This window comes from Lethenteron reissneri, chromosome 45, assembly GCF_015708825.2.
Source record: "Lethenteron reissneri isolate LAM-NWPU_2019-01 chromosome 45, ASM1570882v1, whole genome shotgun sequence".
NCBI lineage: Eukaryota > Metazoa > Chordata > Hyperoartia > Petromyzontiformes > Petromyzontidae > Lethenteron > Lethenteron reissneri.
The window spans coordinates 5,414,440-5,518,665 of record NC_083823.1 but is presented as its reverse complement, the minus strand read 5'-3'; the positions used below and the strand labels follow the sequence as shown (position 1 = coordinate 5,518,665).

At 50.2% G+C, this 104,226-nt stretch overlaps 1 long non-coding RNA gene across 1 annotated transcript; it reads left to right on the top strand.

Moving 5' to 3' along the window:
* Positions 1-12,740: 12,740 nt before the first annotated feature.
* Positions 12,741-97,465, top strand: LOC133353979 (uncharacterized). Its single transcript, XR_009756512.1, has 3 exons — positions 12,741-12,788; positions 94,283-94,556; positions 97,387-97,465. It is a non-coding gene; the product is annotated as an uncharacterized LOC133353979 (long non-coding RNA).
* The last annotated feature ends 6,761 nt before the right edge of the window (positions 97,466-104,226 follow it).

Below are 104,226 nucleotides of genomic sequence, written 5' to 3'. Positions count from 1 at the left end.
CTCTAGGAGGGCCAACGAGGTGTGTGCCCACATGACCACACACGTGTCGGCGAGTAAGCCCGAGCACTTTAATAAGTGATAAACAGAGACTTTTGACGTTCCACGCCTTCACTCGCTTCCCACGTAGGTTGGAAACAACCCGTTGTTCACTCCTGATTGACGCGTATTTCGCGTTATTGTTTTATCCGGGGCCCCCCCGTATTGCCCTGGTGATCGAGGGTTGAAGGCATTAATGCACATAACCCACGAACCTTGCGGCCAACTCTTTAACACACATTTATCAGTAGGGGTGCTGAAGATTCACTCCGATCCAGGGTGATCAAAATTTAATTATATCCCGAATACGAAATCGTGGTGAATCTTAGCAGGCTCTAGTGGCTGCAGGAGTCACGTGAGCTCATTCTGTGAACACTTGTTTAACAACCCTTCTGTCCACCCGCTGTTGGGTGAAAGCTTGCCAGTGCTGTGTGTCCGCTATTGGGGTCGTTTGAGCGGGTTGGGGTAGGGTGGTGGGTTCAGGGCCAGCTTAGACATCGCCAGCCACTAAGAGTCACCGTGGCCGGGGATTCACAGCGTAGTGCGCCAACCACTGTCCCACCGTTCCCACCACCGTCCAACTTATACAGATGGAAAATCATGGACTCTTACACGCGAATCGATGACTCGCCATGAGTCTGTAGAGACTTGATTAATTGATGCATTGTTATCATCTCCGTTATCATAATTACTCAACAGTGTTGTGAAGAGTGGGACTCATGCTGTTTTTTGGCTGGATAAAACATCTGTCTGTCCATTTTCCATGTTTGCACCGCCCAGTTTCAATATGGAGAAATACTACTACTCGCAAACATAATCGTAAGTTAGTTCCCCAAGGTTATTTCATAAAAGGTTGATAATTGTACATTACAATTGCCGTACACACTTATGCACGTAAAATTATATATGTTATAGCATGCTTTTGTATCATAATTGGCAAGTAGATTTTCATGTCACCATTGAAAATAAGTTTTAATTTGTATAATGTAGCCTTTCCCCATTATTTTAATCCCAAGTTTTAAATGTTATAATATATATCCTGTTTTAATTTGCAGTTACGGATTTATAAAAAGAAAACACACTGAAGGGGTGGTGAAAGGTGCAGTTTGTGTGATGTCTTTTTTTCAGAAATGATTTCAAAGGTGTAAATCTTGGAATATTTTACTGTAATATTGGTGGCTTGATTTATTTGTTGCAACTTTAGCCATTTTACTTGGGGGATAACTGTTTATCTGGCGTTGACTAATGAAAGGCTACCAGTTTAATATGTCCAGTCCAAACGGGGGAGTACAAAAAACTAAAAAAACAATGGCCATGAAAAGCAGAAGAGATTTATCTGTTATGTAAAATGATCACAAAATGATCATAAATACGACATGCTTTATTTATTTGAATAAGATGCCCTATACTAATATATGCTAAAGATGGGATGAACACACACTGCTGGGGTAGAGTATGACGATTCCAACCCGAAACAAGTTTGGAAATACACGTATGCATGTTGGATAAGTAACACTTTCCCGACATGCAATTGACTTAGCTCGCTGGCAGGACATATTTGCAAATGGTAATTTTCTTCGCTCTGGTTTGTGTCTTCCAAGTTTCAGGCACGCCTTAAATGCATTTCTCCCAATTTTTTCTCTGTCAAAAATCTCAAATTTGTCAATAATAACAACACTGACCTTAAAAGGAAATCCTGTCATGGGTGACCATTTGGACAATGACCCTTCTTTATAGCACATCATTGAAGGGACATTGCCCAAAACGTCGCCTATCGGATACTTTTCCTTTTTGAAGCAGTGTTATTGACCAATGTGAGTTTTAATATTTGTGCTTTTAACACCCGCTGCCGACGCAACAGTGTACTCCCCTCTCCAAATAATGAGTTGAGTTTTCAATCGCGCGAGTCCCGAATAGCCACGCAACTTTTACCACAGCAGATTTCTTCGGATCGGATCATCCTTATGAGAGCTATAGTTTGCCCCCCCTCCCACCCCCACACCGCCCCCGTTACGGACGGACAGATGGAGCCGACGCATAAACCCTTTCAACCTTGGCTGGAAAGCGTTTGCAAAACAAATACAAATCCGCTCGCCATGAAACGCGGGCGTCTGACACGAGTGCAGCGCGCAACTGGACACCATCTTGCCGCCACGTTGACCGCTTTCGCGTCCACCGACCCGGCTGCGCCGCGTCTTCAAAGACCTTGGAATTGTTTATTTGTTCGATTCATTATGTAGAGGGTTGTTTTTTTATTTATTTAAGGGAGGAGGGGGGGGGAGAGAAGGATGGTCCTCGTCATCGTTTCTTTAGATCTCGCGAACGCCCGCAGCGTTGCGCCGATGCGGTGAGAATGCAGCGAACTGTAACCACCGGCCTATGGACAAACGGTAACATTCATTCATTGACGAAACAGAATTTTTTTTTGTTACCCCTCTCCCTTTTGCTGCACGTTGAAACCAGATGATGATGTGCTCGCTGTAGCAAGGCAACGCTCCATTCCCTCTGCGACGGGGGCGTGCGTAAACAAAACAAAAAAAAACTCGTGTTCGTTCGGCTTGTTTTCCCAGTTGCTGGTAGACTGGATGGAGTAGGTGTGTGGCCAGCAGTAGCCACAGCCATAGCGGAAGGCAATACTGGATGTGGTGTGCCGCCGGGCGTGGAAATGTTTCGCAGCTCACTCATGTGGACAGGCCCGGCTGAAGTTAAGGACTTGTCTCTGGCCCTGAATATGCCTTACACTTTAAAGCTGTCTCAATAATTCACGCTTTTGTTCAATGGATTTCTGGGATACCTTATATGCACGGTTTTGGGCCTCTCTAATATTTGAACATTTATTGTAACCGTACATTTAACCTGAACTGCGGTAATACCACGGGTTACGCTTGCATTCGTTGCCCCCGCAGCTTCATCTATTTACGAACTGTATTCGACAATGGCGTCAATGTAACGGAAATCCTTGCAAAGTAAAAATAGCAGCTAAATTGGCATTCGAACATTTGTGCTTTAAAACGTAATCTACACATTCGGTGAATTCAAACTGATCTTCTCAAATGGGTATTGAGGTGGTGCTCGGCAATAGAAATTCCTATCTCACGGTGGTCGTCCATAAACGGTGGTATCTATTTTACCGACCCGAGATGGATGATGGGCCGGCCGAGTCAACCCCCCCGCTCCCCAAAACATAACTTGAACTCGCGACCTTCCGACTCAGAAGCTGTTCACTCAGCCGCCAAGCCTCCTGGCCCGGCGCTCCCCGCCCGGCTTTGCTGTGTCGACGCGAGCAAAGGGGCGATTGAACTTTTCGGAAATTCGTGTTTGCACAGATGGAAGAGCTGCTCTGGCTTTGGGCCCTGCTGTAACCTGCCATTGTGGGGGCAACAGCAGGAAATAGTTCGTTGTGCCCCAACAGCTCTGGTGTGGCCGGTGACTACACTCGCCCAGCTGTTATCCACACGCTCTATTCAAACACAGCCGGGCAGAGGCAAGGCCCCCCCCCCTGGGTGTTTCGGAGGTCAGAGTGCTGAGCTGGGCACTACTGACATCCTGGGTTCCAAATCCGGGTTTCGGCCACCTGCAATGAAAGCGGGTCCTCAGGCGTCGCGTGAGTTCACGGACTCTGCCTGTCACACCCACGACGACTGCAGGAAACAAACTAAGTGAAATGAAATGTGCTCGTGCCCTTAATGTGGCCAAGCGGGAAGGGAGCTCTGCGAATTGCAAATATACCGGTTTGACTGTCACGCGACGAACGTGTCATCTCTTTAACGGCAGAGCAAGTGGGGAAAGTGCCGACCCTCGCCCGCACTCACAACTGAGTTGACCAGAGGTCAAGGGAAGGGACCTCATGGGTCGCTCTGTGATATCCGCTTCCGCGGGCCGTTCGCCAACAATGCGGATGGTCGCGATGCTCTGCGGGATTTCAGATTGGATTCTTCGTCGCGCGTCGTTACGCCGAATGCCGCAGTCGTGATATAACATTTGGGGGCAAAGAGCAAAGCACAGAAGCTTGTGTGCTGCTGTTTTCACGACTGCTCGTCATACACAAAAACATAGGTGCTTCTATTGGTCCGCCTGGGTGAGTTTAAAGCTAAGGCGGCTGCCCACCGTCTCTCTGAATTTACCTCGGTTGTATCAGTGGTGCACGGTACTGTACTGAGACATTCAAATCTGCGTTAGGTCACTCGTTCCACCCCGAGATTGAGCCGTGCACTTGGTCACGATCGTTGCCGAACAAGAGGGACAAACGGAACTGAATTCTGGTTAATTCGATTGTAAGTTCGCACAACTCCGGCTCTTTGCGGCCCACCACGGTAACCATCGCCATGTTTGCCAGTCTCCCCTTGTTACACGCTGCACGTGTACGATGATCGCTCAACACGTCCCACTTGAGAGAACCCATTCAAACTAAGGATGCGGTACTGCATCGCGCGAGACAACCACGTGGGGGCACCGCAGGAGACACTCTCTTGTCACCTGGTAATGTGTACACGCATACATGATTTCTATTTGACGAAGCTGAACGTGTTTGTAAAATAACGGTGGGTCTTAAACGGAATAATATCGATGGGTGACGTTTCAGGCAATGGCTCTGCTTCGTAGCACGTTAGAGGCCATCTGCTCGTGGGCCCTGCGTACGCAACGACCAACGCCAAATTACCAAATGTTGTGCTTTGATTTGAAACGCCACTGCGTTACTTAATGTGACGCGCGCACACACGCACACGTGCGCGCACGTCTATACATGGACATTCAAGATGTCTTGCATTTAAATCGGAAGTGTACGTCTCGCGTGACGCACACGTGTACACCCACACAACCTCGACCGCTATTTCAATTCGCACCGGGAATTCTCCCACGTCACTTGGGGGGGGGGGGGGGGGGCGTGCACGTGTTGAGCAAACCATCCGGCGCATTGCGCATGTAGCAACGGCAGTGGCGTGCGGCCGGAGAACATTGGTTATCATCGAAAGATGATGATCGCGGTGGGCTGCGAGGACTGGAGCTGACGGAAGCCTGGCTTGGAGACGAGATGAATTGCTAACTCGTTCGCCACGGTCCCAGCTGTCTGCTGCAGATGACACCTTGACACATACGCACCCTCCCCACCGCCGCCGCCTATTGCAGTGCTCATTGTCGCGTTGAGCATCTTTTGACCCTGCTGTTGAAGCCCGTATCCAGTCAAGCACATTCCCTTTGTCTAATGAAGCATCCGCCATAGTCAGAACTAGCACAAGCAACAATTTTGTGGCTGTATGTACATTAATGGCAGGTTACTGCGGTGAAGTTTCGGTAATAAGTAAGCAGCGCGCAGCCTCCCGCTGGTATAAATTTTACGGGGGGGAGGCAGAGTGCCAGTGAAAAGGACAGCTTATCAAGGTCACAAAAAAACGGAGGCTTTTTTTAAGTTCTTACATTTTTTTTATTATTTTAATGTTTTAATATTGTTCTTCGATGCGTTGCATATACGAATGTAAGAGAGGCACGCTTTGTAAAACGTTTTCGCTGGTCAGAGCTCAGCGATTACTCGGAATTCATCACGCCGAGCTCCTAGTCGAAATAACATGAGTGGCAGCCGAAGGCCTGTCACGCACGTGGCAGGTAAAGGGAAGAACCACCACGTGGCATTCGTTATTCCGCAGTCTAACGATGGGAGGACAGCAGATGACGTGCGAACGAGTACAACCTTTCATCTGGCCAAAACCCAACCTTGGAATGACCTTAATTTTACGTAAAAAGACCCCACCACACCCCACTATATCCCTAACGGACTACTGGGGCAAGTGCTGTTAGCGAGTAGCACCTATGGACGCCGAGGACTGGTACACTACGAAGGGGGTGGGTGGCCGGCCAACTCCGACAGGGGATGACGACACGGCAATCGTCTCAATCTCGAACAAAAAAAAAACCTTGCCGGTGCGTCTGGAAGAGTTCGGTGGGTGGCCGAACAAGACCCCCACAACTGGTTTAACATGCACGTTACATATGCGTGAACAGACATCCACTCAGGCGCGCTCTGACATGACACCTGGCTCGCGCCTAATTGATGTTTGTCGAGAGCAGGCAAAGTGGTGCCGGGGGGAAGGGGGCTGGGGGTTGGATGGGATGCCGCAGCACAAGCGATTAGTGTCCCGCGGCGATACTGGGGGGGTTGATGCTGCTGCTGCCGCTGCTGCTGCTGCTGCTGCCGTGCACACCTGATGAACCAGGTACACGGGAGTTTCTCCTACCTGAGCTTCGGGGTACGATAAACTCGCGCGTGATCTCCTGGGCCCGTACCACAAAGATTGCCGGGTTTTATCGTCCCGTCCTCCCTCCCTCCCTCCCCCTCTTTGTTGTAGCGAGATGTTCGGAGACAGGTGAGAAGGCTTCATTCGTCAAGGGATATGTTGTGTCCACGAGTTGCGATCTGGAATGGTTTTTTTTTGTTATTCTTTATCGCCGCGGGGTTTTTGTTTTCCCGTGAATGGGTAAAACTGTACACACACAGGTACACAAATAATGAAGGTATTTCTCTTTGGCGTTTGTAAATTTTCATCGGATTTGTTCAGATTATTGGTGTATTGTTTGAAATCACAGATTGTCTTTTCGGGAGAAATGATTTAAGTATTTATGATCTTTTTTTTTACTGGCTTAGTTTCTGTAATTGTTTACTTTCCTACTTTGTCTTTCTGTAAAGAACTCATCCGATAATAAAGATTTTCTAAAGTCTTTGTCGCTAGCACGTGTCGCTTCCTTTGTGGAGATGGCAAAGTTCGTCATCATCATCGGCCACGGTCAATCCGCTGTTGGGCAAAGACCTGCCAAATTCGCGTCCCATCTCTCACGGCCTTGCGATGCAACAATGCACTTGGCACCTGTCACGTGCAGCGAATCGCACCGCCCCATGTCATCGGTGGACTGTCTCTCCGGCACGTTTCCCTCTGTTGGCCGCCACTTCGTGGACCATTAAACATGCCGACAGCATCATCGTCGTCATCATGCCACGAAACAATACGAGGAGTGTGTTAAAACACGGTACCTATATCTTTCTCCGGCGGCTACCCGTCTGCGTCTTCACACGCCAACCAAATTAAAGCCTCCGAAGAGCCGAGCCGGTGTTTGGCAATCGTCACACCCTTCGGTCCATTCGCTCGCAATCATTTTTTTTCCTGCCAATCTCGTGAATGGTGGTGGCGTGGCCGGCGCAAGACGGTGCATTTGCGAGCACGGCTAGCGAGGGGGCAGCAGTACACAGTGGCAGCAATGTGCCTCGGCGTGCGGTGGACATGTGGTTAGTTGACGTGTGACTATCCCACCGTGAAATTGCTCCACCGCCCACGAGCCCTCCTCCCCACGTGTTCCCCGTGTCTGGTGGTTGGCGCCGAGGTGCCTGTAATCAGGCGCGATGCCACCTTGCTCCGTTCCCAGATACCACGCTTTGTCACACACTCACTCCCAGCCAGTCGATACCCCCCCCCCCGCCACCTACTACACCACCACCCCCGCTGGTATGCCAGTTGCTACTACTAATGCCTCGCCAGAAATGTTTCATCACATCTCTTTCTACGCCGTGAATTTTTTTTTTTCAAAAAGCCACGAATCTGCCATGAAATATCACAAATGCAAACCCCGGTTATTTTCCCTCGCCTGCGTTGCTTCACACCCCCCCTCACCCCCATTTTTTTCAACGTTGTTTCGGCTATTTCTCTTTCAATATCCATACTGTACACATTTGGCCGTGCCTCATTAAGTCAACGGGAATAAAGACCGTGCCTCATTTCAGCCAGACAAGTCCCCTACGCTGGTTCTGGAATTATGTTGGCAGCCATCTCCGTCCATCTCGACCTCGATGTTATCCTCATGATCTCACGGCGATGTTTACGAATACAGGGCACAATAATATAGGATTTACCATGGAGAGACGTACCTTTGTGCTCTAGTGGTAGTACCTTATGGGCGATAATTCCTACTCTCAAAGCAATGTAGAATAGCAGGGTTCTAGGAAAAAAGAAAAACATTGGAAAGTCAGCTCTGGGTGAGTGTGGTTCACGTCTACCAGACCTCTGGCCAGCATGGGAGATTAGGCCAAATACTCCCTTGAGGGGGCTCGAAAGCTCCCTGTTGTGGAGGCCCTTCTGCCAGCAGCGGTGCGAGTTAGCAAATGCAGAACTGCGCCTTTACCTCCCTGTTATCGGCAGCCCAGTCGCAGATGAAATCATCAGTTGATTCAGAGCAAAAATAACAACGATGTTAATATGCGCACAGGATGGCTGGAAGCGTTGCATATGTAACAACTATGTCGATCCACTGCTGGATAGTTGTATATGTACAGCTCCTATGTTGATGCACTGCTGGATTTAAGAGCCGTGCTGTGCGGGTCGCGAGAATTATTTCACCATACTTCACCACGCTGGTCAGTGCGGAGTTTTGAAGGTGGACGGCTTTCCATAGTACAACAATAGACTGCTTCGCTCCCTTCTGCTGAAAACGTAGCCCCGAAATAGTCTTAATATTGTTATTATCGGACATTGTTACACATCGTGGTGGTGGTGGTCTATCAAAGCGCTTTCCAGGCGCAACTACTGCTTAACTTCCTCTTAATTGGACCTCCTTTGCCAGTACCAAAATATAATAATAGGGTCTTTCCCCTTTTTTCTGGCAACAAAACTGAAACCTTTTTACAAGGATTCATGTCTGCATTAACCACAATACTTGCAGTCAAATGCAAACAAAAAACACACTGATAATATATGCATTGTCCTTGAAACGTCGTGAGAATTGTTTTGTTTTATTTTTATTATTTTATTACTTTCCTTCTACGTGACTTTACCAAAGAACCAAGAAAACGATAATCCACCTAGCCATCTACACGCGCAATGGACTGATTTCATCACTCCATCTCCTAGGTATACGTAAAACCCTGCCGTACGCGTTTCGTTCAACCCATATCCGGTTGCTGGGTCCTGACAAGCGAGTTTGCGGTGGTTCACATCGGGATGCCTTGCAGACTTTATCTTTCTTCACGGGGCTAGGTTACGAGGACGCATGCGTTCGCGTGAACGCGCGCGTGAGTTCGCGTGAACGCCAGACTTAACACCATTTGATTTTTTTAAATCTCTGTTTTTTTTATTTAAATAAGGTCTTAGAGTAGAACACCTTTACGAACTTAAACAACGTATTAAACATCGTATCAACTTAGACATCGTGTTGTTGATGCTGCTGTGTCATCCCTACAGCTGCGTTGGAAAATGTTTTCTCCGAGTTTGAACGCCGAGCTCGATTAATGAGAGCGAATGATTGACTGCATGCAAAATTTTATTAATAATTCTAGAATATCGAGGGTGTTTCTAAAGTTTTTTTAAACACTTCTGAGAATTTGCAACAACACCACAATAAATGTGCCTCCGGGCTTTGGAGACCACCTGGAAAAGATTCCAGGCCACGCGTTGACAACGAAGGCGAACAAGTGGAGACTTTTTGAAGCTATTAACATTACATTTGTTTTCGTGTTACAGTGTATTATCCGTTCCTTCACCATTAAAAACGATAGTCCCATGTGAGTGTTAACATTTTTTGAAGCACCCTGTACATGCAATATCCTCACCGTTTTAATAAACCAAAACCCTATCAGTCTATTACGTCCCGATTTAAAGCTTTCGTGACTGCAGGGATTCATATTCTTGGTTCACGTAGAAGGGAAATAATAAAATAATAAAACTAAAACTATACAATTCTCACGACGTTTCGATGGCAACACAAGCAATTTTCTTGCTCTGGTTTTCACACCTGATGATGATTGCTTGTGTTGCAATCGAAACGTGAGCATTTTATTATTTTTTTTTATTTCCCTTTTACGTGACTTTACCGAAAGAACCAAGAATATCTATGACGCCGGTTAATTTTCGGACACTTTGTTTATATGTAATCCGTTTAACGCGTAGCCTTTCGCGACCGCTTGCAAGTTCGGGCGAGGATAAATGTGCGCGTGTTGACGCCGCACCCCCGAACGGTTCTTGCCCAAGTCTCTTTCCGTGGGCGGGAAGCGAGGGAGGTGATGAACTCTCCTTCCGAGAGCGCGAGACGCAAACCTCGCAGCGTGCCGACATCGGCATGCAAAGCCCGTCGGCGCGCGCGTGCATTCGGGTTTTTAAATCCTTTATATTAAGTTCACTTGCTTGCTTGCTTGCTTGCGCGCTTACGACCGTGCAAATCTTTCGGTCGCTTTTTAACCCACTTCCCGTGATCCAATCGAGCTGACATTTTGCACACAGACTCGTTGTGTGTGACAATTTCTTTTCGTGAAAAATTTTTTTTCCAAAACTTTACACTTTTTAGGTTAAAAATAATTGTATTTAATTACCAATTGCTTAATGGTGGCAGGCAATCATCTGACCCATAGGTGGCAGCCATCTCAAGCCAGAGGACGAGAGGACTCTAGCCGCCCGTTTCAAAGACCAATGCGGGCTGGGTTGTGGCCCGTTGAACACGCATATAAATGATTTATAGTGAAAAACTTAGTTTTGACGGGTTAATTTTTTTTTTACCAATGCGTCCGTCCGATTGATGTTGTCGGTGTTTAATTAATGGGCTACCGAGCGAACCTTTGCGCGGCGCGATGCGCCCGCTCGCCGGCCTCCGAGCAAAAACCTCACTGAGCGTAGCTCCAATCACGGGGAGCGTCGTGGATCTGTTGCGCAGCAGCGGAGGTGGTTTCACGATTACGCGCGGAGCAAGGAGGAGAGCCCCAAGCAACATCAGGAGGAGGAGGTGGAATCTTGAAGTTTTCGTGGCTGCAGGAATTCATACTCTTTGGGTCTTTCGGTAAAGTCACGAAAGACCAGAAGAGTAAGAGGAGGAGGTGGTGGTGGTGGTTCTCAAAGGTTTGCTATGGTGGGGGGCTGACCCCCACCCCCCCGTGCGCCCCCCCCCTTCACCCACCACAACCACCACAATAAAGACCATTGGTCTCTGCCCCCCCCACCACCACTTCTCCCCAAGTTCGTAAGGCCACAAAACAGAATGGCGCACGTGTCCACGCGGCGAGTCGTTGCGGTGGTAGTGTGTATGTGTGTGTACGTGTGTGTGTATGTGTGTGTGTACGTGTGTGTGTGTGTACGTGAGTGTGTGTACTTGTGTGTGTGTACTTGTGTGTGTGTGTACGTGTGTGTGTACTTGTGTGTGTGTGTACGTGTGTGTGTACGTGTGTGTGTGTGTACGTATGTGTGTACGTGTGTTTGTACGTGTGTGTGTGTGTACGTGTGTGTGTGTACGTGTGTGTGTGTGTGTGTACGTGTGTGTGTACGTGTGTGTGTGTACGTGTGTGTGTACGTGTGTGTGTGTGTGTACGTGTGTGTGTACGTGTGTGTGTGTACGTGTGTGTGTACATGTGTGTGTACGTGAGTGTGTGTGTGTGTACGTGTGTGTGTACGTGTGTGTGTGTGCGTGTGTGTGTGTGTACGTGTGTGTGTGGGGAGCGGTGGCGTAGCGGTTAGCGAGCTGCGCTACGAACCCGGGGGACCCGAGATCGATTCCCGCTCACGGCCAACACCAGTGCCGATTATCTGAGCCGGTCCTGAGCCTCCTCTAGGTCCACTCAGCTTCAAATGAGTGCCTGGTGCGGTGTGTAAACATCGCCACTGGGGAGACAGGCGGCTAACAGCACGTGCCACAACAGCCTGTTAATCCTTTTCGGGGGATCTTTGTGTTTGTGTGAAATGTGCTAGCAAGGCATTTGTATCACGCCGTCTTAATTTGTTTTGTGCTGGTTCGAAATTGTCTTCCTGCACGGTATCCATGCCGCGGCTTGCGCCTGCCACTCCGTTTCCACCAACCCAAATCTCTCCACCACCCCCTTCCCCCCTAAAAGGATTTAAAGCTCCCTCCGCCACAATGTGTTAAGAACCTGCTTGCCATAGGGCTCTTTAAATAATGCAATAGGTGATGTCACTGTACCCAGAGCCCCCCCCCCGCCCGCTCCACCCCGCCACCAATCCCCCTTTAGCTAAACTCAAAACATAACAGTAGTTACAAAAAAAAAGCTGCGTTGGGGGGGATTTGCATTTTTTTATATATATAAATCCGGCTCTCTCGTTTCGAATTGCGAACATGCGCCTCTGTACGTGTGTGTATTTTGAGCGGTGGTGTAGCGGTTAGCGCTACGCTGCGCTGCGAACCCGGCGACCCGGGTTCGATTCCCGCTCACGGCCCAACACCGGTGACGATTATCTCAGCCGGTCCTGGGCCCCTCCCCTAGGTCGTCTCAGCCTCAAACGAGTACCCTGGAGCGGTGTTGTAAACATCGCCACGAGCGAGACAAAGACGGCCGGGGCGTGATGCTGGCCAACCAAACCGTCTCGTGTGCCGTGCCGGCCTTCATAGGTGCTCGCTAACAGCACTTGCCCCAACAGTACGCTAAGGCTACACGGGGAGGGGGGGAATTCTTTGTCTTTCTCTCTTTCTATTGTTTTGATTCTCAGCGCTCGTGAGCGCGGGTGGCCGTGGGAGATGCGTGCGAGGGGAGACTGGCAGTGGACACGACTTTTTAACGACGAAAGAATGGTCGAGATGAGATTGAATTAAAAGCGATGATTTTCGCTGCTGCTCCACGCTGCGTTCGCCATGGCGCGCTTGGCTTGATCACAGCCGCTCTCTTTTCCAAGTTACCGAACGTCTGCGAGAAAATGAAAAATTGAAAGGGGTTGGTGGTGGTGGTGGGGGGGTGGAAACGAGAGAAGAAATTCAAACATCTGAGGATGGAGCCCGACATCAAGGTACGATTCGGCTTACATTTGACGATGTATTATGTTTTATTAAATACGACGCATAGAGTGTTTACGTCTCTCTTATTTGGAGGCGTTGCGGTGGGGAGCTCGGGGGGGGGGGTTAACTTCACACGCCTCGTGGAGTTTCCTCGTGCGCTGTCCGTTCGAGTCTGTCGCGCGCCTGAGATGTAATTGGAACAATGCATTCATTATTCATTCATTATTCATTCGGGCGCTTCGTTACAATCGCACAGCACGCGTTGACAATAGAACGAGCAAGGGATGCAGGAGGGTTGGCTGCTGTTGCTCAGACCTCACTTGACTTACAACCCACAGGTCGCCGTCGGTTCGGTCTCCCGGCGTGGAAGCTGAAACAATGGCTCAAGATTCTTTAATTGCCTCCCCCTCCCCTCCTCCTCCCCACTACATTCCATCTCCCTCCCCTCCCCCTCTTTCCCCGTGCACCTTTCACCACCCAACAGTACACGTGGGTGCATCCACAGCAGGTCGAATTTGATGGTGAGGTGTGTGTGTGTGGGGGGGGGATGTGTGTAACTCCCTCCTCTTCCAAGACGCACTGGCCAGAGTTGGAAGAGTAGGCCAAACACCCTCGACAGAGAGGGGGTCTGTAGAGCTCCTCTCTAGCGGAGGCCATGCCGACAGCAGTGACGGCAGCGGGCAGTTGCAGGGCTGGGCCTTTGCCACCCTAGCGGTTGGCAAGACCACATCGTGCACGGTTCGCGTGTGTTGAAGCTAGGCCTCGGCAAGGTAAGGTAAAAGTGTAAAAGCAACGAGCCTACCTTTTACCCTACATTTTACCCTTACCCCTTGGCATGTCGACGCCTTTACCTTTACCCTTTTACCCGGTAAAAAGGGTACAATTATCTTACCTTGCCGAGGCCTAGTTGAAGCTGCGCGTGGCATTCACAAATTGTTTTTTTGAAGCGGGGCATTAAAGAACCCCGATAAGGTGTTGCTCCCAGTTCCACCCCCACCCACCCCCATACGGCAGCGTGCGTGTTGATTGCAGTAACGTCGGACTTGTCGCGCGGTTCAAATAAGTCGTCATTGGCTCGGGATGAGCGATGCAGAAGATCGGAAGGGAACGTCGGAGGGCCGCTGATAGTTGTCGATTGTGAACAGGCTGGGTGGGCACGGGGGCCCAATTCCGAGCCGGCTACTGGAGCCATCTACACGGGTCAACGGCGCGGAGAAGACCTAAAAGGTCAAATTGTCGGATAACGATATCTGTGGGTCTCGGTGTGAGTCTATGGGTCTCGGTGTTTGCTTCGAAACTTGGGGAATATTGCGTCTTGTGAGCCAGATGCGGGGGACTCACCGGGTATAGGGGGAGAGAAGACTGCGGTTGGGTGAGCTAGCGAGCGTGGTGGTGCCGATCCTTCGCATCAACACCGGGGAGATAAAGGCGGCCGGGCGTGCTGCTGATGACCCACCGCGTTCGTCTGCTGTGCCGGCCTTGATAGAATTTGTCCCAACAGTTTGTGAAAGGCTATTTTGTCTTCGTCCTTAATAAATATTTTAAAAAAAGTGTGCGGATACTGGGTGGGTGATTACATCTTAGGGATCGTGAGAGGTGGATGGCCTTTGTCCAGCAGTGGATCGATCACGGCTGATGACGTAGAAGCTGAGTAGGACAGAGTTGTGAGAGAACCCGGGGGTGTTGGGTGTTGGGAAAGTTGCGTTCAGTGCTGCTCGGGACATCTGGACGGATGGAAACATTTGCAAAGGTGTGCAAAAGGTGCTGTGAAGAAGGACCATTGCCCAAAACGTCACCTATTGTATAGTTTTCATTTTTAAGGCTGCAGGGTTATTGATGAATGTGTTATATTTTTTGTGAATAGAAAAAAGTACCGATTGTTTGCGGCAACGTTTAGATCAAGGCCGGCGATGTTGATGAATTGCAATCGATTGGAGTCTCGAAATCATGTTACCACGGCCGTTTCACTCACTCTCTCACTCACTCTCTCACTCATTCTCTCACTCATTCACTCTCTCTCATTCACTCTCTCACTCACTCTCTTACTCATTCCGTCACCCATTTCCTCACTCTCTGGACCACTCACTCATACTGTCAATCATTTACGTATGTATGTTGAATTTATTTCACTCTCTCTCTCTCTCACGCACTCTCTCTCTCATTTTTTCACTCACTCATTCACACTCACTCACTTTCTCACGCCGTCTCTCTCTGACTCTCTCTCTCATTCTTTCACTCACTCATTCACACTCACTCATTCACTCTCTCACGCCGTCTCTCTCTGACTCTCTCTCTCATTCTTTCACTCACTCATTCACACTCACTCATTCACACTCACTCATTCACTCTCGCACGCCCTCTTTCTCTGACTCTCTCTCATTCTTTCACTCACTCATTCACACTCACTCATTCACACTCACTCATTAACACTCACTCATTCACTCTCGCACGCCCTCTTTCTCTGACTCTCTCTCATTCTTTCACTCACTCATTCACACTCACTCATTCACACTCACTCATTCACTCTCTCACGCCCTCTTTCTCTGACTCTCTCTCATTCTTTCACTCACTCATTCACACTCACTCATTCACTCTCTCACGCCCTCTCTCTCTGACTCTCTCATTCTTTCACTCACTCATTCACACTCACTCATTCACTCTCTCACGCCGTCTCTCTCTGACTCTCTCTCTCTCATTCTTTCACTCACTCATTCACACTCACTCATTCACTCTCTCACGCCGTCTCTCTCTGACTCTCTCTCTCATTCTTTCACTCACTCATTCACACTCACTCATTCACACTCACTCATTCACTCTCTCACGCCCTCTTTCTCTGACTCTCTCTCATTCTTTCACTCACTCATTCACACTCACTCATTCACACTCACTCATTAACACTCACTCATTCACTCTCTCACGCCCTTTTTCTCTGACTCTCTCATTCTTTCACTCACTCATTCACACTCACTCATTCACACTCACTCATTCACTCACTCACGCCCTCTCTGACTCTCTCATTCTTTCACTCATTCACACTCACTCTCTCACGCCCTCTCTCTCTTTCTGACTCTCTCTCATTCTTTCACTCACTCATTCACACTCATTCACTCTCTCACGCACTCCGCGGCCGCCACCGCCACGGGCGAGGAGATCGAGCGAGCGAGCGAGCGAGCTTGGCAGGAAAGTTGATCTCGCTGTTTGTAAACTTCTTCTGTTGAATCAATTAGGCGCCGCGCAGAGATTGCGGGCCTTTGGCACCCCGCGATGATGGCACTTCAAACGAGGTGTTTGAAGTGGCCCTCAGAGCACATCCACTGCTCTTGTCCGTCAACCGCCACGTGTTTCCTCACGCCCCCCCCCCCCCACCGCTCTCTTCACTTTGACTCGGCTCGTTGATCTTGCCAGAGACTTAACAGATTCGTCAATGACAACGCCTATAAAGGAGACGCGTGTATTTACAATAGCCGACGTTTCGGGCAACGGCCCTTTCTCGGAGCAGAGGAAGGGCTGAAGCATTGCCTGCCCCGCTTTTGCTGCGGTGTTGATTCATCAGTGATTCTTTTTTTTAGTCAGATCAAGAATTGTGAAAATGTGTGTCGTAAACCCTCCTCCACCCGACACAGCAGATTGATTGTATTGTGTCACGTGAATCAAACGTAGCCATATGTTAACTACCTCGCCTGGTATACAGGAGGTCGTGGGTTCCATCCCGACCCTGACGCCTGCTGCTGTATATTTGGAGTTTGAGTGTCTCTCTTTAATTATCATCATCATCATCACGGTGGCTCGGAGATGTTAACTACCTCGCCTGGTATACAGGAAGTCGTGGGTAAGATCCCGACCCTGACGCCTGCGGAGTTTGCGTCTCTCTGTCATCATCCTCACGGTGGCTAGGAGATGTTAACTACCTCGCCTGGTATACAGGAGGTCGTGGGTTCCATCCCGACCCTGACGCCTGCTGCTGTATATTTGGAGTTTGAGTGTCTCTCTTTCATTATCATCATCATCACGGTGGCTCGGAGATGTTAACTACCTCGCCTGGTATACAAGAGGTCGTGGGTTCCATCCCGACCCTGACGCCTGCTGCTGTATATTGGGAGCTTACATGTCTCCCCCGCTCTCTCTCTCTGCGGGCACGTGAATTTTTCTCCGGGTCCTCCGGGTTTTCCCTGCACATTTAGAACCAGCGTGCGTTTAGAGCATTTGGCTGCTATACATTTCCACACGGCGATAAGCCACTTCGGTGAGCAACCGTTTGTGATCGCCAGGTCGCTTCTGATAACACGCTATACAGCTGAGCGGGCCTCTGACCTGGTGAAGTAGAAACAAGTTTCGTTGTAAAATAGTTTAAAGTTACGAACATCGCCACCTTTGATTCGCATGCCACTTTTATGAATTGGCTGTGGAAGGCGGTGAAGTGTTTACGACACACATTGTCACACTTTGTTACACGATGGCCTAACCCTTCCCACCCACCAAAAAAAACCTATTGTGAATGAGAGTGAGGTTGTCAGTATATCTAAGGTCGTGTCTCTTAGAGTTCTCTTCACTTGATACAGTGATTTTGCTGTGACGTTTCCACCTGAAGACGGAAGCTTGTGTTGCCTCTGAAACGTCGTGATTTAATTTATTTATATTTTTTCATTACAAAAATGTACCTACGTGACTTTACCGAAAAAAACAAAGATTATGAATCCTTGCAGTCACGAAAACTTAAAATTTAGAATGAGGGTCTGGTTGTCATGGTGAGGGTCTGGTTGTCATGCGTGAGAGTCTGGTTGTCATGGGTGAGAGTCTGGTTGTCATGGTGGGAGTCTGGTTGTCATGGTGAGAGTCTGGTTGTCATGGGTGAGAGTCTGGTTGTCATGGTGAGAGTCTGGTTGTCATGGTGAGAGTCTGGTTGTCATGGTGAGTGTCTGGTTGTCATGGTGAGAGTCTGGTTGTCATGGTGAGAGTCTGGTTGTCATGGTGGGAGTCTGGTTGTCATGGTGAGAGTCTGGTTGTCATGCGTGAGGGTCTGGTTGTCATGGTGGGAGTCTGGTTGTTATGGTGTGAGTCTGGTTGTCATGCGTGAGGGTCTGGTTGTCAGGGTGAGAGTCTGGTTGTCATGGTGAGCGTCTGGTTGTCATGGGTGAGCGTCTGGTTGTCATGGTGAGAGTCTGGTTGTCATGGTGAGCGTCTGGTTGTCATGGGTGAGAGTCTGGTTGTCATGGTGAGAGTCTGGTTGTCATGGGTGAGAGTCTGGTTGTCATGGGTGAGCGTCTGGTTGTCATGGGTGAGTGTCTGGTTGTCATGGTGAGAGTCTGGTTGTCATGGTGAGAGTCTGGTTGTCATGGTGAGAGTCTGGTTGTCATGGGTGAGTGTCTGGTTGTCATGGGTGAGTGTCTGGTTTCCATGGGTGAGAGTCTGGTTGTCATGGGTGAGAGTCTGGTTGTCATGGTGAGAGTCTGGTTGTCATGGTGAGAGTCTGGTTGTCATGGGTGGGAGTCTGGTTGTCATGGTGAGAGTCTGGTTGTCATGGTGAGAGTCTGGTTGTCATGGTGAGAGTCTGGTTGTCATGCGTGGGAGTCTGGTTGTCATGGTGAGAGTTTGGTTGTCATGGGTGGGAGTCTGGTTGTCATGGTGAGAGTCTGGTTGTCATGGTGAGAGTCTGGTTGTCATGCGTGGGAGTCTGGTTGTCATGGTGAGAGTCTGGTTGTCATGGGTGAGAGTCTGGTTGTCATGGTGAGAGTTTGGTTGTCATGGGTGAGTGTCTGGTTTCCATGGGTGAGAGTCTGGTTGTCATGGGTGAGAGTCTGGTTGTCATGGGTGAGAGTCTGGTTGTCATGGTGAGCGTCTGGTTGTCATGGTGAGAGTCTGGTTGCCATGGTGAGAGTCTGGTTGTCATGGTGAGAGTCTGGTTGTCATGGTGAGAGTCTGGTTGTCATGGTGAGAGTCTGGTTGTCATGGTGAGAGTCTGGTTGTCATGGGTGAGAGTCTGGTTGTCATGGGTGAGTGTCTGGTTGTCATGGTGAGAGTTTGGTTGTCATGGTGAGTGTCTGGTTTCCATGGGTGAGAGTCTGGTTGCCATGGTGAGAGTCTGGTTGTCATGGGTGAGAGTCTGGTTGCCATGCGTGAGGGTCTGGTTGTCATGGGTGAGAGTCTGGTTGTCATGGGTGAGGGTCTGGTTGTCATGGTGACATTCGGGTTGTCATGGTGAGATTCAAGTCGCAATCATCCTGCGGTGGATCAACCAATCGAGCTCCACGTGGTGACGCTTCAGGGAGGCGTTCGTGGCTCTCCGTGCGTTCATATTTGCGAAACTCTGTCGACTCGTGAAGGCTCAAGCCAGGGGGCGTCTCTTGCTCATCGTCGTTCCCCTTCATTCTCCAGCGCGCAAATCGAAGGGTTTGGATCGTTTGGTGCGGCGTCTTGCTGAACCACCTGCACGGGGGACCTGCGTCTCTTTAGGCCGAGCCCGGCTGAACCGGTCCTGGGCCTCCACTAGGTCGACTCAGCCTGAAACGAGTACCTGGTGCGATGTGTAGTAAACATCACCACTGGGGAGACAAAGGCGGCCAGGCGTGGTGTTGGCCCACCCACCCCGTCGTGTGCCTTGCCGGCCTTAATAGCTGCTCGCTAACAGCACTTGCCCCAACAGTTTGTTTCGGCTATATGGGGGATCTTTGGGTTTTTTTGTGTGTTATGGAGCGGTCGCGCAGCGGTCTGCTCGCGGCCACCACCAGCAATGATTATTTGAACCGCTTCTGGGCCTCCCCTAGGTCGACTCAGCCTGAAACGAGTACCTTGTGCGGTGTGTAGTAAACATCGTCACGAGGGAGACGAAGGCGGGTCGAGCGCGGAGCTGACCCACCCACCCCCTCGTGTGCCGCGCCGGCCTCACTAACAGCGCTTTAGTTCGAGGGCTGTCGCTCTGTGGACAACGTCTCTCCCCGTTCAGCAGCAAGTTGTGATCGACGTTCGAAGTGAAGACTGCGACCCTCAAAGGCATGGCGCCGCTCCCGTGGTGGCTTAACCCTCCCCCCTCCCCCCCCCAGGTGATACGTGGGATCAAACAAATAACTCGAATCGCTGACGTTGCGTGATGAATGAACGAATTTCCCCAACAGACTATTACGACCTTTGTCTTTTGTGGGTGGGTGGGATGACGGTGATTTACCGCTCAGCAGTGTGAACTCGGGTGGGTCACATGGACACATTCGGTGATGCAAGTGCCAACCACACCTCCATCTGAGCGCCAGCTCTGCTTTTAGGGCCCTCGTTTAGCGGAGGAGGAAGAAGAGGGCGCCAGACCGAGCTACCAGGGGCCAGAGAGAGAGAGAGCGAGCGACGCCGTCAAATCTATAATTGACAACAGACTCGGAGAACGAACTCACCCCCGACTAGCTTCACACACCGGCGCTCCTACGCACCCCCCCCCCCACCTCTCTGCCCTTCCGTAACCTCCAGACGCACCGCGGATCTAAATCCTCTCCAGAACGCCTCGCGTCGGCCCACTTTGCGCGGCACAGCAGGTGCGGCCGTGCGAAACTAACTTACCAGGGGCGATGGAAACGTAGATAAATCTGGGCTAAAACCCGCAAAACTGCGAAATTAACCTTTGGGACGTTAAGGGGAGTTAGCGGCGTTAGCGCTAAGCCCGGAGGGGGGGGTCTCGCTGCTCGTGTGCGCACGTGGCCCTGGGTCCCATCTCGCGTGGAAATTCAACTCTGGATACTGATACTCACGTCCCATCTGTGTGTCACCTGGCTGGCAATTTGCACAACGCGCTGTCCCCTTCATTCGGGAAGTGAAAGCGGTCGCCGTTGGCTGCCCGTATTCCAGCGCTGTGGAGGCAGCAGCGAGGGGGTTAGTAGATCACCGCGCGCAAATGCCGTGACATTTTCCTCCCTCCCTTAACTTCGTGGACCTCCTAGAAGCCAGGGGTGTGCTGGCAGTACAGCAAGTTGGTTAATTTTGATATTGTACGGGGGGCGGCGGGGGGATGAAGCCCCCCACCATCACCGCTTCCCTCCCCACCTCCGCCATGAAATGTTTTTCTAGATCAGAAATTTTGGCTGAGTTTTTGGAACTTCAGCTCATGGGAACACTGTGCTCACACCACGATGTCATCAGTCTAGTGGACGATCGGCTTACGTCCCTGTTAGTTCACGGGCGGGTCGGATTGTGTTTCCATTTGTTCACGGGAGGGTTGGATTGTACCTCCATTAGTTTACGGGCTGGTCAGATTGCATCTCAGTTAGTTCAGCTAGTTCACGGCTGGGTCGGATTGTGTCTCAGTTCACGGTGAGTTCTCGTAAGTTAACGCCTCTGATATAAACTAAACCAGTGGCTATCATTATCCTGGGGTGCGAGACGTGGCTAGACTTTATAGAAGGTAAATCATCGAACACACAAATGAATTACGGGCACGTGAGTACAACTACATTGTTTCATCAAGCATCTTCTTGGTTCTTTCGGTAAAGTCACGTAGAATGGAAATAATAAAATAATAAAAATAAAACATAATAAAATAATTCTCAAGACGTTTCGGCCACAACGCAAGCAGCCGTCCTCAGGTGAAGAACAGGTATGTCAGAAAGACGGCTGCTTGCGTTGTGGCCGAAACGTCGTGATAATTAATTTATTATTTTTATTTTTAATTATTTTATTATTTCCATTCTACGTGACTTTACCGAAAGAACCAAGAAGATGAATCCCTGCGGTCACGAAAGCTTTAAATCGAAACTCATAAAAAAATTTCATGTTTTTAGCGATTGACAACCAAAGGGGTGCAAGGCTGCAGTAAAGGTTAAGTACCGCTGAACTAAATCAACGTGGGAACTTGAGCACGTGATCGCTCTGGACTACGGCAGCGAGTGGCTGTGTATCGCTGTCAATTAAAACACTGTCCGTCGGTGCAAGCTTTACATATTTCATCAGCCACTTACACACAAACGCTTGATTTAAAGGGCCGTTTATATGTCTTGGGACGTTGCCACCATCCGTCTACATTACATTACTGATATAGGTTTTTGGGTCAGATCGCGTTATTCATAAATGTGTCGTAACCCTCTATCACCCGACACGGCCAAACAGTAAAAAATGTGTCACGTTTTTCAAAGGACAAAATCATTCACTTCTTTAGCCCACCGGTGTGATGAAGAGAGAATCAACAGCATTTTAAAATGTGAGTAACGACGTTTCGCTGGTAATTACAATCAGCTTCATCGGGCAAGAATGGTGAAGCTCTCCTGTTGCTTCCGGTCTTAAATAGAGCAGCATCAGGGCGACGTCATCATTTAATTCAATCTGGTGCAGTGATTCGAGGCAAAGAGGGGGATGGTATTGTAATTATATAGATTGGTAATCATTCAATTGTTATTTTTTACTATTTGGCCGTGTCGGGTGGTGGAGGGTTACGACACATTTATAAATAACGCGATCTGACCCAAAAATCAATATTATGAATAATATTAGTCGCCAAAGCCTACGTGTTAAATATTACTGATGCAGTCAAATGTCGAGATAGCCGAGATGTGATTGAATTAAAATCGCGTCGATGAGTGATACGCGAAACGACTGAACTCCTGTCACCGTTGTCGCCACGGTGGCGAGATGTTAACTACCTCGCCTGGTATACAGGAGGTCGTGGGTTCAACCGCGACCCTGACGCCTGCTGCTGTATATTTGTAGTTTTCGTGTCGTCTCTCTCCCCCGTGGTGGCGTGGAAATTTCCCGCCGGTCCTCTGGTTTTCCCCCTCCACACATGAAATCGACATCATTTGGCTGCGATAACATTTCCACACGACGATCGGCCAATTCGCCGAGCCATCGTTTGTGAAAGCCAGGTCGCTTCTCAAAGAAAGAGCCGCGAAGCTCAGTTGGGGCCTCCGTACCTGGTAAAAGAAAATCGTTTAGTCGTAGTTTAGCACGACCTCGCCACTCGCGTTTTGCTTTTCCTCTTAAGAGGCGCACGTGGTGGATGAGAGGGGGGGGGGCACTGTTCCAGTTGCCCCCCCCTTCACTCGTCGATTCATCCGCTCATTGCTGCCACGTGTCTCGAAGCTGGCACGACCCGGTGTCCGAGCTTCCTCGTTTCTCGCAACTCGATAGGATTTCGGAGCGAAAGCGGCGGTCGGTGAGGCTTGGTCCATCACGCAGCTCCTCTTCCGTTCACTGCGCTTTGCCTACTGGCGGGCAGTCGCCCTCTCCACCTCCCCCCCTCCCCCTCTCCCCCGTATCACTCTTTTCATCGCTACCTACCACGGTGACTGTTAACGTGATCTTCACGCGTGGATTTCTCCTCCCGTGTTGAGCACTCGGGCTACCACTCGCTGGTTTCGTCTCATCCACAGTGTGCGAGCACCTACAGCAGGGGTGGGTGGGGAACCTTGTTTCTGCCAAGGGCCATTTGGATATTTATAACATCATTCGCGGGCCATGCAAAATGATCAACTTAAAAATTAGCCCGTTGTTGTATTTGGTCAAACATTGAATTAACTCACCCCTAATATGATGGCTGGAACTGCTTCTCGTTCACACACACACCCACTCGCTCACTCGCTCACACACCCACTCGCTCACACACCCACTCGCTCACACACCCACTCGCTCACACACCCACTCGCTCACACACCCACTCGCTCACACACCCACTCGCTCACACACCCACTCGCTCACTCGCTCACACACCCACTCGCTCACAAACCCACTCGCTCACACACCCACTCGCTCACACCCCCACTCGCTCACACACCCACTCGCTCACATACCCACTCACCCACTCGCTCACCCACTTACCCACTCGCTCACCCACACACCCGCCCACTCACCGCACTGCAGGTCACATCACTTCCCCTTCGGCTTTTTCCCGCGCACTGCTCCACTTTGGCAATCCCCTACCATCTTATCGAGGTTCTCATCATCTTGCTCGATGATGGAAACGTGTCATCTCTCATCTCGTGGTGCACACGCACGCGTAACAAACACAACCCGATACGCCGATGCTGAAGTACAACATCTGCTTCCCGCGTGGCTGTGTCGTAATGTCCATATCTGTGAGTGTGTTCGTAATAGCGCACCGATTTGTGTGGTGCGTGGACTATGTGTGTGCGTCTGCGTGTGTGTCTATGTGTATGGGGACCGGTAGTGTAGCGGTTAGCGCGCTGCACAACGAACCAGAGGACCAGATTCGATTCCCGCTCACGAACAATAACAGTGGCGAATATTTGAACCGGTTCTAGACCTGCCCTAGGTCGATTCGGCCTCAAATGAGCACCTGGTGCGGTGCGTAAACATCGTCACTAGGGAGACAAAGGCGGCCGGGCGTGGTGCTGGCCACCCACCGTGCCGGTCTTCATAGGTTCCCGGTAGCAGCACTTTCCTATAGGGGGGTTCTTTATCTTTGCATATCTGTACGTGTATCTGTGTGTGCTTACACGTGTGTGTGTGTGTGTTTGTGTCTGTGTGGTCACCTATAGGCGCTCGCTAACAGCACTTGCCCCGACAGTTTGTTAAGGCTACATGGGGGATCTTTGTCTGTGTCTGTGTGCTCGTGGAACGGAATGTGAAAGCAGCAGCAGCAGAAGAAGCACCGGCAGCTGTGATCACTTATAGTCAATCGCCAGGCCCAAGGATGACACCTCCAGAGGAGACACGCGCAGTAAAACTTAAACGTGCAACGAATTCAACAGCGCCGCGCGCGCGTTCGCCAGCGTGTTGCAAACGTTCACGGTTCGAACGCAAGCGACCCGCCCTGGTTATTCAGGCGGCTCGTCTAGGCCAAAGAAATACCCACAGACGTGCAGTCTGCCGCTTGTAGAGGCCACTGCGTGCCGGCGACATTACCACAAATGACTCATTCATAGCAACCACCCCCACCACCAACCCCCTACTTCTAAAGCTCGGCAGGACCCTCTTGACAAAGAGTCACGAGACTCAGTGAGGTTACCGCTATTACAGTTTTGTTTTTGTGTTAACGGTGTAAGGGACTGGCTGATTTGATGTGCAGCGTTGTGGGATGCGCTTGCACGAATGACGCTCTATAAAATTAAATTATAATTATTATTAGGTAAAGCAGCATCATCATCATCAACCATTTCGCCGAGGGTTGTCAACTGTTCCGGTTTTCCCAGGATCGCCTTGAGGCGCTGTGAGCTGTCCCCGTAATTCCGCGAAATTTGCGAGTCCCAGTTTGTTTTGTAAGTTGCGTGCCCGGAGGCGAACAAAAAGATACATCCACCTCACGGGCGAACTTTCAAAGTCAGTGCCTTACAAAATTCCCGTCATCACGTCCACTCTCCTCCGCCTAGATCGCTGTTTCACACAAATATACTGCACGAAGAGCACCGATTAGTGTCAAGGCTTTCGCGGCCAATATTGCACTTTTATCCATAAAGGGGTTTCTTTTGTGGGATAGATCGCGTACATTTAAATGTGTCGTTAACCCGCCACCACCCGACACAGCCAATTAGAGATTGTACCTCTCTGGCGTGTCTCTTTGTACTGTAAAGTAGGTCCGTTGCCCGAAACGTCAGCGATTCTAGATTTTGTTTTCCTTTTATGTTTAGGCCGTCAGAGTGTTAGTCAAGAATATGTTGAGTTTCTTTTTTGTCTTTCTCTCTCAACTGTAAAAAATGAACACTGCCCAAAGTCGTCTTTAACAACAGTTAACAATTCCGGCTGTCAATTACCGTTAAAAATAGACGGTGGTTTAAATTACATTCTTGGGCTTAGTGTAATAATCACATTTCGGGACTGCCACTTGAAAGTAATAGGATGCTGATCGACAAGCAGCCCTGCTTCGCACCCACCCAACCACCCACCCAACCACCTACCCAACCACCCACACAACCACCCACCCAGGCAGACGGGCGGCACACAGACAACGGAGTTGTTTTAAATGGAGACATCAACCTTCTCCGGTTTCTTAGACTCCACCTTAGGGGGCCGCATCTGTGCGATGCCCTTTCTTGATCTTCTTAATTGACGCAGGCGCGCACACACACACAGACGCGCACACACACACGCGCGCACACACACACACGCACACACACGCGCGGACGCACGTGCCCGCGCCTGTGTGTGCGCGCGCGCGCGTGCGTGTTCCCGTGCACGTGTTCTTCACGTGGGAGGGGAGCGGTGGGACAGTGGTTGGTGCAGCGCGCTTCAAGCGAGGGATTGGTTTGCTGCGTTCAGGACCCCCTCTTAAAACGGTGGCGAATATTCATTTGGTCCGCTTCCTGTGCCTCCTCACTAAGATCAAATCAGCTTCAAATTAGTGCTCCACTAGGGAGACAAAGGCTGCCGGGCGTGGTGTTTGACCCCCCCCCCCACACACACCCTCCCTCGTGTGCTGTGTATCAGCCACACTGGCTGGGCTATCCGTTCGTTTCTTATGATCAACCAAATCGTGACGGTGATGTTGCTGGGTTGGCATTTGGCGCAAGGACAACCAAAAACAAACTCGACACATTTGCGGTTTATTTTCAATTCCGTCAATTATAACTCACACGAAAAAACGCTCGATCACAACGCTGATTAAGTGTACACACCCCCCCCCAACCCTCCTCCAATTACTTAGCAATTCATTGATGCCTACACAAGCTCCGTAATGAAGATGCATTACCAAGAAAACAATTACCGCAGGAGTGATTACAATTACATAAGTCAATAAATGAATAATTAAGTATGCCGCATGCAAATGTGGCCGTGTAAAAAAAAACACGCACGCGCATACTCTAATTAATTGTTTGCTAATATTCATCTCAACGTGCCCGCCGATGTGAAACATGCAATCACCGGCGACGGGTCCTTAAGTGCAATTGAACGAGCTGCCAAAACAAACGCGCTGTCCCGTACAGGGGGGCCCCAGTGGAGTTTCCAGAACAACATTCACCGTCTCAACCCGAGACGTCTCTCGGTGCCGAACGATAGCGCACGAGTGTTCTGGGGGGATGGAGGGAGGGAGCGAGTGGGTGAGCGAGTGGGTGAGTGGGTGTGTAAGAGAGTGGGTTAGTGGGTGTGTGAGCGAGTGGGTGTGTTATCGAATGGGTGTTTAAGCGAGTGGGTCAGTGGGTGTGTGAGCGAGTAGGGGAGTAGGTGTGTAAGAGAGTGGGTGTGTGAGCGAGTGGGTGAGTGGGTGTGTGGTGGGGGCGGGGCGAGGGGGGGGGGGCGCTACAAACGAATTAAAGGTAACGCCTCGAATTTCGATTTAAAGCTTTCGTGACTGCAGGGATTCATCTTCTTGGTTCTTTCGGTAAAGTCACGTAGGATGGAAGTAATAAAATAATAAAAATTAAACATAATAAACTAATGCTTGCGTTGTGGCCGAAACGTCGTGAGAATTATTTTATAATGTTTTATTTTTTTATTTTTTTATTTCCATCCTACGTGACTTTTACCGAAAGAACCAAGAAGGTAACGGGGTTCACGCCGTTATAACGCGGAAACGCGCACCGTTGTAACGCGGTTTCTGAGCCGGAGAGGACGAACTACTTTCTTGAGCTGCACGACTGAGCGGTGCAGTGATACAGTGCGCGGAATCTAACAGCAAACGTTATTTGTCCGGCCACCTCACTGCGTGTGCGTATTTTTCGATTTAAAGCTTTCGTGACTGCAGGGATTCATCTTCTTGGTTCTTTCGGTAAAGTCATGAAGAATGGAAATAATAAAATAATAAAAATAAAACATAATAAAATAATTCTCACGACGTTTCGGCCACAACGCGAGCAGCCGTCCTCAGGTGAAGACCAGGTCTGTCGGGGAGACAGCGTGTGCGTAGTTGTCGTAGTAAGACACAGTGTCCCGCCAAACTTTATCGTTACGTTATTTATGTGGGAAAACTGTTTTCGCTCAACGCATTTTTCCACTTAACGCGACACTTTTCAAGAATGCATCTACCGCGTTAAACGAGGAGCGCCCGTAGCGTATTCTGCGGATTATGATTTAATCCCCCCCCCCCCAACTTTTGGGGGGTGCGTCTTATAATCCGGCGTGTGTGACCAAGTTTGTATAACTTTATTGACACTCACACGATTCGGGTGCGTTTTTTTGACGATATCTCCTTCGAATCGTTGATGTTGTCAATTAAAGGTGGGCCAGCGAGTGCCATTGGGGAAACGAATAGCAAGACATCGCTTGCGAATCACGATATATCCCGTGCAGATGCGTGGGCAGTGCAAGTTTGCTTCATACACGATTTATACATCAATTACATCACGCACACTGTCATAAAATCCAACAAAGATCAAAAATTTCGATTTAAAGCTTTCGTGACTGCAGGGATTCATCTTCTTGGTTCTTTCGGTAAAGTCACGTAGAAGGGAAATAATTAAATAATAAAATTTTAACATATTTAAATAATTATTTTATACGTGACTTTACCGAAAGAATCAAGAAGAGAAAAGATCCGAAATAGTCATTAAAAACTCATCCCCAGCATCCACATTTCCCACGACTCCACAAAATCCATCGTTAAATCGGTCCACCGTTATATGTGTGTCCATGCTACGCAAGGCGCGTGTGTGCGTACGATACGGCGGGGAGCGGTGGTGCAGTGGTTAGCGCACTGCACCACGAACCCGTTCTTAACCCGTGTCCGATTCCCGCTCGTTCCCCCACAATGACGAGTATCTGAGCCGGTCCTGGGCCGCTCCTAGGTCGACTCGGCCTTAAGTCAGTACCTGGTTCATTGTGCAAACGCTCGTCGCTGTACCGTGATTCGCCTTCATCGGCTGCTACTCGCTGACAGCACTTGCCCCAACAGTCTACTGAAGGCTATACTGGGGATCTTTATAACTATCGGGTTTACCGTTTCTGGCAATGAAACAGCTGTGTTAAGATGTTAATACACTAAACAGAATTTTTTTTCATGGAATCCTGTCTGCATGAACAGCACGTACTTGTGGTGAGCATGCAAACAAAAAATGTGCTTCCATTAGAAACGCATTGTCTTTGAAAGCGATCGGTCCACGCCGGAGAAATGAAGGGATTCTGTTAGGTGCTTTAACATCTTAACCGCCACTTTTTTTCAAATGTTCTTGCTGCGGGTTTCACACCTGATGATGATTGTTTGTGTTGCAATCGAAACGTCGTGAGAATTTAATTGTTGAATTTTTATTATTTATTAATTTGCCTTCTACGTGACTTTACCTAAAGAACCAAGAATATTTCGATTTAAAGCTTTCGTGACTGCAGGGATTCATCTTCTTGGTTCTTTCGGTAAAGTCACGTAGAATGGAAATATTTGAATGGAAATATTTTATTATTTCCATTCTACGTGACTTTACCGAAAGAACCAAGAAGATGAACCAAGAATATCTTAACACCTGTTATATTGCCAGAAACGGGGGGGGGGGGTCTTTGTTTTTGCTGGGTTTAATTTTTGCTGGGTTTAATTTTTGCGAGCCAGTGTGTTGAAGATAGGTTTTCCCCCTGGAGAAAACAGTGATCAACAAGTCGGCACGCCAGTCTGTTAGGAGAGCCGCGATCACGATATCGCTGTTTGTGTTTGTTTCCTTTAAAGTGGTCCCGTTGGCTGAGGTGGAGGGCCCTTGCCATTAGTAATTTGGTGACCCTCTCGGTCTTCACGAGCACGCCGACCGATGGGGAAAGACCTCAGAGCAGATGGCGAGGAGACTGTCTGGGTGGGTGGGTGAAGGGGGGGGGCATTTCTTGGAGGTCGCAGCGTTGTCTCAGACTGAGCAGCAGCTGTGGGTCCCGGTGGAGTGTGGAACGCGTTGATCATGAGTGGCGGTGGTGGTGGTGGCGGTGGTGGTGGTCGCAGCTGCGTCTCTGACCGTGATGACGTCTTCATCTCGAGCCCAGCGCAGCATTTGCTTAACCAACCTGACTGCTGTTGAGACCCAGAAGGTCGAAACCGGTCCGAGGTTTTCTTTGCTTTTAAAAAAAGGGGGAGTGGGGGGGGCACGCCGTTGGATCATATTATTGTTCTGGACAGCCATTCGGCTTGATGTGCCGAAGCACATTCATCTTAGTTATTCTACTTTACAAGTTGAGACCCAGATTGGATTCCGCTCGCGTGTGCTTGGCTGTACACAGGAACACGCGTGGCACGGCACGCGCACTTTGCGTTCCAATGCGCGTTGCGCCTATTGTACGACGAGACAAAGAGATGTCCACTAGGGGAAACTCCGGAGATAGCGGTGCAGCATCAGCCTGTGTCGGGGAGACCCCCCCCCCCCCCACCCGAAAGAAGACATCTGGCCATCGTGGGGCGCCACGGAATGGTTGTGATTTGAAGCTTTCGTGACTGCAGGAATCCATACTCTTTGGTTCTTTCGGTAAAGTCACGTAGGTATAAGGTAAAGTCACGTATACCTACGTATACGTGACTTTACCGAAAGAACCAAAGAGTATGGTTAACCGTTGTTGATGTCGGACTGGGGCCAGTATCCGTTCTTGCAGTTGAGAGAGAGAGAGAGAAAAAAAATCACTCAACGCATTCTTGAATAACGCCGTGTCGGCCCTAAAAGGGGAGCAATAATATAGGTTAGGTGACGTTTCGGGCAACGGCCCTTCTCTACCACGGTCGCGAGATGTTAACTATCTTGCCTGGTATGCAGGAGGTCGTTGGTTCGAACCCGACACTGACGCCTGCTGCTGTATATTTGGAGTCTGCGTGTCTCTCTCTCTCTGTGGTCGCGTGGATTTTTCTCCGAGTCATTCGGCTTTCACCTCCACATTTAGAATCAATGTGTCGTTTAGAGTATTTGGATGCTATAAATGTCCACGCGATAAGCCACTTCTTTGAGCTCTCATTTGTGATAACCAGGTCGCAGCTGAACAAAAAGTTTCGTGTCTCAGTAAGTGGACCTTAACTGGTAAAAAAAAGAATAGTTTTTAGTTTATGCTGCAGAACTACTTTTCAATTATATTTATGCACACGAGGGGCACACGCATACATTGTATGTGTGTTGTATGTGTGTGCCCCCAGGATGTTGTGCGTCTCATTTTAAATCAACATTTCTAAGTCTCAGAGCTGGAATGGGCCAAGTTCAGTGACATTCCGCTGTGATTGTTTCGTGCAGTCATTGGTGATGGGGCTAAGAAACGCTCACTTCGTGTTTGCTTTGCATGCATCAACCGACATTGTGGTGGACATCGTTTCAAACGAGATGTTCCTCCATCTTCAACGCATTTGTTTTTCCAGGTGAAATATTTCAATTGGTGAAAACATTTGCAATTGAAAATGTGAATCACTTCACTGCGCTTGAGCAGGTGGTTTAATCGCGCGCGGTTATTTCGCTGTTTTGTCTGATTTCTCTATTTGTCTGTTTCTGTTCTGAGATCTGTTCGCTTCGTTGCCGTACTTTATTTTATGCCATCGCCTTTGTCAGCTTATTTGACCCGGGGCTAATCTTGCAAACGAGACTCTACCCTGCTCCCCCTGAGTTCCCACTTGCATGGTTAAACAAAATAGACGTTTAAGCACGGGTCTCCTTTGATGACATCGAAAATAGATTCAGCCCGAGGATGTTCTTTGCCGGGGAGGTCTGGGGACACGCGGCGATGGCACAGAAATGCACGGCGCGTTCAGAGCAGACACCGTCTGTGACATCCGAAACGTAAAACAAAACAAACAAAAAACGAAGTCCATCGGCTAAAAGAGTAAAATCTTAATCGTGAAAAAAATCTGGTGTACAAGCTGGTGTACAAGCTCCGATTAACACGGTTGGCTACGTACGGTGCGAAAGAAGTTCAACGTACGGACGAACAACGGGAGCGATATTTAAAATAAGAAGCACACACACAAAAAAAACATATCAATGCAGCTATCAACAATAGCGGTGGTTGCGGTGGTGGTTGTTGGTGGCGGCGGCGGCGGCTGCCTTGGGTGTGCATAGAGACGTCTACAATGGACCAGGGTCTTGCGATTCGAGGCAGCAAAACCCCACAGCCAGTGAATAGACTGGACTCTAATCCGCTTCCTGGCCACTGGGCCGGCCAGACTGCACGGCCTCCCGCAGGCTCCTGCAAAGGTCTCACTTCCGACACCTTTGGCTTTATTTCATTTTATATTTTTTATTGTATATTTTTTTTGTCTTCTTTTGCTATAGAGGGTGGGGTGGCGGGCGGGGGGGGGATTGTGTGTGTGGGACGGCGGTTAGAGGGTGGGTGGGTGGGTGGTGTTGGGTGGGAGGTGGCATAGAGAGAGAGAGAGGGGTGGTATGGGGGGGGGCGTAGACGGGAGGGAAAAAGGAAAGAGACCCCAAGCAGAGCCTCAGTGCCTGTGAATAAAAGAGACACCAGCCCGGTTGAATGACGCTGTCCCCAGGCACAGAGAGAGAGAGAGAGAGAACGGCCACTCCCTCCCGCTTACATATTCCCGTGTCTCCCTTTGTGTCCCGCACACTCACCAATGCCAGATTAGCGCCGGAAATTGCCCAAATCTTTGCCGGAAAGCAACGGTGACCCCCACGGGATCTTAACAATAATAATAATAACCATTGGCCCCGCTCCTCTCTCTCCGCCTTTTGATTTGTTGCTTTTTTATATATATATTAAAATGTTTTTTTTTTTGGGGGGGGGGGGACCGAATTAATGTTTCGCGCCGCTGGTTACGTTACCGCCGTGTGTTTTGTGTTCGCTGCCGTGACCACCGCCGTGGGTCCGTGAAGGTCGTCTGACATTGCCGCGAGAGAGCGAGAGAGCGAGGTTCGACGTTGCGAGCATCATCAATTTTTCTTCTTCTTTATCGTGAGCAATAATCGGGGTCGTCGGTGAGCGCTGGCCCTTTGCGAACGCTCCGAGTTGATCGTATCGGCGATGGTCACGCGGCTGAGCCGCGCGTTGTCAGCACCGCCGACGTGCAGACGGCGGAGACTTTGCCGACGCGTTTCAAAAGAGTTGTCCCGATGTGTCGTCTCTCGCGCAGTGACTGTGTGCCCTCTGTGTGCCACCACTAACGCTGAACGGATGTGCGTACGTTGCGGCTTCTTTCGCACCGTACGTAGCCAATGAGCTGAACACAAAAAGGAGTTCGAAAGAAATTAGTTTTTCAATCGAGATGATGATTTAAAAGTTGCACAGCTACAGTCGACTCCTAATATCGGAAGGAAGAACGTTCCAGACGGCCGCAGAAGCGCGTATGAAAGCGCGCGATGCATTGGCCGTCTTTGTTCGATGTTTAGCCAAAAATCTACTTTCCCAGCTGCAGCGCTCGTAATAACCCGGTATCAGGAAACGAAACTATTAAACTAAATCTATTTTTATTTTATCAGGTAAGGCCCACTGAGCTATATCGTTTTTTTTCCGAAGCGACCTGGCCACGAGTGTCTTATCACGTGGATATTCATAGCAGCCAAATATTCTAAATGCAAGTTTCTAAATATGGATGAGAAAAACCCGGAGAACTTGGAGAAAACCACGCGACCCCCGGTGGGGGGGGGGGGGGAGAGAAAGACACCGCAAACTTCAAATGTACAGCAGCAGGCGTCAGGGTCGGGATCGAACCCACTAGCTCCTGTACACCAAGCGAGGTAGTTAACATCTCCTAGCCACCGTGACGCACAGCAGCGGATGGGGTCTTTCTTTCGTCGGTGTTATTCCCCATCTCTTGAGTTAAAACCGCGCGTTCTCACCTCGCGCCTGGAACATATTTGTCTTTGTAGGCGGATTAAGCTTTTGCAAAGAGGGAACTTTAGAGCGGGGATAGGAAGTTGGGGACCTGCCGTTTGTGTTCGCCGGGTCTGTGCCTTGGAGCCCATTCAGCTCACACCCACCCCAACCAACTCTCTCCCCTTGCTCGCATCCCATAATCCCATTTAATCTCAAATAAAGACCTCTGATGGAGGCCTGTCAACTGAAACGTGGCGGTTTTTACTTTCCGCCGTTCGTCAAACACTGATTTATTTTTTTGTTACAGTCAAAATAATAATCTAGACGTGTTTTAAGTAACGTTTTAACCGACTCTCCGTTCAACAAACACCGCGTTCAACTCTTAAGGACATCGCATGCACAGGTGGTGGTCAGTGCCCTCCAAATCTTGCCTCGTTCATTCGTTCCACGATTCATTCTTTTTTTTGTGTGTCTCAGCTCTCTGTTAATCCACTGCTCGGTTAAGACCTCACCGATCCGTGTAAGTCACGGAGGCTCTTTGGTCACGCTTCACCACGCTGGACAGTTGGATGATTCGTTCGGCTTGACGGAGGGACCAGGATCGGTTCAATATCGCACCCACACTCATGTGAGCCAGGGCTGAGGTTCAAACTCAGCTGGCTGGGTTTATAGAGCAGTGATGCTAAACACTGCACCCCCTACCAAAGACAAAGATCCCCCTGTATAGCCTCAACAGATTGTTGGGGCAAGTGCTGTTAGCGAGTAGCACCTATGAAGGCCGGCACGGCACACGAGGGGGTCGGTAGCCAGGACCACGCCCGGCCGCCTTTGTCTCCCTAGTGGCGATATTTACACACCGCACCGGGTACTCAATTGAGGCTGAGCCGACCTAGGGGAGGCGCAGGACCCGTTCAGATAATCGTCACCGGTGTTGGTGGCCGTGAGCGGGAATCGAACTCGGCTCGCTGCGTTCGTAGCGCAGCGTGTTAACCGCTACGCCCGTACGTACGTTGAATTTCTTTCGCACCGTACCGCCCACCCCCACACCACACACACACATCAGACATCCGCACCCCCCACTTCTCCCACCCCCTATAATATTTCCTCCCCCCACCACCACCACCACCCAAGACTTTGTAATGTCATGAACATTTTAGAGTGCATGTGTTGCGTGGTGATGCTCTGGGGTGCGTGCGTGCGCGTTGACTGCACGCATCGGCCGTGGCTCTTGTTATCGGCGATTAGAAAACGGCGATGTTTGTTTGTTTGTTGTTGTCGTTTCATTTTTGAACGGCAGCGACGGGAAAATTGGGCGAGAGAAATTGTGCGGCGGCGGCGTTTTTTTTTTTCCTCTCGAGAGCAACGAGGAAGGTTTGAAATTGCACGATGGCGAGAGAGATGGGGTGGGGGTTGGGTAGGGGAGAGAGAAAAATGGCATAAAAAATTAACTCTCTACAAAGACTATAAAAAGAAAAGGGGGGGGGGGTAGGGTGGTGGTGGGTGGGTGTGTGACGTGGGGGGGGGGTAGTGAGAGATTTTTTTTAAAGCCCTAACTGAGTGATTTTAACTACGTCGCATCGGAAATGATTGTACGTTTTCTAGCCTGATAATTACATGCTTATACTGGCAGCCGCTGCACATGCAGGCGCCACTTTGTGCGTGTGTGTGTGTGAACGATGGGGGGGGGGGGGTGCTTGCAACGGTTGAGTGAAGGTGGCTGGGACTATGGGGGGGTGGTGGGGGGAGGGTTACGGGATGCGGATGGGTTTGCAGCTCCACTGCGTTTTTCTTCCAGAATTTTTTTTATATTTAAGAGGAAAAGGGGGGGGGGGCTAGCGGGGGGGGGGGGTGCTTCTCGCGGCAGCTGTCACAGCTTTTGTGGACGCAGGCCAGATACAAAAGTGGGCAAGCGTCCGTGCCTCACTTTGATCTGCGCCTGTGAGGGCCCAGCAGTCCTAGCAAATCAAGTGACCCACAAATATTCGCACACACGACGCGCGCGCACACACACACACAACTAAGTCGGCTTGGGACGAGGAGAGAGGGGAACGATTTTTGTTTTGGTGCGGGCGGTAGGAGGAGGAGGGGTGGGGGGGTTCGTTCGGTGGAGACGGCTTCATCCTTTCTCTCTGCCGCTCTCAAAGAATTATAACCTCCAACCCTCTCTTGTTTTTTGCTCACATTGCTTTGTCAAAAAAGCGCCACCAGGTACTGGAGTTCTTCTATATAAACGCGTGCCAACAACAAAAAAATCTTAAAAATCTGAGAGGTTGTTGTTGTTGTTATTGTTGTTGTTTCGCCAACCACCCACCCCCCGCCCGTCTGGAAGTCACACGCCCGGGCTAGGTTGGGTGATGATGTGGGCTGTGGGTAAATCTCACGGCGTCCCCGTCTGGGTTTTACGTCTCTTTCAGAAAGATTCTGTTCTCTGTCTCTCTCTGTGTCTCTCCACAAACCGTCCCACCGGTTCCCCCCTCCCCACCTCCTCCCTCCCTAACCCCCCCCCCCCCCCACAATCACACTCAAAAGACAAAGATCCCCCGTAAAGCCTGGAACAGACTGTTAGGGCAAGTGCTGTTAGCGAGCACCTATAAAGACCGGCACGGCACACGAGGGGGTGGGTGGCCAGCACCACGCCAGGCCGCCTTTGTCTCCCCAGTGGCGATGTTTACACACCGCGCCAGGTACTCATTTGAGGCTGAGTCGACCTAGGGGAGACCTAGGACCGGTTCAGATAATCGTCACTGGTGTTGGCCGTGAGCGGGAATCGAAGCCGGGTCGCCAGGTTCGTAGCGCAGCGCAGCGCTAACCGCTGCACTACCGCTCCCCACACACTCATCCACACTCACCCACAGCCACACACACAGCCACACTCACACAGCCACACAGACACACACACACTCACACACAGCCACACTGACACACACTCACACACACTCACACTCATACACACACAGTCACACACACACGCCCACATTTACACACACTTACACGCTCACAGACACACTCACCCACACACACACACAGCCACACACACTCACCCACACACTCACACACTCACACAGACACACTCACACACACTTACACGCTCACCCACACACACAGCCACACACACTCACACACACAGCCACACTCACACACACACTCACACACTCACACACAGCCACACTCTACCTCCCGGTGTTCAAATCCATCGTGACCGTCAGGGCCCCTGTCCAAACACAAGAGCGACGGGGTCCTGGAATCGCGACGTCACGTCTTCTCGTGTTGTGTTTAGCGACAAGAGACAGTCAGGGTTTATTTATTTATTTATATTCCTAATGCTTATATGTTTATATAATTTTATATATTTTGTTTCCGATGTCTCCATCTCGTGTTTTTCGGGCGACTTGGATATCGTCGCCACTCTGATGACTCTTCGCATTTTTTAAAAGCCGTTGTCCTATTTTACCCACACCCCCCCCCCCCGCCTTATCAATTGCACTCGTATTACTGACGATGACACTAATATTAATGTTATTAACAATAGTAATATTATAGTAATATTATTCATAATGGCAACGGCAATGAACTCGATGCGCCGCGACGTGGCAGGACATTGCAAGGGTGCTGAACAAACGACGCCAACGTTAAACGCGGGCCATGAGTCCATTGCAAGAAGAATGAGAGATGTTGTGTTAGTGGTGGTGCTTGTGGATATTGACAAGGTGAGCGTTTGGGTGAGCAGCTGTTGTCGCCGTGGCACTCAACGGGAAAGGAGAGTGGAGTCAAGGAACGGGAAAGGGAAGCGAGCGAGAGAGAGAGAAAGAATGAATAATTGGATAACAGAGGGAAGGAATAAAAAAAACAATGTAAAAATGCGGGCAAAGATTTTGAGACGGGAAGAAAAGAGACTACATCAGTGGCCTCGACGCTGCTACACGGAGCAGCGTCTGTTTCCACAGCGGGCGGCAGTGGGGGGAGTGGGAGGGATTCACTGTGGGTGTCGCCACACAGAAGCCACGTGATTTACGGAAGGTCTTCACCTGATTTAGATAGAAAGATGGGAGTAGATTTATCGATGAGAGGGGAGGCATTGCGAGTAGGGGTGGTCACACAGAGAATCCGCGTGATTTACGGAAGGTCTTCAGCTGATTTCGATAGAAAGATGGGAAGAGATCTATAGATGAGAGGGGAGGCATTGCGAGTTGGGGTGGTCACACAGAATCCGCGTGATTAACGGAAGGTCTTCACCTGATTTCGATAGAAAGATGGGAGGAGATCTGTAGATGAGAGGGGAGGTATTGCGAGTTGGGGTGGCCACACAGAATCCGCGTGATTTACGGAAGGTCTTCAGCTGAGTTAGATAGGGCGATGGGCAGACTACTAACAATGTATTATATTTACCATTGTCGTGAATGTAACTCGCAGTGTTCTCCGGATTGCGACGGATTTCTCCCCCCTGTGCATTGAAGCAAAGGTTGAGGTGGTGTGCGTATTATAATCCGATACGCGTGTGCGCGTGTGTGTGGGGAGCGGTGGCGCAGTTGTTAGCGCACTACAGTATGAACCCGGCGACTCTAGTTCTATTACCGCTCACGGCCATCAACACCATTGACGGTTATCTGAACCGGTCCTGGGCCTCTTCTAGGTCGACTCAGCCTTAGATGAGTACTTGGTGCGGTGTTTAAATATCACCACTGGGGAGACAAAGGCGGTCGGGCGTGGTGTTGGCCTACCCACCATTTCATACTGTGCCATGCCGGCATTCATAGGTGCTCTCCAACAGCACTTGCCCCAATTGTATGTTGAAGACTATACAGGGGATCTTTGTCTTTCATAAGATGTGTTTAACTTGATTGACGCTGGGACATACATTGGGGATATGTCTTAATCGTTGGACAATCCTTATAATTCGGTGAATTGTTATGCCATGTGTATTGCTAGTTTTTAAGTGCCAAGATATTCCATCAAGCATTTACGGACTTCCTAATGTTTTGTGTTAAAACAATAAAACTCTGTTTCTGTATTCCAAAATGTGCTTGTTGTCATTCCATCATATGCGACGAGGTATACATTTGGAACTCTTTCCGATTTAGTGCAGCACCCCACGTAGGAGAACGACCCATGGAAGCAAATGTCACATAACTACTTTTTGAGATACCTTTTAAGTGATCATTGTTGTTGTTTCGTTTAGCAAAACACTATCGCGTACGCCGTTACAGACATAAATGTTTCGCTAACATGGCGCTTAGATATATCATTTTACTCTCAAGAGGCAAGAATGTACCCTAATGAAGTACATGTTTTAATTACGATGTAATGTGTATTGTGTGCAATCAGCCGTTGATCTAAACGTTCTGTTTAGACGCAATGTAAATAATGCCATGAATTAAAGCATTAAAATATGCCACTATTACATATTTGACGAATAGTAATTCGGTTTATAGTAACACAATAAAGTGTTTGACAAGTTGTTATTTTGATGTTGTTATTTCAAAGCTACTAATGGCCACATCAAATCATTTGGAATGATGCGCCTAATTTCGCCATACCTCGGAAGCTAAGAGGAATTTAAATAGCCTGGACAGTGTCTGGATGGGTGACTACCATGCTTAGCAGGTGTTATAGGCTGCGGGGCCACGTGGTGAGTCGTCGAGAGCAGGGGATGAACACGCACTGCTGTGCCGTGTGTTAATGTCTCCTCCGTCTACCCCCCCCCCTCTCACCTTTTACTAATTCGCATTGACCAGCATGGGGAAGTATGGTGAAATAACACCCTAACCCACCACGCGATGTGCACATTGCGTGGCGATGCCCTCATCCAGCAGTGGACAGGACACGCTGTCTCTGTTTTGCGGGATATTCCTCAAACTTTCAAAACATGCCTACCGTGACTCGCGTTATTGAGACGAATAGATCGTATTATTAAAAATACAATAATAGCTTAGAGCCCTTTATCCACTGCTAGATGAAGACCTCCCCACGCTGTCAGTTGTGGGGTTTTATTGACCATACTTCACCACGATGGTCAATGCGCGCCGTTGAAGGTGACGTGGGGGAGGTGTGATGGAATAGCACGACTAACTGTTCAGATATCGCTCACTCACCATCGACGTTAGCCGTGCTGGGGGATCGAACTCTGCTCAGCGCATTCACCACAACGCGGTGCGCTCACCACCGCGCCACCGCTCCTTCCCCGATGCGAGTTGCCTCCAAAGCCACCATCCATCACCAAACATCATTTTGTGAGAACCCCGCGGTTCAGCAGTGACAACGGGTTATTTTGGGGTGGGGAGGATGGTGGTGGCGGGAGGGGGGGGTAGGCTGGTTGCCTCTTATACCGCAGTCCCAATCTTCCTGTAGATGGCAGCATTAGCCTAAGCAGAGGTTGCGATCGTGACATTCTGCGAACGAGAAAGACGCGGCGGTAGTTTGGGTATCTCTGGGCGTGGAGTGGACGCCGCGCCTGTGCGTGTAGCTGGTGCGGTGTGTAGGCATCGCCACTCGGGGAGACAAAGGCGGCCGGGCGTGGTGCTGTCCACCCACCGTCCTCGCGCCCCGTGCGGGCCTTCACAAGGCGCTACTCGCGAACAGCACTTGCCCCGACAGTCTGTTCAGGCTACACGGGGGATCTTTGTCTTTGTACGACGGAACACATTGTTTTGGTGGTTGTGGGGCCGCTCCGGTCGCGTTCCCAGCGATGCACAAGCACAGTTAACAAACCTCAACAACCGCAGCGAATTCGTCAGTGAGAACGGCGTGCGTGGCCTTTGATGTGGAAAAATGTATGTATATACATACCGTAAATATATATAATGGGTGGCGGTTTGGGGGAAATGGCTCTGATTTATGTGTTACGAAGAAGGTCCATTGCCTGAAACGTTTGCCTATTATGCTGTTCATTTTGAAGCCTCACACACACGCAGTGTCATTGACGCATGCGTCGAGTCAGTGAGTGTGTTCATTGGGCGATATAACAGCGCGCTTGTTCATGAACTATATGACTATAAACATTGTTTTATATTTCAGATCAGTCCCACTGAGCTATGCTCAACGAAGTGTCCCATCATGCGCACGTTGAGTATAAATGTAGAGGGAAAAACCGGAGGACCCGGAGAAAAATGTACGCGACCACAGTGCGATAGAGACACGCAAACTGCAAATATACAGCAGGCGTCAGGGTCGGTATCGAACCCACGATCTCCTTCATACCAGGCGATGTAGTTAACATCTCCCCGCCACCGCAGCACCCATAGCTGGAAACGTCACTCTCTTCGAGTGTGTTGAGGATAGTCGATGATGATACTGGTGCTTGGAGAGTGAAATGATCATCCCACGACGTTGAGTGGAGTCATCTATCTCTTAACGCGGGCCGGTGTGGTGATTGCAAGCTTTGGGGCCTTTTGATGCCATGAAATGTCCCTCTTCTGACCGGGAGGTCGATAATCGACTTTCGATTTCCGTTTTGATGACATTCTTTGTGGGTTTCCCACGCGCGGGACGGCGCTGTCATGTTCCACCCCGTGATATCAATAACATGATATCAACACGATATCAACAGCAGAACAACAACAACAACCTCCTCCATCCCCGACCTGTTTGTTCAGCGCACGTGGTTCCAGCCATCTCCACGTCGCCCACGTGGGTTGTGTACTGGAGAATGATTTCAACTTGTAACGCGTGGGCTGCCACACGCACAGCTGTTTGCTCGCTCTCGAAGTATCCAGAGAAGGACTTAGAGGCCTGAGAGAGGTAGGGGGGAGGGACAGGGCAAGCCGGGGAAGGCAGCGTCAGCCACGCGATGAGCCGGCTCTTCCAACAATTACTAAAGCTCTGCGGTTCTATACATATACAGTGCCGGATTAAGCTAGTGCGGGGCTTGTAGCATATGTTATCAAGGGGCTCTAAATAAATAAAAAAACACGGAAATATTAAAACGCACATTTAGTATTTGCATAGTAAAGTAATTGTATTTTTAAATTTGCTATACAGCCAGATAATACGACAAATCGCTAACCTTAAACACCCAGTCGTTCATAAAAGTTGAAGGCGGTATAGTACTATAGTGATAGAGCAAGTGCAAAATCACTGAACCGGGATTGATAGCTTGAAAGCGTTTAGCGCGGGGTCCTTCAAAGAACGGGGCCCGTAGTATTCGATAATCCGGCACTGTATATATAGCATGATATTTCCAACCAATCGATGCGTGCTTAACGCGTGAGAAGAAACCGGAGAACCCGGGACCCCCCCCCCTGCCCCGCGCGTGCGAGGGGGCAACGCGCTATCTCTCACAGATGGAACAGATGGAGGCCGCGTGACGCGGTCCTTGGTAGAGTTAATGAATTATACAAGTATCGTGTGGGATGCGTCTTATAATCCGGTATGTGTGTGTGTGTGTCTGAGACCAGATTTATTGGGAGCGGTTAATATAGCGGCTAGCGCGACGCTGCGCTACGAACCCGGCGACCCGAGTTCGATTCCCGCTCACCCTAGGTCCACTAAGTATCAAATGAGTACCTGGTGCGGTGTGTAAACATCGCCACAGGGGAGACAAAGGCGGTCGGGCGTGTTGCTGGCCACCCACCCCCTCGTGTGCTGTTCCGGCGTTCAGAGGTGCTCGCTAACAGCACTTGCCCTAATGGGCTGTTAAGGCTATACGGGGGATCTTTGTCTTTGTGCAAGATCAGACTCCTAAACTTTATTGCAATCGGGTTCAGGGTGCGTCTTACTTTCCGGACCATCTTATAGTCCAAAGCATACGGTATACTGTGTATACGAGTCTAATTGTTTAATTTATTTAATATATACTCTGACAATGTACACTCATTAACGCTTTGCTATCATTGTTTTAGCATTGTAAAACTAGTTTTTTCATTGTATTCAAGTTGCGAAATAATGTGTTCAAGCGCACTAATAAAAACGTGATTGTGTTTATAATATACTGCTACAATTATACAATTTATTTTACGTGTATAACGTCCAGTGCCTGCAAGTCATATTTAAAAATAAACGTTAACACATTTGGTCATTTGTGAACATACCGTGTGAGCTTTCACATTCATTCAGTTTTATTGCAGCACAGGTAAGATACACATTGGGAAATAAATACTGTACTCAATTTCGGTGGGGAGCCTGTTTCGTCTACAGAAAACTTGGTTACAGCAAAACATATTTATATATATATTATCCGGATTTTAAAACGCTCCGGAAAGTAAGACGCATCCTACAAGTGTGCCCTGTGCCCACAGAGGCATGCAAGCTCGTCTCTTTCACGCAAAGACAAAGATTCCCCGTATAGCTTTAACAGACTGGAGGGGCAAGTGCTTTTAGCGAGCACCTATGAAGGCCGGCACGGCACACGAAGGGGTGAGTGGCCAGCACCACGCCCGACCGCCTTTGTCTCCCCAGGTGGCGATGTTTGCGCGCCACACCAGGTACTCGTTTGAGGCTGAGTCGACCTAGGAGAGCCCCAGGACCTGTTCAGGTAATCGTCACCGGTGTTAGTGGCCGTGAGCGGGAATCGAACTCGGGTCGCTGGGTTCGTAGCGCAGCGTAGCGCTAACCGCTGCACCACCGCTCCACTCTCTTTCACACACACACACACACGCGCGCGCGTGCCGACACCTTCCGGCTTATAATACGCACCCAATACTTTCGATTTTAAAACACGATGGTCATAAATGGTGCCCCTCTAAAAATCGGTAGGAAATGGTCGCATCTCACGCCGCGAATCAAGGTTGCGCTCGGCGGCAGCCATGATCAATCCACTGCTGGATGAAGGCCTCTCAAATCAGTCGCCGGAAACGCAGCGTTTGCGCTCCAGCTGATTTCAACGCTCCATCTCTCCTCTCGGCTGAAATAAAAACGTTTCTTTTGCTCTGATCTCAAGCACATGCTGCTCGCGAGCCCATCGCATTAATGTAACAATTTTTTTTTTATTCAAACACATTCGGCAGTCGCAGAATTGTAACATACACGTGATTAATAATCGTTGTGAATGCTGTTATATTTCAGGAAATATGTACAGTATGTAAAATATATTATGTCGGGAGCGGTGGCGCTGCGGTTAGCGCACTTGTGCGAATCACCGCGCCACCGCTCCACCCAAGTCGGTAAACACTCACACACAGATTCTTCCTCCGTCGCTTACTCTTTAAATTAGTAAAAAAACAACTATTCTCCAGCTGGCGATGGGCAGAATAAGTTGGCAATAAAATGAAATAAGGTTAAGTATTGTCCGGATTATAAGACGCACACCCCCCCCTCCCCTCCCCATATTTTAAAGCAAAAAAGGTGGAGTGCGTCTTATAATCCGGTGGCTGTGCGAAACTAGATTTGTAAACTTTGTGGACGCGAGTCGCAAGTTTGGGGTGCGTCTTACTTTCCGGAGGACACGATATAACACAACAATAAACAATACCGACGAAATGGTCAAACCACTGCTGCATCAAGGCCTCTCCACGCCGCGCCGTGTCGGCTATGGGGTATCGGGGTAGGGGGGTCGTTTGACCATACTTCACCAAGCTGGTCAGTGCGCGTTGATGTTAAGGGTGGGTGGGCACCGCAGCACGAACGGTCCTTTAGCCCTGGTTGGGGAATCTAACTTAGCTTGGCCGGGGAGCTCATGGCCCCGCGCGCTAACCGGTGCACCACCGCTCCCTCCGTGCCCATGCTACCATCGGCTACGTATCCAGTCTCTAACTACTGCTGGCGTGCAGCTGCATTGATCGTTTCTCGTCGATCTCTTAGCTCCGTGTTGGTGAAGGTTCAGTCCCGAGCACACGCTGCGTCTCTGTTGGTGGAGAGGGGTCCGCTGGGGAGGAGCTCCATGGAGCTGCATCTCGAACAACGCTGGGCAGACCTCGTGGATGAGATGTGGGTGACCCACAGTTTTACCCCAACCACACCAGACCCGCGTGTCAACTCGTGGAAGGTGTGTAGCCAAGTCAAACTTCTGGGTGGACCGAGGCAGCGTGGGAGATTTCATCATTAGTAATAGTAGTAGTCTTCTTGGTTCTTTCGGTAAAGTCACGTAGAAGGGAAGTAATAAAATAATAAAAATAAAACATAATAAAATAATAAATTATTATGTTATTTTTTTTTATTATGTTTAATTTTTATTATTTTATTACTTCCCTTCTACGCGACTTTACCGAAAGAACCAAGAAGAAGAATCCCTGCAGTCACGAAAGATTTAAATCGAAATAGTAGTAGTATTATTATAACTAAATAAATAACTTACGCGCCCGGAGGTCAAGCTGAACCCGTGACCTCTGGTTTGAACCGTGTTGGCTGTCTCGCATTGTTGTCCCATGTCGCCGCTTTTGCAAAAGGGAACTTGACGTAGCAATGGGCTCTCGCGTGGCTAAACTAAGCCCATCAAATCGACTATTGTCCTGTGTGGAGAAGAGTTGCCTCGATGTTGCGAGCGACTTGGGGGACACCTTTGCGATTACACAGAGCGACTATCGGACCCAGAGTATCTGACGCATCACACGGTATTGACTATACATGGCAACGAAATTAATAATGCGCAGCCGTTTGCCAATCCACTGCTGGATGAAGGTTTCTCCAAGCCATGTCGGTCATGCGCGTTGTTTGTTTGGCCATACGTCGCCACGCTCTGCGGTATCCAGGAACATGTTCAGATGTTATTCGCTACTGATGTCAGCCGTGGCCAGGAGTCGAACTCGGCTCGCCCGGTTGATAGTACGGCTCGCTAATAATGTATTGTGCGCAAGCCATTACCTTAATGCAATCGAGTTTGAATAATACAACGCCTTGTATTGTGGGAACAAAAGCAAGGCATTGTCATTATATGGACGCGCGCGTGTGTGTGTGCACGGCACGTGTGCCGTGCCTGCCTTCGTAGGTGCTCGCTAACAGCACTTGCCCCTACAGTCTGTTCAGGCTATGTATGTATGAAGAATGTGTACCTGTGTGTGTTTGTGTACGGGTATGAACAGAACTTAGACTCCTATGTGAATTGTGTTCAATTAAATTTATGGGTTTACGTTTAGAGTAATTCCTCATGTGTACTCACCGTTGGAAAAAATACAAACTCTGTGCGTGACTCACGGGACATTCATTGCCTTGACCTTGTTCTTTTACTCAGACGATGGCAAATAACACAGGTAGAGATGAGCGGTGGTGCAGTGGTTGACGCACTGCAGCTATGAACCCGGCAACCTGGGTCTCGCGTTTTGTGGGTCCCAGTCACGGCCCACATCAGTAGCAAGCGGTAATGTCTCAATCAGACATTTGTGTCTCTTCCCTCTTTACCAAACCGACGCTGGTATTCATCCAGCAGTGGATTGACAAAGGGCTGAACGAAGCAACACAGCGTCATGCGCTGACTCATACTGGGCACGACCACACTGACATTGGGTGGTATCGTAGAAATAAATGTGCGTTAATATCAGTATTGTAACTTACATAAGTAGTCTAGCCTAGTTTAAATACATTTAACTATCTGATGTATGCGTTTATACGTATATATGTACATATTCACATACATCATTATGTTAATTGCCTGGTAAACATCTTAATGTATAGAGGACCGCGGAGCTTGGGAAATTGATTGTCGAGCCGTCTCACCGTACGGCTGCTAACTTCTGCGCTTTTCTGTGGTCTCTCGGACGAGGTGGGCGTTACCCATGTCTGGTCAGCTTGGAAGAGTAGACCAAATACAACTCTAAGAGCTCGCTCTCGTGTGAGGCCCCTTTCGCCAGCGGTGGCGTGAGCGAGCAATTTGCAGGGCTGCGCCTTTATCTTCTTCTCCGACGCGTTATGCTCTCGCAACAAAAACAGAGCCACACGCAGACGCAAGTTTCTCAAATGAACGCGCTTGGTCATCGGAGCAGGATAACATCAATGCACGTGTGTCATTCCCACTGGAGTGACCGAAGCAGAAGCGTCATTGGGGAAAGAGCCTTCATCCAGCAGTGGATTGGCCTGGCCACGGCTGCTGCTGCTGCTGCTGATGATGATGATGGCGATGATAGCGACAATGGGAATTTGACATTTGTTTCAAAATACCAATCGCCAGAATGTCACCTTCAGCCTTTTCGTCAACTGGTTTGTATAGACTATAGCCGTCTCTCTCTCTATATATACTGCACGTGCGCTTTATATATACTGTACAAGCTGAATAGTTTGGAATATTCAAATGTTAAAGCGAGGGTCCGTCAGGAAGCATTGATGGGGGATTATGGAATAAATATCCAGCATGAAAAACAGAGAGGGGGACTCGATTTAAAGCATAGAGATCAACTTAGGCCACTTCAAAGAGAAACACGCTGAGGCTTTGTATAGTCTACATTTTAGTGGGGGGGGGGGGGGTATTTATTTAAGTCGGCGAGATATTACACTTCATAGATTTGTGTCTCTCGTTCACTCTCTGTTCCTTTTCATTGCAAAATGGATTTTTCTGCCACCCCCCCCCCTTCTCTCTGTTTCTCTCCACACTTGGCTGAGTAACCAACACAAAGACAAAGACTCCTCGCTTTTGCGTTGATGGACTGTTGGAGCGCCTTATGAAGGCCAACGCACCACGTCGTTGGCCATCACCACGCCCGGCCGTCTTTGTCTCCCCCGGTGGCGATGTTAACACTGCGCACCAGGTTACCCGATTGAGGCTGAGCCTACCTAGGGGAGGCCCAGGACCGGTTCAGATGTTCGTCACCGATGTTGGCTGTGAGCGGGAATCCGACTCGGCTCGTGGCGGTGTTCGTAGTGGAGTGCGCTAACCGCTGCACCACCGCTCCCAGCGAAAGGCAAAGCTCCCCCGTATAGCCTCAACAGACTGTCGGGGCAAGTGCTGTTAGCGAGCGCCTATGAAGGCCGGCACGAGGGGGTGGGGTGGTCAGCACCACGTCCCGGCCGTCTTCGTCTCAACGAGTGGCGATGCTTTAAGCTCCGCATGAGAGACTCGTTTGAGGCTGAGTCGACCTAGGGGGGAGACCCAAGGACCGGTGCGCAGACGATCGTCACCGGTGATGGCACCGCACCGCGCGGGCATTCAAAGCAATGGCTCGGAAATAAAATGAATGAATGAATAGACGACGACAACAACAACGACAACAACGACAACAAAGACAACAACAACAACGACAACAACGACAACAACAACGACAACAACAACAACGACAACAACAACGACAACAACAACGACGACAACAACAACAACAAAGACAACAACAACAACAAAAACAACGACAACAACAAAAACAACAACAACAACAACGACGACAAGCAGCGCAGCTTCGGCCAATGAGAGTCACCGCTTGTCGCGCCGCGATTGACCCGGGGGGGGGGGGGCGAGAGGGGGGCAGCGAGTGACCAGGAGGGGAGAGAGGATGAGGGGGGGGGGCACCGAGTGACCCGGTGGGGGGTGAGGGGGGGGGCAGCGAGTGACCAGGAGGGGAGGGGGGGTGAGGGGGGGCAGCGAGTGACCAGGAGGGGAGGGGGGGTGAGGGGGGGGGGGCACCGAGTGACCCGGTGGGGGGTGAGGGCGGGTGAGGGGGGGGGCAGCAAGTGACCAGGAGGGGAGAGGGGATGAGGGGGGGGCACCGAGTGACCCGGTGGGGGGTGAGGGGGGTGAGGGGGGGGGCAGCAAGTGACCAGGAGGAGGGAGGGGGGGTGAGGGGGGGGGGGCACCGAGTGACCCGGTGGGGGGTGAGGGCGGGTGAGGGGGGGGGGCAGCAAGTGACCAGGAGGGGAGAGGGGATGAGGGGGGGGCACCGAGTGACCCGGTGGGGGGTGAGGGGGGGTGAGGGGGGGGGCAGCAAGTGACCAGGAGGGGAGGGGGGATGAGGGGGGGCAGCGAGTGACCGTCCACCGTCGCCATGGAGACGGCGAGAGAGGGTTTCGCTAAAGTAGAATGGAGAATTGTTGTAGGTGACGCGCTTTGAAAGCGGCGGAGGCGGGCGGCCCTTTGATGGTGCCAAGTAAATATATGCAAATCCCATAAATATGATTGCAGCGCGTGCGATGTCGGGAAAATGATTAGGGGTCTTTTTGAAGCCCGCTTAGTGACGATGAGTTCACCCATTATGTCCTGGACCCCACTCCCTTCCTCCATCACGAGCTCCCTCTCACTCACTCACTCACCCCCCACTCCTTCAAACACTCACTCACTCACCACTCTCTCTCACCACACTCCCTCCTTCAAACACTCACTCACCCCACTCCCTCAAACACTCACTCAACACACTCTCTCACCACACTCCCTCCTTCAAACACTCACTCACCCCCACTCCTTCAAACACTCACTCACTCACCACCCTCACCACACTCCCTCCTTTAAACACTCACTCACTCACCCCCCACTCCTTCAAACACTCACTCACTCACCACTCTCACCACACTCACTCCTTTAAACACTCACTCACTCCCTCACCACCCTCACCACACTCACTCCTTCAAACACTCACTCACTCACCACTCTCACCACACTCCCTCCTTTAAACACTCACTCACTCACCACCCTCACCACACTCTCTCCTTTAAACACTCACTCACCACCCTCACCACACTCACTCCTTTAAACACTCAATCACCACCCTCACCACACTCACTCCTTTAAACACTCACTCACTCACCACCCTCACCACACTCTCTCCTTTAAACACTCACTCACCACCCTCACCACACTCACTCCTTTAAACACTCCCTCACTCACCACTCTCACCACACTCACTCCTTTAAACACTCACTCACTCCCTCACCACCCTCACCACACTCACTCCTTTAAACACTCACTCACTCACTCACCACCCTCACCACACTCACTCCTTTAAACACTCACTCACTCACTCACCACCCTCACCACACTCACTCCTTTAAACACCCACTCTCTCACTCACCACCCTCACCACACTCACTCCTTCAAACACTCACTCTCTACCTCATCACTCTCACCACACTCACTCCTTTCAACACTCACTCACTCACTCACCACTCTCTCTCACCGCACTCCCTCCTTCAAACACTCACTCTCTACCTCATCACTCTCACCACACTCACTCCTTTCAAACACTCACTCTCTCACTCACCACCCTCACCACACTCACTCCTTTAAACACTCACTCACTCTCTCCCTCACCACCCTCACCACTCTCACCACACTCACTCCTTTAAACACTCACTCACTCCCTCACCACCCTCACCACACTCCCTCTTTTAAACACTCACTCACTCCCTCACACTCTCACCACACTCACTGCTTTAAACACCCACTCTCTCACTCACCACCCTCACCACACTCACTCCTTCAAACACTCACTCACTCCCTCACACTCTCACCACACTCCCTCCTTTAAACACTCACTCTCTCCCTCACCACCCTCACCACACTGCCTCCTTGAAACACTCACTCACCACCCTCACCACACTCCCTCCTTCAAACACTCACTCACTCACTCACCACTCTCTCTCACCACACTCCCTCCTTTAAACACTCCCTCACTCACTCACCACCCTCACCACACTCCCTCCTTTAAACACTCACTCACTCCCTCACCACTCTCACCACACTCCCTCCTTTAAACACTCACTCTCTCACCACCCTCACCACACTCACTCCTTTAAACACTCACTCTCTCACTCACCACTCTCACCGCACTCCCTCCTTTAAACACTCACTCTCTCACTCACCACCCTCACCACGCTCACTACTTTAAACACTCACTCACTCCCTCACCACCCTCACCACACTCACTCCTTTAAACACTCACTCCCTCACCACCCTCACCACACTCACTCCTTTAAACACTCAGTCACTCACTCACCACCCTCACCGCACTCACTCCTTTAAACACTCACTCACTCACTCACCACCCTCACCACACTCACTCCTTTAAACACTTTCTCACTCACCACTCTCACCACACTCCCTCCTTTAAACACTCACTCTCTCACTCACCACCCTCACCACACTCCCTCCTTTAAACACTCACTCTCTCACTCACCACTCTCACCACACTCACTCCTTTAAACACTCACTCACTCACCACCCTCACCACACTCACTCCTTTCAACACTCACTCTCTCACTCACCACCCTCACCACCTTCCCTCCTTTAAACACTCACTCTGTCCCTCACCACCCTCACCACACTCACTCCTTTAAACACTCACTCACTCACCACCCTCACCACACTCACTACTTTAAACACTCACTCTCTCCCTCACCACCCTCACCACACTCACTCCTTTAAACACTCACTCACTCACCACCCTCACCACACTCACTCCTTTAAACACTCACTCACCACCCTCACCACACTCACTCCTTTCAACACTCACTCTCTCTCTCTCACCACACTCCCACCTTGAAACACTCACTCACTCACTCACCCCCACTCCTTTAAACACTCACTCACTCCCTCACCACCCTCACCACGCTCACTCCTTTAAACACTCACTCACTCTCTCACTCACCACCCTCACCACACTCACTCCTTTAAACACTCACTCACTCCCTCACCACCCTCACCACACTCACTCCTTTAAACACTCACTCACTCACCACCCTCACCACACTCACTCCTTTAAACACTCACTCTCTCACTCACCACCCTCACCACACTCACTCCTTTAAACACTCTCTCACTCACTCACCACCCTCACCACACTCCCTCCTATAAACACTCCCTCACCCCCTCATAACCCTCACCACACTCCCTCCTATAAACACTCACCACCCTCACCACACTCACTCCTTTAAACACTCACTCACCACTCTCTCTCACCACACTCACTCCTTTAAACACTCACTCTCTCACTCACCACCCTCACCACACTCCCTCCTTGAAACACTCACTCTCTCCCTCACCACCCTCACCACACTCACTCCTTTAAACACTCACTCTCTCCCTCACCACCCTCACCACACTCACTCCTTTAAACACTCACTCACTCACCACCCTCACCACACTCACTCCTTTAAACACTCACTCACTCACCACCCTCACCACACTCACTCCTTTAAACACTCACTCACTCACCACCCTCACCACCCTCACTCCTTTAAACACTCACTCACTCCCTCACCACCCTCACCACACTCACTCCTTCAAACACTCACTCACTCCCTCCCCACCCTCACCACACTCACTCCTTTAAACACTCACTCTCTCCCTCACCACCCTCACCACGCTCACTCCTTTAAACACTCACTCACTCTCTCACTCACCACCCTCACCACACTCACTCCTTTAAACACTCACTCTCTCCCTCACCACCCTCACCACACTCACTCCTTTAAACACTCACTCACTCCCTCACCACCCTCACCACACTCACTCCTTTAAACACTCACTCTCTCCCTCACCACCCTCACCACACTCACCACCCTCACCACACTCACCACCCTCACCACACTCACCACCCTCACCACACTCACTCCTTTAAACACTCACTCACTCCCTCACCACCCTCACCACACTCACTCCTTTAAACACTCACTCTCTCACTCACCACTCTCACCAAACTCACTCCTTCAAACACTCCCTCACTCACTCACCCCCTCACCACACTCCCTCCTTTAAACACTCACTCACTCCCTCACCACCCTCACCACACTCACTCCTTTAAACACTCACTCACTCCCTCACCACCCTCACCACACTCACTCCTTTAAACACTCACTCTCTCACTCACCACCCTCACCACACTCACTCCTTTAAACACTCTCTCACTCACTCACCACCCTCACCACACTCACTCATTTAAACACTCACTCACTCTCTCACTCACCACTCTCACCACACTCACTCCTTTAAACACTCACTCTCTCACTCACCACTCTCACCAAACTCACTCCTTCAAACACTCCCTCACTCACTCACCCCCTCACCACACTCCCTCCTTTAAACACTCACTCACTCCCTCACCACCCTCACCACCCTCACCACACTCACTCCTTTAAACACTCACTCACTTCCTCACCACCCTCACCACCCTCACCACCCTCACCACACTCACTCCTTTAAACACCCACTCTCTCCCTCACCACTCCCACTGTCTACCTCACCACCCCACTTCTCCCTCACCACTCTCTCCCTCACCCACTCTCTCCCTTTCTCACCCCCTACTCCCCCCCCACATTCCTGATTTATTTGAGGGGAAGGGGGTGGGAGGTCGGGGGTTGAGGGGGTATAGCCAATGGGGGAAGGGGGGGGGCAGCGGTGTGTCGAGCGGTGTGTGTGTGTCTGGTAGGTGAGTCGTGGGGGAGCGGTGGTGTAGCGGTTAGCGCGCTGCGCTACAAACCCGGCGACCCGAGTTTGATTCTCGCTCACGGCCACCACCAGTGACGATTATTTGAACCAGTTCTGGGCCTTTACTAGGTCGACTCAGCCTCAAATGGGTACCTGGTGCGGTGTATAAACATCGCCACTGAGAGACAAAGGCGGTCGGGCGTGTTGCTGGCCACCCACCCCCTCGTGTGCCGTTGCGGCCCTCACAGGTGCTCGCTAACAGCACTTGCCCCAACAGTCTGATGAGGCTATGCGGGGGGGTTTTGCCTTTGGTTGGTGAGTCGTGGGGGAGCGGTGGTGTAGTCGTTAGCGTGCTGCGCTACAATCCCGGCGACCCGAGTTCGACTCCCGCTCACGGCCACCGCCAGTGGCGATTATTTGAACCGGTTCTCTCCTAGGTCGACTCAACCTCAAATGTCTTTGAGGTTGTGGTTCATAGAGGATCATCTCCACGAGCGCGCCACTGGCGACCCCTGGTACGGGACCTCCACGATTTATTTAAACCCTCGTTGTAAATAGTTACAAAAGGAAAGAAACTGGTCAAATATATTATTTAAAAAACAGGGGGTCCTCCTGAAATTGTCCTGAGACTCATTTAAGACTTTCTCGAGCAAGTAACCGTGAATTTATAATGAAATCCTCGCAGTGTGGTTTGCCATAAACTTACCATCTATGTATGTATGTACGTTGAACTTCTTTCGCACCGTACGTGCTAAGCGGAGGCATGACTAAGAGAGATGGTTAGGCATCGCCAAACTTGAGTGGTAGCAGGCAGGGCAGCAGAACACGCCCGATAGAGAGAATGGTTACCTCCGGTGTGGAGATGGAGCGATTAAATAACAAAAATATTGTTGCATCGTAGGGATTAGCGAGCCAAACGGGGGGGGGGGGGACAGCTCGGTGAGGTACTTCATCTAGCAGTGGATATTCCACAGCTGGTGATGATGGTGATGATGATGGGAGAGCATCAGTGTGAGCGCAATGGTGCGTGTGTATGTTATGGGAAGCTGGGGGGGGGGAGCCATAACGTGCTCAGAATTGCGGCAAAATTGGTGAAACGTACGGGATTCTTGTTCATGTTTTTTTTGGGAATTTCCTGGCCGACCTGCGGCAAAAGCAGAGCAAATTGTTGTTTTCTACCCACCTACCCAACACCCACCATCACCCCCACCCACTACCACCACCCACCTACCTACCCACCACTCACCTACCTACAACTCACCTACCCACCACTCAACTACCCACCTACCCACCACCCACCATCACCCCCACCCACTACCACCACCCACCTATCTACCCATCACTCAACGACCCACCTACCCACCACCCACCATCACCCCCACCCACCACCACCCCCACCACCCACCTACCACTCACCTACCTACAACTCACCTACCCACCACTCAACGACCCACCTACCCACCACCCACCCACCACTCAATTACCCACCACTCATCTACCTACAACACACCTACCCACCACTCGACTACCCACCTACCCACCCACCACCCACCTCCCCACCACCACCAACCACCACAAACCACCACAACCTCCATAACATCCACATTGCGCTCATAGTGCCTGAACGTGAGATTAGTGCGTTCGGAAGAATACGTTCATGGAAACCCTCCATGTATATTCATCATCATCAGCAGCAGCCATATTTAATCAACTGCTGGATGAAAGCCTCCCCCCCCCGACTCCTCCCATGTCACCTGCCGCACTTCTCACGATCCTGCGATCTTGATTGTCCACCTTGCACCTCAGCTGATGTCATCGCTGAATCTCCACGTGATTGTCTACCTCGCACCTGAGCTGACGTCATCGCTCCGTCTCCACGTGATTGTCCACCTCGCACTTGAGCTGCTCCGTCTCCACCTGATTGTCCACCTCGCACCTGAGCTGACGTCATCGCTCGGTCTCCACGTGATTGTCCACCTCGCACCTGAGCTGACGTCATCGCTCCGTCTCCACGTGATTGTCCACCTCGCACCTGAGCTGACGTCATCGCTCCGTCTCCACGTGATTGTCCACCTCGCACCTGAGCTGATGTCATCGCTCCGTCTCCACGTGATTGTCCACCTCGCACCTGAGCTGACGTCATCGCTCCGTCTCCACGTGATTGTCCACCTCGCACCTGAGCTGACGTCATCTCTACGTTGCTGTTCGTCCTCTCGTCGGAAGCGTCTCCTTGGGCTGCCACTCCGTTTTTAGTCTCGGCCACGGTGCCTTCTAGCGACTACGCGTCCTCCCCAAGCCCGCGGGCACTTTCCGTTACAATTCCAACGATGGCACGAACCTGCGTCTGCCCTCTGATCCCACGTGTTGACATTCATTACGGACGCACGAGCACACGTGCATTTGTAATGTCAATAAACACATATGGCTCTGTTCTCTATACCAGTGCAGCAAAACACATTGTATTGCACTTCTGTGCTCGCACACCGACGCTATCTATTCGCCTTTCACCAATCCGCATTGACCAGCGTGGTGAAGTATGGTCAAATAACACCCCCTGCCTCGCTCCCGAACACCATCACGATCCGCTCGGCATGGGGAGGTTTTCATCCAGCAGTGCATTGACCAAACGGCTTCTCAACACGAAGATAAAGACAAGGGTCCGCTCAGTGTGGAGCAAGTGCTGTTAGTGAGCACCAGGCTAGGCCGCCTTTGTCTCCCCGCTGCTGATATTGTGCACACTGCACCGGTGACTCATTTAGGGCTGAGTCGACCTAGACCTAGGTGGGAGGCCCCGGGACCGGTTCAAACATTCACCACGGTTATTGGTCGTGAGCGGGGAATCGAACTCGGGTCGCCAGATTCGTAGTCCAATGCGCTAACTACACTGCCGCTCCCTACACATTGTATGTCTACATGCATACAAAGACAAAGATCCCCCGCTTAGCCTTAAGGGACTGTTGGGGCAAGCGCTGTTAGCGAACACCTATTAAGGCCGGAATGGCGCACGAGGTGGTGGGTGGCCAGGACCACACCCGGCCGCCTTTGTCTCCATAGTGGCGATGTTTACACACCGCACCAGGTACTTATTTGAGGCTGAGTCGACCTAGATGAGGCCCAAGACTGGTTGAGATAATCGTCACTGGTGTTTGCCATGAGCGGATATCGTGCGTGTGTGTACACACACACACATTGTTCATGTGCGCACACACGCGCGCGCGCGCACGCAGAGACAAGGCACACACATTGGCGCTCGGCACCTGCACGAAATAAGTGCCCGCTATTCGAGGATTCTCATAGTATCACAGCAGATTCAGCCGAGCTTGAAATTGTAATGTCAATAATGGATGCGTTTACCACGAAAGCGAGCGCGGCCCACTGCAGCAGCAGCGGCAGCAGCGGCAGCATCATCAGCGGCAGCATCATCAGCATCAGCAAGCTCAACAAATTGCCAGCAACCTGCTGGTCCCCAAAACATGAATTAATCAGGAGTTGCCATCTGCCTTCAACGCTGCTTAGCGCGTTACTATTATTTTTCTCTCCCACTCTCGCGCGCTCTCTTTCTCTCTCTCTTTCTCTATTTTTACGCGGCCTTCTGGGATGAGCTTGGCCCTCCACTATTGCAATTGTTGACGGAGAGGCCTGCAGAAGGGTGAACTCCCACAGAGCTGCAGGAGAGCGGTGGTCTCCCTGCTGCCCAAGAAGGGGGACCTGCGCCTTGTCGAGAATTGGCGACCCGTGTCCCTCTTGTGCGCTGACTACAAAATCTTCTCCAAGGTGCTGGCAAATCGTCTCAAGACAGGGCTGGGTCAGCTGATCCTTGCCAGAACAGTCGTATTGCATCCCCGGGCAGGTGCATATACGACAATATTGGTACGGTCAGAGACATAATCTCCTTTGCAGAAGCGCACAACATAGACATGGGCCTCCTCTTCTTAGGATCACGAGAAGGCCTTTGACAGGGTGAGCCACGAGTACCTGGACAAACTCCTAACGTCGATCGGCTTCGGCCAGGCCTTCATCTCGCACGTCAGGCTCCTGTACAATGGGCACATCCAGCCTCTTGAAGATAAATCAGCGGCTCGGCTGCCCCTTTCCCTGTGACGAGGGGAGTCAGACAGGGATGACCCCTCACGGGGCTGCTGTACACCCTGTCCATTGAGCCACTGCTACACCACCTGAGACGAAATCTGTCTGGCCTCAAGGTCCCGGGACTTGAGAGCACGGTCGTCAAGCTCTCGGCTTACAGCAGATGACATATGCGTCGTGCTCAACGACGCGCATGGACGTCTCCGCACTCTGCCAAGGTGGATTGCAGTGTACGAGAGGGCCTCCTCCACCAGGGTCAACTGGGCCAAGTGCGAGGCCCTGTGTTTGGGGTCGCGAGGCGGTGTTCGCTTTGTGCTCCTCTCAGGAGGAGTCAGATGGCGGGACAAAGGAGTCAAGTACCTGGGGGTTTACCTGGGGAAACCGCACGTCGCTCTGAACAACTGGATCGAGCCTAGCCGACACAATCGAGGCGAAATTACTGACATGGGCACACGCCTCCCTCCGCAGATGTCCTTCAGTGGCCAAGTGCTCGTCGCTAACACCCTGGCAGCATCCGTGCTGTGGCACAAGACCAAGGTCCTCCAGCCTCCTGCTTGGTTACTTACCAAGTCAACCGCTCATTCGCGCACTTCGTCTGGCATGGGAAACACTGGCTCAGTCCGGGGATTCTCTGCCTGCCGGTGGGCGAGGGCGGCCAGGGTCTGGTGGACGTCGCCGCCAGGGTTACGAGCTTCAGGCTCATGGCAGTCAGGCGGCTGCTCTACGACCAGGAGGAGCTACTCTGGAAGTCGCCGGCCCTCGCCCTGCTGAGGAATGCAGGGGTGTGCCTAGGGTACGGAAAGGAGCTCTTCCTGATGGACCTGAGCCTGGTCGACTACACGAGGCTTCCCAAGTCATTACCAGAGCCTCTTGGACGCATGGTGGAGCTTCGAGTGGAGCAGAATGCGCGCGCCCTACGATCTCGCGCAGTTCCTGAACGAGCCCTTGTTCTGCAACGGGCTCTTCCAGAGGATCAGAGAAGAGAGGACCCTGGCTCTACGCCTCACATCAGCAGGGCTGCAGACAGTCTTCCACCTCGTGCAGGCCCACCAGCCCAAGTGGAAGACCACAGCTGAGATCGCCAGCACCACGGGACTCCGCTCCATGCTTGCCGAGGAAAAGCTGCTGCAGGACGTCGCTCCGCGACATGAAGGAGCAGCGCCTTAAGCTGGCGGTGCCGGGGGATGGTGGCGGCCCTCCCCCTCCTCCTCCTCCTCCTTCCCGGAGTTGTGCTTCTCCTGCACGCAGCCCCTTGGCCACAGCGACTCCGGAAAGCTACTCAAGCTCCGAGGCTGCAGGAACGTGCCCCTGAAGAGTGCCCTGAACACAGCGCTCTACACGTGCTGTGTCAAGGCGCTGCATTCCCGGGAGCTGGCCGACCTACCGTACACAAAATGGAGAGACCATTTCCCTCCCCTCATTGCGGCCACCCCCCAGTGGAAACAAATGTAAGTCTCCCATAGCCAAACGCTGCGGTGACCTCCAGTGGAGATTGGCACACTCCACGTTGCACCGGCCGTGTGGCTAGGCCGAATCTCGCCAGGGGTAACAGACTTGTGCATTTCTTGTGGTACCAAGGGGATCTTCCCCACCAGAACTTATGCTGCCAGCGGCTCAAACCAATGTTCCGACTTTTGGGGGACATCTTCAGGAAACTGGGGGTGCCCTTCTACAACAGCAGTTTCGTATATGTGGTGCCTTACCTGGCTAAAAGTGCCATGACCTCGCCAACTTCGCCTGTGCTCAGGCTAAGATGGCGGTGTACAGAACGAGGAAAAAGATGCTGGAAGGTGACACTGATGGCTGCTCTGTGCTTCCAGTGTTCAGGGGCCTGCTCAATGCGCGGCTCCAGCTGGAGCACGCGTACCATACACATGTCGGTGATGTGCATGTCTTCTTCGAACGCTAGGGAGCCGGACAAGCCCCTCTCTGCACCAGCATGGACGGCACCCTCGTGTTCACCTTCTGAAGCGCTCGCTCTTCACCGTGGCGTGCGCGATGACCACCACCACCACGTGACTTTTATTTGTGTTGTGCACGGTGCATTTAGCGCCACAGATGTATAGTGTTTGTTTATTTGTTTGCTGGTGACTGTGTATTTCGTATCGGAATCGCCTCCAGTGCTGTTGCTGCTGGCGGCAATGAAAGTTGTTTAAAAGTCAAAAAGTCTCTCTCTCTTTCTCTCTTTCTCTCTCTCTCTTTCTCTCTCTCTCCATGTTTTGGGACCGCATGGATTTGCCAGGGAGGGATGGAGGGGACAGAGGTTTGCGTACGTGGGAAAACTCGCGCGTGAGTGAGCCAAAGATCCCAGCGGCGGTGTAGCGGTTAGCGCGCTGCGCTGCGAACCCTGCATATCCGACGATATACAACACCAGTGATGACTATCTGAACCGGTCCTCTGGGCCTCCGCTAGGTCGAATCAGCCCCAAATGAGTACCTGACATGGTGTGCAAAAAAATATCCCCACTACGGTCGGGCGTGGTGCTCACCGCCCATCCTCTTGTGCTTGGGTGCCGTGCCGGCCTTCACAACCGCTACTCACTAACAGCACTTGCCCCAACAGCCTGTTAAGGCAATATGGAGTATCTGTGTTTTTTTTTTGGTGCCACACTCGGTAAGGAGATGATTAAAAATATCCAAATTGGGCAAAGCATTGCCAAATGTTATCTCTCGCTGGATTTCGACATACACTGAAGATACATTGCCAAAGTAGTGCGACTGTGGCAATGCGACGCAAACTATGGGATCGTATTAGTGCGCCCAATGTGGTCTGCACTCCCTCAAGGCGGGAGGAGGGGGGAACAGCGAGCGATACGACACGAATTCTCTATCTCTGCTGAAGCCCTCTCATCGTGGCCCAGCAGCACACCTCGACAGTGGCATTGAGCTCATCGGCGTATTGCTGCTATACCCAAGGACAGAATAGAATGTCGCATTTTAAAGCATCTGATCGTTGATTCGAATTCTGTGAGTGCGTTGAGTCGTGATTGCATGAGTAATTAATAACAACAGGCACATCTACGGCTGGATGAAGGTATTATCATGCTGCGGAGTTTGTGAACATACTTCACTACAACTTTAAACTTGACTTGGTGAAGGCAGGGAGCATCGACGTGCAGTACAAAAATCAAAAATATTTTTTATCCCCGCACTGCTCTCTCTACTGCTCGTGGTGGTCACCCGTCCAAGCACGTGCCAAGACCCGAGCCTGCTTGGCATCCCAGATCTGACGAGATCCGAATCAGAAAATGTATCCTGGAGGCGGAATCCGATGGAGCTATGAAGCTTTTTTTTCTCACATATCCAGTAGGGCTCTGATGTGAGCAAGTTACACAAATGACAAATTGCCAGAAACGATACGAGAATAAGTTAGATAAATGTCCGGCAGGTCAGTAATACGTATATACATGGCGTGGGAGAACAAATGACACTGGTACATATACTTTCCTACAGATTTGAGATCGGGGTGGGGGGGGGCGCATTCAGGGTGATTTGGGTCAGCCGTCGGGGGGTTCACGACACCGGTTAGCAGGAGATGGTGACGTGGCGGAGGCCGCGGTCACCTCGGATGTCACTTGCTTCTCGATGTTAGCCGTGACCGGAAATTCAACTCGGGTCATCAGGTTTCTACTCGAGTCTTCTTTAAGTTTCCTATTGCGTTTGAGGCAAAAAAGGAACAGGTTTCCAATTGTATTGTTAATGTTGCGAGCCATTCCACAGCATCTGGCGTGGTAGCTGAGTTGAGTACATGCATGGGAGGTGTAGCTGAGTAGAATTTTCCACTTGTTCTACCAGAGTACACGTGGTTGTATTGGGGTAGCTAAGCGGTGTAGTCCGCTTGTTCCACCAGAGTACGCGTGGTTTTATCGGGGTAGCTAAGCGGTGTAGTCCGCTTGTTACACTGGAGTATGCATGTTGTATTGGAATAGCTTAGCGGTGTAGTCTGCTTGTTCCACCAGAGTATGCATGGTTGTATTGAAGTAGCTGAGTGGAGTCATCCGCTTCTTCCACCAGAGTGCGCGTGCTTGTAATGGGGAAGCTGAGTGGAGTATTCCCGTCGTTCCACTGGCGTCGTGTGATTTTTTGGGGGGGGTTGCAGAGTGGAATTGACTACTTGTTCCACCAGAGTACATGTGGTTGTTTTGGGGTAGCTGAGTGGAGTTGTCCGCTTGTTCCACTAGAGTACATGTGGTTGTTTTCGGGGTAGCTGAGTGGAGTCGGTGTGTTCCACCAGATTATTCTTGGTTGCATTGGTGGAGTCATCAGGGATTGTAAATAAGCAAACAATATAACTCCTTTCCATATCCGTCTCTCTGCATTATATATATGTTTTTGGTTTTCCATCTCATCGACCATAGAGCCTTTTAGGGGTGGACTTTTTCAGCAGCATTTGTTTAATGCCACATAACTCTGGACCGGTTTCAACATTCAGTGTCACACCAGCAAAGTCAGGGGAGAGAGTCAGATCGGGATCACATCAACAAAAGGGGACCAGGTCCCTCCTGTGCACCACTCGCGGTCCCTGCGAAAAATGCCCTTGGGGCCTAGGAGCTCAGCTTCTTGATACCTACCACAACAAGCTTATCTAATCTCCAAGCATAGGTAACTCACGGATCCAACATTGCTTCAGCCGATGAAGTCAAAAAGTCACCATAAGCAATTCTTTCCGTGTAAAATCATAAAATAGATTTAAATAATTTCATGATCTGGCCGCCATCTTGTGGGATGCCTTGCAAAGGGCTGAATGGCGGCCGCCATTTTGTCTGCTGCCTCTGCTGTGCTGCTGTTTGGGCAGGGACTGGCGATCACACTGGGATCTTGGCAGTCGTTCAAAGCACCTGGCTCTGTTCTCCAGCGCTCACTCTCGCTACCCGCGTCGTGAAAAGCAGAATAAAAGGCCACATTTTCCAGAAGGCTCGGAGAAATGAGCTGAGGTAAAAAAAAATGAAAAAAATTTCGCCGGTGCTTGCGCTGGATTTGTCCCAGCCCAGCGCTGTACGTCCAACCATCGTTGCGTTATTCTCATCATGCAGCCGTCTTGTTATTACTCCTACGTCTAAACATATGAGATTATGGAAGATTTTTTGTTGTTGCTAATTTTCATATCGGCTCGCCAACAACGACAACAACAATAAAAGCCCGGTGCTTTTAACGCATGGACAGCCCGCTGTAAAATATCACGGGGATGGAAATTGCACTAATTGCGTTCCACTTTTATGTGTTTTTTTAAATCTGCCAGTAAATCCCGGGAACTCTCAGTAGTGCCATAATACAGTGATAACTTAGACAGTGGTGATCTTCTGGAAATAGTGCGGGTCGCAACTGCTGAAATCTATGATATTCTACTGCGAAAGCCGGCGGTGGAGGTGGTTAGTGCCACGGTTAAGCCACACGGTGGGCTGCATATTGTTGGGCCCTACCGAGTTGAAGTAGCCACGATGTGGCCCGGCTCAATCTGTTGCGACGTTTACGAGCGTTGGCGATGGGGGGAAAAAAGAGAGAGCGAGCAAGCATCTCCTCTATCAATCACCTGCGTGGGTCGTGTCCAGACATCGCGCACACAATCCCGCACGGTGCAGCTGGGAACTCCGCGTGAAGCGGCGCTTAATTTGTAACGTCGTCGGTTTTATTTACCGCGGCGCTTCAGAGTGCTCGTGAAGAGTCGTGGGCGGCCCAGGGTGCGTGAAGAGAGGGAAACGGGTTGGTTTGGGATCTCGTAGGATGGTGTGGCCGTTGCGGTCGATGGGTTGCGATGCGGAGGAGGGAGTTTGCGGTTGAGGGGTCTTGGTGGTGGTGCGGCGGATATTGGTGGTGTGTAGTTTGCGGTGTGGTTGACGGGGTCTGGTGCGGCGGGTGCGGTTGTGATTAAGTGGTGGCGGCAGAGGTGTGGCAGGTTTAGTGCGGCGTTGGTGATGTGGTTATGTGGTTGATGGTTGCATGAGGGTGGTTGGCGGTAGTGGCGTGTGCAGTCGTGACGGATACGGTAGCGTGCTGTGTGAGGAGACGTGCGAATCGGTCAAATTATCAAAATGAAAAATATTTCCCACGAACAAAAAAAATGAACGACGTATGCTGGAGCGTGGGAAATATGTACGCTTGCAATAAATCCGACAACCACTAACTTGGAAATCTCGTGGATCGAAAAATCATAGTTTGAGGTGATGCCACGATTATCGAGGGAATCCCCGTGATTTTTGGGTGTGTAATGTTGCTTCAACTCCTAAGGGTAACTGGTGGTGAAGTGGCAACCGATGCAGGAGATGTATTTGCAAGAATGGTTCTGCGAATTATAAATGGTAATAATACCGTGGCTTTAATACTTCATACGACGTCTCTAGACATCGTACAGGAACAACTATCTGCGTCGAATAATTGCGGAGGAAACATCGAATATCATATCATTGCCAGTGGCTGGGCATAGAAAGCAATATTTAATTGGGTTAAGTTCGATTAAAATAGGAAATATATGCTTAAATAAATAGACAGGTATTCACAAACCGTTGCACCATCAGGCAAGTGCATTTTATGGTCGAGGTTTAGGGTTTCCGTTAATAGATTTATGTGCCATACGAAATGTAAGTGCCTAAGAAAAACAGAGTGTTTTATTTCCGAATTCGAATCAGGGATGGACATTCCTTTGCCACGCTCATCAACGGTCCTCTCTTCCATCTTCTCGAGGCCGGAGTCTGCGTAGGGGAAGGCAACAGAGTAAATGTCATAGTTCAAGAGGGATTGGAAAAGCTTTCAGCCCGTACCGCACCCGGGAAGAAATTATCGCGGTCCCAGCTTAGGCACTTTTTTTTAAGAACCACTTCACCACTACGATAGACACTGACAAACGATAACACCTGCTATTTTTTCTTTTTTCTCTCTTTCTATCAACATCGTTTTGTGATTGGGACCAATGCAAAATTCTTTGTGTGAAATTCCGCAGCGTTATGAAATAATAATCCGCCAGGTAAGGGCTCCTAGACATCGTCATAAAAAAATGACTCAATAAAGCGTTGCCCGAAGACCGTGTGTATTCTTGCGTAAAACGCCAATATGTGACGGTTTAGCGGTTTGATGGGTTGACGGTTTGATGGGTTGGTGGTTTGATGGGTTGGCGGTTTGATGGGTTGGCGGTTTTACGGATTGGCGGTCTGATGGGTTGGCGGTTTGATGGATTTGTCATTTGATGGGTTGACGGTTTGATGGGTTGGCGGTTTTACGGATTGGCGGTCTGATGGGTTGGCGGTTTGATGGATTTGTGGTTTAATGGGTATGTTGTTTGATGGGTTGGCGGTTTGATGGGTTGGTGGTTTGATGGGTTGGTGGTTTGATGGGTTGGTGATTTGATGGGTTGGTGGTTTGATGGGTTGGTGGTGTGATGGGTTGGTGGTTTGATGGGTTGGTGGTTTGATGGGTTGGCAGTTTGATGGGTTGGTGGTTTGATGGGTTGGTAGTTTGATGGGTTGGTGGTTTGATGGGTTGGTGGTTTGATGGGTTGGTGGTTTGATGGGTTGGTGGTTTGATGGGTTGGTGGTTTGATGGGTTGGCAGTTTGATGGGTTGGTGGTGTGATGGGTTGGTGGGGTGATGGGTTGGTGGTTTGATGGGTTGGTGGTTTGATGGGTTGGTGGTTTGATGGGTTGGTGGTTTGATGGGTTGGTGGTTTGATGGGTTGGTGGTTTGATGGGTTGGTAGTTTGATGGGTTGGTGGTTTGATGGGTTGGTGGTTTGATGGGTTGGTGGTTTGATGGGTTGGTGGTTTGATGGGTTGGTGGTTTAATGGGTTGGTGGTTTGATGGGTTGGTGGTTTGATGGGTTGGTGGTTTGATGGGTTGGTGGTTTGATGGGTTGGTGGTTTGATGGGTTGGCAGTTTGATGGGTTGGCGGTTTGATGGGTTGGTGGTTTGATGGGTTGGTGGTTTGATGGGTTGGTGGTTTGATGGGTTGGTGGTTTGATGGGTTGGTGGTTTGATGGGTTGGTGGTTTGATGGGTTGGTGGTTTGATGGGTTGGTAGTTTGATGGGTTGGTGGTTTGATGGGTTGGTGGTTTGATGGGTTGGTGGTTTGATGGGTTGGTGGTTTGATGGGTTGGTAGTTTGATGGGTTGGTGGTTTGATGGGTTGGTGGTTTGATGGGTTGCTGGTTTGATGGGTTGGCAGTTTTTGATGGGTTGGCGGTTTGACAGATTGACGATTTGATGGGTTGGTGGTTTGATGGGTTGGTGGTTTGATGGGTTGGCGGTTTGATGGGTTGGTGGTTTGATGGGTTGGTGGTTTGATGGGTTGGTGGTTTTATGGGTTGCTGGTTTGATGGGTTGGCAGTTTTTGATGGGTTGGCGGTTTGACAGATTGACGATTTGATGGGTTGGTGGTTTGATGGGTTGGTGGTTTGATGGGTTGGTGGTTTGATGGGTTGGTGGTTTGATGGGTTGGTGGTTTGATGGGTTGGCGGGTTGGCGGTTTGACAAAAGCATGGATTATAAGTACTGATGCTCAACCGGGCCCTGCAGAAACGTGAGTTGATAGGGTCTGGATAATTCATGGAGGTTACACGAAAGTTTTTGGGCAGTGATTCATCATGGTCTGTTTCCATCTCTGTCTACTTGTGCCAGCTTGTATCCACAGATCCTGCATCCCATCATGGCAAGAGGATTAGTTGGCTCGGTAAGCATAACGCGATATGCCACTTCGTTGAGCCAGGCCGGTTCTGGATAATTAGCTAAATCGACTTTACCTGGAAAGACAAAAACATCTTTAGTTTTATTTATATATATAATTTTTAAGTGATTTGTTTAACTTTTGTGTACTTTGCACTCCGATCGTGTTTTGTAATCTTTGTTGTTGTTGTTGTAACGTTCTTACCCGCCCCGACTTGACGTCTGTGAAAAAGAGCTTTATAGCTCATCAGATTCCTCCAGTACAAATACATATCAAGATGGTGAAACTGACAGACAGCTACATAGACAAGTTATGCAAATGCACACAGAGATGACCATTATAACCAGGTGAAATGTCCACACAGAGAGAGATGAAGCAATAACATCGGCTGGTGCATAGGTGCTGAGTGGATTGATGAAGCCTACATCCAGCAGTGGATAGAACATGGCTCATGATGATGATGATGTACGGCCATAGTAAATGCACGATAGGATGAAGGTGAGCCGGTGTTGACAGGAGTTGACGCAGGCCCCACTGATGCGGAGGATGGTTCCGCCAGTGTCTTCGAGGAGGGATGCCAAAGACAGGGGGCGGGCCTAGTTGACAGTGGTGAGTTGTGTCTAAGATGACGTGGAAACTGCCATAACAGGTGGGGACACGAGGAGAAGAGGCTGACCATATCTCCCACTCGAAATAGAATTACATTTGTTTTACATTCAGGACGGATTTTTTCACGTACGTGTCATCGTTTTCAGTTATAAAGTTTGGGTTTCTTCAAAGTCACTCGCCCAACGCCACCCCAACACCCCTCCTTTCACCCTCCCCCCCCCCCACATAATCCCCAACACACCCAACAAAACAATGGGAAAAACACGTCCTCGTTCACTTACATCCCTTCTCTTCTCGGGGACTCGTGGTGTCGTCGAGTCTGCTTCACGAACAGAATCTGATGCAGTAGCTGCGTCCGTGACCACTCTTAACAATCGAGTGGCTCACTGGAGTGTGGGGGCCCATTTTCCTGTACAGCTGCTCGGGGGTACGAGGCCCGCACGCCTTTGTCACAGCAAGGCAGTGCCCCCCCCCCCTGAAAAAAAGATGTGTGTTTAATTGTACTTTACAATAAGTTAGTGTTTTATTACAAACACCTCCACGCCACCTATCCATCTCAGAAAAAGCCGAATCATACCAAAACCTCAAAATCTCGAAATTCACTGTTCACTCCATCCCCACCGCCCCCCCCCCTTACCTCCAACCACCCCGAGTACCCCCCCCTCGCGCCGGAGCACCCCCCCCCCCAACAAAAAAAGTTGCACACTCACCAAATCCCGGATGCTTCTGAGAAGGAACGTCCACGGTGGAGATGGAGTGACGAAATCAGTTCGCGTGCAGGTGCAGGGTGTATTTAATAGATCGCAGGATCGCAAGATGACGCCTAACAATCCCCGCGCCCTCTCCTGGCAGACTGATGCCCACTCGCAGGCCACGTGCTGCACTGGGACAGCTGCCATTGGGGGGTCCCCTAAGCCTCGAGGAATCGCGCTCTAAGACGTTATGTTAGGCAATGGAAATTGAAGTTCAATATGATTAGATGGCAACAGCCTGGTTAAAGCCTAGCAGTGGGTTGAGCATGGCTAATGATGGTGATGAGTCAACACTTACATCCCTTCTTTTCTCGGGGATTCATGACGGGGTGCGAAAGGGATGGATGGATGATAATTGTAACTTATTTTACACAGGACGCTGAGTCTGTCGGCTCTTTTTCAGAAGGGTCCTACATTGGGATGTTTGGCCAACACGGATGACGTGGAATGTTCTTAGCTCTGGGAGCAAAGGGGGTGGGTGGCCAATACCACGCCCGACCGCCTTTGTCTCCCCAGTGCTGATGTTACACACCGCAGCAGGGACTAGTTTAAGGCTGCGTCGAACTAGGGGAGGTCCGGGATAATCGCCATACAGAGAAGAAACAAAACAACTATTTAAACACTTTCGTATTTTACCAGGTAAGGCCCACTGAGCTGCATAGCTCTTTTTCAGAAGCGACCTGGCCACAGATGATAGCTCAACGAAGTGGCTTATCACGTGGCAATGTTTCGCAGACAAATATTCTAAACGCGTGTTTCTAACAGTGGTGGGAGAAAACAAACGGAGGACCCCGAGAAAAATCCACACAGTCAGGGGGAGAGAGAGACACGTAAACTCCAAATATACAGCAGGCGTTAGGGTCAGGATAGGAATTGTACCTACGACCTCCGTGCATACCGAGCGAGGTAGTTGACGTCTTACCACAGTGGAAGGGTGGCACAGCAAACAAACGCCACGCGACAAAAGTAAAGAGACAAATGCACTCGAGTGAGGAATCGAACCAATGGAGGATAACTTCTTGCTGTTAAGCCGCGCACACACACGCGCACACACGCGCACACGCACACACACGCGCGCACACACGCGCACACATGCGCGCACACGCGCGCACACAGGCGCGCACACACGCGCGCACACACGCGCGCACACACGCGCGCACACACGCGCACACGCACACACACGCGCGCACACAGGCGCGCACACACGCGTGTTACTACACACGTACTACTACAACCCTGCCAGCCAGAGCCTAAAAAAAAAATCCAGCAACAAGACTCGGGATGAGGCTGTCGTTGGAATAGAAATTAAGCGGCTATGACCGATCGGCTATTTCGCGAGGCAGACGCGTGCTGAGATGCTATATGGCTAGGGTCGCTTTGGGGAAAAACACAAACACGCCTCGCTGCAGCAATGCGTGCCGCGGCGAGGGAGGTGGATGAAGGGGGGGGGGGAAGACAAATCGACGGAGCTAATGAAAATGTTTCTCTCGGGGTGTGGAACGCCGGTGGGGCATGTATATTGATACGGAGACGACGTGACGATGGCGGGGAGGGAGGGGAGGGAAGGAGGGAGGTGATCGAGGCAGGGAGGGAGGTGAGGGAGGGAGGGAGGTGAGGGAGGGAGGGAGGTGAGGGAGGGAGGGAGGTGAGAGAGGTGAGGGAGGGAGGTGAGGGAGGGAGGGAGGGAGGGAGGTGAGGGAGGGAGGGAGGTGAGAGAGGTGAGGGAGGGAGGTGAGGGAGGGAGGTGAGGGAGGGAGGTGAGGGAGGGAGGTGAGGGAGGGAGGGAGGTGAGGGAGGGAGGGAGGTGAGGGAGGTGAGGGAGGGAGGTGAGGGAGGGAGGGAGGGGACGGAGGGAGGTGATCGAGGCAGAGAGGGAGGTGAGGGAGGTGAGTGAAAGAGGGAGGTGAGGGAGGAGGTGAGGGAGGTGAGGGAGGTGAGGGAGGGAGGTGAGGTAGGTAAGGGAGGGAGGTGATGAAGGTGAGGGAGGGAGGGAGGGGAGGAGGGAGGTGAGGGAGGGAGGTGAGGGAGGGAGGTGATGAAGGTGAGGGAGGGAGGGAGGGGAGGAGGGAGGTGAGGGAGGGAGGGAGGGAAGCCAGAGGGACGCGATGCCAGCAGGGAGCATCGTTGGCACGATGTGACGTTTTATATTAAAGACGCCGCCAACCACCGCAACCACCGCAAATCGGGAATTCACGCCACTCCGTTTTGCGAGCGGTCTCGTCGAAGATGAGACGCGCACAATCGTGGTGATTCACATTAAAATAAATAAATGTGCGGGTCTGCATGTGCTGACTGTCTGTTGGGCGGCAGTTTCGTGGTTCGCGCGCTGCGCTACTAAACTCGAGTTTGATTTCTGCTCACGGCCAACAACAGTGGGGAATACATGACCCCGGTCTCGTGCCTCCCCTAGGTTGATGTTTGGAAGAACATAAACATAGCCACTAGGGAGACAAAGGCGGCCGGGCGTGGTGTTGGCTACCCACACCCCCCCCCCTCGTGTGTTCGTTCCGGCCTTCACAGGTGCTACTCGCGAACAGCACTTGCCCCAGCAGTCTGCTAAGGCTATATCTTTGTCTTTGTACCAAATATATGAAGGTAAAGGTGGAGCCCTGCAATTGCTTTCCTCGCGCGGCTGTCGGCAGAAGGGACGTAGTTTGGTCTTCTCTTCCGCCTTGACCCGACTGTGTCGATGAATCCATGTCTTTATAAACACAGGACATTGCATTGGCTTTGGAATGCGTGTGCTCGTGTATTTTTGCAAGCCACGTGCACCCGTGTACATGCAGGCAGGTACACATTTAACACGGAAACTCAAGATTCATATCTGGCAAAATAAGATTCTTGGGTTGAGCGGTGGCGCTGTGGTTAGCGCACTGCGCCATGGGCCCAGTGGCCTGCGTGAGTGCGGCCAGGTCAAGCGACTGACCTTAGCGTTCAGTGAAATCTGAAGGGGTTCTGGCAGCTTCTGCTTCATCAACACGCGCTGACCAGCGTGGTGAAGTATGGTCATACTCCCACTCCCCTACCCCCATGAACGCGACGCGGCGTATGGCCGGCTTTCATCCAGCAGTGGATTTTCCGAAGTGCTGCAATAAGAAGGTTTAGCGAATGAACATCGCGGTTACGAGTCGACTCATCAGCCCATCAGCCTGTTGCGGTCAATAAAGTCGAGGACCTCCTTTAATCGGGCAGGGAATCAACGGTGGCTGTCCCACGGAATTACTCGTCTCCCGCCGCCATAGGAACGTGGAATTTACCATCAACGACTTGGGTCTGTAAAGTAGAAATACAAATGTCACGATGAGCGCCGCGCCGCGCTCAATCGAGCATAACAAAAGAAACGATTTGAAGGGTTTTCACCAAAGCGATTGAACACAAAACCACCGCGCATTGCTCGGGCTAATGACTTTCTCCAATTTACCCGGTGGATGGGCGCATCGTGTCTCTCTCTAATTGATTTCATCGGCCCCCGTGTAAAACTCATAACAACAGCGACGACGACGACGATGAATAAAAATGGCAATTATAGACCCGGCGAAGGCATCCCGAGCGCTGTCCAGGCGCGACACCCGCTTAGCTTCCCAGGGCTCGGGGGAAATCCTCCACGCTCAGAGTGACACGTGGTCGCCTTCTTGCGACCACGTGTCGTCATCGTGATGACGACGACGATCGTCATGACGACGACAATGATTGTTGTCATGGTGACGATGATCGTCATGATGACGACGATGATCGTCGTGATGATGACGATCGTCTTCATTATGACGACGATCATCGCCGTCATCATCGCCGTCATCACGGGGCGTCAGCGTGGTTTGAGGGTTCAGTTTGTTTCTGATTTGTTAGTGCGGATGATGATCGCCTTTAGCCGGTTGCGTGGGTATTTAATACGGGACATCCGTGGTACATGAGCAAAGCAGCAACAGCAGCAAGGCAAAGACAGAAAAAACGCCAACATTGTCAAGAACGAGTTTTTAAAATGTTATTTCTTACTCCGTGACTTTATCGAAAAAACCAAATAGTATGGAAACCTGCAGTCACGAAAGCTTCAAATCAAGATTGCGTATAAGGCCCTTAAGGAATGTTGCACAACAAACGAGGTTTGGCAACGCCTCACAATAACAAGCGCCCAGGTTTGACTTCTGACTCGAACGCCTCTCTGCAAAGCGTGAGAGTGAGCGAGTTGCATTTAGGTCTACTCAGCCTTAGCTGACTCAGCCTTAGCTGAGTCGGCCTGCTTTAAGCGGTGTACAAGCATTTGGCATTGGGGAAACAAAAGCGGCCGGGTGTGGTTCTGAACACACCATACCCAATTACGGTCTCACGTACTCACCCACCCACTCTCTCATCCGCTCACCCAATTATGCACTCACACACTCACCCACCCATGCTCTCATCCACTCACCCAACCACTCTCTCATCCACTCACCCAACCACTCTCTCATCCACTCACCCACCCACTCACGCGCTCACATACTCACCCACCCACTCTCTCATCCACCCACCCACTCTCTCATTCACTCACTGACCCACCCACTCTCTCATTCACTCACCCACCCACTCTCTCATCCACTCACCCACCCACTCACGCACTCACATACTCACCCACACACTCTCTCATCCACTCACCCACCCACTCACGCACGCACATACTCACCCACACACTCTCTCATCCACTCACCCACCCACTCACGCACTCACACACTCACCCACACACTCTCTCATCCACTCACCCACCCACTTACGCGCTCACATACTCACTCATCAACGCTCTCTTATAAGTTCGCACGCGTTATGCACAAAGTGCTTGACACAAATGAACCACAATACCTTGTTGACGGTCACTGCATCGCGCGCTTTCAGAAGCGCTTCTGCGGCCGTCTGGAACGTTCTTCCTCCCGATATTAGGAAGCCACCGGAGCTATGCACTTTTAAATTTAGACTGAAAAATAATTTCTCTAGAATTGTTTTTTTTTCGTGTTCAGTTTGTTGTCCTTCAACCTCCGATTAGCACGATTGGGCTTACGTACGGTGTGAAAGAAGTTCAACACACATCCACCCACCCAGCCACTCACGCGCCCATTCCCTCGTACGCGTCTCTCATCCCCGCACAGACGCGAAGCTCGTTAAGCGTTACAAGGAGAAACGAGTGCTTAATTGGCACGAGTTAATTAAGAGCATCTGTTAAATCACCCGATCTGTCAATTACCACCCCTCAGAGGAGTGTCGAGCGGCCCGAGTATTTGTTGTGTTCACGCGTGACGGTGTCTGTGTGTTCACGCGTGACGATGTTTGTGTGTTCACGCGTGACGATGTCTGTTGTGTTCACGCGTGACGATGTTTGTGTGTTCACGCGTGACGGTGTTTGTGTGTTCACGCGTGACGATGTCTGCTGTGTTCACGCGTGACGATGTTTGCGTGTTCACGCGTGACGGTGTTTGTGTGTTCACGCGTGACGATGTCTGTTGTGTTCACGCGTGACGATGTTTGTGTGTTCACGCGTGACGATGTTTGTGTGTTCACGCGTGACGGTGTTTGTGTGTTCACGCGTGGCGGTGTTTGTGTGTTCACGCGTGACGATGTTTGTGTGTTCACGCGTGACGATGTTTGTGTGTTCACGCGTGACGGTGTTTGTGTGTTCACGCGTGACGGTGTTTGTGTGTTCACGCGTGACGGTGTTTGTGTGTTCACGCGTGACGGTGTTTGTGTGTTCACGTGTGACGATGTTTGTGTGTTCACGTGTGACGGTGTTTGTGTGTTCACGCGTGACGGTGTTTGTGTGTTCACGCGTGACGATGTTTGTGTGTTCACGCGTGACGATGTTTGTGTGTTCACGCGTGACGGTGTTTGTGTGTTCACGCGTGACGGTGTTTGTGTGTTCACGCGTGACGGTGTTTGTGTGTTCACGCGTGACGGTGTTTGTGTGTTCACGTGTGACGGTGTTTGTGTGTTCACGTGTGACGATGTTTGTGTGTTCACGCGTGACGATGTTTGTGTGTTCACGCGTGACGATGTTTGTGTGTTCACGTGTGACGATGTTTGTGTTCACGCGTGACGATGTTTGTGTGTTCACGCGTGACGATGCGCACTTTGTTACGGCCACAACGCCCCCCCCGCAACATTCGCTCGAGTCGAACAAAGACAAAGATGACCCGTATAGCCTTGACAGACTGTAGGGGCAAGTGCTGTTGGCGAGCACCTATGAAGGCCGGAACGGCACACGAGGGGGTGGGTGGCCAGCACCACGCCCGGCCGCCTTTGTCTCCCCAGTGGCGATGTTCACACGCCGCATTCGGTACTCACTTGAGGCTGAGTCGACCTAGGGGAGGCACAGGACAGGTTCAGAGAAATAGTCTACCGGTGTTGGCCGTGAGCGAGAATCGAACTCGGATCGCCAGGTTCGTAGCGTCCCCCCCCCCCACAGACACGTGGGTGAGGAGCGGTGGCGCAGCAGTTAGCGGGGTCGGAGGATGCCGGGAATCAAATGTCTTGATGGGGTCAGTAGGTTGCCCTATTAACCCGACAACCTGAGCTCGATTCCAGGCAATGGCTACAATGCTGGACCCGTCACCACGCTCCATCAACACGCGCTGAACAACCCGGCGAAGTTGGAAGACTTTCATCCAGCAGTGGATTGACAAATGGGTCATTTATTCGATGATGCAAGTACGGATGGATGTATAATACGTGATTCGCTGATGGAAATTCCAGGAAGTGCTCGAGAAGGGCTAGAGAACAAAAGCATTGGGGCCGCCCATAAATGACGTCACGCGATTTTGGACGAATTTTGACCCCCCCCCCCTCTCTCGTCACACGGCGTCACGAAAAGTCAGACCCCCCCCCCTCAAATATGACGTCACAAAGCTCTGCCCCCCCCCCCCCCCAAATAAAACATGCTTCAAATCGCTTTAAACTATTGTCATTGTAGTGCGTATTTAATGTGGCGCTGCACTCTGATGTTGTAGGAGACAACATTTATTTAAAAGTATATTCAATTAAGTAGAACGTGTTGTCTATATTTATTTAAAGTTGCGCATTTTGATGTGACGTCACATTTCTCAAACACCCCCCCGCCCCCCTCGTCAACACATCGTCACAAATGTCTGCCCCCCCCCCCCCCCAGGTGCGTGACGTCATTTTTGGACGTCCCTCTTTCGGAATGAATGTCACAATCACAACCTTTATTCACGCCGTGTTTATAGTAGTGGAGGGACCCCCCGGCAAGCTACGAATATTTTCTTCACAGACATGCAGTCGGACATCCACAGACGTCGTTGTCGATGTAGTTAGGATCGCATAGAACAAGCACAGCAAGTTGGCACAGTAGGGGGCACAGGTGGTGCATCAGCCAGTCATCTCGGTCATCTCAGTCAGTCGACCCGTGGCACCTGCTGGGTCTGCCCCGTGACCTCCTGCCAGCGGGCGTTCGACACTTCACGTGGCCTCAAGGTGCACATGGCCTGGCACAAGCGTCGTGGTGACGTCACCGCCATTTAGTGGCGAATGGCGGTTGTTGTTGTTGTTGCACAGAACAGCGACACAATCCTCAAGTCCCACGTGACCCCCCGTGCACCATGTGATCTACGCGTCATCGGTGAACAGAGTCATTTGCATACTGGTTGGTTCTTTCGGTAAAAGTCACGTGGGTAAAGAAAAGAAACGGAATAAAATCACGACGTTTCGGACACAACACGAGCGTCCGTCATCAGGTGGGACAACCACAGCAACAAAAAGCAGTCGCAACTGCGACCAAAGAGTGTGGATCCTTGCAGTCACGAAAACTTAAAATCGAGAACGAGTCGTTTGCCTCCCTGTTGAGTGTGACGCTGAAGTCAAAGGAAAGCGGGAGCAGCTCACGTATCAGTGAGTGGTACGTGTCTATCCGCATTATTATTGTTGTCTAATAAAGGAAACATCAGACATTGCCTAAGAGCACTCTATGGCTCTGTGTGTGTCTCTCGCTCTCTGTGAGAGTATATGGGTCTCTGTGTGAGTCTATGGGTCTCTGTGTGAGTCTATGGGTCTCTCTGTGCGTCTATGGGTCTCTCTGTGAGTCTATGGGTCTCTGTGCAAGTCTATGGGTCTCTCTGTGAGTCTATGGGTCTCTGTGCAAGTCTATGGGTATCTGCGGGTCTCTCTTTGAGTCTATGGCTCTCTGTGCGAGTCTATGAGTCTCTTTATAAGTATATGGTTCTATGAGGCTGTGGGTCTTTCTATGAGTCTATGACTCTATGAGCCTATGGGTCTCTCTATGAGTCTGTGGGTCTCTGTGCGAGTCTATGACTCTATGCGTCTGTGGGTTTCTGTGCGTCTAAGGGACTGTCGGGGCAGATATTCGAGATCGCTGCGTGTCTCTACTGAGCAGCAGCAGCAGCTGTGGGAGCTGACGGAGGGTGGAACGCTTTGGTAGCGAGGAGTGCTGGTGGTGGAGGTGGTATCAGCGGATTTAGCCGTGGGTGAACTATATTTATCTCGTGTGTGTGTGTGACGGAGACAGAGAGAGGCAGCACGCGATAGGATTAAATACACAGTTAGTTGACGCATTGACTTGTTTGAGTGTTGGTGGGCGTGTGTTAGTACACAGACACACACACGTGCGTGTGTGTGTGTCCACACGCGTGGGTACCCTGAGTGTGGGAATTCGCACGCTCTCCTAGTTAATGCGTTTCTCTCGATCACGCGTTATTGATGAACGAGGCTCAGACAAGCTTAGCACGTGGTGATGATGATCATCATCATCGAGCGTCGTTGCTGATGACGTGAGTCATAACACAACCGAGCAGACAACGCCTTCGCCACAGTCCATCGTTGCCTCTCCCTACGTGACTTTACCGAAAGAACCAAGAATATGAATCCCTGCAGTCACGAAAGCTTTAAATCAAAAATAAATAATAGTTATAATGTTTTCATTCACATCCCACCGGACGGACACTGCCTTATGGGAATGCATCTTCAATACAAGCACATAACTCGGTCGAACCGATTTCGACGTTCGGTGTCTCATCAGCAGAGTCGGGCTTTGCTCAAACCATGGCCTGCAAAACTTTAGAAAATGTGCAGATAAATGTGTGGTGGCCTTCGATGCCACCACGCAAACCCAGATCTGCTGGGTTTGTGTGGTGCTCAGTAGGCACGCGTTCCTCCACGATCTCGCCCTTGGACTCCCAAAGAGATCCCACAAACTCAGACCCATAGCCTCGCACAGAGACCCATGTATTTACGTATAGACCCATGCGCATACTTACCTGCACAGAGACCCGTATAGACTAACACAGAGACCTATACACTCAGAGAAACCCATAACATCACACAGAAACCCATAAATTTACGCAGACACCCATGTATATACTTATGAACCACAGATACCCATAAACTAACACAGAAGACCCATGAACTCAAAATGATCCATAGCCTCACACAGAAACACATGTATTTACGCAGAGAGCCATGCGTAAACTTACGCACACAGAGACCCATAGACTAAAGCAGAGACGCATGCACCCGCATAGAAACCCAGAGTTTCACATCCCTCACACAGTTCCTCCCAGCTCTGCCGTTTTGGAAAAATCATATAATATTTCATGATACCGGTCAAGTGATTTCCTTACCCACATCTACATTGACCCGGTGCTCACCTTATCTTCATTGTGTGCTTCGATGAAAATAGCATTTCTTGAACTTGTGTGTGCTAATCTTGATTTGAAGCTTTCGTGACTGCAGGAATCCATATTCTTTGGTTCTTTCGGTAAAGTCACGTAGGTAGAAAAAATAACAAATCACGACGTTTCGATCGCAAACAAAAAGCAACCGTCTTGCTTGTGTGTGCTATGAAGAAGGCCCATTGCCCGAAACGTCGCCGACTTGATTCGTTGTACTTCGAAGACCACGCGCGCGGTGTTGTTTGCTGAATGTGTTGCGTTTTTAATTTGTGGCGCTTTTTGTGCTCTGTGCTTGTGCAACGACTGCTGACACAGCGGCAGGAGAAACATAACCATCTGTTACGGAAGTGAATAAGCAGACGGGACGCATGCACAACCACGCGTGTGTTGCGTTTAGTTCATTTAGTTCATTTATTCGGTGTAGCCCTGTGAGCCATTCGGCTCTTGACTCGGGTGCAACCGCAACAAACAAAAACATTCACAAGAAACATCTTAAAGTGACTACACGCAACGGAAAAAACAGCAAAGTCTTCCAGAAAAAACACCGTACAGTATATCAATGATGTGTGCAGAAATCCCAGCGGGATGCAAGTCAAACAATAACAACCATAAGACAATTTAGATTAAAGTTACCAGTCTAACTCTGTACTACAACAAACAAAAATGACTGAGTTTCGGGGAGCGGTGGTGCAGCGGTTAGTGCGTTGCGCTACTGACCCGGCCACACGAGTTCGATTCCCGCTCACGGCCACAAACACCAGCGACGATTATCTGAAGCGGTCCTGGGCCTTCCCTAGGTCGACTCAGCCTCAAAATTAGCTCCTGGTGCGGTGTGTCAATATCGCCAGTACTGGGGAGACAAAGGCGGCCGGGCGTGGTGCTGGCCAACCCACCCCGTCGTGTGCAGTGTTGGCCTTCATAGGTGCTACTCAGAATCAGAATATGTATTTATACTGCAGCAGGAATCAGAAGAGCTGTAAAGCTCTTTTTCACTCATGTCCGGTAGGGGCAGGTCGGAACGTCACAAGAACAAGCAATAGAAAATCACGATAGGAGTGCAAAGTATAGGGAGAGTAAACAAATCAGTTAAAAATACACAACAAAACTATGTTTTATTTCAAGTTCAAGTTCATGTATTAGGTGTAGCCCTGTGAGCCATTCGGCTCTTGAATCGGGTGCAACCGCAACAAACAAAAAACGAAAACACGAACAAAAAAACATCTTAAAGTGAATATGTGACTAAGTGCAAACAGAAAATCCAAGAAAAGACAGCACAATATTGCAGAAAAAACACCGTACACCAACGCTGTGTGCAAAAATCCCAGTGGGATGCAAGTCAAACAACAACAACAATAACCACAAGCCAACTTAGATTGATGAAGTATAGCCCACTGAGCTATTAGCTTTCTTTTTAGAAGCGACCTAGCCACCAATGATAGCTCAAACAAAGCGTCTTATCATCACGTGGAAATTTGTATCATAAAAATAATCAAAACAATATGAACGCTCACAGCCCTTGCCCCAATAGTCTGTTAAGGCTATAGGGGGGGGGGGGGCTTTGTCTTTGTAGGGGTAAGAGCCGGGGATTAATCCCAGAGCCACGCGTGGGCCCCCGTGATCACCACGTGGCGAGGGAGTGAGGGGGGGGGGCAGTGGGGGGGGGGCCCTCCGCATAGACTAAAGATCCCCCGTATAGCCTGGACAAACTGTTAGGGCAAGTGCCGTTAGCAAGTAGTGCCTATTGACGGCCATCCCCCAAGTGCACGATGGTGCACCTTGAGGCCGTCGCGTGAAGTGTCGAAGGCCCGCTGGCAGGAGGTCACCGGACAGACCCAAGTGCCACGGATTGACCTGACGGAGATTACCACGCACTATCAAACACACGTACACACACACACTCACTCAAATGTGTGATTGAATCACTGATAGCTGAAACCTGGGTTCGAACCCGGCCTTTTTGACGAGTGTCGACCTGGCGCTGTGTGGCTTGGTTATTACCCCTCGTCAGTCTTCGTCGAGAGCTTCTCAAACTCCACTGCCGTCCACTCAACCCATCCCCTACCACACCATCATCATCATCTCTCTCGCTCGCTCTCTCTCTATCTCCACTCACCCCATCCCCCACCACACCATCATCATCATCATCAATCTCTCTCGCTCGCTCTCTTTCTATCTCAACTCACCCCATCCCCCACCACACCACCACCATCATCATCATCTCTCTCGCTCGCTCTCTCTATCTCCACTCACCCCATCCCCCACCACACCATCATCATCATCTCTCTCTCTCTCGCTCGCTCTCTATCTCCACTCATCGCGGTGTCACATTCACAGTGCGTAACTTCGGCCTGGAATGAGCCCGGCCCAGAACGAACACCGCTCTGAGGATGACTTTGGCACCCAGCCACGTCTCCCATCTCCCCCGTGTTTTGTCCGCACGATTTTAGCTTCGCGTCATTCGTGCCAACGGCATTCCACTATATTGCAATTCTATCCGATATTCCTACAATACTATACACGTTTCCGTAGCATTATAGGGATATAGGCCACAATATACTGGTAGGAACATCCTGGTTACACCAGCCCACAGGGGATTATTGTGTCCGTTCGTCGTGCAGGGAGGGGCTGGGTGGGGGGTGGGAGGGGTGGGGCTGGGTGGGGAGGGACTAGTCACCCCGTGGTGCCCTTATAAAACTCAACGTTAAACCTATTCACGCTGGCTTGTGCCCGCCCTCACAGTCGGGCATATTTGCGGAATACACCACGCCGCCGTTGACTCTGGCCATTGACCGAGCAACCCAACGTTCCTACCAGCTCCCCCCGCAGGAATGTGTTTTATACGCGATTGTTACGGATAGGCGTGCCTCGTGTACTCTCGTGCTAGTGCCTTACGCCGGTAATTTCTACTTCCAAGCCCAGCCGTGCGGCGTTCCGGAAAATATCGAGCGAGCAATGACACCCCGATGATTCCTACGCACAGCATATGTAAGTGTGCATATGTTCAGCTTATTTTTGTCAATCCACTGCTGGATGATTGCCGTCCCACGCCGTGTGGGTCACGTGGATGATTGTGACCATACTTCGCCCCGCTGGTCAAATGGGGGTTGGTGAAGGCGGGGTTGAGCTGGGGGGGGGGGAACTTATAGACGTGGAAGCATAGAAGTACAGTAGAACAATGCCATTTTCTGTACTCCCCTCTGCTGCCCTCCACATAGCCGGGGCATCGTGACGCGTCGTGGTGGTCTCACCCAGTCAAACGGCTTTCCAGGCGCAAACACCGCTTAGCTTTGTGAGACGGTCGTCGCGATCGTCAACCTGAAGCGGATGACACTTGGGAGAAATTGTGTGGACGCAATCAAATGATGGATGTTCTTAAAAAGATAAGATGTGTTTTTTTACATTTTTTTTTAAACATCACGAACCACATATTTGCCCCCCCCCCACCCCGATTTTATAAAAGTAACTTTGCTGAACGTTAACTTCATGACTGTGATTGTGCGTATGGATGTCGACTTTCTTTCGCGCCGTGAACAATTGGAGGTCGCGGGATTGCGTCGTCTCTGCGTGCAACGGCCACGCAGTGAAACCCATCGAGTGATGCACTCGCGTTATCATCATCACCATCATCATCATCGTCGTCGGCTTAGTCCACCCGCTCTCAACGTCACTCCACACCGGCTGTACGATGGGCATCTTGTCCGCTAAATAGCACGCGGCGAATAGAAGGGACACGCGATAAGTAAGCAGGCACGATCACCCGTTTTGTATCCGGAGTTGCGATGTTTACGCACCGCGCCAGGTACTCATTTGAGGCTGAGTCGACCTAGGGGAGGCCCATGCCCGATTAAAATAACCGCTACTGTGAGCAGGATTCGACCTCGGGTCGCCGGATTCGAAGCGCAGTGCGCTAACCGCTGCACCACCGCTCCCCCCCCCCCCTTCTTCAACACACAAAAAAAGAAAAAGATCCCCCGTGTAGCCTTAACAGACTGTTGGGGCAAGTGCTGTTAGCGAGCACCTATGACGGCCGGGGGTGGGGTGGCCAGCACCACGCCCGGCCGCCTTTGTCTCCCCAGTAATAATGTTTACACAGCACCAGGTACTCATTTGAGGCTGAGCCGACCTAGGAGAGGCCGAGGACCGGTGCAGATAATCGTCACCGCTGTTGACCGTGAACGGGAATCGAACTCTGGTCCCTGTGTTCGTAGCGCATCGCCACACTACCGCTCCCTCCCCCCACCCCACACACACATAACCACGTGCAATTAATAATTCATTAAGTTTTTGCTGCATCGGCGACTCTAATTAAAAAAAGGTAAATGCACTTCATGCCTATTGGTTAATCCTTGCCTGTGCCGACTCTCTCGAGGGCGGCTCATCAGCTGCATCCCCCCCTCCTGCCCCCCCCCCCCCCGTGGTCACGAGTTTCGCTGACGGAGGGGTCGTCTCTGCCATTGCACACGATCGTCGACATGGATGTCTGTGTGTGGGCCTCCCCTAGGTCGACTCAACGTCAAATGAGCACCCGGTGCGGTAAAAATCACCACTGGGGAGACAAAGGCGGTTGGGCGTGGTGCTGGCCACCCACCCCCTCGCGTTCCGTGCCGGCCTTCATAGGTGTTCGCTAACAGCACTTGTCCCTACAGTTTGTTCAGGCTATGCGGGGGATCTTTGTATTTGTGCACCTAGCCTGGCACAAGCGCTGTGGTGACGTCAGCCCTACTTAGTGCTGCGTTGGCAACGGTGCACAAACCTCAGATAACAAACAAACACAAATCAACACATTTGTCAATAACACGCCACTAACAGTAAAACATATATACACCAGGTGACGTTTCGGGCAATGACCCTTCTGATATCCCGTCTGTCGAGTGGACAAGAGTGTATGCAGTGCGTAGTGGTTAGCGCACTGATCTACGAATCCGACGTCCCAAGTTCGATTCCCGCTTACGGCTATTATCAGTGACGAAAATCACAATCGTTGCTGAGTCTCTCTCGGAGATCAACTTTGTCTTAAATGGGTACCCGGTGCAGTGTATAAAAATTTAAATTAACCAACTACGAACTATTTTAATTTTCACAGGTAAAGCCCGCTGAGTTTTTAGTTCTTTTTCAGAAACGACCGGACCACAAACGATAGCTCAACCGAGTGGCGTAGCATCGCGTCGACATTTACAGCAGCGAAATAATCCAAACCCACGTTGATTCTATAAATGTGGAGGGAAAATCCCGAAGGGAGGACCCCGAGAAAAATGCACGCGACCACGGGGAAGAACACGCCACACACCGAATATACAGCAGGCGTCGGGGTCTGGATCGAACCCACGGACCCCCCCCCCGTATACCTGGCGAGGTCGTCAACATTTTGCCACCGTGGCGCCAAAGACAAAGGCGACCAGGCGTGGCCCTGCCCACACCGACAGCACGTGCCACGCCCCGCACCTTCACCGATGCTCGCTAACAGCACTTGCCCCTCCCGGCAGCGTGTTGCAGGCTATCCGGGGCATCTTTATCTTTTTGCGTTCGGGGTGCTGAGATTAACATCGCTTCTTGTTCATCGACTCATCGCCAGCACCCCCCCCCTCCCCAACCACTGCCACCCGTACCCACCCCGTCCTAGGCCCCGAGTCTTCCGTTCTTGGTCGGTGAATCCGAGCCGAGATCGTGCTGCTCGTGACCTTTTGCAGCGTGACCCCGTGGACACGTTCCGTCCGTGACCCTGGATGGGTTGGGGTGGGATGCAGTCGTGCGCGCGCGTGTACATTGGCTCATAATCGTCATCGCCAACAAGCCATGGTCTATCCATTGCTGGATGAAGTCACCTCCCCCCCCGTCCCCCCAAAGATGCCACCGATCTGTCGAGGTCGTTCGTGGACGTCCCCTCGGGACTGATTTTTCGCTCATTAGTTCTTGTTGTTCCTTATCCCCGCCTCCCACACCCCGCACCTCCGATTATCACGGATGGTTACGTACGGTGCGAAAGAAGTTCAACGTACATACACGCATGCCAGACACTCCGTTGTTATAAGAATAGGTTTTACCCTTTCTGGTGCGTTAACATCATGTGTTAAGATGTTAACGCACCAAACTGAAACCTTTTGCAAGGGATCATATGTGCGTTAACCACATATACCTGTGGTGACATGCAAACACAATGCAAGCTCTGACAGTATATGCATTGTCTTTGAAACTGATTGTTCCACACCAGAAACAGCTTTCTTTAGAGCCTAGTCTCGAACAGTGTTAGACCAGAAGACACCAAAAGGCGAACAGCACAAAGACAATGCCACGTATGAGGACATTGAGAGCTCGGGGTGAGCAGCTACATCACGGGACCGCCCTTGCCAGCATCAAAAACAAGAATAGGTTTGACCCTTTCCGACAATAAACACAGCTGCCGGAATAGGGTTATTCTTATACTCCGTCGTTAGTCTCGACCAGATAATTCGTTCACGAAATTGAAGTGTATTAAGCGGGGCAGTCGTTTTGTAAATATTGTCCGTGGGAATGTAAAATCAATCTATATCTATAAGTTATCAAGCTTATAATGCAGTGACAAATACAAATATTGGAACGCTTCCGAGACGGCCCCCCCACCCTCCCTCCTTCGAGGAGATGGAGCGACGAAATACGTTGGTGTGCAGGTGGCCGGGTGGATCATTAACATCGCTGGATCGGGAGACGTGGTGGCCGCTTGGAGGAGGCTTTCATCTAGCAGTGGATCGAACGATGATCAAATAGCAATATTATATTTTTGCCACGTGCTGTCGTCAATGAGATAACACGTTCTCGAAAATCCCATTTGCACCAAACGTAGGCTGACATGGTCACACGTACACAACATACACGTTCATCACAATGGCCACTTAAGAAGGCCACGTGCCCGAAACGTCAATTTTTTCCTTGTCTCTCTGCACCAATGAAATTTGTGATTTTTATTTCGTTAATCCAAGATTCGTGTAAATTCCCTCAACGCTAATGTTGTATTTAAATCTCAAACACACGTGCGTTTTAAACAACAACAAAAACAACAACGACTTTGTAAACACACACGCACACAGAGACGAGGCACGTGCGCCGATATTCGGTTTAGTCAGAAAAATCAGAAACGAATTCATCGGATTATCTGAAATAATGTTTAGCTTCAGAGTCATCGATTGTTCAGAAATTATCCTCAAAAATCCGAAATCCAATGATTAATTTATTCAAACCTTAATTCTGTACGCAAACAGAGACACAGACAACGATCATCCGTATGGACTTAACAGACTGTTGGGGCAAGTGCTTTTAGCGAGAACGTATGAAGGCCGGAATGGCACACGAGGAGATGGGTGGCCAGCATCACGCCCGACCGCCTTTGTCTCCCTAGTGGCTGAGTTGACCTCGGAGAGGCCCAGACACGGTTCTGATAATCGTCACTGATGTTGGCCGTGAGCGGGAATCGAACCCGGGTCGTTGCCGGCTCCGTAACGATGAACGCCAAACGGTAACCTACCACAAGTACATACACAGATATAATGCCTTGTTGTGATTGCGTAATCATACGTATATGCATACACGCACAAAACGCACGTAAGCTACATACACACAGACACACGTATACATACACTACACTAACGACAAAATACGTAAGTTACACATAATACCGTATTATACAACTTGCATTCATACATTCACAGAACAATAATCACACGGTACATACACACACACACAAACACACGCACACAACTGAATAAATCACACACACAATACGTAACACACGATTAGCACGGTTGGCTACGTACGGCGCGAAAGAAGTTCAACATACATACACGTATATAAAACCACGGACGCATATATCTTAACAATCTGACGCATAGATATGTACACATATATACATTCACATATGCATATATGTATATGCGAATACGCATGCGTGTATTTTCATGCGTATACAGTCTATAGACTGAGCGATTTCATAGGCAATTGCACGTTCCGTTTTTTCTCATCTCCTGTTACAGCCCTGCAGAGCCAGTGGTGGAGATTACACGTTCCTATGGCGGGGGCGAGTATAACCTGAAGGACAACCGCGGTTGACTTACAAACTGATAGGAATTGTATTGTATCGACCCCAGCTGGATGATGGGCTGAGTCAACCCTAAACCAGCACGTGAAATTTGCAACATAAACAAAGATCCCCCGTGTAGCCTTCATAGACTGTCGAGGTAAGTGCTGTTAGCGAGCACCTATTAAGGCCGGCACGGGACACACGGCCGTCTTTGTCTTCCCGGTACTGATGTTTCCACACCGCACCGGGTACTTATTTGAGGCTGAGTCGACCTAAGGAAAACCCAGTTCTGGGTTAGCATAATGCGCTTACCACTGCACTATCGCTCACACACACACACGCGTGTACGTGACCTCCTGCCAGCGAGCCTTCGACACTTCACGCGGCCTCAAAGTGCACCTAGCCTGGCACCCGTGGCGAACGGCGGTTGAAGCTGTCGTGTGATGCACACACAGCGCGCGTACCACGTGGTGGTCCAAGCGCCTTACAGGACGAACCCAGCATTCTGCGGGAGTGAACTCTGGGCCGGTTTCGATCCGCCAGCCTCGTTAAACACCATGCCGCTGGGCTGCCGGACGTTATTGGTGCGAGCACTCCGAATAAACTATGGGCCCCCTGTTGAACGCATCAAGGACTAAAGAGTTGCAGTGATTTCGCTACCTCCATCAATTCACGCAACACACATCGACCGCTTCGCCATCCCTCCTCGCACGTACCCCCCAAATCTCCAACCGCCCCCCACTCTCTACCCCCCCCCCCACCCTACCTCAGCCAACAGGCCCCCCACCCACTCCAACACAACAACACTCCAGTCTGACGCACATCGAACCCCCCCCTCCTTACTCCCCACGTCTCCCGGGCCCCCCCCTGTACCCCTCCCCCACCCACCTTCCACGATCACCTCCCCCCTTGGGCTCGCACATCCCTAAACGTGCCCCCCCCCCTCTTCCCTCCCTCCCCCGCCCCCACCCACCACAAACACAACAAACACTTCAACCCCCCCCCCCCGCGAACCACACCGCCCCCCTCCCCCCCATGCCTCCACCCCCCTCCCCCCCCACTTTCTCCCTTCCCACGCCCCCCCCCCCTCCTCCCCCCCGGCCCCCACCCAACCGCCACCCCACAATGCCACCGTCTTTATTTTTAATTCCTCAATATTTCTTGATTGCAGTTTTTTTTTTTCCGGGGGCCGGAGCGACTCGCGCAATGATGGAGTGGCCCTATTATTGCGCTACCGTGGGGGGGCCCCTCCGCAATGCCATTTCTTTACCATCTGCAATTCTGGGCCCCCCGCGGGGACACTATTGCGCGCTGCGTGGTCGGCCCGTGACGCGGCCTTGATTTCATTTTCGCAGATTATGACTATAGCCCCCGGGCACGCTCGTGAAACGTTGCTGCGCGTACCGTGTGCGCGCGCGTGCGTTTATTATTATTATGATAATCATCATCATATATTGTGATATTGAAATAAATATTTTATTCTTGGGAAGTAGACGTTCGAGTGGTGGTGGTGGTGGATTGGGGAGGTCTTCATCCAGCAGTCGATTGAGCGTGGCTGCTGATGATACGGATTGCGGCTCGTGCCAGGGGAGATTGATTTGCACTTTTCTCGCGTTATGCGAACCATCATCTTGACAGCGCCAGAGTAGTTTAAAGATGTCTCTAATGAGATCCAGCAAGCGCAAGAGATGTTGATCATTATCAGAGGCGAACCGCTTCATCGAGGGGATTCTGGAAGGAACGGACGCACGTGTGTATCCTCCAATTTTTCCCTGCACAGTTATAATCAACACGCGTTAGGAGTATTTGGCTGCTACACATTTTCCACGCGACGATAAGCCACTTCGCTGAGCTATCACTTGCGATCGCCAGGTCGCTCCTAAAAACAATCTACAAGGCTCAAGTGGGACATTACACCTGGTAAACTAAAAAACATCGTTTAATCGTTTTAGCCCTCGACATGGGCGCATCCTCAAAGGCAGTGAGAGGCAAGCTGCGTGGAGGCGTTTGCTTGAAACTAAGGCTGGGAAAAGCGGACAGGATTGATGGAGTTTTAGCCGACTGCCTGCCATTGGGCAAGAGGATTTAATTTGTCGGTGGTTGATGATGGAGGGGTGATGGGTGATGGGTGATGATGGCAGGATCTCGACAGACTGACCCACAATCGCGCCTGCATGCATCCTCAGCCCGCAGTCGTTTTTTTGTTTTTGTTTCAGGGAGTCTGCAGATTTCTCCACCCGTTGTAAATTAAACCCAGCGCCATCAGCAAAGTGGCTCCGTGCCTCACATCCTCGGCACGAGCATCTATTTACTACACTTTCCACGCGCTCTGGGCGATAGCCACCACGTGGCGTCTCTCGTGCATACCTGAAAAAAAGAGGGAGCGGGAGGGAGGGAGAGAAAAGGAGAAATAAGGAGAGATATAAGGAGACGGAGAGAGTACGGATTACTGCAAACATCTTCACCCCTTCCGGGCACACTCATCTGCTGCAATCCTTCTCGCAACCGATCGTGTGATAAAGTGTGATGTGTTTCATCATCATCACCATCATCGCCATGGTCAATCCGCTGCTGGATGAAGGGTTCCCTCCACCAGCCCGTGGTTAAATCTCGCGATTTTATGCTATGTAAAAAAGAAATCCACGCAGCATCCGTGCCCGAACCGATTAGTTAATACTAACTATAATTAATCGATGTAATAATCGCTCCATCTCATCCTGTTGGTGGGGCACATCCTTACCGAACGCGTTCCGTTCCTCTGGGCTGCCACATTCCCTTTAGTAGTATTATCATCATCATCATCATGTTTTAATCTCGGCGATCAGTTTGCTTAGCTTACTTAAGCAAGGCGAGAATTTCAAGAGGGGACCGAAGTGGAATCTCAGTTTATTTGTTTCGCGAGAGTAACGTGGGGCCACCAACATGGACACAATAATACAAAGACACAAAGTTCATCGAAGAGAAATCTGAGCAGAGAAAACAGTTGCGATCAACAACAACAACAACCCATAATATAACTTTTTGTTGGTTGACGGTTAGAACGCCTAATAGAAATGTGTCTCGATTTAAAGCTTTCGTGACTGCAGGGATTCATCTTCTTGGTTCTTTCCGTAAAGTCACGTAGAAGGGAAGTAATAAAATAATAAAAATAAAGCATAATAAAATAATTCTCACGACGTTTCGGCCACAACGCAAGCAGCGTCTCCCCGACAGACCTGTTCTTCACCTGAAGACGGTCTTCACCTGAGGACGGCTGCTTGCGTTGTGGTCGAAACGTCGTGAGAATTATTTTATTATGTTTTATTTTTATTATTTTATTACTTCCCTTCTACGTGACTTTACCGAAAGAACCAAGAAGATAGAAATGTGTCGTTAAAACTCGCCACCACCACCGATACAGCCAATAAGTAAGGGTTGTCACGTAAACAGAACGTGCCAATAGTTTACTAGTTTAGCACACCGCTGTGTGTTGGAGAGTAAACCCACGACGTTTTGCCGGTAATTGCAACCAGCCTCATCAGGCGACAGCCAGAGCAACAACAACAACAACCCTACAACAACAACAACAACCCTACAACAACAACCCAACTGCCATAATTTCGCCTTTCCCCGGCATGACCCCTCATTCCATCTCAGCTTTCAGCATCCTGCCTTTATTATATGTCTGGTTGGTTGTTCCATTGGAACCTCATTTGCCAGTAAAAAAATATGATAATTGGTTTTTTACCCTTCTATCTGGCAACAAAACTGACACCTTTTTTTACAAGGAGTCATATTTACATAGACCACAATACCTGCAGTCATAATGCAAACAAAAAACACAACTCTGATAATGTGCACTGTCCTTGGGTGTGGACCAATCAACTTCAAGGACAGTGCATACATTATCAGAGTTATGTTTTTGTTTGCATTATGACTGCAGGTATTGTGGTCTATGTAAACATGACTCCTTGTAAAAAAAGGTGTCAGTTTTGTTGCCAGATGGTTGGTTGTTGTTGTTATTTGTTTTGTCGTTATAAGGATAAACCACCCGCCCTCAATAGTATACAGCCCCCCGCCCCCCCACGTCTGAATCAATCGCGTGCCCGTGTTGAGATCAGTGAAGGAAGTTCTCCCCTGCAACAGAAGGCAAAAAGGGATTTTGTTGGCGTTTGAAGAAGTGCTGGGTGTGGTGGGGGGGAGCGGATTTGAAGGCGGCAAGGATACGAGGGCTGTGTGTGCGTGGGTGATAATGTCATCGGATATCACGCGCCGCGCTGATCATGTCACCTATCTGCTTCTGCTGCTGCTGCAGAGACAGCGATCAGCATTAAAAGTTGCGCATTGCACGTGAGTGTGTGTGAGTGTGTGTGTGGGTGAGTGTGTGTGGGTGTGTGGTGAGTGTGCGTGGGTGTGTGTGAGTGTGTTTGGGTGTTTGTGGGTGAATGTGTGTGGGTATGTGTGTGTGGGTGTGTGTGTGGGTGAGTGTGTGGGTGTGTGTGAGTGTGTGTGAGTGTGTGTGCGGTCGTGTGTGAGTGTGTGTGTGGGGGTGTGTGGGTGAGTGTGTGTGGGTATGTGTGGGTGTGTGTGTGGGTGTGTGAGTGTGTGTGGGTGTATGGGTGTGTGTGGGTGTGCGTGAGTGTGTGTGAGTGTGTGAGTGTGTGTGGGTGTGTGTGAGTGTATGTGAGTGTGTGTGTGAGTGTGTGTGGGTGTGTGTGAGTGTGTGGGGGTGTGTGGGTGTGTGAGTGTGCGTGAGTGTGCGTGGGTGTGTGTGAGTGTGTTTGGGTGTTTGTGGGTGAGTGTGTGTGGGTATGTGTGTGTGTGTGTGGGTGAGTGTGTGGGTGTGTGTGAGTGTGTGTGAGTGTGTGTGCGGTCGTGTGTGAGGGTGTGTGTGGGGGTGTGTGGGTGAGTGTGTGTGGGTATGTGTGGGTGTGTGTGTGGGTGTGTGAGTGTGTGTGGGTGTATGGGTGTGTGTGGGTGTGCGTGAGTGTGTGTGAGTGTGTGAGTGTGTGTGGGTGTGTGTGAGTGTATGTGAGTGTGTGTGTGAGTGTGTGTGGGTGTGCGTGAGTGTGTGTGCGTGTGCGTGAGTGTGTGGGTGTGGGTGTGTATGGGTGTGTGTAAGTGTGTGTGGGTGTGTGTGAGTGTGTGTGGGCGAGTGAGCGTGTGTGGGTGTGTAAGTCTGTGTGAGTGTGTGAGTGTGTGTGGGTGTGTGTGAGTATGTGTGGGTGTGTGTACGGTTGTGTGCTCGGTGGGGGCTGGGGGGGGGGGGAACGGTGGCGCAGTGGTTAGCGCGCACTGCCCTACGAACCCGGCGCCCCGAGTTCGATTACCGCTCAGGCCAACATCGGTGACGATTACCTAAACCAGACCATGGGCATCTCCTCGGTTGACTCGGCCTCAAATCAGTGCCCGGTGCTACTGGAGAGACAAAGGTGGCCGGGGCGTGCTCGCTAACAGCACTTGCTCCAACAGTCTGTTAAGGCTATACGAGGGATCTTTATCATTGCATGTGTACAATGTTGGGAGCGGTGGCGGCAGTGGTCGGCTCACTGGGCTACGAAAAGTGCGAAATCAACTACCTCGGTTTGCTCCCGGTGCCAGGGCTCACATCAGCAACGACTAATGTCTGATCGTGATGTCGCGCTAACCACTGCGCCACCGCTCGAACCCACACACAACATGGGAGTGACCAGAAGCTGACCCACGTGTTCCGATCATATAGATCAATATCGATGATGATAATTGTATGTTGAACTTATTTTGCGCCGTACGTAGTCAACCGTGCTAATCGTAGGTGCGTGACGTCTGTAACTTGCAGCATCGTTCGTGTGCTGTTATATTGAGGCAATTTAAACTCTATTGCCTATGTACGTAGCAAGGTTTTAATTTGCTTACTTTTACCGGTAACCGAATGAAAAACGCATCCGGTAACCGGTTTGTCGCAAGACGCCAGGCCAATGATCACAGCATTTATTTTAAATGAGAAACGTACACACCACGCGGAATCAGAATCAATCGGAATCTTTCTTTATACTGCAGGAGGAATCCGATGAGCTATGAAGCTCTTCTTCACAGATGTCCGGTAGGGGCACGTGGTCAGAACGTTACAACAACGAATCGTGCGAAAAAAAAAAACACGAAAGGAGTGCAAAGTACAGTAAAGAATAACAAATCACTTTGAAAAAAATATACAAAAATTTCAATATACTATTGTTTTTACCTCACCGGGTAAAAAGGCCCCGTCAATCATCGCAAGCTTCTCGAACGTCCTGGAAAAAATTTTAGATTTTTCGGACTTTTCGAACCGGTTACCTCTCCGATAACGGTTACCGGTTTTAACCGGTTGTCGCTTAACTACCCCTGTCCGTGTTGCGTGTGTGATGCTGCAGAGCTGACAGACGCACGCTTGTGTTTGTCGCCATGAGGAGTTTGCCACGCTCAATCCACTGCTGCACGATGGCATATTTATTTAAATCCGGTGGGCGAAACCTCACAATGCAATGTTATATTCGCATATCATTCGGATTGTTACTTTAACAGAAATATTGCTTGTCGTGCTCCGAGTACACGAGGAGTGTGAGAATGGCGTGGTGGTGACGATGACAGAGCAACAGCGGGTCGTTTATATATCGAAATACAACTTTAAAATGTAAATATTTCATTACGCATTGGCTCACACAATCTGTATCAATGGCAATTGTTCATGAAACTCAGTAGGTGCGGGCAAGGGACACGTGGAGACCAGGGACTATGGGGACCGATGGTCGAGACTGGAACGATGGAATCACACCGAGCAAAGGCGGAGTCAGGTCGATTAGACGTTTCGGGCCAGTAGCGTACTTCCCGACTGAAGGCCGTAGGGCCAAGACGCACTTTTATTTCAAATGCCACTCGGCCGGCAGACAACATCAAAGCGTGAGCACAATTACAGATTTTAAATAAAGTAATGAGTCATAATAACGAGAGCAATTACGTTGTAAAATCACATTCGACACTTAAACAGTTTAAATGAGGACAGAGACGGCAGAATGGAGATGCCAAGAAGAATTGATATTCGAATCAAACGTGCAAATTGTGTGTCTATGTTTGTGCAACGTGTGTATTTGTGAGTGTATCAGAATCGGAGGTGTAGTGGCATCGCAGGGCCGTGACGCCTTCTATCCAGCAGTAGATAGAAAATGGATAATGATGACAATTTTGATGCTTTCGTTGAACAACAGTGGGCATATACGGTCCAGACTTTATTTGGCACTGGTTGATGGACAATTGCGGTGATAACTTAAACAAGCAATTACGAACAATGTCACACGGAATAGAACATAGAAATATTCATCAATGACACCGTGGCCTTAAAAGAGAGCAATAGATATGATAGGAAACGTTTCGGGAAATTTCCCTTCTTCAGAGGACTTAACGTTGAAGTGTCATTACTCAGAAATGTCGCAAATTATATTTTTATTTTTATTTTAAGACTCCGGTATTATTGATACGTGTGTTGATTCCCGAAATACCGGGTGTTCTATTTATTATATTTACAATAATATTTATTTGAACAAATAGCAGGTAGGGTTGTTTATTTTTCCATTCTGTTTATGTCATCTTAAAAAGGAAGAAACCATTTTGATGTGCATGATGGTAATAGATAACATATTAACTTACTTTTTGTTAACAATTCAACTGCTTTAATTCCACTCTTAAAATAAATTAAATAAGCCTATGTGGGCCTCCGTGTTAAACACATTGTATATAGATTGTTTATATGGTGTATATATGTGCTTGTGGATCACTGCCAAAGGAACACGCAACAGCAAAATCTGAGTCATTTCTTTAATTTCGTACGTAGCCGTTCACGACCAACATAATTCATAACCGCTCTATTTTAGCTTTAGACCGCCTGGGTATGGTGTCAGTTCAAGCTGTGAACCCTCCACCACCCGACAGAGCCATTCTTATGATACACGACAACGTTCCGCTGAAGATTCTGCTCGCTTGTCAACCACATCGGTTGCAATTCGCCACAGATCGTGCTTGGCGTACATGGCTGTGGCGGTTAATGGACACTCTATCCGCGCGATATTCATCCCAACAGTAGGTAGCGGCTAAACATTACGATGATGATGATGACGATGCTCATAATGATGCCTTCGTCAAGCAGCGATGAACATCCGTGACACCGGATAATCATCATTATCGATATCAGAAGTATTGTTGTAGTCATGACTACGACAATTGTATAACCCTCCAAAGTCAGAAACTCAACGCATTAGTCAATAAAATGCCTTGCAACGGGGGAAGCAATCATAATAGTAGCCGACGTTTGATGCGCCACGATGGATAGGAGATGTTAACCATCTCGCCTGGTATACAGGAGGTCGTGGGTTCGATCCCGATCCTGACGCCTGCTGCTGTATATTTGGAAACTGTGCGTGACTCTCTCTCATCATCATCATCACGGTGGCTAGGAGATGTTAACCACCTCGCCTGGTATCCAGGAGGTCGTGTGTTCGATCCCGACCCTGACGCCTGCTGCTGTATATTTGGAAATTGTGCGTGTCTCTCTCTCATCATCATCATCATCATCACGGTGGGTTGGAGATGTTAACCACCTCGCCTGGTATACAGGAGGTCGTGGGTTCGAGCCCGACCCTGACGCCTGCTGCTGTACATTTGGAAATTGTGCGTGACTCTTTCTCATCATCATCATCATCACGGTGGGTTGGAGATGTTAACCACCTCGCCTGGTATACAGGAGGTCGTGGGTTCGATCCCGACCCTGACGCCTGCTGCTGTATATTTGGAAATTGTGCGTGTCTCTCTCTCATCATCATCATCATCATCACGGTGGGTTGGAGATGTTAACCACCTCGCCTGGTATACAGGAGGTCGTGGGTTCGAGCCCGACCCTGACGCCTGCTGCTGTACATTTGGAAATTGTGCGTGACTCTTTCTCATCATCATCATCATCACGGTGGGTTGGAGATGTTAACCACCTCGCCTGGTATGCAGGAGGTCGTGGGTTCGATCCCGATCCTGACGCCTGCTGCTGTATATTTGGAAACTGTGCGTGACTCTCTCTCATCATCATCATCACGGTGGCTAGAAGATGTTAACCACCTCGCATGGTATGCAGGAGGTCGTGGGTTCGAGCCCGACCCTGACGCCTGCTGCTGTACATTTGAAAATTGTGCGTGACTCTCTCTCATCATCATCATCACGGTGGCTAGGAGATGTTAACCACCTCGCCTGGTATACAGGAGGTCGTGGGTTCGATCCCGACCCCGACGCCTGCTGCTGTACATTTGGAAATTGTGCGTGTCTCTCTCTCATCATCATCATCATCACGGTGGGTTGGAGATGTTAACCACCTCGCCTGGTATACAGGAGGTCGTGGGTTCGATCCCGACCCTGACGCCTGCTGCTGTACATTTGGAAATTGTGCGTGTCTCTCTCTCATCATCATCATCATCACGGTGGGTTGGAGATGTTAACCACCTCGCCTGGTATACAGGAGGTCGTGGGTTCGAGCCCGACCCTGACGCCTGCTGCTGTACATTTGGAAATTGTGCGTGTCTCTCTCTCATCATCATCATCATCATCACGGTGGGTTGGAGATGTTAACCACCTCGCCTGGTATCCAGGAGGTCGTGGGTTCGATCCCGACCCTGACGCCTGCTGCTGTATATTTGGAAATTGTGCGTGTCTCTCTCTCATCATCATCATCACGGTGGGTTGGAGATGTTAACCACCTCGCCTGGTATCCAGGAGGTCGTGGGTTCGATCCCGACCCTGACGCTTGCTGCTGTCAAGTGTAAATGCTGCACGTGACATTCCACTTCGTTGAGCCACAAAATTTGCGATCGCCAGGTCGCTTCTAAAAACAAAAAAAAGAGCTATACAGCTCAGTGGGGCCTGGTAAAATACCAACAAAAAAGAGCGTTTAGTTGAAATATTCCTTCGTCATAGGCAGACGCGCAACAGCAGCAGTGGAGGAGGAGGAGGATGATGAGGAGGAGGAGGTTCGAGTGGAGTCGTGGTGGCCTCCGGCACTTGACGTCCGTGTCACTGCGTCGTCACCCTGCCATATTGCCGTTGACGGGTGAGAGAATTCAATCTTTCTGCATACTGCCCGCCCCCATCCCCACCGCCCGTCTCGAGCCGGGGGACCGGGGCCCGACTCTGTCCGAGTGTCTGTCCCGAGCCGTGTCACCATATGGGGATACACGGGGAAGAGATGCAGGTGACAACCCCCCCGTGAATCATGACATCCCCCCCCTCTGTCCTCCACCCCCCACGACTGTCTCCACCCCCCCCCCGTTCCTCCTGCCACCCCCCCCGCCTCATCCACTCCCAACCCCCCCATCCCCCATCCACCCCCTGCAAGTTATTTGTCTCGTAGAGCTCTTCATAGTGAGTGTCTGCCACAACAACACCGCTCCACCCCCCCCCCTCACACACGATTCCCCATCCCCCCCCTGCCCCCCTCACCTCCACCCCCCCTCCTCGAGACATCGCCGCTCCTCACTTCGCCTCTTTCACGTGTAGTGATGATGGTGGTGATGGTGGTGGTGGTGATGATGGTGGTGATGATGGTGGAGATGGTGATGGTGGTGATGGTGGTGATGGTGGTGATGATGGTGATGGTGGAGATGGTGATGATGATGATGGTGATGATGGTGATGGTGATGATGGTGATGGTGGTGATGATGGTGGTGATGGTGGTGATGGTGGTGATGATGGTGGTGATGGTGGTGATGATGGTGGTGATGGTGGTGATGATGGTGGTGATGGTGGTGATGATGGTGTGGTGATGGTGGTGATGATGATGGTGATGATGGTGATGGTGATGATGGTGGTGATGATGGTGGTGATGGTGATGATGGTGGTGATGATGGTGGTGATGGTGGTGATGGTGATGATGGTGGTGATGGTGGTGATGATGGTGGTGATGGTGGTGATGGTGGTGATGGTGGTGATGATGGTGGTGATGGTGGTGATGATGGTGGTGGTGGTGGTGATGGTGGTGATGATGGTGGTGATGATGGTGATGGTGATGATGGTGGTGATGATGGTGGTGATGGTGGTGATGGTGGTGATGATGGTGGTGATGGTGGTGATGATGGTGGTGATGGTGGTGATGATGGTGGTGGTGGTGGTGGTGATGATGGTGGTGATGGTGGTGATGGTGATGATGGTGGTGATGATGGTGGTGATGGTGATGATGGTGGTGATGATGGTGGTGGTGGTGATGGTGATGATGGTGGTGGTGGTGGTGGAGGTGATGATGGTGGTGATGATGACGGTGGTGATGACGGTGGTGAAGATGGTGATGACGGTGATGGTGGTGGTGGTGGTGATGATGATGGTCGTGGTGATGGTGATGATGATGGTGGTGGTGATGGTGGTGATGGTGGTGATGATCATGATGGTGGTGGTGATGATGGTGGTGGTGATGATGGTGATGGTGGTGATGGTGGTGATGATGGTGGTGATGATGGTGGTGAAGATGGTGATGACGGTGATGGTGGTGGTGGTGATGATGATGGTCGTGGTGATGGTGATGATGATGGTGGTGGTGATGGTGGTGATGGTGGTGATGATCATGATGATGGTGGTGATGGTGGTGGTGATGATGGTGATGATGGTGATGGTGATGATGATGGTGGAGATGGTGATGGTGGTGATGGTGGTGGTGGAGATGGTGGTGGTGATGTTGGTGATGGTGATGATGGTGGTGGTGATGGTAGTGGTGATGATGGTGGTAATGATGGTGATGATGGTGATGGTGATGATGGTGGTGGTGATGACGGTGGTGAAGATGGTGATGACGGTGATGGTGGTGGTGGTGATGATGATGGTCGTGGTGATGGTGATGATGATGGTGGTGGTGGTGGTGATGGTGGTGATGATCATGATGGTGGTGGTGGTGATGATGGTGATGGTGGTGGTGGTGGTGGTGATGATGATGATGGTGGTGGTGGTGGTGATGATGATGATGGTGATGATGATGATGGTGATGGTGGTGGTGGTGATGATGGTGATGGTGGTGGTGATGGTGATGATGGTGGTGGTGATGGTGATGATGATGGTGGTGATGGTGATGATGATGATGATGGTGGTGGTGATAGTGATGATGATGGTGGTGGTGATGGTGATGATGATGATGGTGATAGTGGTGGTGATGCTGGCCACCCACCCCCTCGTGTACCGTTCCAGCCTACGTAAGTCGACGCGAGCAGCACTTGCCCCAACAGTCTGTTCAGGCTATACGGGGGATCTTTGTTTTTAGTGGTGGTATTGGTGGTGATGCCCAGGGATTAATTTCTCACTTTAACTGTTTTTTTTTCGAAACGCTGCTCGGCTGGGCTTCGTGCTTATCGATGTAAGGCACTGCCAATGGAGTCCTGGGTACGGCTATGTATATATGCATGCATGCCGTGTAGAGATCATATGGCCAGTTTTAGGGCAAACCAAGGCGAGTTGGACGTTAATTGCCAGCCACATTGTCTGGCCCGGTGGCTCAGTGGAGCAGCGAGCGGCTCACAATTGGAAGGTTGCGAGTTGGAATTCTGGTTGGGGTTGTTTTACCATTTGCTGCTAATGTTACTATTTTGCGTGCATGCTGTGGCGTAGTCATGATGATAATGATGATGCCGATGATGGTGTTGAGCATGTTTAAACAATCTCTATTATTTATTGACGCAGGCATCAGCGTTATCATCATCAAGATTAGCCATTATCCATCCGCTGCTGGATGAAGAGGCATCACCAACCTTAGACATAACGAACGGTAAAACCGATCGGAGAGCTGTGATGCTGCTGGCGATGATGTTGACGACGATGATGGTGAAAATTGTGATGATGGGAATGATGGTGATGATGGCTATGGTGATGATGACAACGATCGTGATGATAATGATGATGACAATAATAGTAATGATGATGATGATCATCATCATTATGATGGACGTGTTGGTGATTGTTATGATGATGCTGATGCTGATGGCGACAATGACAATGATGGTGGTGATGGTAATGATGATGACGCTGATTATGCGATGTGATGCCAGGCGAGAGAGGAGCAGAGAAAGGAACGGTTGCGCCCAGAGCCCAAGTTCCTCCTACAGAATGTGGTTGCCCCGGGAACTGTTCTGGTAAGTTAGGCGGTGGAAAGTTGGGGAAGTCGGTGGGGGGGGGGAGGGTTGGCGGACAAGGAGAGAAGGAGGAGGAGGGTGGTGGTGGGGGGTGGCGGCGGTGGTGATGGTGACATAAAGAGATGAACATAAAGCGTGGAACTCAGCGAAGCAAGAGGTCACACACCCGGCGCGATACGGTTTTGCAAATATACACAGCCCCCCATTCAGGGGGCACACAAAGCGCGGCTGCTCTCGTCTTTGTTGTGACAGCACTCAGAGGAGGAGAGAGAAAGGCAAAGTCTGCAAAGTCTAGCCTTCTTTTGCCCCTGTCACCTCGTTAGTATGAAAATATATGGCTTCTTAGCCCCCCTTTTCTCCGCGTCCTCTCTTTCTTTAGTCCTCTCGTTCTTTCTTCCTTCGTCCAAAAAAAGTGCCACTTCAAAGATCGGCCGCCACATCCGCGGTTCGCCCTCGGGTCCTCCTCCTCCTTCCTCCTTCTCCGTGTCCGTCCGAATGTTCGCGCCTCCTCCGCCATCACGCCGGAGTATTCTCTTAGAATTCACTGGCTTCCACGTGTAATCTCGGACACGTGCAACTCGCTGTCGACGTTGATATTCGGTGTTGAATTGGAACAAAGTCGCTTGCCGTTTGAATTGCCAGTCAGTTCTCGCGAACACAAGAACGCGGTTCTTGAACGCAAAGGGATTTATTAGTGATCGCGACGACGATGTGGATATTCACAACAACAACAAACACAAACATTTACCGAACCAGGAAAAGCCACACGCGCATCCGCGTGGCGAGGCAGAGAGACGCGAGCGCGCTTGGGACCACGCCGCGAGACGGAACGAGGCAGGCCCCGGGTCCACGACGATTCAAACGCCGAAGCGAGAGGAGGTACCCCGACTTGCAAGGCTGCCTTGGGCAGGACGCGTCGACAACGCGGCGGGGTGACGGTGGGGGGGCGATGTGGCCGATGGGCAAGATCAGTGACGGAACGGCAGCCAAAGACTGGAGCGATGAGTTCAGCTCGTGTGCGTGTCGGTGCCGTACTGATTTTTTTTGCATCGCGTCATTGTAGCGGTGGGGTTGGTGGGGCATTTGCGGCAGGCGTTTATCCTTCACCCAGCAGTGGATTGAACAAGATGGTGGTAGTGATTATTTTTTTAATGGAGACGCTGCTACCAAATTAGTCGTTTCAGCAACGTCCACCGCCCCCGCCCCCCGGCCTGCCCCACGCCACACGCAATTCACCTTTGACACGAGCATTCCCTGATCATCCAATTACTGGTCAGTTTACCCATGACTGACACTAATCCTGACCCCTAGTCTGACCCTAACGCGTTCTGTTTGTATTTAGGCCACGTTAGTCTGTTCGCCGTGAATGCGCGCATTCGCACAATCCCTTTGGCACTCATGCAGTGCTGATGAGAATGATGATGATGGCGAGGATGGTGACGAGGACGACAACGATTGTGATGATGATGATGATGTGAACTCACCTGCAATGATATTAAACGTAACCAGAATCCAGTCATGTGTGTTTCCACGTGTATATATATATGATTACGTTGAAGTCCATCAACCTATTGAAGTGTGTCCATTATGCTCATCGGAAACTCACAATGAGATTGTGTAGGCACTCACTTCTTGCGTTGAATGGAACCCCGTAGTGTACACGGGAGGTTCGTGTCAACAACAGACGGTGCACCCAGCAGAAATGTGTTTTTTTTATTGACGAGCCTGACTCTGCTGATGCGACCCATAATGATCGAAGCCGGTCCAGAGCGTTGCTTGGTCAAGGAAATGTTGCTGAACAACAATGGGCGACAAAGCCGACCATTCATCAAGATTAAACAGGATTGCGTTAAAGCTTTCGTGACTGCAGGGATTCATCTTCTTGGTTCTTTCGGTAAAGTCACGTAGAAGGGTAATAATAAAATAATTAAAATAAAACATAATAAAATAATTCTCACGACGTTTCGGCCACAACGCAAGCAGCCGTCATCAGGTGAAGAACAGGTCTGTCGAGAAGACAGCGTCTGAATGAGTTTACCGAAAGAACCAAGAAGATGCGTTAACATCGTTGTGTTTTGACGAATTCTTCGGTGACAGACTTTGGCAATCCACTGCTGGATGAAGAAAAACTCCCCAAGCCGTCACTATCACCATCATCAGCCACGGTCAATCCACTGGTGGATGAAGGCCTCGTCACGCCATGTCGGTTGTTTGACCATACTTCACCAGTGACGAGTGAGATATAGTATATATATAAAATATATATTGACCGATAATGGAAAGCGTTCCTGAGTCTCGAGACGCTACTGTTCCTGTGAATTGTACCCTGGGATATTTTGCAATTAGATTTGTATTTATTTTACGTATTTAATAATGTTGTTGTTGTTATTGTTGATGGGTGATGATCCTTGATTTTGATTGATTATAATGATATTGATGATTTTTGGATATAACTTATTGATGATGATGATGGGTGACGGTTATGATAATGAATCGTGACGGTTGATGGCAACTGATGCTGGTGACGTTTGCTTCTGGTGAGGACAACGATGATGATGATGATTCTATTTGATGATGATTACATTTGACGATGATGATTCTATTCGATGATGATGATTATATTTGACGATGATCATATTTGACGATGATTATTATATTTAACGATGATGATGATTATATTTCACGATGATTATTCTATTTGATGATGATTATTATATTTGATGATGATTATATTTGATGATGATGATTATATTTGACGATGATGATTATATTTGACGATTATGATTATATTTCACGATTGACGATGAATGACGCGAGTCCAACAACACCTGAGACGGGGGGGGGGAGGGACTGCACGGATGCAAGGCGGGCCGCGTGCTGTTCCTGCAATAGGGTCTTGGCCCGAAACGTCGCGTTCACGTGCCGGGGGGAGGGGTATGGGGTCACGCGCCGATATCTGTTGGTCGACAACGAGCCTTTGTGACCCGCGGCTTGTCAATGCGGCGCGTCGTTTGCGAACGCGACGGGGGCGACTTTTGGTTTGTTCAGTCGCCCCCGTGTAGTGGACGGGAAAGGCGACAACGACGCGGATTTGGTATCCGCCTGCCCGCCGTACCTTTCTTCATTACTGACAACTTGCAGCTCAGCACACGGCAGATGCCTGCGCAGCGCGACTCACGACCTCCTCTTGATACCAATATCCAGGATGGTCATCGTGTCTATGCGCCGCTTCTCGGTGGCAGCCCCAACATTCTGGAACGATATCCCTCTGCACATTCGCAGCATCACCTCAATGGCCTCCTTCAAGAGACACTTAAAAACTCACCTCTACAATCACGTGCTTTTGAGCGACTCTAAGCTTGGCTCCGCGCCTCTGAGTAGCGGCCACTACGTCTGCAAATTTGTGCGCGTTACAAATTGAACTATTACTATTATCAGGCTCAGCGCATTCGAAAAACACGCCTCGGACTGCGAGACGAAACGGGGAACGGGCGATCGCTGCTCGAACCGCCACACTGGGGCACGGTGGCCGATGGTCGAGCGGTGTGACGGAGTCGCAGTCAAAGGAGGGAAAAACCCGAGGGACGCGTCCCAGCAGAAATGACGAGCAATACTCGCCTTGTGCCGTTTGAGCCAAAATGCGATCATGATATTAGGTGCTCATCGGTGGAGGTAAATACGGGTATAACTCCACCGTTCTGTTTCTTCAAACATACATTTGTATTTATATATGTGTATGTCTGTGTGTGTTTTAAGCTCGTCAGCCTGTTTATTGGCTTTCCCGACCAAATATTAGCCAGCAGCAACGTTTGTTTAACCAAGTGAAACTCCGGGCTCGTTCAACAAATGCTGCTGGGATCCGAGACATCATTGGCAAGAGCACTACATCTAAATTATTGGGGACCCTGTTATAACATTTGTGATATCTTTATGAAATGTTCTAAGGATTTTTTTTTGTTCGAATTAGTCTGCATATAATATTACGTGTTTGCTAATAATATAATATCTTTCAACTACGCTTTTGTTATAATTATGTCATTCGAACAGTAATTAGTCCCGGATTGGTGTCATATTATGTATCTATAAAATATAATGTTCGTGTCAATTGGCGTATTATATACATGGGATGTTATATTTACTGGGGTAATATACATTGCGTTTCATGTTTTCATCTGTTGTTACCTTTCTTTTAAATTATCATGTTTGTTAGTTCCACGTCCAATGTTGTGTCGGTAACAAATATTGTGTTTGTATTAAAGTGTGAGGTTTGTGCTATGAGAAGTGGTAGCGTGGCTGTTTGTGCACCGCAACTACGAACTCGGAGATCCGAGTTCGATTCCCGCTCACGGCCAACTTCCACGACTATTATTTGATCCAGTCATTGGCCTCCCATAGGTCGACTCAGCCCCAAATGAGTACCTGGTGTGGTGTGTATACATTGCCACTGGGGAGACAAAGGCGGCCGGGCATGGTGCTGGCCACCCACCAATTCGTGTGCTGTGTCAACCTTCATAGGTGCTCGCTAACAACACTCTCCCCCAACAGTCTGTTTAGTTTATACAGCGGATCTTTGCGTTTGTCTTGAATGTTGGATCTATAAAATCTGGTGTTTGTGTCAAATGTGAGGTCTGCACAAAATGTGTTTCGTGTGAAATGGTGTTCATGTCTCACGTTATGTTTCATGACAAATGTTACGTTTGGAATGACAAGTTAAATAAACGTCTAACTGTACGACTGTAGAATACTGTATGTTGTTAATGTCAAATTAGTATGCGTAGCATCTCAAGTTAAAATTAGAATCGGAATAGTTAATTATCCTGGAGAAATCCGATGGGTTATGGAGCTCCGTTTTTTAAAAGATGTCCAGCAAAGTCGCATCTTTATCAAGATTTGAATTCCTATGTATGTCTGTTTATCCACTGTGCATTTTTTTAAAAATGGTCCGTTCATGACGAACGTTCTATCTTCATCATTGCATGGGGTCGTCTTTTCTTGGTCTGCCAAAGCTTCCGCCGAAGTATTGTGTTACCTGACTTTGAAATGTCATACGCGTATCAAACGTCAAGTACATCAAATGTCAACGGTTGTGTGCTTAAGCATTCATATGAATAGCCTCTTCCGATGAATATTATGTGTGTATCGCATGCTATGTTTTAATTTTTATCGTGTATATCAAATGTCAAATATAGTACCGAAATATTATCATGTATGTATGTGCCAAGTGTCACGTCTGTGACATGTTATGTATGAAGGGTCTGGTGTTGAATGTCAGTGTCACACTATGCAATTGTGCTATTGTGTGTGTGTGTTACGGTTGTGTCTCGCTTTGTGGCTTGTGTCCATAACCTTTGACGAAGGAGCTCATTATTAGATTTGGTGCGACCACGTGCTGAGTTGGTGGTGGTGGTGGTGGCCTTCGACAAGCGGTGGATTGACCATGGGCGATGATGGTGATGGTGGTGATGATGGTGGTGATGATGATGTTGATGATTTGTGATCCGCGTATGTTTCCACGCAGATTCTCTCCACCGTTTGAAATCAGGAGCAACTTTTTTTTGGGTAAATAAAATTAAAGTCCGAGGAGGGTGTTGGCATATGAAACGTTTTTTTTCTTTCTCGCCGCTTGAAGTACCAGACATATACAAATCCACCTGATGTCAACCCGCATACCAGCCAAGCGACCTTGGTACCATCAACAGGGGTATATCTTGCTACAATGAACATTAAGACATTTGGTGGAAGATCCACATTCGTGTGGCGAAGAAGGGGCAAGTCTAATCGTAGGACAGCCACTGCAAAGTGGCACTTATTTGATCGACTCCAGGAGATACGATGGGCTGAGTCAATCCCCCCTCCCTCCCCCGCCCCCCACCCAATCATGACGACATTGAGTGATATATGATGCGATGGAGTCATACTTGTTAGAGATGGTCCATATAACGAGGATTATTATAATATTTATGTATATATCGGTGCTATTGCGGCTATAATTGTGAGGCTGGGCCCACATGCAAAAACGTGACGTAAATTCCAGAAAGGCCAGGTCATTGATGAACGTGGAATGCACTTTTCACGATGAATGACAGACGTAAATACTATGTATACATATATATATCATGTGGGGAGCGGTAGTGGTGCAGCTTTGCTACGAACCCGGCTCCCGTTCACGGCTAACGCGAGTGGCGATTATTTAAAATAGGTCCTGGGCCTTCTCTAGGTCGACTCAGCCTTAAATGAGTAATCAGTGCGATGTGTAAACATCGCCACTGGGGAGACAAAGGCGGCCGGGCGTGGTGCTGGCTACCCACCCTCTCGTGTGCCGTGCCGGCCTTCATAGCTGTTCACTAACAGCACTTGCCCAAAAGTATATTAAGGCTATACGGGGGACATTTGTCTTTGTTATATGTACCTGTATCCATTGTCTGTGTTAAACATAATAACCTTATACAACAATCGAAGGACATCTTACCGTAGGCCATTGTTTCATTGAAAACATATTAGGTTATTAAATGCAATAACAGTGTAGAATTTCAAATACGCATGCATGCACACAAAGACAAAGACCCCCCCGTATAGCCTGATCAGGCTCTTGGGAAAAGTGCTCTTAACGAGCACCTATGGCAACACGGGACCTCCCTCGTACCTACAAGTGCATGTGTATGTGCACATCATACACGTGTAGATTCGTCAAACGCATTGTCCATAATCACAGAATCATTAAAGCGCATGGCATTTCGGCTTCGTGATCACTCAATT